General features: G+C 37.7%; 5 protein-coding genes, 2 long non-coding RNA genes and 2 pseudogenes across 18 annotated transcripts; 3 read left to right on the plus strand and 6 right to left on the minus strand.

Annotated features, from left to right (window-relative positions):
• Positions 1 to 9,404: 9,404 nt before the first annotated feature.
• On the minus strand, positions 9,405 to 18,852 carry LOC104611961 (transcription initiation factor IIA subunit 2). Of its 4 annotated transcripts, none has more exons than XM_010279266.2 (4): positions 18,693 to 18,852; positions 18,287 to 18,438; positions 18,114 to 18,164; positions 9,405 to 9,980 (listed from the first exon to the last, which is right to left on the minus strand). In XM_010279266.2, exons 2-4 carry the CDS (start codon positions 18,413 to 18,415, stop codon positions 9,840 to 9,842), a joined length of 321 nt encoding a protein of 106 aa, XP_010277568.1. In that variant the 5' UTR covers positions 18,416 to 18,438; positions 18,693 to 18,852; the 3' UTR covers positions 9,405 to 9,839. The 4 variants fall into 4 exon arrangements, with proteins under 4 accessions (XP_010277568.1, XP_010277570.1, XP_010277569.1 ...); XM_010279268.2 differs by having other exon boundaries at positions 18,287 to 18,481; positions 18,693 to 18,847; XM_010279267.2 differs by having other exon boundaries at positions 18,689 to 18,847.
• A 5,763-nt stretch (positions 18,853 to 24,615) lies between these two features.
• Positions 24,616 to 26,748, minus strand: LOC148803636 (uncharacterized). Of its 2 annotated transcripts, XR_016081379.1 has the most exons (3): positions 26,430 to 26,748; positions 25,913 to 25,968; positions 24,616 to 25,275 (listed from the first exon to the last, which is right to left on the minus strand). It is a non-coding gene; the product is annotated as an uncharacterized LOC148803636 (long non-coding RNA). The 2 variants fall into 2 exon arrangements; XR_016081378.1 differs by lacking the exon at positions 25,913 to 25,968.
• A 1,240-nt stretch (positions 26,749 to 27,988) lies between these two features.
• Positions 27,989 to 76,221, plus strand: LOC104611960 (methylmalonate-semialdehyde dehydrogenase [acylating], mitochondrial-like). Of its 3 annotated transcripts, XM_010279262.3 has the most exons (21): positions 28,080 to 28,262; positions 31,339 to 31,577; positions 31,734 to 31,886; positions 37,796 to 37,893; positions 38,109 to 38,183; positions 38,291 to 38,452; positions 38,548 to 38,626; positions 38,800 to 38,954; positions 39,403 to 39,466; positions 55,399 to 55,478; positions 55,944 to 56,009; positions 71,383 to 71,433; positions 71,588 to 71,739; positions 71,989 to 72,079; positions 72,238 to 72,318; positions 73,932 to 74,009; positions 74,379 to 74,414; positions 74,499 to 74,542; positions 74,640 to 74,718; positions 75,583 to 75,673; positions 75,792 to 76,221. In XM_010279262.3, the coding sequence occupies exons 2-21, from the start codon at positions 31,355 to 31,357 to the stop codon at positions 75,881 to 75,883; spliced, it is 1,950 nt and encodes a 649-aa protein (XP_010277564.1). In that variant the 5' UTR covers positions 28,080 to 28,262; positions 31,339 to 31,354; the 3' UTR covers positions 75,884 to 76,221. The 3 variants fall into 3 exon arrangements, with proteins under 3 accessions (XP_010277563.1, XP_010277564.1, XP_088746491.1); XM_010279261.3 differs by having other exon boundaries at positions 27,989 to 28,262; positions 31,339 to 31,886; XM_088890365.1 differs by having other exon boundaries at positions 28,860 to 31,886.
• Positions 60,528 to 71,674, plus strand: LOC148803637 (large ribosomal subunit protein eL18x pseudogene; annotated as a pseudogene). Its single transcript, XR_016077690.1, has 3 exons — positions 60,528 to 61,316; positions 71,383 to 71,433; positions 71,588 to 71,674. The product of XR_016077690.1 is annotated as a large ribosomal subunit protein eL18x pseudogene (transcript).
• A 10,449-nt stretch (positions 76,222 to 86,670) lies between the features above and the next one.
• On the minus strand, positions 86,671 to 90,913 carry LOC104611957 (uncharacterized). The gene is made up of 5 exons (XM_010279260.3): positions 90,724 to 90,913; positions 90,197 to 90,223; positions 89,929 to 90,051; positions 88,363 to 88,612; positions 86,671 to 88,148 (listed from the first exon to the last, which is right to left on the minus strand). The coding sequence occupies exons 1-5, from the start codon at positions 90,771 to 90,773 to the stop codon at positions 87,324 to 87,326; spliced, it is 1,275 nt and encodes a 424-aa protein (XP_010277562.1). The 5' UTR covers positions 90,774 to 90,913; the 3' UTR covers positions 86,671 to 87,323.
• A 6,162-nt stretch (positions 90,914 to 97,075) lies between these two features.
• On the minus strand, positions 97,076 to 101,042 carry LOC104611955 (uncharacterized). The gene is made up of 5 exons (XM_019200178.2): positions 100,749 to 101,042; positions 100,350 to 100,376; positions 100,101 to 100,223; positions 99,496 to 99,751; positions 97,076 to 97,980 (listed from the first exon to the last, which is right to left on the minus strand). Exons 1-5 carry the CDS (start codon positions 100,799 to 100,801, stop codon positions 97,528 to 97,530), a joined length of 912 nt encoding a protein of 303 aa, XP_019055723.2. The 5' UTR covers positions 100,802 to 101,042; the 3' UTR covers positions 97,076 to 97,527.
• A 3,451-nt stretch (positions 101,043 to 104,493) lies between these two features.
• Positions 104,494 to 106,711, plus strand: LOC104611954 (uncharacterized). The gene is made up of 2 exons (XR_016081315.1): positions 104,494 to 105,144; positions 105,274 to 106,711. It is a non-coding gene; the product is annotated as an uncharacterized LOC104611954 (long non-coding RNA).
• Positions 106,712 to 127,077: 20,366 nt separating this feature from the next.
• On the minus strand, positions 127,078 to 131,818 carry LOC104611984 (uncharacterized). 5 transcript variants are annotated; one of them, XM_010279288.3, is made up of 7 exons: positions 131,553 to 131,804; positions 131,166 to 131,192; positions 130,900 to 131,022; positions 130,329 to 130,581; positions 129,552 to 129,626; positions 129,176 to 129,262; positions 127,078 to 129,008 (listed from the first exon to the last, which is right to left on the minus strand). In XM_010279288.3, exons 1-7 carry the CDS (start codon positions 131,603 to 131,605, stop codon positions 127,332 to 127,334), a joined length of 2,295 nt encoding a protein of 764 aa, XP_010277590.2. In that variant the 5' UTR covers positions 131,606 to 131,804; the 3' UTR covers positions 127,078 to 127,331. The 5 variants fall into 5 exon arrangements, with proteins under 5 accessions (XP_010277590.2, XP_019055729.2, XP_088746497.1 ...); XM_019200184.2 differs by lacking the exon at positions 129,552 to 129,626 and having other exon boundaries at positions 131,553 to 131,818; XM_088890371.1 differs by lacking the exon at positions 131,553 to 131,804 and having other exon boundaries at positions 131,166 to 131,540.
• An 11,989-nt stretch (positions 131,819 to 143,807) lies between these two features.
• LOC104611982 (putative receptor-like protein kinase At1g11050) overlaps positions 143,808 to 144,179 on the minus strand; it is a 3,883-nt pseudogene continuing 3,511 nt past the window's right edge.

Below are 144,179 nucleotides of genomic sequence, written 5' to 3' on the forward strand. Positions count from 1 at the left end.
TTGAACTAGTTTTTTTTTTTTTTAATCCTTTAAATACCAGTCCACTATATATATATATATATGAACATTTATAACTTTATATATTAAACATGTATTAACTGGAGTTATAAGAATCAAGGATCAAGATATCCATATGATGCACCCCGTTTCAGTGGACCCTGAAATGGATGGATAATCTGATACAAAAGAAAAAAAAAAAAAGGAAAAAATAGAGAATATCGCTCATATCGATACGTAGCATGCAATACCCACTCGAGGGTATCAGGTGTATTAATATTTTAATCTTTATTGATAAGTTGGTGCATGGTAATCTGGGTCTTGTGAAATAGCTGATTGAAGCTGAGCTAGGGGCAGTTCTCGATGAAGCACTCTCTTGTGCTAAGGACCAAGGATGGAAATGCTTAGTAGTATTTGGCTTTTGTTATATCTAAAGATTGTAATTAGACCTGTTCACGAGTCAACCTTTATTTCTGTATTAATAGAACATTCAGGCCCAAGTCCGATTGCAAGCAGAAATTTAAAAATAGAATTTTTCATTCAATAAAAAGTATTTATTTATATTAAAATCTCCTAAAACTAAAAATAATAAAAGATCTCACTATTACTTGAAAAAAGATAAAGAATAAAGAAAAAATATTGTATATATTTTTATTAAATAAAATATATTTTTTATTATACAATATATATTATTAAGTCGGGTTTGGGTTTGACCAGGATTTTTTTGAGAAAACCTGAGCCCGGATCGAAAACAGGTTGGGCCTGGTGTTTTAAGTCTGAGCCTGAGCCCGTGGGCCTACTAAAGTCATGTTCAAGCCCTACTTAGAATGGGCCGAGCTACCCGGCCCATGAACAGTTCTAATTGTGATTAATACTCTTCTGTGTAGGAAATGCAACATAAAATTGCCCTTCTCATTCTTAAATCTCCCAAGTGTCATTGATTTCAAACTCATTTATTTTTTCTCTCAATTTTTCAAATCCGTCCTGTCCCAAACTAGTCATCACATAAGTGAAACATGACGTCCCTATTAAACAAAAATAGTGTGGTATGCTAGTGGTGAAGACACCTATAATGGGATAGAGAAAAGGAAAAGGATTTCAATCTCTCTTAACCCTTTTTGCTCTATATATTATTACTTTTAACAGCATACAAGATATATTTGTTAGGGTTTGAATATGATACGGAAACTATTATTATTAAAGTGATAATAAATTAGATATTTTTATTAAAATTTACGGTGATTTTTGATTGGTCAAAGCTCTTCCAATATCATGTCTTCCTACATTGTAGGTTTTCTCATACTTAATAATATATATACAGGTTTATAATCAGGTAATAGGAATGGGTAACTTAGTTAAATATAGTTGGGTTCAGGTATTGAGTACCCTATAGAGTCTTGATTGAGAGTTCACATCTCCACGCCACAATGCCCCACAGCACATCCCCGCCATGTATTAGAAACATCTCCCGATGATAGTACCAGTCTTGATGTGGGACGCTGTGGGGCAGAGATGTGATCTCCTTGATTGATGGGTCCTATTATGGTCGAGACAGGTTGAGTACCAAACATTCTCACAAAATAATAATAAGGAAATTAACTTTAATATTACAAGCATGGTTCAAAGTATTGATATGATACGTCCGATAAAAGAATGTGAAATAAAATAAAATTTCAACCATTTCTAAGTACGGTATCATATCGTATCGATATTTTGAACCTTGATTACAAGCAATATAATTCAATCCATAGACTACCTCAAGGGCCCATACTTTGTCACTCAAATTAAGAAGAAATATCAGATTAAACTCGCGAGATAAATAAAAGAGAAAAAGGAAGAAGCAAACATAGATAAGTAAAACTACATACCCTCTGTTATCTTCTTCGTTATGAACTTCAAGTAAATTGTCAATGACATTGAATCGTATCCCAGTAAGAATTCCCTCTGGTTTTGATAGGATGACTTGGAGGATTCCATTGTCCATCACCACCTACAAAATTGATGTCCCAACAATGTGAATAAACCCATTCGATGAAAATCCCCAATAAAATCATCTAGGCAAGAAAGAGAAGATTAAGTACATGTCGATCTTGTATTTGGAGTTGCACCGCGATTGGTGCCATTGTTTTGGGATCCTTGCTTGATAGCTAGCTCTGTTAACTCGGCTTTCCACAAGTTCTTAAAGCTTTTCTGTTTCCTTAGAAAAATTAAAAACTGGGTGACCTCCAAAAGAATTTTTTTTGAAGTGCAAAACACAAATTCATTCAATCACCTCAGTTCCAAAAACAATGGATATAAGAAAATTAGAGCACACTGGCCACTTACAGACTCTGGAAAGGGAAGTAGTAATTTGAACTAGATGGTGCACAACCTTGTTGACCGTACAAAGGATTGCTTGCACTGAGATGAAGGGAAGGCATCAAAGTAAACTTCTGCGGTCTGCAACGGTGGTACTAAGGGTCCACCAACAGAAATTGAACAATAGTTGATGCATCGCCTTCAAAGGGAGAGAGCTTTATAGAAAACTTTATGCCATGGAGAAATGCTTAAGCTTCGGCTTCAACTGGAGTAGATGATGGTAAGAGTATAAATATGTACAGTATAAATACATACAAAATTTAAGTTTTACAGGATGAGTGTGGAAGCAGTACAAATGTAAATATATAGAGTGCAAAATCTTAGATTTTGTATTATTTTGTATGTATTTATATTTGTATTCTTTCCAAATTGAATCTGAAAGAACAAATATTGACCATGATGGTGATTACATACTATTAGGGGTGCAACTTGGGTGGGCCCAGCCTGAGCCCAAATTGGCCCATTCCTTGGGTTGGGCTCGGATCGAAGAAGTCAGACTTTATATATATATATATATATATATATATATATATATATATATATATATATATATATATATATATATATATATATATATCCTTGTTTTAACAACTTATTTATATATGCATTGTTAATAGTTATTATTATCCTTATTTAATAGCTTACTTATATGGAGTCTTATATTAACTATCCAAAAAAAAGGAAAACAATTGCTTGATCATAGGCTGAAAACATGACAGTCATATTGCTAGATAGTGTCCAAACATGATTCTGATGATTGTGTCAAACACTTTTGCAAATTCACTGGATGAAAATTCTCAAAATCCATTCTTTTATAAAGGATTTTGAAAATAAAATTTTTTTAGAATTGATGCCAAATAGGGCCTAACGGTTCCAATTTCCTCTTTCTCTATAACAGGGGAACACCCAAGTGCTTACAATCTGTTTTAAGGGGGGACATTTTCAATTGCCTTCTAATAATCATTTGACCCTTAGGAGGGGTGTATTTGCTAAACCACAACCCAGATTTTTGAAAATTAATTTTCAACCTAGAGATACATTGAAATTCTTGTAAAATGTCAACAAAATCATCCGCCTCTTCCCTATTGTTTTTCCCAAACAATAGAACATAATCTGCAAACATCAAATGTGAAATCACTGGGGCTCCTCTAGATTAATTCCTTTAGTCTTCCCTTCTACATTTCCGCAGGAGATTAATTTCGTTATACCTTCCATGGCAATGACAAACAGGTAAGGAGATAGAGAATCCCCTTGCATTATCCCTCTAGAAGCCTCAAATCTGCCCTTAGCCACTCCATTGATCAGGACAAAAGTAGGAAACTGAGCTAATACAAGCTCTGATCAGGTTACAACGTGATATTGCTTGCAAAAAGTAAAAACTTCCATGGCGTAGCATTGCTACATGAAATTAATATTATGCAAAAATTTACTTATGATAGACCATTTGGTTTGCGGGAATAAGGGTTCAGAATAGGGATTGGAATAGTCAACTTTTTGGTTGGGCACAATCGGAATTGCATTCCCATTCCTGGTGCAATGGCATTCCCCCGTTTGAGGGAATGTCCATTCCCTCCCCCTCCCTTAGGAATGAGAATCCATTCCAACCAACTCTAATTCTGATTTCGATTATAGTCTAAATTAATCAGGTGAGGGAAATAGACCATTCTGATTCCGATTCCAACTCTCAACCAAGCAGACCCTAAATTGTTTTGTAGCCAACGGATCAATGTGAGTGATGTCACCATCGGCTCTAATATGAGTCATAGTTGGAAAGGAGACATCAACACTGAATTTGATGGGTCTTTAAAAATTGTGTCGTAGTTGAAAGGGTGTTACAAAATTGTTTTTGCTATGAGAAGACCTATTTGCACCTCAAGGATGGTTGGGAGGTGAGGGCTTCTATTGTTAAAGATGTTGCATTTTTCAGAGTTTGTAGCCCTTGCCTATGGTGGAGATGCAACAACAATTGAAGCTCAAACCTTGAATTTGAGGTGGAGTGTGTTAAGATATTTATAGTGAGGAGATTATTATTGCTAGAGCTTGTCATCAATCAAAAATCTTACAAGTCTAGTACTGAGGTGTTTCCATGGAAGCTTAGGTCATTCTTAGTGGATGCAAAGAATATTCTCCATTCATTCTGCTTGAATGGAGAATATCCACTGGATTGGTGACGAGGATTGCTGAATTCCTGAAACATATTCTTCATTGTGTTACCTTTGTGGTTAATGGACGTTAGGGTTCATAAACATCATTTGCTACTTCCATTAAGAAAACCAGCAATAAGTAATGTTTTAAAAACTGACCCAGCGGCTGAACCGTTTTTGCCTTTGGGTCACACAGATCATCGGTTTGACCGTTGGGGTCAAACGGGTTAGACTGCCCCACATGTATTTAATGTATATATGTGTGTGTATGTGTATAAATATATATTTTATCAACAAATAATGTATACTTATGTTTTAGATTTGTTATATGCGTTTTTATATTTTATTTATGTTTTTTATTTTTATTTATAAAAATATTAAAAATTGCAATTTGTGGCCAAAAGGGGTTTTTCGCAAAAATAGCGGGGCAATATGTCTATGGCTCCTTTATAGATCTCAAAAAGTTATCCAAAAAAAAAAAAAAAAACATCACCCCTATTAGACATCGAAGTGCAAAGTTATGACCTCCGAACAACTTCTATAGAAAACTAGAAATGGGCCTTTCCAAAAATCATGCATGTGGACTGTGGATAAATACAGTGTGCTGGGAAATAGATGGGCTGGGCCAAACACAAAATAAACATTAGTTAGCTCAACTATGTCTCGATTCAAACCAACTCATCTTGACCCACAAACATGCCATTGTCTTTTTTGAGTAAATTACAAATAGGTACCCTATACTTTGACCTACAAACATGTCATTGTCTTTTTTGGGTAAATTACAAATAGGTATCTTATACTTTCACCTACAAACATGTCATTCTTTTTGGGTACATTATAGATAAATACCCTATACTTTGAGGGTAGTGAGAGTTGAGGGCCTAAACTTTCAACCGCAACAATTTAGTACTCTAACATTCATAAATATACACTTAAGTTCAATTTTATCAAAATTGACCTTAAAATAAGAATAGAATTACAAAGACACCCATGTTTAGATTCTTTCATTCATTTTCTTCTGCCTTAAGACACAAATAGTAACATTTCTTTTCTACCACCACTGGATTGCGTCCGAAGGTAGAAGAAGAGGAAAAATAAAAAAGTGGATTCTGAACATGGGCATTTTAATAATTTCCACCCTCTATAGCAGCAGTTTAACAGAGTTAAACTTAAGGCCCCGTTCGCATTTCGGTAAGTTACTTACCCAGGTAAATGCACTTACCTAGGTAATTGTTTTCCAAGAAAGATTTACCCGGGTAAGTGTATTTAGCCATGTTCTTTTATTTCTCATGTAAAAAAGGCAATGATCATTTTTATCCATAAAAGTCCATTATTATAAGGGATATTTTTGTCCCTTTCAAATGTTGGTAACTTTCTCCAAAGTGGGAAAGTTATTTACCCACCTACGAGATAGGTATCACTTACCCGGGTAAATGATACCCAGAAAAATAAACTTTCCCTAATCCTCACATAAACTTTCTCATTGACCAACTTTCCCATCTCTCAAAATCCAAAAAAAGAACACCCCCAAAGTGTATATTTCTGAAAATTCAATATACTAAAATGTGACGCTACCCCAAAAATACAGGCTAATAATAGTAGCCCATTGACCAAGTGTCAATGATAATACCATTGCTCTACAAAGTTAATGGTCTTGATTATCGTACCCAATTAATGGGATTTCCTAGATGTGGGTCAGATTTGCTTTTCTGATGGTTTCAAAATGAAAATCTGTTTTTGAATTCAGATAGGGTTGACCATAATTGGTCAAGATTAAAAAATTGGAAATTGGCCTTTTTTTGAATACCACAAAATGCAGTGTTCTGTACGAAGAAACAATTTTCACTGGCATTTGCACGATGTGGGGAGTGTTTCAAGCATGTGATCAAAATGAGAATACACCCCCAGTTTATGCATATGCATATGCTACCCTTGTTTACTATTGTTTTCATTTTTCTTCTTCATTGCCTTGCTAAAGGCTCAAGCCTATGTAATGATATTGGAGTAAGCAAGCTCAATATCATATTAATCGATCGGGCCGGGTATATTAGATTGGAGTCTCACTTATTTTCTTTTGCATGGTTGTTCATACACAATTAGGGTGTGTTTGACAACATGGTTGGTTTTGTTTTGTGAAAATAAAAATAACCATGTTGTCCAATATCCTATTAATTTTCAAATATGGTTTGGAAAGTGGAACAACAAGTACTTTTGAAGACGCATTTTGTGGTGTCTTGGTTTAATAAAGAGAATAAAAAAAGAATCTGCAGAGCTTTTTTTTTTTTTTTTTTTTGCATTTCTAGAAAAACAAACAAGTAAGTTCACACATGCTTGGACATTAAATAGAAATTTGGTTAGGTTTAAGTTGGCAAATTTAAGTGTCATTGGTAAGTCTTTCCATGTGGTTTTTTGAGCTACAAGCTCCAAAGATAGAAAATCGGTCTTTTTCCATTTGATAATCAATAGCTGAAAAGATGAGAAGAGGTGTGTGCGAAAAGACTCAAAAAGACCAAAAACACCAAATTTCATGAAGCTTTCTGGTCTTTTTGCAAGATAGATAACCTCTAAACGTGTTTTTAAAAGTCCAGTAGACCAAACAACCTTTGTCTTTAAAGACAAAACCCTAAAAGCTTAATATGTCTTTTGATCATGTAGGCTACTGGAGATCTTTCTAAAAAGAATTGCCAAATGATACCTTATATTTGACATAGATATGGATCCAAATTAAGGTCTATATTTAGATTTGGCATTGGTTTAGCCCTTAACTTAGAATTGGGATCTACTCCTCACACAACGCACCTCACACCGACCTCACAAGCACATCAACCCTTGTATTATTGGGAACATCTCCCATGAATAATAACACATAAGCGCGGGAGATGTTCTGATACATGGTGGGATGTGCTTGTGAGGTTGGTGTGAGATGTGCTTTGTGAAGAGTAGATCCAGTCTCCTTAACTTGACTCTATCCATCCCCCAATTTATTAGAGAGAACCAAAAAGTTAAAGAGAAGAGTAAAGAGATTTCATAGGGGAGAGGAGTTATAGTAGAAAGAGAGTAAAATGATGTTATTAGAGAAAATAATAATAAATTTTATCATAGAATTTTTTATTTTTGTTTTATTTGAGAGAGAGATTTTTCATTTTGAATAATTTAATTTAAAATAAATAATTAAATGTGTGAGAAATAAGAGGATAAAGAGATCGGTCTGATTGTTAGAATAAGAGGAGCATTGGCCTCCCATGCATCGAGCCCGGGCTTCCTTGATTGATTGCATAACATAATATCTCTACTAAGGTGCCAACCAGCTGATTGGTAAGGTCTCTTGCTGTACAAATACAAATATATACAAAGCAATACAAAATACAAGGTTTTGCACTTTACATATTTGTATTTGTACTCCTTCCAAATTGAACCTTAGATTGTATTTGATTGCAGTGCAATTTTATTTGCACTAGTACAAATGCATGGGAGTGCAAATGTAAAAAATGTAAATTCTTGTTTAATTTTATTTTGGATGTTAATTTATTCTACTTCATGTCTTAATTTACTTTATTTATATTTATAACCAAACAAAATATAATAAAATTTGAAACAAAAATGGGTCAGAAGTTAAATCCAAATCATTTGCACTGCCATGATTTTGCATCATTGCAACCAAACACAGCCTTAAAACGCTCAAGTGTCACAATCAGAGTGAAAAGAGATGGATCGTAGTCCTCGTATCAAGTCGTCGCCAAAGTTATATTTTTGTTTTCCCACTCGGTCAAGACGTCAAGTTATCTTCATGGAATCCATGATCCAGTCTGCAAGCTTTGGCGTGTTGCAGAAAAACTATCCTCCGTATTCGACTTAACTTTGATGTGGAATTATCGTCGTCAGGTGTCAGCATTCGGCACGAATGACAGAAATAGGGAATAAGAGAGAAAGAGAGATTGTCATATTAAATACAGTGTTTTCAAAATCGGATCGGACCGGACAGTGGGACTGGAAAAACTGGAAATCGGTTACCTAACCAGTTTCGTTTTCCTCCAAAATTGATTTTTCCTCTAAAACCGTTGATTTTAGTCAACAAATCACTGAACCAGCCAGTTAACCGTTCGAACCATTCAAACTGTTTGAACCGTTCGAACCATTCGAACTGGTAGCCGGACGGTTCGTTTTTAAAAACCATGGTTAAACACGTAGAAGTAAAACTAGTCTATCAATAACCCATAGATGATTCCCTAATATAATATACAAGTAAAGCCATGATTGATTGATAGAAAATCAAAAAGATGAGAAAAAGCTATTAACAAATTTTGTGAAACAGATAATTTTACTGTCATAGTTGAAGTTGGACAATTGGAGGAGAATCATTGAAAAAAAGTACAGGTTATAGGTTAAAGAAATAGAAGCATTATAGGGTTGAATTGATATTGCCCCAAGATTTTAGCGGCTAACAAATAACATATTAGTTCTCATTTTAACAGAAAGGCAATGAAAAGACCGAAGAATATAGTAGCCAGAAAAATGAAGACTGAATAGCTCATTGACCATGAGCGAGGGGCTTAGAAGTTAGAACTCGGCGGTCAGTATTATTGAGAGTTGATTAAACTACGAGGTGTTTAACTTGGGCGATAGTACAAAAACTTGGGATTTCAGGAATCATTCTATGCTCATCTACAAACTCTGGACAGGAAAATAGAGTACGGGATAACATGGGCACGATGATATTAAGGAGCTGCTTGGAAAGAACATCGAGTGATTGTGTAAGTGGTTTCATGGCGACTGGACTCTTTTGAAAAATAAGTGCTTAGCTTTGGTGAAATCACTTATTTCAAATAACGGTTACTATAGGTATTTTCAAAATGACATGGTCGCCGAAGACAGACCCAGAGTGAAAATAAACACTTCGCTTAAAAATAAGTCCAAATTTTGGGTATTTATTCTCAGGAATAAGCACTTATTTGGGCTTATTTCCCAAATCTAAATAAGTGCTTATTTTCCAAACTTTTAGGTTAGTTGGAAAATTTAATTAAGAGATGCTTATTCCTACTTCCGAATAACACACCTTCGCTGATTTCTCCACAATGGTTCGCAATTGCAACAATCCATCAGCAGAAAAAAGGAGAAACCTTTTTGCTAGCAACATAATTAGTAAATCTCATCAGTAATAATTGTTCTTCTCAATGCAAAGGTGATGTCTCTTCTTTTGTAATCTCAATTGTTCTGTAAAGGTCTCCCTGCAAGTGAGCGTGTGTGTGAGGTTTGGGGGGGAGAGGGGTACCTTCCACTCTCCTCCCTAGGACCATTTCTCAAGCCCTCTGTGCGGAGAATTTAACGAGGGAGCATGGCATCTCATTGCGAGAGCAGCTTTGAGTCACATGCAACTATTTTCACCCTACCAACATTCTCCTGGCATTCCTCACTCTTGAATGTTGCATCCTGTAGGATGAAGGTCCACACGTTGTCACAGAATCTGTAGGTATGCAAATGTCCCTGTAGAACACAGAAAACACATGTGAATAGGCAGTTCAGTTGCCGGTGTATAGTATCCATCCAACAGGGACCAATGCTTGAAAGGATGGTGCAACTCTGAAGAATACAATCATAAACTCATCTAAAGAAGTATAATTTAGAGTAAATATAGCAATTTTTTAGGGAAAAAAATCCTGTAATGATTGCAAATTCCATGCAAAGATGCTGCCTTGAGACAAATTCAATTAGTAGGGAATAAGTCATGTTGATTTATTACTATTACTACACTATTGTTATTATTGTTGTTGTTGCTGCTGCTGCTGCCAAGGTTTAAATACAGGCATATCAGGTTTTTCAATACAACAAAACATCCTTTTTTTTTAGTTTTTTTTTCTTTTTCAAAATTGGCCAGGGGATCGGTCTTAGGTCTGCCTACCTCCTGAAAATGCCCAAATTCCCAAACCACTTGTATTTCCTGCTTTGAAGCCCCACCAATACCCCCTTGTATTTCCTGTTGAATGGGCTTTGACCCGAAACACAAGCCCAAAGCCCAGCCCGTAAACAGGTCTAGTTACTACCACCACCACTGCTGCTGTCAATGCCAATAAGAAGCCCCGTGGGGGGGGGGGGGATGAAAGTCTCAAAAAGCCCATAAATCAATGGCAAAGGTCAATGCCACAATGCCAATACAACTGGAATAGGTAAAGTTAATTAGTATATCCAGTTAAACATCACCAATAGCAAGGTTAGTCTCTTCATTAATTCAAAATCTCCAGGTAATCCAGGTCTGGTTAGGATTGGAGAGTGTACATTGTGACATGGAAGGATCCTTCATCATTTCAGTGGCTTGATGGAGATGCAGATGCAATCAAAACTTAGAACATGGCCTTACCAACCAGCTCAAGAATCATTAGGACCATGAGGCCTCTTTCCCTCTTATGTCTTGCTGACTCGGTAAACAAGTGCATCCCAAACATTTCTTTCATTCTCTAGCAATATCCCATGCAATTAACCCCCAAAGGAAATAAGCCTCCTAACTTATTTGACAATGTGAACCTTTCTAGATGGACTGGCAGGAAGGTGGATAAACACTAAAAATGGATGAATTTATCAAACCAGAACAGGAGCTACCACTCTCTCTCTCTCTCTCTCTCTTGATTGCTTACAATCAAAGAAATTGCAAATATGGTCCCAGATAAGTGTCAATTGTGAATGAGAACAATTAAGCTAAAGGTTTGTCATAAAATACCATTCAAGCTATAGTTATACTGTAAATATTTTAATTCGATTAATATAACCTAAATGGAAGCATCACATTAAATTTATGAACTACCAAATTTTAAGCTGATACAAACCATAAAAACATGATAGTACCACAAACCATGTAACCATTCTGCTTAATACATGGCCTTACAGTTGCATGATTTATTGTACTACCTATTCTAAATGAAGATATGTTTATTGTACTACCTATTGAAAAAGATAAGGTGTTGTATTAAAAGCAAGCAGTATACTTCTCTGTCCACCAAAACACCCTGAGGTGCATTCTGGAAGCATTTATGCTTCTGAGGTGTGCACCTCATGAACACCATGGAGGTGAGGGTCTAGGCAGGCCCTCCTTTCAACTAGTGTCATGCATCCTCATTCTTTTTAATACAATACATCTTTCATCAAAAAGAATCAAGAAAAACAAGAACTCCTCCTGTTAGAACATGGGATCTCAAGGAACCTCTATATGGGAACAGCCGACCTGTACATCAGGTGTATAAGAGAAGTACTCAGCATTTGGGTACACCAAGTGGTTAGGATGATGCCATTATACTGTAACAGAATCTATAACTGAATTGTAACGATCTCTCTCTCTCTCTCTCTCTCTGGAGGATGGTTCCCTCAAAAAAACCGTGTTAGGTAGATCCGAACATTTTAGTATCAGAGCCTAGATGCCAAATACTCAAACTACATCCATGGAGGTGAGGGTTGATCAGGCAGAGGTTGAGCTTCACTGCATCTCTGACGACGTGTGGGAAATCAAAGAGATGCTGACAGTCATCCTATGGCGATTGGAACAGGGCACTCCAAAAGTGGGCAGGAAGGTCAATCAAGAAGGGGGCACTCGAGGGAGTAGTCAACAGGGAAGTTTAGGCACTAACAAGAACACCAAGCTGATCTTCACAGTTTTTTTGGAGGCAATCTGATTTCTTGGATCTATAGGGCTGAGAGATTCTTTGAGTACAACGAAATGCAAGGCCAAGATCGAATTGCTCTTGCAGTGGATCACCTAGAAGGGGAAGCAATCCTTTGGAATCAAATGGTACCAGCAAGGACACCCTTGGCTATCTTGGATGGGCTTCACCAATGCTCTGTGTGTATGATTTGGAGCTTCAGGTTATGAAGATTATGATGAGAGCTTGGCAAAATGAATAAAATGGGAAGTGTGAGGGATTACCAGATGAAGTTCAAATGGCTGGCGATCAGGGTTCAAAGGTGGCTGGAGCAAGCTCTGGTAGGGGCATCTGTGGGTGGTCTCAAGGAGTTACAGCTGGAGGTCAAGGCGATGCAACCAGGAACTATCCTAGATGTGGCAACTCTTGCTCGAATTCAAGAGGAGAAGATGACTTGGGCAAGAAGAATTAACCGGCCATGGATTCCAATAGCGACACTGCCAAACCTCTCAAGGCAAAATGGGCCAGGAACAGGGTCAGGGCCCAATAAAAAGGGAAGCATATTGGGGGGGAAGCCAGCTACCATGGGCTCAGGTCCTCTCGTACCCTTCAAGAAGTTGTCATGGGTCGAGATGCAAACCTGCAAAGACAAAGGTCTCTACTAGTCGGCTCTACTGTGAGGAAAGATTCAGACCTGGCCACCGATGTAAGACACGGTAGGCCTTTGTCCTTCAAATTGATGAGGAAGAGTATGAAGGTAATGGTGGGTTGCCAAGAACGGTAGAGCAAGAAAGGCAGAAATGGATCGAAATCCAACCTATTTAACCTGAAACTTCCCTCTAGGCACTTGCTGAACTTTCATCACTTCAGATCATGAAGGTATTGGGGTGAGTGAAGGGCCACCATGTGACAGTCCTCATTGACAGTAGAAGCACCCTAAACTTTGTGACAACCATCTTAGTTGTTATCAGGCCTGTATTTAGTTAAATAAATAAAGGAAAAAGGTTCTGGTATGAGTCTAGATTGAGAAGAAGAAGAAGACGAAGAAGAAGAAAAAGAAGAGAATAGGGCAAAACAGTCTCTGTCGAGGGAGAGAGCTGCTGCCCCTGTATGTTTAATTCATAATGAAAAGTAGAACTACAATATTACCCCTGTATATAGAGACTAAAGAACAGAGAAAAAAAAAACATACTTAAAAGAAGGGAAAAGCCTAAAATAACCCTAAAACAAAAACTGTATTTTAACACTCCCCCTCAAGTTAGAGCATATATATCATACAGCTCCAACTTGTTACAAATGTATTTCATCCGAGCACCACTCAAGCCTTTGGTAAACAAATCAGCTAGTTGATCTTCAGACTTCACATATGGGGTAATGATTTCTCCACTAACCACCTTTTCTCTAACAAAGTGACAATCCACCTCTATGTGTTTGGTACTCTCATGATACACTGGATTGGAGGAGATATGAATGGATTCTTAGTTGTCACAAAATAGCTTCATGGGGGTTGTGACTGATATTCCCATCTCTTGTAACAGTTGTTTCAACCACACCAACTCACATGTAGTGTGGGCCATGGCTTTGTACTCGGCCTCAGCACTACTCCAAGCCACCACATTCTACTTCTTGTTTTTCCAAGTAATCAATTCCCTGCCAAAAACGTGTAGTAACCAATTGTTGATTTCCTATCAGTAACTGACCCTACCCAATCAGCATCTGTGTATCCTTCCAAGGAAAAATCTCTCCCTCTCTTATACAACAATCCTTTACCTAGAGCACCCTTCAAATAGCATAGAACTCTAACGATACCTTCCCAATGGATTGTGCTTGGGTTCTACATGAATTGGCTCAATAATCCAACACTGAAGGAAATGTCTAGTCTTGTGATGGTTAAATAAATCAATTTTCCAACTACTCTTCCACGTTCCTATCACCTTGCTGTAGTTGAAAATATTCCTGATACAATTGATAGATTCTAGTTACATTTTCTTTTCCCAAATACAACTGCTTAGCATGTTCCCAAATTTCTTTCATAGTATCAAAGAACATCAAGTTCACACAAAATGAGGTTCCATATTGCTCCAAAGACATGCCATAATTTGGTCATTCTCCTAAATCCAATCATTATACTCTACAACTCCTCGGTCTACTTTATTTTCTTTAATATATTTTAACTTTCCTTTGGCCGTCAAATTTATCTCAACCAACTCTACCCATGGTACATAATTGGTACCGTTAAGTTTAACCAACGTCATCTGTACATCCATGAAATCAGGTTGCATCACACTTGTTTTGGATTCACTCCCAAAAGCTGCCATCAGTTATTTCTGCAATACTCTCCCAAGACAAACACCTTCCTGACTCATACTCAACTGACTTAACTATTGGTTCTGAAACTTCAACAGCATAGCCGCAACCCCTAAACCTGGAACATCAACATAAGAACTTCTTCTATGAGTCAACCAATCTCATGGATCACAGAAAACAACCCACCAAACAAATCAAACACAAACAACGATCAACTGAACTTCACATTCACAGTCCCTCTTCAAACTGCTGAGTAAAGGGAGTCTAAAACACCATCAAAAAATCAACCAACAGTGCAACTTGAGGCATGGAAGCTTCCTAACCTTCTGGGTGACCGGTTCTTTTAGGTTCTTCCCCTTCCTTTCTTCTCATATTAGTAGAAAACCTCAGCCGAACCAGTTCCAGGTGTCCTTCACTGGTGCAGTCAGGAAACTCGATCAATCAGGCTCTGATATCATGTTATCAGACCTGTATTTAGTTAAATATTAATGGATAAGCCCGTGCGATGCACGAGTGAAAATGAATGAAAAAAATTAATAGTTAAAACTATAACTAAATTCATTAATGCAAATCAAGTATGATAAAGAAAATACAATTTGGGATGAAAATATCGACTTGACCCCAAGTTGGGAAGAACTTGGATTTAGGTCATTAGAAAGTGGTTCGATTGATTGACAATTTATGATTATTTCTTTGTTATTACTTTCTCATTTGTTTGTATGTGTGTTATCTACTATCTTTTGTGCCCTTTTTTGTATTGTCTCTAATTTGCACTTCTCACTACTTCATCATAAAATATAAAGTGGGTTGTGTAGTGCTGACATGACATGATTTTGCGGGTTGTCTATGCTTTAACAGGTCATGCCATGCTGACATGTGATCGTCAGTGGGTCGTGCCCTACCTGGCTTGAAACTCTTCAAAGGTTAGGCCTGCAACACAAGCCCAAGCGAGCTCAGCCATAGGCCGAGGTGTGAGAGGCATGATTTTTTATTAAAAAATTGAAAAAAAATAATGAAAAGTTAAATAAATTAACAAAATAGACAAGAAATTAAAAAATCTTAAAATTTTATTCTATATGAATTTTGATGTATACAATTGTTTATATATGAAATTAAAGAAATTACAATATAACTTGAATAAAATAGTACAATAAAATTGTGTATATATATAGGCCTATTCCGTGATGGGCTGCGGGCCTATACCAGCATGGTCCACTTTTTTGTTCTATATTGTGCTGACACACAAGCCTCAAAACCCAAGCCCAACACAACTTGGGGGGTATGGGCTAGCCCAACTGCTACAGTGATCAGGCTGTGTTGGGTATAACCCACTTTATAGTTTCACATTTATGAGAGATCAAACATTGGAATAGCAAAAAATGATGAAGGTAAAAATGAAAGGATGCAACTTTGGTTGATAGTTAGTATGTTAACGGTTAGTATTCATTTTTATTGGAAAAAAAACTTTTTTTCATAGTGTACATCCCATTTAATGATAGGTTAAATAAATATTGGAATAACAAAAAACATAGAGGGTAAAAAGGGAACATGACACATTTATGAGAGATCAAACATTGGAATAGCAAAAAATGATGAAGGTAAAAATGAAAGGATGCAACTTTGGTTGATAGTTAGTATGTTAACGGTTAGTATTCATTTTTATTGGAAAAAAAACTTTTTTTCATAGTGTACATCCCATTTAATGATAGGTTAAATAAATATTGGAATAACAAAAAACATAGAGGGTAAAAAGGGAACATGATTCAATCCGATCCAAAGTCTGATCCTATTTAATCGGATTGGATAATTGGATTTGATTAACAACTGAATCAGATTCAGATCACCCCTATCCGATTCAAAAGGATCCAATATGTTATTTATATTATATTTTTATAAATTTTTTATATTATTTATTTTGTATACAAAACATGTATATATGATGAAAATAGTTGAAAATACTTTCATTTTTTTGTTTTTCTTTATTTAAACTGTTATATTTTCTTTTTTAATAATTTATTATTTAAAAAATAAATATGATTGGATCAGATTCAAATATCCAACATCCTTATCGAATTTGAATCTAAATCAATATTTGTGAGATCCGATCAGATTGGATTGGACCTATAATTTATCAGATAGGATTTGGATATACCCTTATTTGAATCTGATCTGATCCATTTGCATCCCTATAAAAAGGGAAGTGTAATCAGGCTTTTTGACGAAACATGGTTACCATCCTCATTTTTATTATAGAAGATAGATTATAGAAATATATAATGATTATAGAGAAATTAGGATACAATGGCTAAGGAGGGACAATAATGGAAATATAACCAAAGCAACATCCCTGATACACCATAGCAGTTTTACATTGAAGCAAATCTAAATGGTGTTCCTGATTTGTATTCTCACATATTCACAACACAATCATTGTTACATCCCAGAAAGCAAATCTGTTTAACATTTTATCTATCTATTTATTTATTTATTTCTCTGATTTGTACTAACAATGTGATTTGGTTCAAAGTTCAATGTGAAAAACTCCACAAGCAGAGTTGATTAGGGGCTTGGTCAACCTGGCAAGTGGCAACATCACTTGCTTAAACCAATTGCTAAAATCTTAATTCCCTGCTTATAAAGCCAGAGTTCAAAAAAGGATGGAAACAGTCCTTTGGGGGTATTTGGGTCATTAAATAATCCAACCTTGTTATACAAGGGCAATTGGGTATTTTAAAATTTTGAGAGCAAGACATCATCATTTTTGGTTCTAGAATCAACCTAATGAAGGGGTGTAGATGCCATGGTGACCTGAACCTCAGGGGAGTTTTTTGCCATATGCAAAACACAGGGGAGGTATAAGCAATTTACCCATCAAGATAAACACTTGTGGCATGAGATCATGTACAGGTGAGGAACCAATGGACAAACTTCTGAAAGGAGTCTTCCGTGAGAAAGAAATATTTCAGGAGTCTTCCTGGACAGCTTACAGAAAGATGCATGCAAAGCAACTTAGGGTTAGGAATCTTCCATGTGGCAAATTACTTTGGAGCTCATAAGGAGTCTCCTAGTCCCTCTCGACCCTTTATTTATGGAAAATATTTCTGGAAAAAAAAAGAAATTTTCCACCTGTGCAAAATAAACCTTCTTTTGCAGATGAATTTCATATTACCAGTTAAAACTTTGAATGGCTATTATTAATTGTGAAAGCCACCAATACAAGGTACGGCATACAATTAACATGTACTATGGGATTGAAAATGTAGCCAATTAAAGTGGTTTAGTTATATGATGGATCATGGATGGTTTTGATCAGCCACAGGGTCCCTTTATATGGCAGAAATAGGAAGGCTCATGTAGGGGCGTGGACTTACAGAAATCTAATAAAGGGCACTAAGGCATGGCTGCTAACTTTAACCGTTCATTCAGATTGGTTCCTAGATCGGCCGACAGCTAGCTGACTCTCTCTCTCTAGCAAGGAAAGGGGTAAGCAGAAATGAGTTTCTTCAAGGGGCACCTGGCCAGGCAGTGAATATGTAAACTAGCTTGGACTCTTTTCTTGGTATGTCAGCAGTCAACCTTGTCTGCATGTTTATTGTTCCCTCTCTCTCCTATAGTGAGCTTGGCCATCTACTCCATCTCATACATTAATAAATCACTTTTTTATGTTGGTTAAAGCATTGTTTACCTTTAAAGAAACCTTGCTCTTCACTTGAGTTTCCAGGGCTTCTGTCATCGACTGGGATTCACAAAAGAAAAACAAGCAAAACGAAACCAATTGTCAATGTCTGAGGACTTAGAAGAACTACGAAAACAAGAAAAGTACAGTTCCACAGCAATCAAAACTCCACCTGATCCTACCTTGTCAAATTGAACGAGAACTTGTATCGCCAGCTCCGGACTGAGAGTCCCATTCGAGACCATCTCGTCCAATGTCTCCGTCAAACACATGCCGATAGTCGACCTCCGGTACAGTTCAAAAGTTGCCATTGCTCCCTCTTATATGTCAGGTTCTTGCAAACAGAACCATCAAATACAAATTAGGAGCTCCAAGTTCTACAAAGAATATTTTTTTTTCTTTTTTAACCCATGGATTGCTAGTAACAGATAATCAAATTAAATAGAAGGTACCCTAATTAATAAGAAAAAATACAGATTTGGAAATTACTCGATTATTTCGACGAAGTAGAAGGAAATGATTTATTTAAGATATTAAAATATCAAAATCGACCAGTGCAGGCAAAACGAAGAACAGGAACTCACTTACGTTCAACGATAGAAAAATTCAGGGACTTTCGGGCGAATACAACGGGGAAGTCGTCGGCTTTGATGTCTGACGTAGACGAAGATGAAGAAACAGACAGTAAGCTTCTCCTTTTCCGGTGTTCGAATGTTACATTAGGTTTTTATACCTCTCCCCCCTTACAAGATCCTGCGAGGCTGCAACATGTGTCAATCCGCGAAAAGACAAATATAACCCATCTTATTTATTTTTAAAAGAAAATTCTCGATTAATACGCAATTTTTGGCCTAGTGCCACTTTACTCTCTAAGATCAATCGTTAAATCATATTTGAAAAGACATAAATATCCTCTGGTCTAATTTTCTTTATCAACTATCCACATATTATAAAAATGAACAATGTTAAATCCTTATTTCTTTTATTTAAAAAAGTTGAAATTAGTCTTAATGGGCATTGTGACTCAAACTTTCTTGAATAGAAGAAGTAAGAATTTAGAATTATTCATTTTTTGTCAACTTTTGAATGTTTGATAAAGAGAATTAGATGACACTCAAAAGATATTCTTATCTTTACAAATGACATTTAATGATTGATTAACAGGCTAGTTAATGGTAGATACTAGATCGACATGTTTTGAAAATTTGAATACTAAATTATCACGTTTTAAAATTCGGGGACCAAAGTGACACTAGACCCAAAGTATAAGGTACTAATTTGAAAATTTCTCATTTTTCAACATTATTATCCTTTTTCTAAACGAGCAAAGAGGAAGCTTCTTACAACTAGATTCCATCCATCAATGAGATAAGGGAGCTCACATCGTCTGTCCCCACCAATAGAAAACTGTCAAATCTCCTTTTACATTTGAAACTTAAATTTACCAGAGTTAAGATTTAAGAGCGGATTCCAAAGTTCCTTTTAATTTTATTAACCCACCCAGTTCCCTCCTGACAGTCCCAAATGAAACACCATTGACTATAATGACAAAGCCATTAGGAAGTAGAACCAAATCTCCCATGACTCTTTCTAATTGCATTGTCTCCATTGACTAATTCGGCAATGTATCGATAATTTTGATTCTCCCACATGTGTTCAAGGCTCTGACAAAGTTTCCTTTCGTCACTTGAATGTACCCTTTTGGCATGCCATCACATACCAGAACTTAGCTTTAACGGGTGATTGCTTTAAGTTCTTCAATGGAAGAACATAGGAACCCATCCTCGAGTAGCTCCTTGGGTCACTGTCGGGCATTTGCAGGAACGTTTTGATGACTGCGTTTTTCGTTTAGTCCAATAAATTTGTGGTTATTGCCAAAAATAAACAAGTTACCGTCAACGTTTTGATGGTTTTTCTATCTTCTCAAACGACAAAAATATTCACCGAGTTGTAGGTGAACCCAAAATCCATCTCAATGAAAAGAAAGAGAGGAGAGGGAGAAATAAAAGAGTATATAGTCCCAGATTTCTCACTCTCCATCATTCTATCTTTTTTTTTCCTAAGGCTGTATTTGGAAACAATGCAAATGGAGTGTAAATCCCGGTTCAGGGTAAATTTATACTTTAGTTCAATTTTGTCTGTGTTTGGCAACAATATATTTATGCATTGACAAATGACAGAAAACATATTTTCTAATGCATATTTAAATTGATAATAAGATGTAAAGTACATCAATAAAAAAGAAGTAAATTTGCATTCAAGTGGGCTTTTAATAAAAAAAGCATATGCTTTATTAGAATTCGTGTTCACATCCATTACAGCTAAAAGTCTATTTGGTAAGAAGGTAAATTTGTCAGTGCAAAACTAATCCAACTTTGCAATTTATATGAACTATTTTACACTCTACATATTTGCATTCACACTTATTTGCATCGTTTCCAAATGCAGCTTAAGAGTAGCATCAAATAAAGATGTTCTATTGGAACCCGCAAATGCATATTTGCATTCACACTCTACTTATTTGCATTCACACTTATTTGCGGGAACGAATATGTGCTATTGGAACCCGAGCACATATATACCCCACAACAACATCCCATACTACCGATGTGGGATACCTCACATTAGCATCCCAAACTACCAACATGGGATAAGTGAATCATAACATATACATGCAAGTTTCTCTGTGCAAAATTGATCATTTTAGGAATAAATATGATTATTGCGGGAACGTTTCCAAACACAGCCTAAGATGTGCTTGGATTCCAATAGCACATCTTCCATCATCTCTACAAGTAGCATCTAAGTTAATCTTGACGCAATTAGGTTTAGGAGTATATCATCCAATATAACCCTAAACCTTATTGTTGATGTGATCTTCACTTAACAAATTATTCTTAATCTCATTCCAATACGCTAAATATTTGTTCATAATAAATCGATGAGTAGCAGAAGTATCATTAAAACATTTATCGTTTCTATTCTTCCAAATGAACCATAATATATTGATATGTAACTTAGGAGAACTCACCCCTAAGAGTTAGTTGTTAGAGGGAGGAAACCCAAACACATATATACCCCACAACAAAATCCCATACTACCGATATGGGATACCTCACATTAGCATCCCATACTACCAACGTGGGACAAATGGATCATAACATATACATGCAAGTTTATCTCTGTAAAATTGATCATTTTAGGAGGTAAATATGATTACAAATTCTGGTCTACCAATGATTAATAGAAGTATCACAGTCGAAGGCACCCAGAAACACTCATTCATAATCCTCCAAACTTGCCTTGTTAAATCACACTTAATAAATAGGTGATCAACATTTTCGTCTTCCCCACAAAGGCCATAAAACATGCTCATGTTAAAACCCTAGCAATAAGCTTGCTTTTTTATGGGCAGCTTGTCATTTAATAGGAGGAATAGAAAAAACTCTAATTTTTTTGTGTAATATTAAGATTCCAGAAATTTTTCAGGGAATTATTTGTTAAAATATCACCCCCATTAAATCGGTATTCCTCATAAAATTTGACATTAGATGTAAACTTCTAGACTATCTTGTCTTCCATATCCATTAAAGAGATCAGTATTGATTTAAAACATTGCCAATTATGGAATGGAGTAATAGATTTAATGAGGTCTTCTTTCCAGACTCTCTTTTCTTGGTCAATCACAGTATTGACTAGCATATCTATATTAACTATAGATTCAGGGATAACATCATCTATAATCAGGGCATTTCCAACCTATGCATCTTTCCAAGATTTGACTGACCTTCCATCACCAATTTCTAAACAAGTACACCTCATAATAAAGTTGTTTTGCACCTAGGACACCTCTCCATGCCCACGAGATACCTTGCCTTGGACTGGCCTCCCAAAAGTTTTGATTATTAAGATATTTACTTCTTACCACTTTCACCCAAAGATTTTCATGGCAAGTAATGACCTTCCACCCCAACTTGGCTAAAAGGGTTTGTTAGTCCATTTAAGGTTTTTCACTCCTAAACCACCCCAAGCTTTAGACATGCAAACTCTATAACGACTCTTTGAATTCGACCAAATAAAGTCTCTTTGAGATTTCTTCAACTAATCAATGACATTGCTTGGGATTTTGAAAGATTGTATAACAAATTGAGGAACCATTAAGGCAACAGAATTAATCAAAGTGAGTCTTCCTGCAAGGAATAGAGTATTTCTTTTTCCATCCCGCAAGTTTTTTTTTTTTTTCATTTTCTCATTGAGATATTTAAATACCTCCTTCAATACCCTACCATCAATGATTGGAGCCCCAAGATAAGATTTGTTTTTACTCCTAATGGGTATCTTAAGAATTGTGACCATTTTTTTGGTGTCTATTTGGGATATTTTGGAGAAAGTTATGGCCAATTTTAGATAGTTAGGAAGTTGCCCTGATGCCTTAGAATATTTATCTAGAATATCTTTAATTTTAAGGCAAGCATTAACTAATGATTTAGCAAAAATTATACAATCATTAACAAAATGTAGGATGAGAATGGAGGGGCCCCCCCTAGAGGCTTTACAACCAATCAACTTTTCTCCACTTGATGCTTCCATATTTAATTTTCTGGTTAAGGCCTCAACACAAAGAATAAAAATATAAGGAGACAACTTTACTGGCAAGGTTCAAAATTTTGATACGTATCGAGATCTTCCCAATACGTTCCTACAGTGGGTGTTTAAGGTCAGACCATGGTTCAAGAGGTAGACAGGCCTTAAACCAACCCATTTGAACCACATTGGGAAAAAACTAAAAAATGGAGAAACAAGCCTTGATACAAGCCAATGCACCCATGTCGGCATATTGGCTTGTATCGATGTTTTGAACCTTGTCTACTGTCTTTAATAGTCCTAGTAAGGGATCTGTTTTTGAGAATTTGGAAGGAAGCATACTTGATACATTTCATAGCCACCCTGACTGATTTAATTTGATATGAACATACCATGGGTGATTTAATTTGATATGACTACACATTTTGCATCCCATTATATGCATGGAATATTGGTGGAAACATGAAGACTTTATTATTTGGGATAGGCTGCAAATGAACATAGGTAGACCCAAATTTGATTCGTTGATATTGGAAATTGAATCGCATCTTATAAAGATAGGTATGCCACAATGATGCGGTGTTGCGCGTAAGCACCGTGGTGTCAATTCACCCAATCATCTAACCAAAAATATAAGTCAGCTGGTGAGAGAGAGAGAGAGAGATTTTTCGAATGGTGGTCTGGTGTAGCTAGTCAAAGGATGGCCCATTTTATGCGAAGCATGGGCAAGTAACCATATGTGTAGGACCACCTCACTAACCTTTTAGTACAAGTTTATGCATATCATTGTAGTACAAATTTCATTTGCACTGTTGCAAATGGTGTAAATGAATGTTTCAAAGGGGCCTGGTATTTTGGTTTATTTTGTTTCATATTTTACGTTGTCATATTTGTTTGTTTGTGAGAAGTAAAATGAAATTACCTAAAGAGTGGAAGGAGGAGGGTTATCCGTCTTGGGATAAAGTAGACCGAATAAATTAGGATGCAGGATGATGGATTCCCTTGCTTTATACAAGAAATAATTGAAGGGAGGGAGGTGGTGCAAATTTTGCGTCAACTTTTGAGATGCAAAATTTGCACTACTAATAAATGCAAAAGAAACAAAAAGTACAAATTTTATATCAGATAAGAACACAATCATGATTACAAACAAAAAACCAAAACTGAATTGGTTGAAATTTTACACTTGATCAAGATTTACACTACAATCAAAGGCAGCCTAATGAAAAGCTTATATATAAGAATCAACAAATACAAATTTGGGTCGAGTTTTGAAAGAGGTTGCAATTGGTCTAAACAAAAGACTACACGCATAATGCATGCAATCAACAACCTCATTTCCTTGATGGCACATGGGGCATTTTGATTATAAGTTTTAACTCTTGGTTAAGGTTAGTTATGTCAGATCTTAGAAAGGTCTGAGATGCATGTGTTTGCAATTGTATTATGAGCAATTATATGATGTAGATAGCCTAAGCCTAATTTCTAGCCTGTTTGCGTTTTGTTTTTATTTCCTTTTCCGTGTCTATAGTCACTTTAATGGAGAAGCCATTAGGGTGATTGGATTTGGACCAATTCAATCTGGAAGGTGGCCACCATGATGGGCCACAATCCGGGTCCTACCCAACGGGTAATTTTTCTAACAGAAAATATTCAAAAATCAGCTATTAATCCAAATATATATATATATATATATATATATATATATATATATATATATATATATATATTCACAAGTCAGCTCAAGATGCATTCAAAAGGGTAGAAGCCTCGAGTGTTAAACAAGAAAATGATTCAATAGCTTTAGATTTCTGATCACATGGAATAAGCTTTACAACACATATCTGGTCATGGATGAAACTCAGAAATCTGTATGATAAAAAAATTAAAATGAAACCAATTATAGAAACAACAACAATACTGGATGAAAGAGAACAAAATTAGCACTTATGTTAAATATTGATTAGGAAAAAAGGATAGAGAAGCGAATGATGGCACAGAAGATGATCAAATGTTAAGTTGTGAGAACTCAAGTAAGATAAATAAAACACAATATACATTTATTTGTTCCTTTGGAGAATGCACCCTGAGCTGGCAGGCAGTTCCATCTGCTCTTGATGTCATCATATGCATTAATAATGAGCTTTGATTTAATGAAGTATGAGAACCCATCAAGTTAGCACTCTTCTCAAACTAATTGCAATTCATAGAGACACCACCACCTAATAATTTGCAAGGACCCTGCTTATTAAGCAACTCAATAGGACTGAAGATTTACAACAGCCTCCCCACCTTGTCAATTCAACTTTGTTTCCATTTTCTTTTTTCTCATCCACCTTTCCCTAACTATGAACTTGAATATTTTCTCACTGATTCGGACTTTAGATACCATTAAGAATACCTGCAAACTAGCCCATTTATAACAGAAATAAATTGGAAATGTCTATAGACAAACCACTCAAAAATGAGGAATTTGCATCTCCATGTGTATCACTCCATTCTTTGAATTGATCATATGGTATTTCTCATTGGTGCGTCCATTGTTCACAACATCAGTAAGATTGATGTTCACGTATCCCAAAGGTTCCTGCATTACACAAAGGAGAAATATTTTTAAGCCCAAAATGTTATAAAGGATGGAGAGAAATTATAACACTCTTTGTGTGGATAAGAGCCAAGAGAAGAATGGATCCTTTTTTTTTTATTTTATTGGTAACTTGTCATATTTTATAAATTGATGATAAAAAATATGGTATATTTACAATGGAAAAATGTGCCATGAATCCCAAGCAATCCGTTAGGATGACTTGCTGCCTCACCCAATATTCCTTTTCAAGTTCTACACCCCAGGAGATTGTTTACCCTAAAAGGCACTTGCCAAGCTTTTGGCCTATCTATATCAGGCCCTCTTGAAATATGTCTAAACTGCCATGAACTCTTCAAAACTCAGTTTGTGTAATTCGTCATGTAACAACAAATATTGTCTGATTCATAATAAAAACAACACTATCTACTAAAACCATGACTTTATGAATGCAGCTAACAACATCTAAAGTACAAAAGAGTGCAAATTCTTAAAATTAACTTCTCAATCAAAGAATTGCATGTCCAGTGCATGCTAAAAAAGCAAAGTGACAGTCTCTCACTCTCTCTTCTATCACATTCATACATGTCAATGCACACGCAAACTACCCACCACACAACGACACAGATATTTTACTCACCATCTACTGCAACAATCAACAAATCATACGTCTTCACTTGCATGGTGGGGAGATTACTGCAAAAGCAAACCCTTCAATAGCAAAAAATAAAAAACAAAAAAAGAAGAACTACCACATCTCAAAAACTGACAAAAAAAAAACAGAGGATATGTGAGATGCATATAAGAGACGCCATGAAAACAGAGATGCCACCAATTTGTGGGAAGAAAAATAGCAAATATGGTATATAAGCTTTGCAGCTAGAAACTACAATTTTGTTTTTATTAACATCAATGTTTGAACTAATATTGGATAAATGCTTCCTCTTTTATCACCTACTAAGATATTCATCAAAACAACTCAAATGATTTTTCAGCACAATAAAACTACTATAATTGTAGAATATACAATTTTTGTAAACCTTCATGAGCTCAACCAACCAAGTAAATGATTCTCATACATGTACACTCCACAATACATGAATTGGTGGTGCAAATATAATTAAGGAATAGAAATCGTCTTGGTAAGATTTTCTTACACCATATAAACTCAATGCTGGTGATATCAACCAGCCCGAAGATGAAGCATTGGTGATGATCTTGCCTTTACTCTTTTTGAGGTGAGGATAGCAAAAGAAGTGGTATAAATTGATCTCCAAAAGTTTATATCCTACAAAATACAATAGGCACGCACAAACCGTCCCACTCAGTTTTGCATTGAGACAGAGGGCCTATGTATGTCTTAGGTTTTGCTTCAAATAAGAGAGAGAGAGAGAGGCAACCTATGATTCTTCTGGTGAGGGAGAGGGAGGGTTTTTCTGCAAGAGAGAGAACGGGGTGGGGAGCAGTAGGATGACTATGAGAGAAAGAAGGGTAGGAGAGAGAGGAAGAGAGGGAGAAATGTGTCGTATAGAAAAGGCCCCACGAAGACATTGGAAAAGGAGGGGAAGACTCTGGATATGGAGAGGAAAGAAAGAATTCGCATGTGTCGGATTTCTCTCACGTGCGACCATTAATCTATTCGCACGAACAGATTCCATTTTGCGCGGTGAAAACACCCATTTCGTTATTATATATATACACTGTTTTCAAAACCAGATCGGACCAGACGGTCTGACCGGAAAAATTAGGAACCAGTCACCTGACGGGTTCCGTTTTCCTTCAAAACTGTTTTTTTCTCAAAATCATTGATTTTGGTCAGCAAACTGTTGAACTGCCTAGTTAACCGTTCTAACGCTTTTCAATTTTTTTTTTTAATTTTTTTTGTCAGAATAGGCCAATCGTTCGAATCGAACAATTGGACCGTTTGAACCAATAACCGAACCCCTGACCGGTTCGATCATCGGTTCGTTTTTAAAAACCATGATATATATTGATTTTATGACATACAATATATATGCATACACGCATAGCTAAATAAATACATATATAGTATATACATAAATACTTGAAGCAAAAAAATACATAAATAAGCATCTATAGATGCATAGTTGCATACACATATATGCATGAATAGTGAAAACATATAGTATTTATATGCATAAATACACATTTATATAATCTTTATACATCCAAATATGAAGTTAAGTCAGGTTCGATTTTTCAACTCTAACCCTAACCTGAACTTTATCCCAATCCTAATTTTCAGTTTGGTTCAACCTGACCAAAATTGCATCCCTATACACAACTAGGGTAGTCCTTCACCCAAACACCAAGAACTAGGGTTGAACATGGGCCGGTCCAGGTCTGAAATGGGCTTAGCAGTTAGCACCCATGAAAATGGGCACCACTTGGATTCGGGCACGGCCCCCCAGCCTAGGCCCAATGGGCCTAGGTTGGACTTCTCACTCACGACTCTAAATATGTTAGGCTTAAAGTCTTGGTCTCATCAGGCCCAATCTTGAAAATGATCACCGCTGTCACAACACAACCCACTCCGCTCCCTAAAACCAGATAAAGTCAGGATTCGATCTCATGTTCTCAACTGTGCTACAAGTTACAACCAGCAAGCTAGCTGCTAGCCATACCTTCCGACACAGGGTCTGAAACGACCGAAATTTCGGAAACGTAAAACCATGGTTTTACAACCCGGCTTTTCATTTTTCCATGGGACAAGACAGACAACTTCGTAGGATCCAGTGTTACGGTCTCCAGCTCAAAGCTGACGTTAAACGCCTACTTTGAACTCTGAAGCATCAAGCTCGATCTCGAAGCTTTCAACTTCTCACCGTAACTTGCTTTTTCTTCCTCTTTCTCTAGTCTCTATGACCTCACAAGTGAAGCAAGGGAACGTAAATCGTCTCCGCAGAGTTGGCGAAACTAAGTAACAAGGGTTTCCTGCGGGGGAGTGTGTACTGATCCTTCAACAAAAGGTATGGCCCCAATCCTAGAGATGCATTGACATTTGTGACAGAGAAGGAAAAGAAGAGTAAGTGAATCAATTAGGGCTTTTTTCTTCTATTAACAGGAGCCAGGAGGTTCGTTTTTTGTAGTCACTGCTTACACTAATTTTTTCAGTTATTGTTATCCCATTTCCTTTGTTAATTCCACCTGTCCAAGTATTGATCCATCTAATGCTCAGTTCTTCGCGTGTGGTGTTCACTTTATTTGTTTTTGGTCTCCGACAAGCGAAGAGAACAAAAGCTCGTTAATAGAGTTGTACAGTTAAGAAGTTGTATGTGTAATTTAATTACAGGAGGGGGTTACTTAAATTCTACTAATAGTGCTGCTTTTATAACATAGAAGAACAAAAATATATTTTTCATGTAAAGAACAAAAAGCAAAGAAAACAACAGATTGAACAAAATAGTAACGAGGAAAGTACCTGTACGCTTTTTTTTTTAAAACTTGATTAAGTACGGCTTCTTTTTTTCTCAGATTTGAATTAAGTACGACTTTTTTTGATAACTTCTTAATTAGTCTACCAACTGAACAGTGCACAACTCATTTCAGTGAGTTTATTCTGCTAGATCACTTGAAAACCCCTGACTCGGGAAGCTGGAAGTGGTTTTAGATGTCAAGATGGTTCCAGTACTTGGAGTTTTTTGTGGGTTGGAGGAAGAATCTTATCTGATGAAGCTGAAGAAATGGCATACGTATCACCAAAAAAAAAGTTGAAGAAATGTCCTTCCAACAAGGGGTTCAAGTCTCTATTAATTAAAGCCACACAAGCAATAACGTTAGATGGGTTAAACAAGAGGCCTGGAGCTACTGAGCTACTGAGCTACTGAGCTACTGAGCTACTGAGATTCTTTGCATTACAGAGAAGATTTTTAGTCTTGTTATATCCAATTTCATTGAGATGGGTTGTTTGAGAATGTAATGCTATAGCTGCTTCATTGGCAAAAGATGGGTTGGTAGAGAGGAATTTTATAGTGGCGTCTTCATGCCATTGTTTTTCAAGTTCCTTTTTTGTTTTTTTTTTTTTTGGATACAGGTAAAGTAATATTATTGAATTAGAAGAAACAGAGTTGGGTCCTTTGATCTACACATGGTATATGTCGCGATCTGCAGGCTAGTGCGAACTTCCAACGGTGCTTGTGACTATATGGGGAAGCTTCTGCAAGAAGATGGCTCTGATGCCTTTTCAAGTACTGAGTGGCCTACTAGAATATAAGGGTTGGGTTGTGAACTGGGGAGAGACTTGAGGGCGAGTTTCATTAAGAGAGCTAATGGAGCTTCTTTGTTTGTTCCTCCTTGTCCTTAATGCTGGTAGTTGAGACTACTTGAGAGGTATTTATAATCCTCTTCAACGGAGAGAGGTCCACTTATGGAACATCAGATGATTCAGCTATCATCATGAATCCATCAATTAGGTGCCTCAAATCTTATCTCCTATTTGCGGCATCACATCAATAGTCCAGGTGTCACATGATGGAGACCCTTATTCCCCTTGTCATGCCTCTTCCTGTACCTCATTAATGAGGTTTCATTAATGTGAAGCTTATTTCATGCCAGAGCTCGTGGCTTTGTGGTGATGTAGAGCCTTTGTGTCATGGAAGAGTCCCCTCCGCTGCTTCCAAACCTCGCCCTTGGTCTAAGTAGGCCCTCATAATGATTATAAGAAGGTGGGAAAATATGGTGCTCACAATTTCCAAAATGTCAATCATTACTGCCAGTACCTTTGTCTCTTCGGCTGACCCTTGATCGTGCACTATCAGGATCTGGCCATACTCTGGTGTTGTATCTTAATTTTGTGTAATCGCCAAGCAGTTTTGTACATTATGTTATAAAATATTTTTATATTCTTAATTTTTTGAGATTATAATTATAAAATAGACATTATTAAACTAACATATTAGTTTTGTGTGTTTATATACTAATTTCTTTTTATTATTTACTTACTTGTTAGGGTTTAACCAACATAGACATTGCTAAATGCTGTATTGAACCCTCAAAGACTTCAAAACCTGAACCAATAAGTTAGGAAGAACTTAAAAATTTTGTCTAATCAACACATTTTCTTCTTCCTCCACCTTTTATTTTCTTCTTTTCCTATAACAGAAATAGGGGTTCAGCCCCTATATTTTTTGAATTTTCTTTTCTTTCTTCTTTTTCGTCTCATGAATATGTTGATTTTCTATATTTTAATATGAAGTTTATACTTATGAAAACTATGGGTAATTATGAAGGAAATATGGTTATGGAACTACCATAGGATATATGTCTTTTACTAGAAATCCATCGCCTAGGTGACAAGGTGTCCCCTTGTCACCTAGCCTCACCTTGGCACCTTAAAAACTATGATTTCATGTTAATACAAGCCTAAAACAAAAATTATTCTCACTCCCACTTAGACAGGACCCCTCCTTTCAGCTAGTGTTATGCACCTTCATTCTTCTTAATATAAGATATCCTTCTTAATACAAGATATCTGCTCAGGAGGCTTATGCCTCTAGCGTTCTGAACTATGCCTCACGCTTCTAGGTAGTGCGTAGTGGAACATCTCACATCACACTTCCTTGTTTTAACATTGGTCATTACTTGGTGTAATGGCAAACTCAGGCTGGCACGTTGAGAAAATGGGTTCAAGTTTGAGGGTGGCCACTTTGTGCAAAAAAAAAAAGCCAAAGGTTAGGACCATGCCCATTATACCCCTCCCAAGACCCTAGATATCTTGGGTCAGCATTTTTTTTTTAACTATATGGCTAAAACTTGTAAACTCCCTTGAGTTTCTAACTTAATAAATTCTATGTTTTCCAAATCCTCCTTCAATCTTCCATCAATTCTCATAGATTTTCCAGGTTAGAGTGAAATTCCTGAAACCCCCACACCTTAAAAATAAATCTGAATGGTAGAAAATCCAGTGAAATGTTTAAAACCTCAAATAACACTGCTATTAAGGGCATTGATTGTATGCTTCTTACTTTGGATTCTCTTCTTTCTTGTCTAGCTATTTGGTCTTTTTTCCCCTCTATTAAATTTATATCTTATTATGTTCTTATTTAGGTCTTACTTCACTGTGATGGAGACTCAAAGTTGTGAGGAGCCCAATGAGCAAACCAAGATGCTTCCACCACCAGCTGGAACCTTTCAGAATCGTGAAGAGCTTATCAAACATGTTCGCGACTTTGGTGTGACCCAAGGATATGTGGTAACCATTAAGAATTCTAGGAAGGAGAAGACTGTAATCCTTGGTTGTGATAGAGGAGGTGTTTATCGTAGAAGGCGGAAGACTGAAAATATTCGTAAAAGAACAGTAACCTCTCGCCTAATAAATTGTCCTTTCGAAGTTGTGGGTAAAAGGCAAAATAACTTGTGGATACTCACGATAAAAAATGAGGAACACAATCATGAACCTTTAAGAGATATTTCCGACCATCCTTCTTTTTGTCGTTTTTCAGAGAAAGAGGTGTTACAGATTGTTGAAATGACTGAAGCTGGTATAAAACCACGTCAAATCCTCAGTGTACTTGGGCAAAACAATCCAAGGCTTTTATCAAGATCAAGGCATGTTTACAACATCAAAGCTAAGATCCGTAAAGGGAATCTATCAGGTCAAACCCAAATCCCAGAGGTTCTTCCTCTTTTGTGAATCAATAATGAGGGATTTATTAAAGATTGGAAAATCTGAAAATCAAGGAAGGGTTTGTAGTTCTATTAGTATGTCTGTCTGTGTGCAGTAAAACTTATATCATACATGCTTGGGCTGACAATTGCTCAAGGCCTTAGCTCAAGGATAAGACCACCTCAAATAGGGCTAGTCTAATGTTATGAAGGGTTTACACATGAGAGGTAGGGAAGACAAGGAAATGTGCAAATAAAGTAGTGTAGTGGAAGAAGAAAACCATGATTATAATTTGCAATGTCAAAGAAGGGGCTGATGGAATAAGCTCTGACCAGGCTAGTTTCTAATTCCAGATTGTTAAGAGAGCTGGCCTGAAACTAAGGCCTGGTTGCGATCTTGCTGAATAAAACTTGATTAGGAACATCCTTTTGAGACAGTATATGTTGTAAAGTTCAAACTGAATTGAGTATGAAGATTTCTTACAATCCTATGGTACCCAATAGTGTAGGTTTTAAATTTCCAGTGAGACTGAATTTTCATTTTCATGGCAACCATGGTTAAACTCTCCTAGTTGAAATTCTGATAAAACTTAGATAAATCTCAGTTAAATTTCAATTGTATCTGTTCAGATGTTAGATCCACAAAATAAGAAACACATAATTCTACTGAAATATGGTAGCATTTCAAGTCTTAACTAGGCCTTGTTCCAACCATATGGGATTGGCTATATAAGTCCTCTTCCACCATGCTACTATTCAATGCCATATCCATAGTTTTCTTTTTTTGATTGGAAGCGGTAACTTTCATTAAATTTTAAAAGATAGTTCACCTTTAAAAGGTGAACCCCACATCACAACAGTCTTACAGACATGCCCAAAATAAAGTTTCCCTATTAACCCCTTGCTTTTTTTAAAGCATCTGCCAAGGCATTTGCTGATCTTCTAGCCCATTTGGACTGTACTCTAAGCTCCCTTGTCAGGTTCCAAATTTCCCTTACAGTTTATCTAAGAGTCCAGGTGCCTAACCTGTTTGTTTGCATCCAGCCTATAACCAGTTTTGAATCTCTCTCCACTTCCAGCTGCTGAAAACCCATTTGTTTTGCCAACCTGAGCCCTTGCAATAGTGAAAATACCTCCACCATAAGTGAATCGCCCAGCCCAATTGGTCTAGAGAAAAGAGCCAAAATTCTTCCTTCCACATCTCTAAAAACACCCCCAATTCCAGAGGGACCAGGGTTACCTATAGAACTGCCATCAAAATTCAGTTTTACCCTGTTCTGTAAAGAAGGGACCCAACTATCATGAATAGTAGGAGATGAGGAGGATGAACTCCCAATTCAGTTTTACCCTGGTCCTCCTTATCATTTCTCACTGCTTCAATCCATGACCTTTTGTTTTTGCCGCTAGTCTTTTAGACCCTTCAACTTGTAACAGATGAATTCTTACTGGTGCTGTAGATGGTCTTCTCTGCATGTGCCCAAACCATCTTAGCCTACTTTCCCTCATTTTACCACCTATTGGATATACTTCTAAGTTCCTAAGAATATGCTATATTTTTGATCCTATCATTTTTTAGTTTTTCCACTTATCCATCTCAACAGCATGTTTCTGCCACATTCATTTTCGATACAGCATCACTTACCTTACAACTATTTTATGAAAATTTCCTTTTGGCCTAAGTGGTCTTCTGCTACATAGGATTCCAGATGCACTTTCCATTTTGCCAATGCCCAACCCATTCTAATTCTATGGGCAACATGCTCAATCTCCTTGTTATGGATTATATTTTTTAGTAATAAATAGAAAAGAAAACTATATTAAAGAAAAAAGGTGATAAGCTATCACCCACAAGAGAAAAAGAAAAACTCAAAGCCCATAACATCAAAAACTTCCAAGACCCCTTAGAATACATCTTTCATAAACTATTCTACCAAGACCTAGAAAAACTTTGAACCCTGAAAAAGCTCACCCCCTAAATCTTTGATTCAAAATTTGACTCTGTAAGCAGCCTTCCATTACTCAAGACTCCCCGTCAGAGCTTTCCTCACTCACAGGATACTTCTTTTCCAAATCCCAAAACATTTTCTTGCAACTCTTCCCCTCCTAACATAACCCCCCCCCCCCCCCCCCCGATAATTTGCTCACTTGGACTTTAATTTCCATTATCTTTTCCTCTTCCTCATCATCCATCTTCTCTTCTTCTATTTCCAACTCAGTTCCTGGCAATACCTCCTCTCTAACAATACATCTTTTTGTGTACCAGAGGAATGTCTAGTCTTCTTCTCAACCTCTCCCTTCGCCAAATCTGTATCACTGCTGCTACTTATGAGGTTTCGATTTCTATTTCTGTTCTATACCCCCTTCCTCTTATAAGTACTTTTGTACTTACTACAAGAGCCAACCCCATAAAGACCTTCCTTCAGCTAGTGGAACACTTCGGTAACATGGACTAAATGACCGCTATTTGGACCCTTTGGTTTTTCACACATACCACAGCACTATCATCCTTTTTAGATCATGCTATCTTATTTTATCTCTTTTCCTCCCTAAATCCACTCCCAGTTTTCCAATAAACACATGGGAAACAGAACCATGTTCCACCATCTCCACTTCCCAACATGGGCTCTTAAAATCCTTGGATTTTTCAGTTTCATTCCCCCGATCACCTCATTGCCTACAATTTCCAGCTCTGACAAGTTAGTCTAAGGCATGAGCATAACCAATCTCCTTCTGAATATGAGTACTGTCAGCACTAACCTTCCTCTTCCTTGAATTATCAATACCAACTTCTTGCTTTATCGTCTCTGAATCAAATCTCTCAACAGTCGGAAGCACATCAATGACACAGTGTGAAGAAGAATCCCTTTCCAGCTCATCTTCCTTTGCTGTTTCTTCTAAAATTTCAACGAAAACCAACTGCGATTTCACACCACTACCTTCCAGAGCACGCTGAAGCTCCTTTTGATAATCTAATCTGTTCTTCAACTATTATGGCATCTTCCAAAACTCCAGAAGATGCTGACTTAAAATATTTTGACGTCTGAACTTCTTTTTTTCCCAAGGACAAAACCTGACCAGGAGATGCAACCTTTGATGCAATACCTGAGCAATTCCCCTCTGAAGGTGACTTGCCTTTCAATGCATCAGGTCTCAAGTATTTCCCGATCTCTATTGTTTCTTGCATATGGCCTCTTGAATGTAGCTCTTTCTTCCCTTTAATGCTTTCAAAAGCAAACCCTTTTCAAATCTCCCACCTTTGCCTCACCAAATCTTACGATGAACCAGAGTTTGCGGAAAGGTAGACGATGATAGATCAACAAATTGGTCTACCATCACATGACAAACCTCCCCTCACATGTTCATTTGAGTGACCACATGACCTTACATTTGGCTTTCCACTTCCACAAGTACTGAAGTAGCAAACCTTGTGGAGTTATGATATCAAGTCATTAATGTACCATATCTAAAATAATGGTCCTTTTCTGTCGCTAAATATGTAGTTTCATCATTCATGATGGGATAGTTGTTGGGCTTATAATCAATGTTGTAGGCTCCATGCAAAAACCAAAATTGGGGTAGTCTTTTCTCTTGAGCTTGATAGAATAAAGTGAACTCCAGAGCTAGGGTTACATGTCAAATGAACTGAAAAAGTAGTGTCAATGATTGTAAACTGTGTATGAGGATAATCAAGGCTAGGGAACTTTGGCCTGTCAAGGTGATCATCTCTTGGGCTAAAAACAATAGAAGTATTCTGTGGACATTCAAACAAGTGATAAGGGAAGTGGAAAAGGTTGCAAGGGAGGTAGAGGCTGAATTCAAATGGGTTAGAAGGAGTGCAAATGGGCTAGCTGATTATCTTACTAAACAAGGGGCTTTGAGGCAACAATTGTTTTGGGCTGCAATGTAAAGGGGGACAGAAATATGTAATAGCGTGGGAGCATTAATCCCATACACAAAGCTGTAAAACTTTATTTTAACCCTAATTTCAAATAAAATTCTCTTTTGCTGATAAAAGAAAAACTTTGGCCTGTCACGATGGGTCTTTCTTGTAAAGGAAAATTTCATTAAACGAAGAGTACATCTTTTGGTGAAGTGCTTTCACCAAAAATAAAAATAATACATCCCTTAACAATAAGCCCCCCCACCCAAAAGAAAATAGCCTTAAGAAAAAAATTTACAAAGATCTACAGCTTCCCACAAATTAACCCAAAATCCTCCTTAGATTATTGTATATATGAGTGGGTCTATGCTTGTGCAATGACCCTTTTTTTATTTACTAAATTAGAGAAATAAGGATAGGACTCATGAAATTATTGTGTATATTTTTGAAAGATGAAATTATATTCTATTAAATAAATCAAAAAGGAGGGAGAGGTTCCCTCAGCAAGTGGTAGAAAGTTTGAAACAATATTATTGCTTTTATCTTTAGAAAAAAAGTTGCGTCTGACAATAAATGGGCCTATCTTTGGTCAGGATGTCTAGGCAATCTCTTGGCATTAAGAATTAGTTATGAAAATGTTCACAAATCAAGATATTTGAGCTTTTAGACTATGGCATATATAAGTGCTAGAAACATGTACTAAACCTTTATGTTTTTAACTTAAGCTTAAGATTATGTAGAATCTATTTTTGTCAGATAATTTATTACTCTCAGTAAATGGCTGTTTTGAGTTGTTTCTGTCCTCCAAATATCTTTGAGAGCATGCTGCATTATATATATATTTTCTATCTCAATATAATTATTGTTACTGATAAAAAAATTGGGTAAATTACAGAAAGCCACTCTGTATTTAGGGGGTAGTGACACTTAGCCCCCCAAACTTTGTTTGTTGACAAAGACCCCTCCCCCTGAACTTCCATAGTTTAGCACTTTTCCGGTTTTCCCCCACCACTAGCATTCCACCAGTTAACTTCATAGAATTTTCCTCTAGATGTTTCTAAAACACCAAACTACCCTTATGTCATTTTATGATACCATTTTGCCCTTTTGACTTAGTTTTTTCTAAAATCCTAACACATGTTTCTCTGAACTTTCTTTCAACAAAGTTCATTTTGAGAACACATTGAGAATGATTGGTGGTTTAGAATGATTATTCTCGTAATCTTGATATTTTTGTCAGCCCATAGAAGCTTGAATGGGCAATTTAATTTCTTTAATGACCACTGGCTGTCCATCATTTTTTGTGTCGTTCTTGTATAGGATCTGGAGTGTCGTTCTTGTATAGGATCTGAATGTACATGATCTATCTATACATACAGGCACACATTTTTTATATGTTTTGAGGGTTTCTTGCCCTCCTTTTCTTGATATTAATACAATCCATACAAATTATCAAAAAAAGAAAAAACATACTTTCACCTTCAACCCTGTTAGTGGGTCGGGGCAAGGTGCTGGAATTTGGAATTTTGGGGGGCTAAGTGTTACCACCTCCTTAAGCACAGGGCGGCTGTTTGTAATTTACCATAAAAGATTATTGCAAATGTCTTCCTTTAGCCACCAACTGTCTAAATGGTTAAATTGAAATGCAGTTGGTATCAATTGTGCTTAGGTAACTTGGTTACCATATGATGGCTCAATTAGACTGCAATACACAATCCTGGCCTTTCAGTTCAATTGCTTCCCAATGGAAAATATTCTATAATTATGTTTTTGTGTGCAACTAGTCCATAATGACTCATAAAAAAATGTTCCATAATGGCATATAAATTATAAATATGGAAAGTGGAGCAAGTACTGACTACTGAATGTAGTGGGATCTTGACAATCCATTGGATTTGCATGAGCAATTGGAGAAATGTCTGGTTGGAAACCCTACAATCTCTGGAAAACCTTTTTCATTGTTGCAATATTTTTTTTCTTCTAAATCTTGTGCAGTCAATAAGAAATGTCTTTTTGCAGTGGAAAGCTTAAAACAATGCAGGCATTCAACTTCTGCTCTTGGAATTTCACATTCCTCAGAATCCATGGAGGCATCTCCAAGCCGCATATACCCTCCGGTATATTCAAATATGAAAATACTAGGTTTTTGTCTTGCTTGAATTTGGTCCCCAGACATGAAAACAATATAACCTACTACGCTTTTGCCTTGCTTGAATTTAATCTACACAATTTCTGTCATGTATAATGTGTCATTATTGGGATGCTAATCAACCTTAATATAAGGATGTGATGTTTGATTTTTCTTTTATGTTTGTCCTTAACTTGATTGTAGCCAAGGGTCCGCAATTTTATTGGAGGAGAATTTGTGGAATCAAAAGCAACTGCTTCCGTTGCTGTTATAGATCCTGTAAGACTAGAATGCCATCAAATTTCTAACCTCATTTTTTTTTCTTGTTGTAATAGTGTTTTTTCCTTTTTCTTTCCAATAATTTTTTTTTGATCCATTAATACTAGGTAACACAAGAGATGGTTTCTCTAGTTCCCTTGACTACCAAGGAAGAGTTCAAAGCTGCAGTAACTGCAGCAAAACAGGCTTTTCCTTCATGGAAAAAAACACCCATTGCTACCCGGCAGTGCATTATGTTCAAGCTTCAAGAGCTCATCCGAAGAGACATTGTAAGTACAACATATGAATTTTTATATTATATATTTTCCCCATTTCTAGAAAGTTTATACCATTAGTACATGTGAACCAATATAATTGTCTACAGGATAAGCTTGCCATGATTATTACTGTTGAACATGGAAAGACTCTGAAAGATGCCCGTGATGATGTGCTTTGTGGGTTAGGTAAGTGCACTTTTTTTGAGAGAAGGTAAAGTATAGATTATTTGGTGTTTTGTTGGCTCTTGTTTATTGGTTTGGTAGCTTTAGGTTTGAGAAGATTGATTTATTAGAATTCAAGTTCAGGTTTTAACTTTTGATGGATGGCTGTCTATGGATTCTTTAATTTTCTTTGACAGAGGTGGTAGAACAAACTTGTGGAATGGCAACTTTGCAGATGGGGGAGTTTGTCTCCAATGGGTCAAATGGAATTGACACATACAGCATTAGGGAACCACTTGGTGTTTGTGCTGGGATATGCTCCTTTAACTTTCCAGCAATGATTCCATTATGGGTATGGTTATGATTTTTTTTTTGCCTTTTACCTTCTATCTTATTTTTTCTTTTTAATGATAATTAGATAACTACAATCAAGAGCATGGCTCAATTGGTAATTTGGTATTTTGTGATACGTAAGTATGTTATTGCATATTTAGGTGTTTAACGCTGTCCTCTAATATGAGGGGAAGGGGACTAAATACTAGCTTAGGCTGGAATTGAAACTGTTTCTTTGCTATAGTATATGGAAACATTTGTAAACTACTTTTGTTTATCACACAGATGACATCAATATGGTGAATAGTAAGAAATGATTCAAAATAGGATTCATGTAGCCAATCCCATATAGTTGGGATAAGGCTTAGATGATGATGATAATGACATAAATATGGTAGTAATTGAGAATTTTTTTTCTTGTTACCTGGAAAAACTTGTTATAGTTATCAGTTTTATGATATCTACAGATGTTCCCAATGGCTGTGTCATGTGGAAATACCTTTATTCTAAAGCCATCAGAGAAAGATCCAGGTGACTTTTTCTCCATAGCATTTTTTGTTTATATACTTCACTTAGATGGTTCTGTGATTTCCATGCAACCCAATGATAAAATGGAACTTGTTTATTTTCTATTGAACGTTCATGAGTTGTGTGACTGAATGTTACTTGGATACAAAATTTTGTTAACATAGACATGACCACCTAGGTAGCTGGAGCACTTATAGAACATGTAAATTTTGTTAATATGGACATGACCCTGCCAGGTTGCTATAGCATTAGCCAATTGAGCTATATAATTGATTTTTTTTTTGATAAGTAATATAATTTTATTAATTAAAAGTCACAAGGTTACATAGAACAGACTCCCCACAATGAGGTGCGAGATGCCACCTCTAAACTATATCACACAGCTTACGGTTGAGCCCAAAAGAACTGATTCCTATATACCTCTTGTTTGGCTAGAAAATCTGCCATCCATTTGCTGATCTTCTTTCCCATTGAACTCTGACTGTTATTATTAGTATTTAAGTTTCTGAATCTTCTTATAGCCCCCCTATAGGACTAAGCTACAGTTTCCAGCTCTTTCATCTATATAATTGAAGTTGATTTATCACAAATGAATCCAATTTTACTATTCCACTCTATTGAGGGCATGCATGTTTGTTCTATTTGTTATGTATGCTTGGCAACCAACTGAAAGTGAAATTTGGGGAGGTGAGTCCTTTGTTAGTGGTTCAGGGGATACCCATGGACAATGCTTGATAAGGAACAGGCGAGTTCTGATAAGAGTAGCATGATTGTTTGTATCATGAAAAATAAAATCTCTTATTTCTGATCGAAAAAACAAAACAAAATCAATCCAAATTGGTTTTGGTTGTAAACAGCAACATGTGTGAAATCTCTGTTGGGCTTGCTAGACTTACTGAAGTTGTCCAACTTTGGTTGCATTATCACTTGTCCTTTTGTACACTAAACCACCAATTGAAAGTTACAGTGGGCATTTCTGAAGGCTGGAAATAGGACCTCTTTGCCCATACAAGAAATTGGTGTTGAGCAGGTCTTGCATCTCATCCTTGGTCTGAGGAATCCTTCTGCTCCAGCAGTATATATTATACTTTTCTTTAGACTTTGCATGTGACTGTGGAGGTTTTGTTAGAAAATAAGGGAGTGGTGGAAGCTCCAATTCTAAATGCTTGAGGCTTCCTCATCCCTCACTGACTTAATGGCTAAGACGGTGCAGTGAAAGTGCCCTTCAGTATCTTTTGTTTGATAATAAACCCTTGTGGACGGATGTGGTTTGTGTAATGGCTTTGTAGATCTTGCTGAATGAATTGCTGATAAATATTGATGGTTCCCTCATAAGGTGAAAAATTTAAAATGAAGAATTGGGGATATGGACACATTTTACAAAGCAAAGGCATATGAAATTGGGTTGGATTCTTTTCCACAAAAGTGCCTCTAAGATTCAAATTTTCCTTGATATTTAATCATGGAATTGTATGTATAAAGAGAAATGCAGAAGATACACCACACAGTGACTCTAACAAGACAAATCCATGGTTGTTGAGGTCCTTAGGAAGAAGGGTGTTGAAGTTTGACCTGCCCTAGAATTCTGTCTTGTTCGTTGACTGTAAAGTAAAGTAAACAGCAAGAAGTAGGAGATGAAAGAAGAAGAAAGAAAAGAGAGAAGGGTTGGTTCGAATTAGAGAAAAAATTATCCCTAGATTCGGCCAGACCTGTTATTATATTATTAACTTATTGGAAAAGACTTAAGTGCCCTTCTTTAAGTAAGAGGCACTCGAATTAACATAATAGTACACATCAACATTCTCAACAAGTAGAAGGTTCCTCAGCCACACTAATTCACAAGCAGTATGTACCATGGCCCTATATTCTGCTTCTGCACTGCTTCTTGCCACAACTGTTTGCTTCTTACTTTTCCACGTTACCAAGTTACCCCCCCAGAAAGGTGCAATAGCCTGTGGTAGATCGTCTATCAGACATAGAACCTGCCCAATCAGCATCGGTGTATCCTTCTACTACCAGTTTTCCACCACTCCTGTACAGCAAACCACGACCAGGAGCTCCTTTCAGATACCTCACAATCCTTAGCACTGCATTCCAATGTGGGACCAAAGGTTTCTACATGAACTGACTCACCACACTAACCGCAAATGAAATATCTGGCTGAGTAATGGTTAGATAGTTTAGTTTGCCTACAAGTCGTCGATATCTGCCAGGGTCTTCAAATACTTCACCTATATCACTAATCAGCCTCGTATTTGTTTCCATAGGTGTCTCAGCCGGTTTAGTACCCAACAACCCTGTTTCTTCCAGTAAATCAAACACATATTTCCTCTGACACAAATTAATGCCATGCTTAGATCTTGCTACCTCTATGCCCAAAAAGTATTTCAACTTGCCAAGGTCCTTTGTCTGAAAGTGTTCTTGTAGGAATGCCTTCAATCTGTCAATGCCCATTTTATCATTCCCAATCACAACGATATCATCCACATACACCACCAATATTATTTTGCCTGCCGAAGAGTCAAAACTGAAGACAGAGTGATCAACTTGGCACTGTTTCATACCAAAATTCTTGACCACCTCACTGAACCTACCAAACCATGCTCGAGGGGACTGTTTAAGTCCATAAATAGCCTTCTTAAGTCTGCATACCTTACCATCCTCCCCCTGAGCAACAAACCCTGGTGGTTGCTCCATGTAGACCTCCTCGAGCAAATCACCATGCAAAAAGGCATTTTTGATATCTAGCTGATGGAGAGGCCAATCATACATAGCTGCAAGGGAGATGACGACACGAACTGACCCTATCTTAGCAATCGGGGAGAATGTCTCTGTGTAGTCAATGCCATAGGTTTGGGAGTACCCTTTGGCAACTAGCCGCGCCTTCAAGTGCTCAACACGACCATCTGGCAAGTACTTAACACTATACACCCACTTACAACCGACAGCCTGCTTCCTAGGAGGAAGAGCAGTGAGATCCCAAGTGTGATTATGATGCAGAGCAGAGAGCTCTTCTTCCATAGCACGACACCACTCTGGAGAGGTAAGGGCTTTTTGGACATCCTTAGGAACAACCACGGAGGATAACAAAGAGATGAATTGGCGATGGGAGGCAGAGAGGTGGGTAAGTGAAACAAAATTGGAAATAGGGTGAAGGGTGCAAGTACGTTTACCTTTCCAGAAGGCAATAGGAAGATCTAGGTCGGAGGCTGGTGTTGGAGCTGGAGCTGGATCTGTCGACGGTGATGAAGCTGGAAGAGCTGCAGCCGGTACACGCGGGCGATGTGTATACACGTGACGGATGGGTGGACGGTCAACAGACGGTGGCACCGGAGGCAAGGACGTAGGCATGACTGGAACCAGAGGAGGTGGATCAGCCACAGGAAGAGGAAGAGGAGGTGGTGATGTGGAGGGAGCAGTAACACCGGACCCCATGAAGAACGGAGTAGACTCGAAGAATGTAACATCAGCACATACCAAGGAACGACGAGAGCTGGGATGATAACACTTGTACCCTTTCTGAGTTCAGGAATAGCCAAGGAAGACACACTTCAGGGAACGTGCATCTAACTTGTCAGTCCAGGGACCCAGATTATGAACGAAGCAGACACACCCAAATACCCGAGGAGAAAGCGGAAATGGAGACATGTTGGGGAATAAGACACTAAAAGGAGAACGACCATCAAGGATAGACGTGGGTATCCGATTAATTAAGAAACAAGAGGTGAGCATTGCATCGCTCCAAAAGGTTTTGGGAACATTCATGTGGTGCATGAGGGAGTGTGCCGTTTCTACAAGATGGCGGTTCTTTCTCTCAGCAACCCCATTTTGTTGTGGAGTGTAGGTACATGAAGTTTGGTGTATAATGCCATGTTGGTCCAAGTATTCTTGAAAAGATGAAGACAAGTATTCACGACCATTATCAGAACGGAAAATTTTGATGTGAACGCCAAATTGATTGCGGATCTCAGCATAAAATTTCTGGAAGATGGCAAATAATTCACTTCTTTCTTTCATTAAATAGAGCCACGTCATTCTTGAACAGTCATCAACAAAAATAATAAAATATCTGTATCCATTATATGACATCACTTTATAAGGACCCCAAACATCTGAATGAATGAAAGAAAAAAGACTTGACACACGGTTATCGACCCTAGAACAAAAGGGAACACGATGGTGTTTCCCAAATTGACATGACTCACAATCTAAAACAGAAAGTTGACTCAATGAAGGGACTAAGGACTGCAACACTTTCAGCGAAGGATGACCAAATCTACAATGCCACTGGAGAGGAGAAATGGATGACTGAAGGGCCGTTGACGTTCGTCCACCACCATCAAGAAAATACAGTCCACCGGCTTCATGCCCTCCACCAATCTTCATCCCCGTCTTGAGATCCTGAAAAACACACATAGAAGGGTAAAATGTGATGGAGCACTTAAGGGACTTGGTCAGCTTACTAACAGACATAAGATTAAATGGAAGTTTAGGTACATATAAAATAGAGGATAGGGATACAGGGTCTAGGTCAACATTACCAACACCACAGATAGATGATGTGGAGCCATTAGTAAGGGTAACAGATTGTGATGTTGAGCAATGAGTGAGAGATGAAAACACACCTGGAGTTCCCGTCATGTGATCGGAGGTTCCAGAGTCAATAATCCAAGGGTTGGGTGTGGATGCCAAACAAGCCATACCTGAGTGTGCAAAGGTAGCTGTGTTCTGCTGCGACTTGGATTGAACAAACCTTTCATACTCATCCCGAGGAACACTCACCATCTCCTTGCCTGGACCATCTAAGGGAGTAGAAGGCATCGGGTCAGCTGACCGGTTCTCCTGTCTAGAGCTGAAACTGGTGTCACTAGTCATGGCATGGTTGGCCCACGTCGAGGGAGGACCATGTAAGTCATAGCAGTAGTTAATAGTATGTCCATCCAAACCACAATGAGTAAACTTCCGTGGACCCAAGCCACGTCCTCTACCACGAGCTCCCCCTGAATCTCTGCCTCCAGTACAACCACCACCACAGATATGTGTAGATCCACCACTACCACTCCTGCCAGGCTGGGCTCCTCGAGCCCCACTTCTGCCACCTCGACCTCTCGACACTGCAAATGCTGATTTATCTGAGACATTAGAATCTATAGATCCAATGGAAGCCCTCCGAAGACGAGCAAACACCTCCTCTAAAGATGGAAGAGCAGATCCCCCTAGTATCTGGGCTCGTACTGGTTCATACTCAGACTTCAGCCCCACCAGATACCGTGTCACATCAAGTTGCTCTCGCTGTTGCTGTTGAACTTTGACATCAGAAGTGAGAGGATGATAGACATTTAACTCATTACGGATATTCCTCACACTGGCATAGTACTCCTCAAGGCTTTGATTTCCCTGTTGCAGATTGAAGTATTCCTGATACAGTTGATATACCCTAGTGGTATTATCCTGACCTGAATACAGTTTCTTAGCATGATCCCACACCTCTTTGGCTGTGTCAAGAAACATGAAGTTCACACTGATTCTGGGTTCCATACTGTTCCACAACCATGTAATGATCTGTGCATCTTCCTGTTCCCAGTCTTCATACTCCTGAGAATTAGCGGGGGGTTTCTCTTCTCTTATGTGCTTCACTTTCTTCTTCGCCTTTAGAAAAACCTCTATAGACTTGGTCCAAGGGACATAATTCTCTCCATTCAGTTTAATGGAGGTCATTTGGACATTCAGGTAGTCAGTAGATATCATGACACTAGGTTTACTATCACTATTATCTGCCATTGCCGAACTCCCTTATCACTGAATTCTGAGCACTACACACTGCACACTTCACACAGACACTTCACCGAAATCTGCACACTGATTTCAACAGTAATAAATGCTGAGAACTGCAACACCACAAACCCTACTCACCGAAATCTGCACACTGATTTCAGCAGTATTAAATGCTGAAAACTGCAACACCACAAACCCTACTCACCGACGTCTACACACTGATTTCAGCAATATCAAATGCTGAAAACCACACTTGTAACACCACAAACCCTAATACATAGTTACCGGAAGTTTCACCATTAAGTAGACTAGCCCTTCGAATCAGACACAAACCAGAATAAACCCTAGCATAAACCCTAGCATACTGCAATCTGAAAACCCATCATACAAACTGTACTACACCTCTCATGTATTCCATAACAGAAAATATGCATAAAAAAAACTTTACCTCATCGCCTGAAGGCCAACCACACGAAGGACTGAGACACCACTGCACCACACGTACCAGCCCTAACTAGGGCTTAGAAACCACAGCAACCAATCACCAACGACACAATCGGAGGCATAGGAACCTCCTAGGGAAGAGGGCGATCACTCATTTTCAGCCCTTTTCCCAGTCTCCAACTCACAGCTGAGAAACCCAAGAGAAACCCTAATTCGAATGCGCAGAAGACAGAATTTTAGCAAGTCTGATTTGTTTAACCTTGCTCTGATACCATGTTGAAGTTTGACCTGCCCTAGAATTCTGTCTTGTTCGTTGACTGTAAAGTAAAGTAAACAGCAAGAAGTAGGAGAGGAAAGAAGAAGAAAGAAAAGAGAGAAGGGCTGGTTCGAATTAGAGAAAAAATTATCCCTAGATTCGGCCAGACCTGTTATTATATTATTAACTTATTGGAAAAGACTTAAGTGCCCTTCTTTAAGTAAGAGGCACTCGAACTAACGTAACAGTACACATCAACATTCTCAACAAGTATAAAGACTGAAATACCCCTTCACTAACACCACTAACAAAGGGGCTACAAAAATAGTAATGCAGAATGCATCCCTTATGCCAGTAAAGGTTATTACCCACAAAGGACACTAAAACTCATACCCTTTGTAGCAAATCCATTAGCTATCAGATTAGTGGAGGCTGGAACTTTGTAGAATGTGGGGCTCATTTGGAAGGCAGAGATCATGCATCATTAAGAGATGGACTAGGTTTCTATGGACCCACTGGATCTCTCTCACCTCTCCAATATTTGGGGTGTTTCCCTCAATAAGCTCAAAGATCAAGGAGAAAAACAACCTGAGGTGCTGGAAGACCAAAGGAACTCAGCTCTTGCTGAATCATGTATCACTGCTGGACCAAAGTAAGCTAGAACTCTCATACCTTTGTTGTCACTGAAGACACCTCCATTCTTGTGAGCATCCATCAAATTTAAGTTAGAAATCTCATGCCCACAAACAATCCATGGGTGAAATTACTAACCCAACCCTTGAAAGATGGGTGGGTGGGGATGGAAATTGACACCACAAGGGGTACTCTGAAGTTAAATGAGGTACCTGGTGTTGTATTGTGATGAGATGGATACTTAACATGTTCAGGCATCCTCCCCTACTCTTTGGTTGCTTGTATTCTATTTTCCAATAAAGCTATTGTTACTATTTCTTGCTGCTTAGCAAATCAGAAGAATTTCTTGCTTTTGATTACATGCATAACCAAACATTGATTTGATTGTATAAGTAGAAAAGTTTGGACACCTGTTTTGATATAAAAACTGTAAAAGAAAGAAGAAAAGAAAGAGGAGAAAAGGCTTCAGCTAAGAAAGAGAGAGATGAGAGATAGAAGAGAATGGGAGAAGCTCAGAATTAGGTCTGGCCGCCCCTTTCATTAGATTATATACTCATAAATAAAAGTGAGTACAAAGACAAGTATGCTCTTGGTAAGTTGGCTACTTGTGAGAATTTAAAAAACACTCTTAAACATAAACTAATGGGCCTAAGGCCAATAACTCCCTAACTATGCTATGTAAATAAAAAACATGTTATATCAGCCCAAAACTCAACACTTCCCCTCAAGTTGGGAATAAATGTCACACATTCCCAACTTGCATAGATCATGTTTCACCTTGTTTCTTGCAATTCCTTTTGTAAGAACATCAGCAAGCTACAAGTCAGATGCAACATATGGCAAACAAACTTCTTCAGATGTCACCTTTTCCCTTATAAAGTGTCTATCCACTTCTATATGCTTCGTTCTATTATGTTGAACTAACTTGTGGGCAATGCTAATTGCTGCCTGGTTGTCACAATATAGCATCATAGGTTCTTTGGCCTCAATTCCAATATCCCCAAACAAGGAACAAAGCCATAGGAGCTCTAAAACACCATTGGCCATGGTTCTGTGTTCAGCTTCTGCACTTGACCTTGCCACAACTGTCTGTTTCTTATTCTTCCATGAAACTAAATTACCTCCAACAAGAGTACAAACTCCTAATGTAGATTCTTGTCATCTAGGTACCCTGCTCAATCAACATCTGTGTAAGCCTCTAACTTCAACTATCCATGGTCAACAAACAATGTGCCTCTACTTGGGTGTCCTTCAAATAGGAAAGTATCTTGTCATAGCCTTCCAATGCTGAACTCGTGGGGCATGCATGTATTGACTCACCACACTCACTGCATAAGAGATGCCTGGTCGTGTCATACATAAGTATAGCAACCGCCCCACTAACCTCTAATATCTTTCAACATTCTTTACTAGTTCATCCTCTGAAGCATTTATCCTGTGGTTTTGATCAATAGGTGTATCAACTGCCTTTGCCCTAAGCTTTCCTGTCTCCTGTAGTAGATCTAGAACATACTTCCTCTATGAGATGAAGATCCCATGCTTGGAGACCTTGCCACTTCAATGCCCAGAAAGTACTTCAGCTCCCCAAGATCCTTAATCTCAAACTCTTTGTGTAGATTCTTCTTTAGGGTATCAATATCACTCAAATCATTTTTTATAACTACAATGTCATCCACATACACTATCAAAACTACCACCAGTGAACCCCTCCTCTTCACAAAAAGAGTATGATCAGATTGAGTTCGAGTATAGCCAAATACAACCAATGCACTTCTAAACCTGTCAAACCAAGCTCTAGGTGATTGTTTTAACCATATAGGGACTTCTTCAACCTGCATACCTTTCCTTTTTCTACATTATTGTAGAAGCCAGCTGGAATGTCCATATACACCTCCTCCTATAAGTCCCCATTGAGAAAGGCATTCTTCACATCAAGTTGGAAGAGTGGCCAAGAGTATGTAGTTGCTAGTGACAGAAGAATTCGAACTGAACTCATCTTTGCCACTGGTGCAAAAGTTTCCAAGTAGTCTATGCCATAGGTCTGAGTATACCCTTTTGCAACTAGCCTCGCCTTGTACCTTTCTATACTCCCATCAGCCTTGTACTTCACTGTATAAACCCATCTTCATCCAACAGTCTCCTTGCCATCAGGCAAATCCACAATCTCCCATGTCTGATTTTTTAATCAATGCTTTCATTTCCTCCTGCATAGCTGTCTTCCACTCAGGTTTGGAGATAGCCTCACTAACACTCTTGGGTATAGACATAGAGTCAAGGGAGGAAATGAAGGCTCAGTAGGAAGGGGATAATCCACTATAGGAAAGATAGTGTGAGATGCAATGAGCAGTACTTCCTCTTCTCTTTTCTGAGGGCAATAGGGAGATCAAGGTCATATGCAATGGCGTTAGGAGCAGGGGTAGTAGTATCAATAGGAACTAAACCATCAGGGGGAACAAGAGGCTTATCTGGGTCTATGTCAGTTGAACCTGGAATCTTTGATGAGCCGATAGGGAGTGACGTGGGTTCCTCTACTATGGGATCAACCTCCTTGTGCTGTCGTAGGTGATGTCGTGTAAAACACTAGGAGACAAGACGCAATGGAGGTGGCAAAGTGGGTGAGAGAGGTAGGTCAGACACTAGAGTAGACAAAGGAACTGAAACAGGAAGTGGTACAGATTGTTCACTTCCTTCTTCAAAACACTCCCCCTGAGAAGAACCCCCGAGAAAAAAAGGTGTGGACTCAAAAAAGGTGACATCCATAGTAACATACCGACTCTCGGAGACTGGATCATAACAACAATACCCCTTTTGATTTCCTGCATACCCAAGGAAGACACACTTCTTCGCCTTAGAATCCAGCTTTGAGCGGTGAGGACCAAGAACATGGACAAAGCACACATATCCAAACACCTTTAGAGGAATAAGGAATGTCTCTCCCTCAGGAAAAAGAAGGCTGAACGGAGTGTTGTATCCAGGAACACGAGAAGGCACCTGATTAATCAAGAACTCTGCTGGTGTGGGAGGTGGTGATAGGGTGGCTGAATGTAGACAACAATGGTTTATGGAGGTACAGTAATCAGAGGAGGAAATTTAAGTGGCTGGTGTGGGAGATGGAAGTTAAAATGTGCTGGGTCAAAAGATCAACCAATTCTCTAGCTGATGGTTTAGCTAAACAAGGAGCAGAAAGGGATTCAATGTTTTGGGCTAAGTTGTAATTTTTTGTCTCTACCTATTCTTTTGTTTTCTTGATTGTACTTGGAAGATAAGTGTGTTTGTCTTCCTTATGTAACCTCTTTGGTGAATTAATGAAATTGTTATTGATCAAAAAAAAAAAAAATCAAGAACTCTGGTGTAAGAACTGCATCACCCAAAAAACGAATTGGAATTGTAGAGCTCAACATCATGCTTCTTGCTACTTCCACAATATGTTTGTTCTTCCTTTTTGCTACACCATTCTGTTGTGGAGTGTATGTACAACTGTTTTGATGGATAACTCCATGCTCCAAAAGGTATGATGACAGGTTATTTTCAAAGTATTCCCTGGCATTGTCTGATCTAAACACTTTCACTTGTACCCCAAGCTGTGTCAACACCATTTGATGGAATTGTTGAACCAAAGACGGTACCTCATCACGAGATCTCATCAAATATATCCAAGAGTGCCGAGAATAATCATCCACAAACAAAAGAAAATACCGATAACCACCCATAGTGTTAGACAATTTTGTATGCCCTTAGCTTCAATCCGATTTGATGTACTTTGATATTTAGTGTAAATAAATAAAGTGCATGTTTGATTCATGTTGTTTGGTATAATTCTGTGTAAGACACTAAAACTGGACACTTATAGAGACTCGTGTTAGTTTTAAATTTCACAGCCATTGGACAAGTTTGGGGAGATTTATCCTGCCAAGGCTGATTCATACACGAATTGGGAGTGATTCCGTCCAACACATCACCCATCCCGTTGTTGTGTGACAACAATGGAGCGATCGCCCAGGCTAAAGAGCCTCGGGCCCACTCGAAGTCAAAGCACATCGAGAGGAAGTACCATGTATTGCGGGAGATCGTTGGTAGAGGGGACGTCCTAATTCAGAAGGTAGCATCAGCGGATAATGTGGCAGACCCATTGACTAAGCCACTGATACAGAAGGTGTTTGAGAAACATGTGGAAAGTATGGGACTCCGGCTTGTACCAGATTGGACCTAAGTGCAAGTGGGAGCTGTTAGACTGTTTTGTATGCCCTTAGCTTCAATCCGATTTGATGTACTTTTGATATTTAGTGTAAATAAATAAAGTGCATGTTTGATTCATGTTGTTTGGTATAATTCTGTGTAAGACCCTAAAACTGGACACTTATAGAGACTCGTGTTAGTTTTAAATGTTCACAGCCATTGGATAAGTCTGGGGAGATTTATCCTACCAAGGCTGATACTGGTGTGCCACCAAGTGTTGGGATGGCCTGTCTCGGCCACCAGGGTAAGACCCAAGGCACATGTAGTATGGGATTACTTGAATCCTTGAACCGGACCAGATTTCCAGTATTGCCCTGGACCTTGGAGACAAATGGGCAAAACTAGGAAGTTACACCTGTAGACTCGATTATGACACTTCACTAGGTATCGGATCGGGCTGTCTTTGATATGCCAATTAGTGAGATCCTTAGCGGGGATCAAAACCTGGGTATGTTGGGACAGTCTGAGAATCATCTGAGTGCGTGATCATAGTGACAGGATCAGCCCCTTTGTCGGACAAAGGTAATGATCGGGAATGCACTCTCTCTGATGGAAACCAAACTGCCGGCAGTTGATTTCAATCATTGGAATTTTGTTTTGCAAAATTTATATATGATATATATATATATGTACGGTTTCAAAATGTTTGCAAATGGTTTTAATTCCCGGGATCCATGTGAGTAGAGAGTGCGGCACTGTTCCTTGCAGCCGAGGGAGAGATCCTCTCTTGTCGGGCAGTACTTGATCATTAAGGGCTGAGAGGTTAAGTGTAAGACCATTTAGGATAGTACCTGATGAGCTAATCTTGCACCTGCCCACAGTCCTTGGGTTTTTATAAGATGGCTTGGCCCAGGGACCACTTAATGTAAGTGTTGGGCCCATAGGGTCAATGTGATGGGCTCAGGGGTTCACTGAGCTTTTCCAATGAATTCGGCTGGGCCTTGTAATAAAGGCTGGGCCAAACCTATGTGGCTGGTGTGTAGATCAATGCTTGGGTCCCCCGCCATACAAAGAAGCCCAACTGGGCAGCAGATTGGAAACTAATTAAGCACTGAATATTTAATGGGCCAAAAGCCCATTTCGAGCTGGGCTGATATGATCACCCATCTATGGGGCGAATCTGAGATTAATGTTAGCAAAAGGATTGGGCCTTTAACCTTATCCACTATGGGAGACCAAATTCAAATCAGATTTGAATCTGGTAAACTCTTGATAAGATTAGGAATAAGCTAACTTAATTTGCAGATAGGATTAAGATCATCCCCTATTCAAATACTGATTTGGATTGGGATAACTCCTAATTAGGAGGTTTCTTAATCAAGAAGAAAAGAGGAGAAACCCTAAGAGAAAAATATCAGATTTCGAACAGGGGTAGTAAGCAAAAAAGCTTCCTGCGAATTGAGATAGGATCTCATACACACTCCAGAGAGAAGAGAAGCAATTCAGCCATCTTTGTCCCAGGAGTTCTCCTCCAGCTGCCGCCATTCCTTCTTGCAAGATTTGATCTTTGCAGAAGAAAGAAATCAAGAAATCAATTCTTGACATCAGTCTTGCAGAAAAGACTGTAAAAGATTTGGTGCTCAGAGTTTCCAGAGGGTTCTTGAGAAGGATCCAGTGTGTAGGATGCACTCTACCGGTTCCGTTTCACCTATAGCTGTGTCATCTTCAGCAGGAGCGGATCTTGGTGTCCTCTTTGGGCGTGAACACCAACTTTGGGAGATACTACTTCTCCGGATCAGGTATAATCCTCCCTTTTCCTTTTCGTTGAGATCTGGTTCGATTATGGTTCAAGTAGGATCCTTGGATATTGTATTCTAAATTTAGGGAATACGATTCTCAGTTGAGAGAATGTAGGAAAATTTTTGAAATTCGCCCACCCATTCTGCAATCTTTTTGGCGTCCATTAGATGGATCCTACCATTCTTTCACATAGAAGAAACATGGTATGGCCCCCACACATCAATATGAATATCAAAAACAAAAGAACATCTTTTATTAATTGCTTTAAAGGAATGCCTACAATGCTTTCCAAGTTGGCAGCCTTCACACTCCAAACTGGACAAACTAACAGACTCGAACAATTTGGGAAACAAAAAAAATGCAAAGAAGTAAAAGACAAATGTCCTAACCGTTTATGCCAAAGCATAATTTGACCCACTGACTCTGACTCAATACTCTTACTGACATGATGACTTTGATGACTGGGAAGCACATCAAGAAGATATATTCCATTCACCTCACGACCACTCCCAATCATCCTCTTTGATTTCAGATCCTACAAAACACAATGACCAGGAGAAAAAAATCACAGAATAGTTCAAATTCTTTGTCAAGCTACTAACAAATAAAAGATTAGTACTCAGTCTAGGAACAAGGATAGAAGGTAGGGTAATGGTATCAGTTATCTTGATAGACCCTTTCCTAGCAATGGGAACATGTGATCCATCAACTGTGGAAACTCTTATCTTTACTAGAGCAGAGGTGGTATGAGGTGAAAATGGTGGAAATGTTGGTCATATGTTCTAAGGCTCCTGAGTCTATAATCCAGGGAGGTCCCCCCTTACCTGTAGTGGATACATAATTTGTAGTGGCATGTGAACTACCCGTGTGTGCAAACGAGATAGAATGACTACCTCTTGATCCACTTGCACCTTGCTATCCACCTGATACTGAGTTCGAATTGGCTGTATCCTTCTGATTTAGGAACTGTCCATATATCTCTGATTCAGCCCTCACTGCAGCTGCTGCAATAGATTCTAAAGAGGCTGTAGTAGGTGGCCCTGATAAATCACTAGTCACTTCCATATTCACATTTCCCTTCTTATTTCTGAGCCAGCTCAATACAAGGTGTGGGTAAAGCTTCCAGTAGGTATCTCTGGTATATTTGGGTTTCTTACAGTAGTCACAACTCAGATCCCTTTTGTCCTCCTTCCTCGGTTCATTTCCACCCTTATCCCCACTCGGCCTAGGCTTCACTGTGCTAACCATAGTTGTTTGTTCAAGGCATGGGTTCCTTTTCATCACATTTCTCCTACTCTTCTCTATAGACACAAAAGCATATGCCTAAGAGAGAGTTACACTGTCTCGGGAAAGAATATGTTATCGTGCAATATCATATTCAGGGTTCAAAAACCCTATTCTTTTCTACCAACTTCTAATAAGTTGCTGCATCTTTGCTACTTTCCCAAATCATAGTTTCCAAATGATTTATCTCCTGCCATAAGGATTTTAGGGCTGAAAAATAAATAGCAACAGACTTATCTCCCTGCCTATTAGCAATTACTGATAGGCTCTAGCAACATATTCATTATGTGAATAGGTTTTTGCTACTCCATCCCAAATCTCCTTAGCTATGTTAGCCCATAAAAAGTTCTTACTTATATAGGGCAACATGGAATTACACAGCCAAGTCATCACCATGTAGTTTTCCTGTACCCACCGGGAATGGTTAGTTTCAGGTTTCTTTTCCTCAACGATGACATACCCCAATTTCCCACGAGCACCAATGGCCATCTTTGCAGATTGTGACCATTCTAAGTAGTTTGTACCATCCAACTTGACTCTAGTGATGGTTCCGGCCCCGAAGAGGTCTCTAGCACCTCCTCCCCCGAATCCCATTTTTCTTGAAAATTTGTTTTCAACTACACAACCCTCCATAACTCTCAAAATAGGTTAGGAAATCAATTTGAGATGAAAAGGAAGGTATTTATCTCCTTTAGAAACCTCAAACACCCTCTTGGAACCCTAGAAGCCCTTCCCTCCAAAGATTCCTTTTTCCGTGGGAGTGGGAGAAGAGAGAGAAGAGGCTGTCGCTCCCTCCAGAGACCTCCAAAAAGGCTAGGACTTGAACCACCCCCTTTAGAAAACCTCAAGGAACCTTAGAAAACTAGAGCGCCACTTCCTAGGTCAAAATTGAAGAGTCCTACTAAAACAAGACTCTCCCCTTTTCTCCAGTTCTTCCTGATTTTGGTGTAAAACCCTAGACCAGCTACAAGGGATTGCAATTCCACCAAAAAATCTAAAACTAAGCTTACCTGAAGTCTTCAATCAGCCCTTTACCTTATCATGCAATCGGTTGATCTAGGGCTGCATGATGGAGCAGCTCAAGAAATGTTTAAACTTGCTTTGATACCAAGTAGAAAGGTTTGAACAACCTGTTTTGATATAAAAACTGCAAAAGAAAGAAGAAAAGAAAGAGGAGAAAAGGTTTCAGCTAAGAAAAAGAGAGATGAGAGATGGAAGAGAATGGGAGAAGTTCAGAATTATGTCTGTCTGCCCCTTTCATTAGATTATATACTCATAAATAAAAGAGAGTACAAAGACAAGTATGCCCTTACTAAGTCGGCTACTTGTGAGAACTTAAAAAACACTCTTAACTTAAAACATAAACTAATGGGCCTAAGGCCCAATAACTCCCTAACTATGCTAAGTAAATAAATATATCAGCCCAAAACTCAACAGTATAGAAATGGAAACTTGAGGAACAGCTTATTTAACTGGATGAAAAAAAATTATGATGGTAATTGGCCATGGTCTTGCATCTCCAAGTTATAGATTGTATCATATCTAATATTTTTATTGTCTTTTTCAGGGGCTTCAATGATACTTGCTGAGCTAGCAGTGGAGGCTGGTCTGCCCAATGGTGTCTTAAACATTGTTCATGGCAATAATGTGAGTCTGTTTTTGTGATTCTCATAAACTTGCATGGAGTCCATTCTTTCACTTCATGCTAAGAAATCAAATATGAGGGATGACGAGTCTCAAGGAACCGTTCAACCTAAAACGCTTAAGCTGTTAGGCAAGGTCCCTGAATATGTTTTTATTCTCTGACACACCCCGTCACGCGCAATCCAATTGGGCTTTAAGCGTTGGCAAGCACAGACCCACCTATATGTTGTGCTGAAATTTAATTAATTATAATGAGGTCCTTGAATATGTTTTTATTCTCTAACAATATGGAATATTTTATTTGTTGCTTCTATTCTTTCTTTTTCTGGTCTTAGATATAGGCCATGTGTGCAATATTCCATTAACTTTTATTTTTATTCTTTGTGTTTGTGATTACAATTTCCTATTAGCTTTTAGCTAATTATTCTAGCTCTGAGAGAGTTTGTGTTCAAATTATAACTTGAGCAGGACATTCTCAATGAAATTTGTGATGATGAAGATATCAAGACCATATCATTCGTTGGTTCAAACACAGTAAGTTCATTCATCAAGTTATTCAGTTTTGGTACTGTTCCCTGATGTATTGTATTTCATTAAAAAAAGTTGCTCAAATGTATCATGGGCTTTGCTCAAACAGAGCAGCTCTTTGTTGGCCTTAGGACAGGGAAGCCCCTATTAGGTTGCATTGTAGCAGTAACATAGGCTATGACTTTGTTTTCCCATTGGTTGGTCCTGTGTATTGCATGCTTGTTACTTTTTTTTTTTTTTTTATCAGTAAGAGAAAGATTTTATTAGTATCAATATTAAGTATTAGAATAGGTGGAAATTCCACCCTAGAGACACTCTTTATAATTTATAATTTTGCCCAGAACATTTGGTGTCTCGCCGTCCCTTATTTGGCTAATACATCTGCCATCCCATTTGCTGACCTTCTCACCCAATTGAAGACAACATTTAGCTCCTGTGATATGCTTTCTATTTCCCAAAAAGTATATCTATAGACCCAAGGGACTTGGGAGCTACCTCTTGTCCATGAAATGACTACCTGTGAGTCCCCTTCCACCTCCAAGTTGTTGAAACCAAATTTCTTAGCAAATTTTAGCCCATGGAGTAATCCACAACTCTGTTTTCAATGCATTACCATCTGTTAGTGACCCTGAATACAATTTTAATCATCTTTCCTTCCGAGTCCCTGAAAACCCCTCCCCCCTGCCACAATCTGACTACCAATGTAACTCCCATCAAAATTGAGTTTGACAAAGTTGATTGTTGGGGGTCTCCATTCCATATTTACTCTTTCCTTGGCTTGAGCCGAAGAAGCCACTTCCTTCCAAGTTCTCAAAATGTCATTTGTTGAGAAACCTTGGAAATCCTCCATGGCTTTCACCCAATGTGCAATTTTAATTTTTACCACATCCACGACTTCCATTTCTGATCGATTTTTTTCATTAAAGATCCTCCTATTCCTTTCTTTCCATATAGTCCATAACATGGTGGCTCTCACTGCTTTCCACAAAATTCTTCCCCTTTTTTTCGGTTATCTCAAGAAATTTGGATCAAAAAGACCCACCACATCCTGAGTAGGAGTCCACTTGCACCCAAAGAGAGAACAAAGCTGCTCCCAAATACAAAAGTACAAAAGGACAGGATAAAAATATATGGGAAATGGTTTGACCATTGCTATTACACAGAAAGCATATGTGAGGAGAAAGGCATTTGTTTGGCCTTCTTTTCTGTAGCATATCATGAGTGTTAATCTTCCCAACAAAGTGTCTGGATTTTAGGAGGGATTGGCTTACTCCAAATTTCTTTCATCGGGAAATTTACCCCCATGGTTGTAGGTTGAACTAAGAAGTTGAAAAAAGAAGCACAAGTGGAAGTACCATCTGAAGTGATAGACCAAACCTTGTTGTCCTCTACGTTTTGATCCAAGAAGGTAGAGTCAAGATTGGCCAAAAGGGGAATAAGAGATTCACATTCTATTTCCCTCATGCCTCTTCTAAAACCAAAATCCCAATTTATGCCCGATGTAGAGCAGTTTACAAAATTAGAGATGGGTTCAAATTGATAGTGCATAAAGCACAGGAAATTGGACCTTTAGTAGTTGTGCACCTATCCAAAGGTCCTCCCAAAACAAGACTCTTAATCCGTTTCCTGCATCATATCGGATGAGATTCACAAAAGAAGGATAAATCTCAAAAATTGCTTTCCAGGGAGAAAAAGATGTTGCATTGGAAGCTACCTTTACATCCCAACTATTGTCCATCCAACCATGTATGCTTGCCATCACGTTGTGCCAAATCCTATCACTTTCCGAAGGGAACCTCCACAGCCATTTCACTAAGAGGGTTATATTCTTTTGGTTAAATTTCATATTCCTAACCCACCCTTTTCTTTGGGTTTGCTAACCTGTTCTCCATTTCATCAGGTGGTCTTTCTTTCCCTCCCTCGCTTCCCACAAGAAACCCCCCATCAACTTTCTAGTTGCCGAGCAATTTTTGTAGGGATACAGAAAGTGGACAAAAAGTAAATGGGGAGATTAGCTAAGGTGGCTTTGATCAAGGTTATCCTTCCACCCAAAGAAATGTAGCTTCTTTTCCAAAGAGCCAATTTTTTAGTAAACCTCTCTAGCACAGGCTTCCAAAAGCTTTGAGATCTAGGATTTCCTCCCAAAGGTAAACTAAGGTACTCTGAAGGCCAATTTTTGACTTCACACCCTAAGAACTCTTCTATTCTAAGGGTTTTCTCTTGCATATTTAGTCCCCCAAACAATCCTTCCTCAAGTTGATCCTTAACTTAGAGAGATTCTCAAAAGAGCTGCCAAGGGTCTTTAGCTTTCTGAGGATTTCAAGGCTGAAATCATCACAAAACAAGATGATATCATCTGCAAATTGCAAACGGATAACCACCTTAGCCCTTCCCACTCCCTAGCCTTTGATTAGGTTATCCAAGTCTGCCTTTATGATCACTCTACTTAGGACTTGAGCAATCAAGGTAAAGAGGAAAGGGGATATGGGGTCACCCTATCTCAAATCTTTTGGCTGGGAAGAAGTCTCTAGAAGACCCATTGATCAAAATAGAATGCTGCACTGAGCTTAAACCACCCTTGATCCAAGATCTCCATTTCTCCCCAAAACCAACTCTCTCCATAATCTCTAGAAGGAAGGACCAATCCACCAAGTCGTAAGCCTTCTCTAAGTGCAACCTTCAAATAAATCCTTTTCCCTTTTTTCTTCTTTTTCTCTGCTACGCGTTCATTAGCCACTAGAATGTAGTCCACAATTTGTCTCCCTTCTACAAAGGCAACTTGGTTTTGTGAGATAACTATGGGTAAAACCTTCTTAAACCTTCATGAAAGAACTTTTGCTATTATTTTGTAAAGGCTACCCACCAAGCTAATTGGCCTACAATCCCTTGGGGTTTTTGCTTCTTAGTGGGTTTCTTTCCTTCTCCCTTTCCTTTTTTATCATGACAATCTCCCTTGGGTCAACTCATCTCCTATTCTTGGCTCTAATGCTTCCCCTCTTGGGCCACTAGGCGCAACTTTTGCTCCTGAATTTCTAACCTCTTCTTCCCCCAACACTGTTGGGTTCTCAACAGTTGGATCTATTGTTCTACTCTCTCCCTCGGTCTCCTTCACTTCCTCTCTCAAAATCCCTTTTTTAGGCTTCGAGGCACAACACAAGGGTTCTCTGCGAACATAGCCTGGTCTGGATCTGGATCTGCACACAGAGGAAGGGGAGAGCAAGAGGACAGGGTTAGACACGCAAACTTGATCAGAGGAGAAAGAAAGCAAAGCAGGAGTTACAAGAGAGTGGGGGTTAGAGTTTCCCTAATCTATTGCAAGCTTCCCTTAGATCCAACCCTTCTTGGACGTTTTCTTCTTGCATGCCAGAGCTTTTATCTTTATTGGAGTCTATTTGCCTGGACCCCCTTAAGCTAGATAGAAGAGTTTGGACTTTGGTACTGAGTGGCTCCTTTACTTGTGCTTCCTTCTTCAAGCTCCTTTGTTCTTCTCCATCCCCTTAGGTTTTCCTAGTGAAGGAAATTTGGTCTAGGCCCACTCCCCCCAGAATAACTGCCTTTTGTTGGGAAGTTTATCATGGTAAGGTTAATATTGTGGATAATCGGTAGAAGAAGAAACCTGTTCGTGCTTGAACCCAAACTGGTGCACAATGTGTAAAGTATAGAACGAGGACTGTTACCACTTGCTAATATCTTGTTCCTTTGCTACAAATGTTTGGAATTGGGTTTTCTCTTTATTTGGCTGCAGGTGGAACCTTATTTTTGATGTAAATCTGCTCTTTGATCCATCAATTCTTGGATGGCCAACGAAGAGTGGGAAGCTTATGTGGAAATGCATAAGAGCAGCTATGGTATGGAGCATCTGGGAGGAATGGAACACTAGGATTTTCCAAGAAAAAGAAAGAAATCTTGAGGAAGTCAAGGAATGCATATTAACACGGACCATCCTATGGCTGAAAACCTCAGAACTGTTTGTGGACTACTCCTATAACAATATTTGGAGGAGTTGGGCAGCGGTGGTTTCAATAGCTTCAAAGAAAACCAGATTACAGGCAAGGTGGACTCCTCCAGAAGGGGTAATTAAGCTGAATTTTGATGGCAACAGTCAAGGTAACCTAGGGCCCTTAGGTATTGGTGGAATCTTGAGGGATAAGAACAACAACATTATTTCCTTATTCTCAGTCCCGGTAGGAGTTGGAGACTCAACAAGGGCTGAAATACTAGCAGTTTTACAGGGGCTTACAGATTTCAAGCCAACATGGAATGGAAAATTTGGTAGTTGAAGGAGATTCCAAGGTGATAGTTGGTTGTAGAATCTAGACACTGTCACTTGGGGTTACAGAGATCTTCTGAGGATAGTAAAATGGCTTACAAGAAACATGACAGTCAATTTCCAATGGGTCAGTAGATCAGCTAATGCATTAGCAGACTTTTTGGCTAAACACGGGGTTTTTTGGGTTTCTTTGTATTGGGCTAATTTATAATTTTGCAGTGTTTGGGTCTGTACTACTCATCCCTTTGGGGAGGTAGCATCTCGTGCCTCCTTCAAATCAAAGGATTTTTCTTGATAAAGAGATAAGTAGGGGTAGCCTCTCTCTCAACCATCAGCACTTGCGGCAGGTAAGAAGAGCAGCAGGCAGCAAGAGTTGGAGTAGGAGAAGCAGAGGCAGCAATGAGTATCAACTTAGTTGCAGGAGGCAAAAGTAAGAAGACCAAGAGAACTGCCCCAAAACCCAATGGTCTTTATCTCAAGTTGCTCATCAAGCTGTATAGGGTTTTGGTACGGAGGGCCGGAAGCAACTTCAATGCGGTGATTCTGAAGAGACTGTTCATGAGCAGGGTCAACAAAGCTCCAATGTCCCTTTCTCGATTGATTCACTACATGGAGGGAAAGGAGGATAAGATTGCGGTTCTTGTTGTAATGGTTATCGATGATACTCGGGGTTTATGACGTGCCGGCATTGAAGGTCATGGCTCTGAGGTTTACAGAGACAACAAGAACTAGAATTTTGAAGGCAGGAGGAGAATGCTTGACATTTGACCACTTGGCTCTCAGGGCTCCACTTGGGCAGAACATGATTCTTCTTAGAGGTCCTAATAATGCTTGTGAAGCAGTGAAACACTTTGGCAAGGCTCTAGGTGTGCCACACAGCCATACCAAACCCTATGTATGGTCCAAGGGGAGGAAACTTGAGAGGGCTAGAGGGAGAAGAAAAAAGAGGGGATTTAGGGTCTGAGTCATTCGTCATGCTTTCTCCGGAGGTGTTTGTCATGTATTGTTCTGGCTCAATTTTTGTTAGACATCTTTACATTTTGGTAAGCAATTTTTGTTGGACATCTAGCCATCTAGGTATCTATGCTTTATTTTTCCTTTCTATCTTGTTAAATGCTGGATAATTTGAGCCTTGGCAATTCTAAAATGAATGGTAGTAATCATTACATGAAAAAAGAAAGGAAGAGAGAGAGAGAAATAGGAGGACCCTAATTGAAGTCATTACAATTAGAGTGATCCACTGAGTGAAATCTCTTGATCTTTTTGAGGGAGTCCATGCAAATGATTTGGTGAGGAATTGGACGGTAGTTTCTGACTCAACTCCTAGTAAGGTTGTGTGGTAAGACCAACTTGGTCCCCTCCATGTGGTTTTATTAAGTTGAATTTTGATAGTAGTGAAGGAAATCCAGGTCCTTTAGGCATAGGGTACATCTTTAGAAATGAGGAAGGAAGAATCATTGCTATCTACTTAGGTTTGATTGGTGTTGGAGATTCTTTGAGGGCTGAAATAATGGCTGTGTCGGAAGGTCTGCAAAGGGCTAGACCACTAGAGAGCTGAATATCCTGAAGCTAGTAACTGAGGGGGATTCAAAGTTAGTTAATGGGTGGTTGCAGAAGGAAGAGGAGGCTGGATGGTGGTGCTATAAAAATGAGAAAAGGAGTAAATGGCTGTGTCGAGGAGGAATGGAAATCAATGTGCAATCAACATGTATAGTGTCTGCACACTATACATGTTGATTGGGTGATTTGATTTTGATGTGTTCACAGTCATAACACTGACCCTCTAATAAAACACACACGTGATATTAATCAAATGGAAAACCAAATTTATCTAGTGAGTTCATCTTGCTTCTATCCCAAATTACATACTAACAATCCACTAACATATGACAATATAGAGATTGCCTCTAGGTTTTACTACCTTGCTATAACAATTTAGAAATACTAGCCTAACATGTTGAACGATGAGTTCACACAACCACAACACTTTCATGCAACTCTGCAATGAAACACAAACATGCTAACAAAGACTATAGTAAAACATGGACATGCTAACAAAAAACCAAATCAGTGAATGAATGCATGCTTGAGTGATTTGGTTTTGATGAGTTCATATGGTCACAACACTTTCTTGCAACCCTACAGTAAACCATGGACATACTAACAAAGTAACAGCCAGAAGAAAAATCAAATCACCGAATGAATGCATGCCTTTTTCCTACCCCAAATGATACAAAAAATAACCCACTCTATGAAAAAACAAAGACTACCTCTAAGGTTTACTACCTTACTATGACAATAGTAGAAATCTGCTGAATTAAAAAATATGAAAGAAAGTAGTTTCTTGAAGAGAGAAGGAAGAGAGAAGGAGAAGAAGAGAAGAAGAGAAGTTGAAAGAAAAGAGAGCAATCATTCTGGCCGCCCCCTTCACTTATTATTTATACTAAAATAATAGAACAGTACAAAGACAACTATGCCCTTATAGGGCGGAAAAACATAAAACAACATATATAACACTCAAAAAAACATAATAAAATTTGGACTCACATAACTACTGTGGTCTCCACCTCCTATCTAACAACTAACATAAACATCTACTCAGAAAAACATCATAAAACTAATTAATCTTCAACACTCCCCCTCAAGTTGGGAGTAAATGTCACACATTCCCAACTTGTGTAGATCATGTTCGAGCTTGTTCCTTGCCACCCCTTTAGTGAGAACATCAGCCAACTGCAAATCTGAAGAGACATAAGGCAAACAAACTTCTCCGGTTGTTACCCTTTCTCTTATAAAGTGTCTATCAACTTCAATGTGTTTTGTCCTATCATGCTGAATTGGATTGTGGGCAATATTGATTGCAGCCTGATTGTCACAGTATAACATCATAGGTTTTTTTGCTTTCATCCCAATCTCACTCAAAAGAGATCTAACCCAAAGAAGTTCTGAGACACCATGAGCCATGGATCTATACTCAGCCTCTGCACTTGACCTTGCCACAGCCGCTTGCTTCTTACTCTTCCAGGAGATCAAGTTTCCATGTACAAAGGTGCACACTCCTGATGTAGACCTCCTGTCATCTAGGCATCTTGCCCAGTCTGCATCTGTATAGGATTCTAGCTTCAGATTCTCATGATTTGAGAAAAGAATACCTCTGCCAGGGTGTTTTTTCAGATATGCAAGTATTCACTCAATAGCTTCCTAGTGTTGAACCCGAGGTGCATGCATGTACTGACTCACAACACTGACGGCATAAGAAATATTTGGTCGTGTCATACACAGATACAGCAGTCGGCCCACCATTCTTTGATATCTCCCCACATCCTTTACCAATTCACCATCCACACCATTAATTCTGTGATTTGGATCAATAGGAGTGTCTGCTGGTTTGGTCCCCAGCTTCCCAGTCTCTCGTAGTAGGTCAAGTACATACTTTCTCTGTGAAATGAAGATCCCATGCTTGGATCTTGCAACTTCAATCCCTAAGAAGTATTTGAGCTCACCAAGATCTTTGATCTCAAATTCTTGCTACAATGATTTTTTGAGATCATCAATCTCCTCTAGATCATTTCTTGTCACCACTATATCATCCACATACACAATCAGAATTGACACCAAAGCATCTCTCCTCTTCACAAAGAGGGTGTGATCAGACTGTGTCTGTGTGTATCCAAAACGGATGAGTGCCCCTCTAAACCTGTCAAACCAAGCCCTAGGTGACTGTTTTAGTCCATACAGAGATTTTCTGAGTCTGCACACCTTTCCTTTACCAACATTTTCATAAAAGCCTGCTGGAATGCCCATATATACCTCCTCCTGTAAGTCATCATTGAGGAAAGCATTTTTGACATCAAGCTGGAACAAGGGCCATGAATAGGTGGCTGCTAGAGATAAAAGAATATGAACTGAACTCATCTTAGCTACTGGTGCAAAGGTTTCCAGATAATGAACACCATAGGTCTGAGTATACCCTTTTGCTACCAACCTTGCCTTGTACCTCTCTATCTTGCCATCGGCCTTATACTTCATTGTGAATACCCATCGACATCAGATTGTCTCCTTGTCTGGGGGAAGATCAACTATTTCCCAAGTTTGGTTTTTGACCAAAGCATCCATCTCATCTTGCATGGCTGTTTTCCACTCAGGTTTGGAGAGAGCCTCAGTAACATTCCTGGGTATAGACACAGAATCCAGGGAAGAAAGAAAAGCACGGTAGGAGGGTGATAAGGCACTGTAGGAAAGATGGTGTGAAATGCAGTGGGCTGTACACTTTCTCTTCCCCATACGAAGTGCAATGGGAAGATCAAGGTCAGTGGGATCAGTTGCAACAGTGGTGTTAGGGACAGAAACATTATCATCAGAAAACATAACAGGCTCAAGAGGAATACCTGAAACTGTATCTGCCGAATCTGGAGTTTTAGAAGGACTAACAGAGAGTGGTGTGGGTCGAGGATGTGTGGAGTCAACCATCATCTGTCGGCGCTGATATTGCTGTGAGGCTGCCCGTAGTGGCTCAGGTAATGAAACTAGAGGTGCAGGTGCTGGCTGAACCAATGCTGGCTGAACTGATGGTGCAGGTGGTAGCTGAACTGATGGTGCAGGTGCTGGCTGAACCGATGGAGGCACCACAGAAACAGGAAGAGGAACAGATTTTGAGTTCTCCTGCCCAAAACTCTAATAAGTCATGTGGTTATAACACTTTCTTGTGACCTTCTAATAAGTCATGAACATGCTAATAATCAAATTTAAAACTATATCACCTTGGAGTGTGTTCCTAGGTGATTTGGTTCCAATTAGTCCACATGGTCACAACACTTTTTTGCAACCCTCCAATAAAAATTGAGTGATCTTGGTGGATCTTGTCCATCTGAACAGGATAACAATAGACTTGCTTTCAGTTGGACCAGAAGGAGATAACAGACCTGTTTTTCCAGCTGCTATTATTTGGAATGCGACTGCTCCTACCAAAGTAAATGCCCTTGTTTGGGCTGCTGCCCTGGATAGGTGTCTCACCAAGAAAAGCCTGCTGAGGAGAGGAGTGCAGATTCAAGACCTGAGTTGTATGTTATGTGGTCATCAGGAAAAGGATAACAATCACTTGTTCCTCCACTGTTCTGTTTTAATGTCTTTATGGAATCACTACTTTTCCTCAGTAGGAGTGCCCTAGGTCATGCCAAAATCTGTGTTGGGTCTTGTTGAAATCCATTAGTTTTCCTAGTAGTTTATCTTATATTTTTGTTCTTTAGTGTCACAGGGGCACTCTTGTAATTTCTCCCCTTTTTTTATTTTAAGTTGAGTCGCCCTAATATAAAAACAAAAGAGAGCCGGAGCTGACAGCAGCATGTTTTTGAATCTAAACGTTCTTCTCTCTTCTCTCTTCCTCTTCTTCCTCCCTCCTCTCTTCTTCTCCTTCTCTGATATCTCAGGCCTGAAAACATTGTATCAGAGCAGGCCTTCTGAGATCAGAAAGATAAGGTTTCCTTTTTTGACACTTCTTGCTGTGGATCGAATCTGATCAAGAAGCAGATCGGACTGATCTGAAGCGGTTTCTGCTTGTCTTCTCTTCTTCTTCCTTGGTCGTGTGCCAAGAAACCCTTAAAAGGAAGGAAAAAATCTGATGCTGTGAAGATAAATCTATCTTCTGTGGATCGAGTGATCCTCTCTTGTTACCCAGGTAAATGGGTTTTTTGGAGGTATAGATGACCTGAAACTGCTAAGTTTCCTTCAACTTTGGATGTGTGATCCTGATTTTTTTTACCCAGTCAACTTGGCGGTGTAGGTCAAAATGACCTGTAACTATAAGACAGTGGTCGGCTACCTTCCTTGGAAACATTTCCAGTAGCTGTGTATCCAAGAAAAGTGATGAAAAGAGTACATACAAAGTCAGCCTAACTGCAGAATTGGGGACTGAACTGTAACTGTGGCTGAACCTTGACTGAACTATGGTTGAACTGAATTAGGGTTTGAACTTTGACTGAACTGGGGATTGAACTGTGACTGAACTGGGACTGAACTGAATTATAGTTTGAACTTTGACTGAACTGTCTGAACTGAAATTGAACAGTGGCTGAACTGTAACTAATCTGAACGGAATTGTTAAGGAATTGTGGCTGAACTGTAACCTTCTTTGAACAGACCTGATCTGGAAAGCTAAATCTTATAATATGTCTTCTGAAGATTCTATTCTGTCTAGTGGGTCCTCCAGTCAAGGTGGAGTAAGTGGGGGATTTGACATGAGTTTTCCCATGGCTGTGATACCATTTGATGGTCTTAGCTACCTAGAATGGTCAATAGGAATCAAACTATACATAACAGTCAGGGGGAAGGTAGGCTATATTAATGGTAAAACTAAAGAACCAAAGTCTCAGGGGGTGGAACATGATAGGTGGGATCAGGAAAACAACATGGTGATGTCATGGCTGTTACTGTCTATGTTGCCTCCGGTCAATAAAACTTTCATGTGGGCTGAAACAGCTATTGAGATTTGGGAGCAGGCAAAATCTACCTATTCAGAGCAACGCCACTATGCCAAAATATACCAATTGCAAGCTGCCTCATCTACTTATAAGTAGGGGGAGAGGACCCTCTCAGCCTACTATTCAGATTTGACCTCAATTTGGAAGGAACCAGATCACTATCAGAACATTAATTGGAAGTGTGATGTTGATGCTAAAGCTTACAAGGCTTTGGTTTCCCAACAACGGGTCTTTGCCTTCCTCTTGGGGCTGAACCCCATGTATGAGTCCCTTAGAGTTCAGATACTAGGAAGTAAAGATCTTCCTTTAGTGCAAGATGTGTATGCTCTAGTACAGTCCGAAGAGAGTAGGCGTAGTGTGATGAATAGATCTGAGGGTGAGTAGATTGCCTTAGTGGCTAAAGGGAGTATAGGTGCAGGAAGCAATAATTCCTTTAAGAAGGGTGATTCCCAAAAGAGAGTGGATGATAAGGATAAGTTGTGGTGTACTTATTGCCAGAAGGCCAGGCATACCCAAGATACTTGTTGGGACCTCCATGGAAAGCCAAAGTGGGCCCAAGAGCTGAGTAAGAAATCAGATCAGAATAAGAAGTCGGGATAGCAGAGTCATAAAAGTTTAATACAGCAAACTTGGCCTCTCAGGAGCCTCTGTCTTCTACTGCTATTCACCAGGACCTCCCATCCGTTGCCAATCCCTGGGAAGATATCATTAATTCTTCCTGTGACCACTTGGATCTGTATGGGAGAGCAATCCGTCAGATGGATTCTGCTCCTCTTGCCTCAACTTTTTTTGCATCTACTTCAGGTAATGGTAATCCTGCCACAGCCTTCCATGTGTCTTCCCATTCACCTGACTCCCCTTGGGTAATTGACTCTGGCGCCTCAAACCATATGATGGGTAAGTCAAATTGTTTTTAGTCCTATCAACTTTTATTTGGTAGGGACAAAGTCAGATTAGTTGATGGTTCATTTCCCATCATAGCTGGTCAAGGAGCCATAACCCTTCCTTTTGGACTTACCCTTTATAATGTATTACATGTCCCGAAATTACTTATAAACTTGTTTTCTGTCAGTAGCATTACAAATTCATTAAATTGTTCAGTGACCTTTTTCCCTTCTTGTGTTGTACAGGATTTGGACTCGGGGAAGATGATTGGTAGAGGTCTTATGGTGGATGGTCTCTACATGCTGAAGAACAAAGCTAGTCTTACAGCCATTGAATCTATGAGTCAGTCTAGTATGAGTTAGGTTTATTTATGGCATAGTTGTTTGGGTCATTTATCTTTTGAGTCGCTAAAAGTCTTATTTCTGGATTTATTTAAATTAGTGTCAGTGTCTGAGTTAAAATGTCAAACTTGCCAATTGAGCAACCATTGTAGAAATCATTTTCCTTCAAGAAATAATAAATATGATTTTCTTTTCCATATTGTTTATTCTGATGTTGGGGCCTTGTTACTTTACCATCTGAGCTTGGCTATAAATATTTCATTACTTTTATTGATGACTATTCTCGACATACATGGGTGTACCCCATGCGATCCAGGGATGAAGTACCAAAAATTGTAAAAGATTTCCAACACATGATATTCACTCAATTTCAGATAGAGATCCAAATTTTCCAGTTTGACAATGCTAAAGAATACTTCCATAGTGATCTCACGGAGTTATTTGCTTTGTGTAGGTCTATCCACCGTAGCTCTTGTGCCAAAACTCCTCAACAAAATGGTGTTGCAGAAAGAAAAAACCGCCATCTACTTGAAGTGGCTCGTGGGTTACTCATCCATATGAGTGTTCCAAAACGTTTTTGGTTGGATGTTGTATTATGTGCTACCTATCTCAACCGTATGCCATCTCGGGTGTTAGGGTACAAAGCCCCTCATCAGCTGCTATTCCCTAAAGCCCCCCTTTTCTCTATTCCCATTCGGGTGTTTGGTTGTCGTTGCTTTGTTCAAAACTTGTGTCCTACCCGTGGTAAGCTTGACCCTCGTGCTCTCCCTTGTGTCTTCTTGGGCTATCTTTCTTCTCAAAAGGGTTATCGTTGTTTCAGTCTTGTTTATCGAAAATACTATATTTCTATGGATGTGCCATTCTTTGAGAGTGATCCTTTCTATCCGGTTTCTCCTTAGGGGGAGAATAGGGTGGAGGAGAAACAATTTCAAGTGCTACCTCCTCTACTTGACCCACCTTCGTTCTGTGTCTTCCTCCGTCGCCACAAGGGCTAGTTAGGTTCAAAAGCTATGGAGCAACTTGAAACTGTACCGCCAACATCATCAGATTCACCGAGGATAGGTCCCGTCCCACTAGGTACTATTATTCCTGTTGACATTCCTAATCCTATATGCTATTGATTCTTCTTCTGCCAATGACCTTGACATCCCTATTGCACAAAGGAAGGGAGTTAGGTCTTGTACCACCAAACATCTTATCTCCCACTTTATCTCATATGAGAACATCTCATCTTCTTTTCATGCTTTTCTCTCTTCCATTGACAGTGTCCCTATCCCCAAAAATGTGGCAGAAGCTCTTTTAGTACTTGAATGGACAAATGCAATGAAAGAAGAAATGGATGCATTACATAAAAATGGTACATGGGAATTAGTGGACCTTCCTGTGGGAAAGGAGCCGGTAGAGTGCAAGTGGGTTTTTGCAGTAAAGCACAGGGTTGATGGTACAGTAGAAAGGTACAAAGCTCGGTTGGTGGTGAAAGGGTTTACTTAGGTGTATAGAGTAGACTATGTAGAGACATTTTCTTCGGTTGCTAAGATGAATTCCATCAGAGTTCTTTTTTCTCTTGCTACTAACCTTGATCGGGATCTCCACTAGTTAGATATTAAAAATGCCTTCCTGAATGGTGACCTTGAAGTGGAGGTGTACATGGTGCAACTTCCTGGTTTCTATGCTCAAGACCAAGAAAAAAAGGTGTGTAGGTTAAAGAAGTCCTTGTACGGACTGAAACAATCACCGAGAGCTTGGTTCAGCAAGTTTCATCTAGTCGTTCAACAGATTGGTTATAAACAGTGCCAGACTGATCATACATTATTTGTGAAAAAAGGAGAGGGAAAAATTGCAGCCTTGATAGTGTATGTTGACAACATAGTGATCACAGGCGACTAGAAGGTGGAAATTCAGAGACTAAAGGAGTTCCTAGCCACTCAATTTGAGGTGAAAGATCTAGGTCCCTTGAAGTATTTTCTTGGAATTGAAGTGGCCCGTTCAAAAAGGGGGATCTTCATTTCTCAAAGAAAATATATCCTAGATTTATTACAGGATACAAGAAAACTTGGAGTCAAGCCTTCTGACTCCCCCATTGATCCAAACCACAGATTGGGTGATTGTCAAGGTGAGACTATCAAGGATGTGAAACAATTCCAGAGACTTGTGGGCAAACTATTATATTTGTCTATGACACGGTTGGATATTGCTTATGTTGTGGGTGTTCTTAGCCAATTAATGCATGCTTCTAAGACTACATACTTAGAGGTAGCCGATAGAATCCTCAAGTACCTAAAGAAGTTCCCAAGGGTTGGTTTACTTTTCCAGAAGAATGGTCACTTGAAGGTTGAGGTGTATACTGATGTTGACTGGGCCGGATTAGTTGATGACAGAAAGTCTACTAGTTGGTATTGTATCTTTGTGGGAGGAAACCTAGTCACGTGGAGAAGCAAGAAACAGAATGTTGTGGCAAGGTCTAGTTCTAAAGCTGAATATAGAGCAATGTCCCATGGAGTGGCTGAAGTTATGTGGATAAAGAACTTGTTAGATGAGTTGGGATTTCCTGTTGATGGCCGCATATCCTTGTATTGTGATAACAAATCTGCTATCAACATTGCTGCCAACCCAGTACTTCATGATAGAACTAAATATATTGAGGTTGACAAGCATTTTATAAGGGAAAAAATTGTAAATGGAGAAGTTTGCTCTCCATATGTCAGCTCCACAGATCAACTTGTAGACATCTTTACCAAGGGGTTATATCATTTGCGGCACAATGATTTATGTGACAAGTTGGGCATGATTGATATCTATGTCCCAACTTGAGGGGGAGTATTGAAATCCGTTAGTTCTCCTAGTAGTTTATCTTATATTTTTGTTCTTTAGCCCCGCAGGGGCACTCTTGTAATTTCTCCCCTCTTTTATTTTAAATTGGGTCGCCCTAATATAAAAACAAAAGAGAGCTGGAGCCGCCAGCAGCATGTTTTTGAATCTAAACGTTCTTCTCTCTTCTCTCTTCCTCTTCTTCCTCTCCTTCTCTGATATCTCAGGCCTGAAAACAGGTCTATTGTGGTGCTAGGACTGTTTAAGGCTTTCCAAATTAGCCAAAAGTGTTTGGAAAGCAATTCCTGCAACAGTGATTAGTACCATCTGGGAGGAGAGAAACAACAGTGTTCTAGAACAAGGCCAAAAGAATAGACAGCCTCATTTCTAGTTCCTTTGGAAAAGTGGTGTCTTGGACTGCTTCTGTAAATGGTTTCCAAACTAGGGAGATTGGAGCCCAGCTGAATTCTAGAAATCTCTTTTAGCTGTAATGTAATCTGGTTCCAGGGGCCTATTTGTATCTTTCTCTATGTTCCTAATAAATTTACCTTACATTTTTCAAAAAAAATGTTGTAACTGTCCTACCCTGTTTCTAATAGGCTGGCATGCACATAATTGCGAGAGCAGCAGCTAGAGGGAAGCGAATTCAGGTAAATACTTTTCTTTTCCCGTGTATGTGTGTTTTCTGTATAGTAGTAATGGGCATGGAATATTTCTCTTCTAAGGCTAAGATTATGCACTTTTTCCTTTGCATCCGCATTAGTTGGAATCTACATCAATTAATTAGATTGCTTTTCTCTTCAGTCCAATATGGGAACCAAAAACTATGCAGTTATCATGCCTGATGCCAGCGTGGATGCCACTTTGAATGCTCTAGTTGCTGCTGGTTTTGGTGCTGCGGGACAAAGGTGTATCACACTCAGCATAGCTGTTTTTATTGGAGGCTCAAAAATATGGTATATGGTTTTTTAACCTAAACCACTTTATGTATTATTTTGGGTGGTTTTGTTTCTGTTCACTAAGGTTCAACCTCGTTGAAGTTAGAGGTCTGTGTGAGCCTTACACTTGTCTTCACCTTCTTATGATTTGAGATATTTTTTGTTTGTTGCTAGGACCAAATTTGCCACACTATATATGAAGTGCTTTTTTCCCTGATTAGTATCTCTATATCAAGAACTGACACCAAGTTTATATCCCTTTTCAAGGGAGGCAGGACTGGTGGAACGTGCAAATGCTCTTAAAGTAAATGCAGGAACTGAACCTGGTGCAGATCTTGGGCCAGTGATTAGCAAACAGGTGTACAAATAGCTCAGAGGGTTTTGGACTAACCTGAACTTTCATAGTTGGGAGGAAAAACAAGATTGAAAATTTGTGTAGAATGTATTTTAGAAATTTGTTGCATTTTGTGCAGTTTGTTTTTATGTTGTTTCTTGACATGTTTTCTGTGTGCACAGGCAAAGGAACACATATGCAGGTTAATCCAGAGTGACATTGAAAGTGGTGCCAGACTTGTTCTTGATGGTAGAAATATTGTGGTATTTGCTGATATAGTCCTTACACTCTAGTTATCGTTAAAAGATTCTGCTTGAAATCCCACATTTATGTGTTACTTTTTGCTCTCATGGATATTGAATTAAAATAAAGTCCTATATCATAACTCAGAGGATGTTTACAGTTGTGTCATTGCTCATTGTTGGTAAGGAGTAGCTGAATTTAATAGCTGTTTTACTGGCTGTGGGACCAGTCATTTTGCTCCACATCAGCCATAAAATGCATATGGTCCACAATCACTTAATCTCTCATTTGCATTTATGGATAGTGTGGAGCAAAATGATTGGTACCACAGCCACTAAAACAGCTATCAAATTCAACTAATACCATCCCTCACAGTAGTCAAAGGCTTCTTCCTTGCTAGAAAGCTTAAGGCAAGAGACCTCTATCTCCATTTTTCTTTTTACACTTGTTGCTGATGTCCTGAATTTGTTGATTATGATGGTAGATGGATTGAGTTTAATTAGTGGATGAAGGGTGGGGAAGGACTAAATGATGGTGACACAAATGTAATTTGCAGAATAGTGGGGAAGGAGTGAGAAACCTACATTTCCTATTAAAGTATTCTAAATGTATCTAAAATTTAGAAACCAAGTTGGGTAAGAGCTGCATTGCTGGTTTGAATTTAGAAGAAAGAATCATCAGCAGATACACTAAGATATTTAGATGACATTAGTAGATTAACCAATTAAGTATTTGGGTCTTCCTATAAGAGGCAACTCCAAATCCTCTACCTTTTGGAATCCTGTTTTGGGTAGTTGATCCAAGAAATTGGCTATTTGGACAAAAAAATTACTTATCTTTATGGGGAAGAATCACTCCCATCAAATCAACTTTTGCCAACATATCCATTTACTTGCTTGGTTTGCAAAATCCTAACACTAGTTACCAAGAGAACAGAAAAAATATGAGATTTCTTGTGGGAACCATGTGACTCCAAACATAATGAGATTTCTTTTGGAGATTTCTAAAGGGTAATGGGGCCTATGACAGCTTTGAGTAGTATTTGTCGTACTGCCTGGGCTGGTTGGATGTGGGCCTACTTCAGCCCAAATTTGGCACATGAGGATGATTATTGGCCAGGCTGATTCTACAGTGTATTAGTGTTCTTTAGGGCTGCCTGGGCTGGCCCAAGCTGGGCATCCCGACTTGCCCATATTAATTAATGAAATTGTGTTTTTATAAATTAAAAGTTTACTATATATATATATATATATATATATATATATATTATGTGCAGGCTTATTAGTTTTTTTTTATTTTGTGTTAATGTTTTTGTTTGCATGTGTCCACACTCCTATGTGTTTATCAGGCCAATTGGATAACTTGCCATTAGTCCTGATTGGAGTTGCAAGTAACATGTTTACTAGGTCCCCACATCTAACTTGAGGCATAGAACAAGTTTACTTCTCATGCTTTATTGAGCATTCAAAACTTCATATTTGCTTCTTCACTGCATGTTGCCTCAAGAAACTGGATATGTTCTATGTAAATTGAGTTCACTATGGTATTTAGAAAAGTATAAATGTAGCTAACCAACTATTGGAGTCTTTTTTTTTCCGTATGGAAGTTATTGATTTCTTTAGATGTAAAACAGGTTCAGAGATATGAGAATGGAAACTTTGTCGGTCCAACCATCTTATGTGATGTTACAAGTGATATGGAGTGTTACAAGGTATCTTTTCTCTTCCCTTGGATTCTCTTCATGCACTTGGAATTGATGGGCTGGAACCAAGGTCCAAAGTATCAATACACACGAACATGCATACCAGGTGTTTTGATACTATAAAAAAAACACTTATTTCTTACTTTTTTACTCTGATATTTTCATGGGGGATTGGTTTAAGGGTAATTAACATTTAAAAAAACTAAGTTTCTGGAAAAACCTTAGAAAAGGTGTTTCAGTCAGCCAAAGATATGATACGATATGCCCCATACAGGGCATATTGTGTCAAAATTTTGAACCTTGGCTGGAACATTAGTTGGTGTAGAGTTGAACAGTAACTTGATTTAAATTTTTTAAATACATGTTGTGTTTGAACAGGAGGAAATGCTTGGACCAGTCCTACTTTGTATGCAGGTATGCTATTGCTTCTCCTTTTGTTAAGAATTGCTAAAACTGAAGATACTTTAGTAAGCTTCTCTGGTTCCAACTTGCATACAGGCTGACAGCCTAGAAGAGGCAATAGACATTGTTAACGGAGAGAGGTACTTCCTCAGTTCTCATTTCTCTTGATTTCTCATCAAGTTAGAATCTTATAAATAACATTTTTTTTTATAAAATTCCATTATTCTTATATTACAGATACTGTAATGGAGCTTCTATATTTACCACATCTTGTGCAGCCGCAAAGAAGTTTCGGGATGAGATTGAAACAGGCCAGGTACACTAATTGTATAGATTCAATACAAAAGATTGAAGAATAGTTTGAATTCAGTGGACCATGGCAATATCTTGAAGCTAGTTATAAAAAATTTGGTAGAATGATAAGGTGACAACCCTTGTACATGACTGCTACTGTCTAAGGATGCAACTTGTGTTGGACCAACCTGAACTAAACGTAACCTGAGAAAAAGAAAGGGTTGGGTTGGGAAATGCCAACCCAATATAAAGTCAGGTTGCATTCGGGTTGATTCTTTGAGCGACCCAACCTAACCTGAATCAAATGCATTATGTTTATAATTTTATATATTCTTGTACATTATGTATGATGCATGCATTAATTTATGTGTGTGTGTGTGTGTATGTTGAAAAGGTAGTTTATTGTTTAATTAATATAATATGATGTCTACGTATTGATTTCATATACAATGTGTGATTGCATTAGTCTTGATAGTGTGTATTTATGCATGTCTGTAAATTTGGTAGGTAAAATTTCTATCCGAAGTTCTGAACCCAACCAAATTAACCCAATTCATGATTGAGTTGGGTTATGGTTGAGAATGCTGGGTTGAAGATTGGGTTAGGTTACAGTTAGGATCGAGGTTTTAACACTTTGGATTGGACTGGGGTTGACCTCAATCTGAGCCAACCCAGCCATTGTTGCACCCCTAATGACAGCCCCAAATCTAGAATCAAATCAACTGTAGGGCCTCCTCGAAATGCTATGATATTCTGAATTCTGAATGCAGGACAGTTCCACATGGTGCATAGAAAGGGTCAATCTTGATAGAATTTAACTAGGGCTTAAGCCTAACTCTCTGACTTGAAAGGTGTATAATTTTTGTAACCTTCATGTCAAACTCAGGTTGGCATAAACACACTCGTTCCTGTTTCATTGCCCTTTTTCTCTTCCACTGGATCCAAGGAGTCTGTCATAAGTGATTTAAATTTCCATGGTAAGAAGTATACTTCCATATCTCCATATTCTTTTTCTTTTCTTTTTCCATCCCTTAGCCTTGGTAGCAGCTACTTGAACAGAGCAGTTTCTTACACTTAACACTATGTGCATTCCAGGCAAGGCAGGTTTGCAGTTCTACACTCAGATCAAAATGGTGAGACAACAATGGGAAGATCTAGTGAGACCAGGATTACCGACATGTCAGTGAATGTTAAAATCAAGAAGTCACTACCGTCTCTTGGGAGTATAAGAAAATGTGAAAACAGAAAATAGACAATACCATTCTTTTCTATCTGCATGTGCGCGCAAGTGAGAGAGAGATGCCCATCTTTTTTTCTTTCATTTTCTTTTTTTGGGTAACACAAGGGAGGGGGGTCATTTCCAAATGTTTTATTTTTTTTTTCTAAAGAAGGTTTCAATCGAGGGGGCCTCTGAGAGTGCAGACATCTCCTAAATTGTTGTATATGAATGCACTTATCACCCGTAATCCGCCCATTTGTTGGCCTAAATTTTCTTCCTTCCAATCAATCAATTGTGTTGATTACTTGTACAGCGCTTCATTGTTGTCTACTTGTATTCTCAGCACGAAGCACAACATATATTGGTTGTTTCTGTGCTAACTGCAGCTACTGAAGCTTACATTTTTTAAAGCATAAAATGTCACAATATGGACCATATACCATACCTGTCTGATAGTTTAAACAAAAAGGTTGTTTTACCATTGCTCTTTCTTCCCTTTTTGGGTTGAGTAATATAAATTGGCATTCAACTGTTATTTGAGAGGCTGTTATAGTTGGAACACGACGAATACATTAAAAATGTATGTATGGGAGCTTCTTTGTAGAAATGTTAAATTGATTTTTCTTGCTCCAGGGAGATGAAGTATAACCATTCTCGCTATACAGTGACTCATATGTGATGTGATAACACATCTCTCTTACCAATTTGTATGTTGTTGGGTCATGTTCCATTTACAGATGTTCTTTTTTATGCATCCACGCCCTGGGTTTTGTTAGATGGGTAATTATTTTCTGCTGCCCTATTTTAATGGACTACCTTCTGCCCTACCTATCACTTGTAAGCAAGGTTCAAAGTATCGATATTGGCATATCGGCCCTGTCAGTTAATTTTTTTTTTTTTGATTTTGGTTCAGAGGGGCCGGTTTAAGTCCCGGCTACCCTCTGAACCAGGCCCTGACTCGACACAACCCCTGTAGGGGTGTATCGGGAAGGGCCCGATACGTAACGATTTTTTGATCCTTGCTAATAACAATTTTTAGGGGATGTTTTCTGGATGAATTCAATAATCCGGTGCTAACATTTCCTGATGATCCAAGTCTGCATTGGAAATCCGGAAGGATTGAACAAGATTTGGTACTCAAAAGATGAGTTCCATTTATGATCTAACCCAACCTGAATCCGCCCCAATCCCTTCCTATTAACATTTGAGTCTGGTAATAATAGTATTTAGGTAGGCATGTCTGTATAAAATTAACGTATGTTTAAATATCATCACATTTTCTTTTGCTTTGCCCCAAGCCCTTTTTTGATTTAATAAATAAATATTTTATTTTCCTTAGAGATTCATATGTTCTCTCTTGAAAGTTACTTTTAATTCGTTTTATTAAACTTGTATAATATCTAAGTTACACGAATTTTTTATTTTAAATATAATGTTTTGATTTTAGTTTAATTTGTATGTAATATCTGAATCCGATTTGAGTTCAAATCAAAATCTAATTTTAAAATAAATTTGCATGGGAATAGTAATTGAGTCTTGGTGCATTTTGAATATTTGTTGCATGTTAAATCAAAATTTCAATTAATCACATTAAAGGCATTACAGGATCTATTTAATTTTGTTTTATATTTTATAAGGTATAGCTTTATGTTTTACATGGTGTATTTACCATCATAGATTTTGTCATATTAATAGGATTGAATTCAAATTTAGGTAAATTATGCTAACTTGATAATGCTTGCCATTTGAGAGTTTGTACTAACGTAAATAAAAGGAGAAACACCGAGAAGAATAAATAAAATAAAACCATTTCAGCTTTGAATCCGGCTTTTTCCATAGGAATTTGATCTCCTATATATAAGGCTTCTAAGCGAGGACCATGATTCACAAGGCCTGATGAGAATTTGTGCACAAACACAGGGGACCGGACTATTTTCGGTCTGGAGACGCAGGTTTTGTAGCTGGGTCTGGACTCTTGAACCTGCACCACAAGCCGGATGTTGGATTCCCAGCATTTGATGAATGGTCATACCTAGGAGAGAGGGCCACTTCAAAAAATTAGCATGATCAAAGATGACTTCCAAGCTCCAATCATCTGATTTTATGCATAATTTATATATATATATATGGGAAGAGTTTTTGACCAATCAAAATTCCCATGAATTTTGATTAATACCACCTGATTCGTTACTACTTTTATTCATGTCGGATTTCTTACCCACAGGACACTACTGCTGTGCATTTGGGAACATCTCCCCATGAATGATAAGGAGAGATATTCCGAAAGCACGTCTGCAGGGAAGAGATGTGGCATGATTTTGTGGATATGAGATTCGAGTTCACTTTTATGAGTCGTCTATTTGTTTTCTGGTATCATATCTTTCTTGTATGATAGTCAAACCCATAAGAGTTTAATTAAAACATTTGCAGAAAAAAAAAGAAAAAAGAAAAATGCAGATGCATTCATTTGCATGGCCACAATGTTCAATGCTTGCGTTGCTTGAATTTGCCAAATCGATCGGCATTTTAGAAGATGCACATTTGCAAAATTGGGTTTGCATGTTTACTCAAAAACAGAATGAAAACTTCAAGCTGGTAGGTTGTTGGAATCGAGTCTGGATCAGGTAGGTACGTCGTTGTAAGCACGTTAAATAAGTACTTTAAATTTTTTTTGACACTTGTTCCTTGAAATACCCTCAACTTGCCATTGAAAAGAATTAAAGACAACTTTTAACAATTATCAGAATATTTATAAAGTACTTGCTGAATGTGAATGTGAATGTCCTTATGTTATATCTACTGGATGAATCATGGCTTTAAATGCGATAAATTTTGCCAACTCTAGTCTCAGACAAAGCCACTGACATACTAGCGAGTACTGAATATATTTTGATTGAAAATTCGTAAGTTCATCTGAAGCCTCAGGATCTCAAAACTTTTGAAATGATATTAAAACAATATAAAACGAGTAGTATGAATATAAAAATATGGTTCTGTCTTCACTCTCCAGAGCCCTATACTCAACTCACACTCCGAAGTACATAGAAAGACGAGCTGAGGGGTATTTTGCTCTCAACTGTAACTGTTGAGAGCACTTCCTTTGTCTTAAACTGTTACTGTTGGTCATTTAATATGATGATGACGGTTTCATGCTCTCTCTCACACACACACACTTAAGAGTCGCTGTTGATTGCGCATTTTGATCAAAGCAAAAAAAAAAGTACTGATAATATGACATCATGCTTGCCTTCTCAGGTAAATCTATTCGAAGTCCTCCTAATCCATTTGTGAAGCACAAACTCACTGGACTGAGTAACGCTTTGTAGAGCTAGTTTCACCCCAATCGTTTAAATTCAACTAGATGTTGTTTTTGCGTAAAACCTTACAGACGTAACGAAGCAGAGAGCAGGACCAGAACATGTTTAGGTTTCCGGGAGTTTTAAATTTAGACTTTAAAAGTTCTGGAAAAGAAAAAATAGAAAAATTTAGGTTTTTATAAAAGTATTTTTATAAAAGTGCTTTCATAAAAAAATTTTTATAAAAGTGTTTTCGTAAAAGCACTTTTACGAAAAAATACATTTATAAAAGTGCTTTCGTAAAAATACATTTATAAAAGTACTTTCGTAAAAATACTTTCATAAAAGTACTTTTGTAAAATTGCTTTTATAAAAGTACTTTTATAAAATTCAACTAGGGATAATTTTATAAGTGATATTTTAAAATTCAATAAGGGATAATTTTATAAGTGATATTTTAAAATTCAATAAGGGATGATTTTGGAAGAAAAAAAATTTAATAAGTGCTTATTGTATAAGCACTTAAAAAAGAGTTAGAAATTTGGGCTTAAAAAATAAGCACTTATTTCAGGCTTATTTACCAAATACCGATAAGTCCTTAATGGCCTAAATAAGCACTTATTTTTAAGCACTCCCAAATATGGCCTTAGAGGCAAGAAGCCCCATCAAATGCAGCCTTCTTTTTTCCTGAAAAGTGCCTATTCAGGCTTATTTTCCAAACACATATGAGTGTTTATTGGTGTGGTCTTGGCCTAAAATAAGGCCATGTTTGGGAATGCTTAAATTAAAAATAAGTGCTTAAAAACAAGCATTTATTCGAATAAGCACTTATTTGCATTTGACACCCAACTTTTCAAGTGCTTATTTTTATTTTTTAAAATAAGCATTTATTTTATATTAGGTGTTTGGTGCTTGTTTGATTTCACTTCAAACAAGTACTTTTTTTATAAGTACTTAATAAAAGTGTTGGGACCACACATTAAGTGGAAAATAAGCACTTGTGGGTGTTCAGTAGAAAATTACTTATTTGATAAAGAAGTACTTACTTGATAAAAGAGTACTGAAAAAGTACTTATTTGATAAAGAAGTACTTATTAAAAAAGCAACTTTGGGACTAAAAAGTCCTTGTTTATATTTTTAAATACCCAGAATACCCCCATCTCTCCTTAAACCCCCTTCTTCCTCACTCAAACAGGGTCAAGCATACTAGTGTGACACCTTCATTGGAGCGATTGGCGACCGACGACTGGCACCTTCCTTTGGACTTGTATATATGCATGAATAAAGTGAAAGCTAAAATTGCCATTTGTATCAATATAAACACTTATGAGGAAAGTAGCTTACCAAACATGCCCACCCCAATAAGTGTTCAAAAACATAATAAGTGATTTGGCAAGTAGGTCATCAAACAACCTTAAGTGGTTGTTAAAATGAGTAATTCTAAAAAGTACTTGTACAACAAGTACTTCTTTTAACAACCACTTAATCATTAAACAGGGCCTTGGTAGTCTTTTTCTCTAATAAGCACTTAAATAAGAAAGTACCCTTACGAAAACACTTTTGTGAAAGTACTTTTATGGAAGTACTTTTATGAAAGCACTTTTACAAAAGTACAAAAGTACTTTTATAAAATGCTTTCATAAAAGGACTTTTATAAAAGTGCTTTCATAAAAGTATTTTCATAGAAGTGCTTTTTAAAAATACTTTCATAAAAGTGCTTTTATAAAAGTACTTTCTTAAAAGAGCTTTTGTAAACGTACTTTTATAAAAGTGCTTTCATAAAAGTACTTTTGTAAAAATGCTTTCATAAAAGTACTTTTGTAAAAATGCTTTCATAAAAGTACTTTTATAAAATTCAATTAAGGATAATTTTATAAGTGGTATTTTAAAATTCAACTAAGGATAATTTTGGAAGAAAAAAATTGAATAAGTGCTTGTTGTATAAGCACTTGAAAAAGCTGGAAATTTGGGCTTAAAAAATTAGCACTTATTTTGAGCTTATTTCCCAAATACCAATAAGTAATGGCCCAAATAAGCACTTATTTTGAAGCACTCCCAAACATGGCCTAAATGCCTTTTTTCTAATAAGAGCTTAAAAATAGGAAAAATTTCAGATTAGTACCATGTACTTTGGGTTTAGTACCACTTTGGTCCCCGAACTTTAAAACGCAATAATTCAGTATCCATACTTTCAAAACGTGCCAATCCATTAGTTACCGTTAACCATCACTTACAAAAAAGTTATGTTTATTTTGCAATAAAGAAAGAAAGAGTGGAAGAAAATTTACCCAACCTAAGAATAAAAGAAAAAGAATTGCATATATATATATATATATATAGCCATGAGGACATGGCAAGTCTTGCACAGGAGAAATACTATAACCCAGGCATATAATCCTTGAAAAAATGTGGTCAAATTGAACCAAACTCAGCTCTGAAGTCTGAAGGAGGAGGTTGAGCAGAGGAGCAGGAAGGCTGAGCTGGTGAGTGGCAAACTAGGGATTAACATGAGCCCCAATTCTCTGTTCATTTTGTCGTATTCATTTTTTCATTACATGAGTAAACACTTGCCTCTTGGCGTTTTCCCACAAACTTCCCACCTGAAAAAGCTCCAATCCGACATCAGGCTGCGGGCTGCCCTCGTAAGGAGTCGTCAGCCGTGGTACTTGAAAATTTAAAAAATAAAAACTGAGAAAAAACTGTTGGGACTTCGGACGACAAATTTCTTCAGTGCATTTTCAAATCGGCCTTCTAACATTAAAAAAAAAAAAAAACTAATTAGTTTAGATCAGTAATATTCAGTCATGCATCACAAATATTGGTCCTATATAAGTAGAGGAATCAAATGTAGTGCATGAAAATCAAATTTCAATCTCAGGGATCATTTTTCATGAAGCAATTTGGTTTTGATTATGTTCTCAAAAAGTGAAATCAGTGAAAGCAAGCCTCACAAAAGATGAAAACATTTACTAGACCTTTCTGTGATAGTGTGATGCATCTGGGAACTGTGGAGCTTGTTTTCTGCAGAACTAACAACTTGGGGGGGCCAAATTCTCAGGCCTGTTGTGTATCCACAGCTCAGTCTATGTATGGAGATTGCTGCAGGTACGGCCCACCTAATTTTTTGGTACTTTATCATGTACCAGATACAGATGCATTATTCTAAGCAGTAAAGAACCAAGGTTTGAACGCCACAGTGATAGTATACAACAAATGAAAATAAAGAAGAAAACAAAAAAAAGAATCGAATTACAAATAAGAAGGAAGTTTTTACCCTTCTATGATACAAATCCATATATCTCACTTCTCAGGTACTTTGTTTCTTCCTTTCCCACTTGGGTACTTTGAAATGTTCAGTTCACAGTGGCAGCCCAGGAGGAACAGACCGTGAGACAAAGACGGTACCCAGATGGGTGTGTATGTGACACCATTGTCAACCGAACTATCAGACACAAAGATCGCTGAGATGACTCGTATCTTATTTATCTCATGATCCCATGCAAGACAATTCAATTCAATTCAAAACAGAGGGTTTTAGAACCCTCGTTTTGGTGTACAGGCTCCTGTACTTGCCAAAAGGACCCAGTAATGCAAATTTGCACTCTTGATTTATATTTTTGCTCAATTTGGAAAGAGTACAAATACAAATATGTGCAGTATAAATACATACAAAATATAAGATTTTGCATTATAACATTTGTACTCTTTCCAAACTGAGCCTTTCATGCATTTGTACCAGTGCAAATAAATGGAGTTTAAGAGTGTTTATTTGAAAAATAAGTACTTATGAGCATTTGGTGGTGAAAGATCACTTATTTCAAAGGGACAGTAATATATATATAGTTAAAATAACGTGGTAGGTAAAGGCAGAAATAAGCACTTAAAAATAAGCCCAAAAATTTGGGCTTCTCGTTTTTATTGAACTCCCATGCATCAATAATAATTAGTTAATGACCTTATATTAAGTTTTGAAGCTGGGTTTTATTTATTTATCTTTAAACAATCTACTGTCTATATATAGAAGAATGGGATTCACAGTCTCATACCAATGCAACTCCTGAAAGCCTTTTTGCTGGAAAGAGTTACAAATACAAATATGTGCAGTATAAATAGATCAAAATAATACAAAATACCAGGTTATGCACTCTACATGTATTTTTTATTCCTTCCAATCTGACCCTAAGGCTGTGCTTCGTTGCAATGCAAATAAATTTGCAATGATGCAAAATCATGGCAGTGCAAATGATTTGAGTGTAAATTCTAGCTTACTTTTTGTTTCAAATATTAACTTATTTTGTTTGATTGCAAGTAAATTAAGATATGAAGCAAAATAAAATAAAATCCAAAACAAAATTAAATAGAAATTTGCATTTTTTACATTTGTACTCCCATACATTTGTATTAGTACAAATAAAATTACACCACAACCAAACATAACCTAAAGGACTTATTTACAAGAATATATACGTATAAATGCAAGAGTTCAAGTACGTGCATTCACTAATATTGACTGTACATTAAATCCAATCTCAACCAATGACGTTAATATCGTGATTTTGTTTGTGAATGTGTTTTTAGTTTTCAAAACTGAAACAATAAACATGTCACATGTTTTCATTTCGTTATTTAAAATCATGTTCCATAAATCATATAATTTTTAAACTACAATATTGTTTTTGTTTTAAAATCCATTATTTTGATGATTTCAAAAACATGCTAAAAAATAGAATTCAAGAAAATGTTTTTATTTTTGTGCTGATGTAATGATTTCAAAAACAAATGAAAACAAACACCCCCTTAATGGACACAAGTTCCCATAAAAAAGAAAGTTTTTAGAAAGAGTTTGGTTACTGTAGGGATGTATTTGATTAATCAAAAATAAGTGAAAAACAGAACGTTTTGTTTGTTTCTAAGAAATTTCATAAAATACGTAAGGCACTTTCCGACAATTTTCCCTTTCACTAATTTTCCTAGAAACCAAACAAAGCATGTGAAAATTTTGAAGTGCCAATAGCAGTAATTTTCCCTTAATTTTACCAAACTCAACCAAATAGTTGGTTGGCCCCAAATTAAAATGGATTGATTCATAGCAGGTCTAATTGGATCCACGATTTAGATTTGAATACCTGCACTCTTATACCAGATGCCAATCTGGATCCAACCCCGACCTAAAAAAGCTGTCAAAATAACCAACCCATTTAAGTGTTGTTGGATATTTCATAAAAAAATAAAAGGTTGAGTGTTGCTGGATTAAACAAATTTAAGTGGAGTCTTTGTTTGAAATGTGGGTTTGTTTTGACCCAAAAGGCTATGTTGGTCATTTGCAACCATAGAGGCAGACTTGTGTGTGTTTTTGTGCTGTCAAATGTATGCTTAGCTTAATTGTCTAATTAATAAGCGAAACTCAACAAACAAAAAATTGTTGTGTAATTAATAAGAGGAACCAAAAAAGTGAGATTTGTTTGCAGTGGGTTTGTAGTACAAACCTACAAAGAAAGAGCCAAGGACTGGAACGTGAGACTCATTTTCTATTTACATACAGAGCAGTGGAAGTACAACTTACAAGAGAAGAGGGCAGGCAAAAGGAAACACAAGCAGACCCATAAGCATACTGAAATAAACAGGGACATTGGAAACAAGAAGAGCAATGAAGAAGAAGAAGAAGAAGAAGAAGAAGAACGCAAAGATTTTCAGCGCTTGGACGTTCTCCACTATAAACAGGTTAGTTTGAGCTTCTTCTCTTTTGATCCCAGAAATAGAAGTCAAAGTCTTTATTCTGATTTTTCCATGCTGAGTTTCTTAAGAGTGAAATATTTGTCTTTCCTTCTATTCTCTTCAGGGTATCTCTGAAAATTGAAACTACTGTTTTGTTTCATCACCTTTCACAAAGACTAAAATCACCCATTTTGTTTTTAAATTTTGGGTGCATGAATATTTCTCTCTTCTTCATGATGGGTATTAGAAAACCAGCTCTAATCTTCTTCATTCATCTGTAAAATGCAAAAGAAAATGTTGGATACTGCATACGGGGAAGTTGGGTTTCTTTTTTGATTCAAATAGTGGAAAGTTCTACAATGCTAGACTGAGAATAACCTTTTTCTCAGGATTGTTTTATGAGTTGAGAATATTGAACAAAAAATTAGAAATGAGCGTAAGGAATTCTTTTAGTTTTAGCCATATTATTTGTATGTAATTGATCAGAAGCAATATGATTCAGAGGTTCTTTTGGGTTTCTGTTTATCATATGACTTCAAAAGTTGCTTCACTGCTGAAGCCTTCAGCGAGTGAATTAATTAATCCAGTGTTGGTGTCGCAGAAATCAGAATGGCACGTGGCAGTTTACATTTTTCCACGTGTCAATATTAATTGCATGTACCTAACTCCTAGCCCCAAGCTCCAATGAAGATTGTGTTTATTAGGTGATAATACCTAACCATGAAATGTAATTTTGTTTCTGAAGAGACGGAGTGATTGTATTTGTGAGTTGCGGCCTCTGTGTAGTGGTCAGTACCAGTGGCTATAAATGAAAGGAAATGGAAGGGAGGGGTTTCAGTTTTCTGCACTGTCTGAGTGATGGTTTGGTCTTTTAAAACAAACTCTCAGTTCTTAGTATTTAACAAATCAAACCCAAGCATCGATATACATTTACTGAGATCGCAATATAGAAACTGGGTTGATAAGGGGGAACGATAATTTTGGATTTCCTTCCTGAAATGCTGAGATGTTGTGAGGTTGGGCCGCCTAGGTGATCTGGTTTTCCACTGCAACACTCAATCAAACTCTGGGTTTCTGTCTTTCTCACTGGTTTTGGTCCTGGACACTGACGACACCCTTTTTCCTTTCTTACAATCTCACAATGTCATTAAATGCATCTTTCCCCCACTTCTTCAGGGCTTCTCCTTTTTCTGCTTTCCTTGTTTGGTTTTTCATTTCTATCTCCTTTTCCTGTCAAGTTGGGGTGAACCGGGTGGCGGTTCTTGGGCTCAATAGCCATTTTCAGTGCCTTCAATCAAGATTAAAATGGGCCATCTCAGGAAACCCATATGGGTTCCCTTTTGCCCATTCATCTGTAAATTATACAGCTTGGTTTTCCTGCAGTTTCATGCCAAAAACAGGAAATTCATTTTGAGGAAATCAAAAGGGGAGCTTAATTTTCATGTGATTTGGTTGTAGTAACTGAACAAACTGTAGGAAATCTTTTTTTCTTTTTTGTTTGTTGAGAATATATAGTATCTATATTGTTTAAAAATATTCGAGGCTTCATTTCTTCTGAATTTCTTTCGACTGTGGTGCTAAATTTTGGTTGCAGGAATACTGGTGCAGTAGCCTTGTAGTGCTGTGGGTTTGACCCGGTGTAACTCGGTTGAAGAGATTTGGGTCTCAGGTCCTCTTTTAAGGAATAGTTCCTTATTTTTCCCTTCACTGTCTGGTTCTGATATTGGCATGAACAGGCTCAATCTTAGGCAATGATCAATGTAATATGGTACATTTTACTATGATAAACTAGTTATCTGATACATCAATCAACTTTGCTAAATAAGGTAGTCAGAAATAAAACAGGCATTACTTGGTATTATACATATGTTGATTGCATATTTCAAGCTCAGCTAGACCCTTTAGAGTAAGCACTATAGAACCAAAACCAAGAGAGATAAGACTCCTCTCTTTGGTTGATTTTTGGTCTATTATCCACATACCAGCTGCCATGTACACTATACAAAGTTGATCCTGATCGTTGAAGAGAAGGATCAGCGGGACAAACACTACACCCCGGCTGGAAACAACTCCTCCGGTGGGCGGCCATCAACGTTGCTTAAGAACCAGTAGGTGTGTTTTGGTTGGTCCAGGCTTAGAACATCTGCGATGTTATCAGGTTAGCCTAGTTGAAGATGAGGCCTGGAACCAAATTAAGAAGATAAAAGCTTAAGAGATTGGATTTGTTCCTCACAGAGTGCGATTCACACCAACCTCACAGTACATTGCAGTCATGCATTGAGAACATCTTCTGTATTTGATGCTATCATCTATGGGAAGATGTTCCTAATGCATGGCTACGATGTGCTGAGGTTGGCGTGAGGCGCATTCTGTGATGAGAAAATCCGAACTGAAAGCTTAGAGCCTATAGTATTCCATCCCTTCAGCATCCTCCCTGATAATATCAACAAGGGGATCAGGGAAATCCACAGGCCATAATACTACATCGGTGAAGGGAAGATCCATCTTCGCAAGATGGTCAGCTGCTCGGTTGGCTTCACGCCATGAATGGGACACTCGATACTTCTCAAACGTTGTCAGCAGCTCCCAGATGTGGTACAAGCACCTAGTGGCTTTGTGAGGACAAGACCACTGTTTATTGATGACTCTCACAGCACTCAATGAATCAGACTCAACCCAGATAGCTTTTATTCCCTGACCCACAGCAAGAACAAGACCCCTCCAAATGGCCAACAGTTCCAGTGAGAAAATCCCATCTCTAGGGGCCTTGGTGACATAGGCACATATGGGGTTACCCTTGTGATCACGGAGCAGACCACCCAGTCCAGAATTATATCTATCAATGGATCCGTCTGTATTCAATTTTGTCCATCCCATCATGGGTTTCTCCCATCTACACCACCTAATTGGTCTAGCAACTGGGCTCTTAGCTAGCCATTCCACTTTCAGGATTATGAACTGATTCCAGTCCTCAACTGGACCGAACCCATTGAATCTCCTAAACATTGGAGCAAACTCGTCCTTGTATTCATTGCCCATGAGATAGTTCAGTTCTGCATTCATCTTGTGCTTTTTCCCTCGAAGATGCTCCTCCAAACATCGGTTGCTGTTAGTGCTCACTAGACATAGTGCACAGCACCATTCCTTTTGAGCCTTCCTTGAACTGCTCGGCCAAACAAGTTCCCCATCCAAGAGTTCAACGACTGGCTCTTTGGAGTAACCCTGCAATAAAAAATTGTCAAGAATTCAGCATCAAACACTCAATGCTTTAACTCTCAAAGATGACCAGAGCAATGCTGCCAGAACTGGTAAGAAAAGCTTTTGAAACGGAGAAATCTTGTTCACATAACAGCTTTTATATGCAAGAGATATCTTTGATATTCATCCAAAACATGCCAGAAAAGTTTTTGAAAAGAAACCCATTTCATAGCTCTACCTCGTGGATGATGTGCTTTTCCACTGCTCTTGATCCACTCTCTTTGATGTATCTCTTCGCAGCAACAAGGAAGTCATCCTGTTTCTTAGGGGCAAAGCCCTTCCACAATTTGAACCATACGTAAAGCATTTGCATCTTTACATAAAAAACGATTCTAACAGAGTGTTGATAAAGATAAGAAGCACCGTCGAAGCACGGTACCACCAACAAGCTGGCAGCTATTCCCCTTGCATAAGGCCAGAATTCGAAGCTACCATGTAAAGACAAACAAATCAATGAGGAGATTTAACAAGTTTCTACAACAATGTATATGAATTAGCTTCTGGTATAACAGAAATAGAAAAGAAAATGAATAAGCAACTGGAACAGTCCATAGGTAACCAAAAATACCTTAGCAGAAGTTAAAACTGTGATAATTTAAGAACTAAAAACTTCCTAGTAGTAGTAACTGTCACAATATAATAATGAAGCTAACTACTATTAGCTTGTTGGATGCCTGGTATTATGGTATCATTTCAATTTACTTTTAAGTGAGTAGCATTGGCATCACTACACTATTATCACCTGAAATGAATTCATTTCAAGTGGTCAACAAACCAAAAGTAATTTTTTTTCTCAAAATAAAGAAACCCAATCATTTAAATACTTTAGGGAAAATTCCCTTGGGCCTAGTGTCACTTTGGTCCCATAACTTTAAAATCCAACAATTCAGTACCTGAACTTTCAAAACGTGTCAATCCAGTACTTGTCGTTAACCAACCATTAAGTGGCATTTGAAAATGCACTTTGGTCCTCAAACTTTAAAAAGTGACAATTCAGTAACTGAACTTTCAAAACATGTCAATCTAATTTTCTTTAACCAGCTGTTAAGTGGCATTTGAAAAGACACAAATTCCCTTCGAGTGTCATCTAATTTTCTTTATTAACCATCCAAACGTTGACAAAAAATGAACAGTACCAAATCCTTTTCTCTTCTATTCAAGAAAGTCGGGGTCATGTCTCAATGGACATTCTGGTGACCCCAACTTTCTTGAATAGAAGAGGCAAGGATTTAGGACTGTTCATTTTTTTTGTCAATGCTTGGATGGTTAATAAAGAAAATTAGATGACACACTCGAAGGGTGTTTGTGTCTTTTCAAATGCTACTTAATGGCTGGTTAAACGATAGGTACTGGATTGGCACGTTTTGAAAGTTCAGAGGTACTGAATATTTGCTATTTAAAGTTTGGGGACCAAAGTGGCACTAGGCCCAAAAGTACAGGGGAATTTTCCTAATACTTTATCATCAACCAAGCATAGCTCCACCTCTAAAATTTAAAGTAGGATAAAAATGATATCATTTCATTTCATTCATGTGGCATCCAAACATGTTGTATGTATGTTCATCTGTTTATGACATATTCACACATATATTCTGTTCCAACTGACATGCTGTTTCAGAAGCAAAAAAAATCTCACACAATAAACTACAATTTGAATTGTCAGATTCTAAGCTGGAAAAGTGAAACATAAAATTCAGTATAAAGAACAATCAGTTTATCTTAGTCTTAAGAAAGAAACAATTACCTCTTGAGAGTCCCTGCAAGCGTAATCTCCAAGAGTGTAATAAGAGAAAACAGAATCCAATATGTGAGACATTGTCGATTGTTTGACTTCAAGCCACTCTCCATGGCTTGGATTGAAGCATATCTGTTAAGAATCCAAGAGAAAAGTAATCCTAATTCTTAGTTTCTCTCCAATATTTTGAAAGCTCAGACAACCTCAACAAAAACAGAAGGTAGAGAAAACGAATTTCAGTATCTTATTAGCAAAATAAGAGGGAAAATCCACTTACAGGGGATAGATCAGAGTAAATACAGGCCTGCAAAACAAGAACATATAAACATTAATAAAACAAGAGGACCCAACCAAGGTTTGTAGCCTCCTAGTAAGAATAAGAACTACTATTTACACAAAGGAACCCATCAAAGCTAGAGTAATTGATTGAAAGGACAACTGAACAAAGACTCATCCAAGGTTCAGCATGCTACATAAAATTTCAACTTTTGAAAAGAAGACAACAGAAATACACTTGAAAATAAAACAACAGTCTATCACTTTGCAAAAAAAAAAAAATCCATTCAAATCCATTCCCTGTTTCTTCTAAATTAGCAGAGCAAAACATGAAATAGAAAACTAATCCTTCAAGGGTTCATCATCAAATCAACGAAAAAAAAAAAAAACACCAGAGAAAATTGAATTGCTTTTGGTGGGTGCATAGAAAAGTATCCAAAAACTTGAAATAAATTAAAGGAAAAAGGAGACAGAGAGAGGAATTCAATATTTTGTGTCTCTATTTCGTCATGAGAATGCATAACATACCCAGCAAATAAGATCTTAGCAGCCAACTTGAGAAAAGATACTGAATCCATCTCTCCAATTCCTCGTCTATGTCCTTCTTCGCATACAGCTCACTAGAATCTTGAGAAGACAATGGCTCATCCGCTCTGCGTTTTTACAACAACGGAGACAAAACTAACTCTTCTCAATAAGGAAGGAATCCTTTAAGAATAACCGAGGGAAAAGAAAGAACAACCTCCTTAATAAGCAAGGAAGGAATCTGTTTTTAAGAATGGAGACAAAACTAAGAACAGAACAGCCTCCTTAATAAGCAAAAGAGGAAAATAGACGGCAGAACTCCGTAGTCTCAGCTTCGAGATCGTGAGCGAAAAAGTTGGAAAATGAGAGCGTCACCCATGGGTGAGTCACCCGTCGTGTTCTACTGCAACAAATTCTGTCCGAATTTTGCAAAAACATATTTTAGTTCATGAAAGTGGTTTAGTTTTGCCACGTAATCACAAATTTAATAACCTCAGACCACGGGTGACTCACCCATGGCCATGGGTGACGGAATAACCGAATAATTTGTTCATCAACTAATGTAACATCGTATAAAGTTGATTCGTTGAATGCATGGAGAAGCTTTTGTAATTTGTCCCCAAATTTAGGGCAAAAGACTTAAATCTCCCCTGAATTTTTACATAAATACTGAAACCTCCAAATGAATTAAAATCTCTCCTGTTAGTTGATGATTTTGCCTTTTGGTGGTTGGAGATGCGCTCAATTATTTCTTTTGTTGGTGATTCTACTTCACCTTATGTCAGTTCAGTTGTAGAAGTTTTTTTTTTATTCTTCTTTATTCACAGTTCATATTTTGTGCTTTCTATACTTTTTTCTTGGTATTGTGATTACTTCCCTCTCTGTGTTCATATAAGTTTCTTAGTTTGAATGAAATATGATTCTTGCGTTACCTTAGTTAGTAATTTGTTAAGATTTGCTTGCCCGTGATATTAAAATTTTTCAAAAACCCAATTTTGCCCTTTTCATGATGATGAAGCAAGAAAAATATCAAAACAAATCTGATGTCCTAATTTCTAATATTTCCGATGGATGTTGAAACCTTTGCAAGATGTGATGATGCAAAGAAGATTCAATCTGTACAACCTTGCAAAACCAGAATTTGGGTGTTTTGCAAATGGATCTTTAAAATTGTAAAGTTCAACTTGCAAAATCTAAGATTATAATGTTTCATATAAACATAAGAAAACATATATTATATTGTTAATGCCAAACCCATCATCCGTCAATATATATTACGGAAACCATCAAATATCGAAATAGCACATTTGACAATTTGAGCTCTACGATTTAAAGCCAAATTAACCTATACCCAGAATAAAATCTCTAAGCTCACAATACCTTGCAAAAAAAAGGGCTATGGGTTTATTTACAGATGCGATACCCCTTTAGCTAGCAAATTGGCTGGTTTGTTTTCTTTCCTACCAAAAAAAGAATAAAATCTCCAATTGAATTTATATAAGTATTTAAAGCCAAATCTTCCTTGAAATCCCTAGATCTAAAATGTGAAAAACAAATAAATGAGCAAATAGTTTAAAAATTTTTCTAAGATAAAAAAATTTCAGGAAGCAAGATAAATTTATCGTAAAAGTGCTGAAAAATAAGTGTAACAGATCCCAATATATGGCTGAAACTAGTAAAAGTTGTATTTTATGTTTTCAAGCAATTCCATAGTTTTGAAAACTTAATGATTTATAAAACTGCGTTTGAAAACGATGCAAAATAAGTGTGGATGCAAATATGTAGTGTAAACGGTCCATATAAATTGCAAAGTTGGGCTAGTTTTGCATTGACAAATTTACCTTCTTACCAAACAGACTTTTACCTGTAATGGATGTGAATACGAATTTCAATAAAGCATTTTCTTTTTTTTTTATCAAAAACCCACTTGAATGCAAATTTACTTCTTTTTTATTGATGTACTTTTACATCTTATTATCAATGTAAATATGCATTGGCCTGTCATTTGTCAATGCATTAAATGTAATATTATTAAACACAAGCAAAAGTGACCAGAGTGCAAATTTACCGTGAACCGGGATTTACACTCCATTTGCATCATTTCCAAATGCAGCCTAAAGGACAAAAGAGGCTTTTTAATGATTTCGTTAGATATAACTAAGACAAGGGAATTATTAGTATTTTAAAAAGTAAGGGGAGGTTTCATTATTTAGGTTGTATTTGGTTGCAATGCAAACAGATTAGATCTCACAAACATTGATTTGAATTTGAATCTGATGAAGAAGTTAAATAGTTAGATCTGATCCAATCCGATTTAATTTTATAAAAAAAATAATAAATTATTAAAAGAAAAATAAAATATAACAATCTAAATAAAGAAAAACAAAAAAAATACAAGTATCTTTTCAACAATTTCCATCATATATATACATAAATAATATAACAAATTTATAAAAATGTAATATAAATAACATATTTATAAATAAATAACACACACACATATACATACCGGATCGGATCTAATTTCTGATTAGATCATATTATCTGATCTGATCCAAAGATTCGAAATGGGGATATTCAAATTGGACAAAATAGGATCAGACTTCGGATTGTATTGGATCATGAACTGATCCATTTGCACCCCTAATCATTCGTTCTCTCTATCTTACCAAACATTAAAAGCATCTTTTGTTGGGATTTATGCCAAGAGAGCATATTAGAGTGGGGTAGACCATAAATATCTTGCTTATCATGGCCGGTATGCAAGATTGTCCGTGCTCTCTAACTTTTACGTTAGAACACAGATACATTTTAGTCTGCAACCAACTTCTCACATTTTCTTACTTAGCTTGTATTTATTAAAACTACTACCATAATACTTCCTATGTGAAGACTTCGACAAAAAAATGCCAATAAATTAATAACTTGGGTAAAACTCTTTCCTGGTGTACCAAGTTGTTTAGATAGCATGAAGTCTAATCTAATGCCATCCTTGTAATAGTCGGTGTTTATAGAATTTATAGAAAAAAAAAAAAGAAAAATCCAAAAAGAAAACAGAGAAAAGAAACATGATAGGATAACCTTATTTTAATATACACATATAGATTTGATATTTGATGAGACGAGAAGAGATATTACAAACATTGACTATTGGAACAAGAGAAAGAGAGAATGATCTTTATTGGTGAGAGCAATGGTGGATTTTATTAAAACAATTAAGACCTAAAAGGGTTTTTATTTGGGTAGTAGATGGGTTTTATTAGAAACAATGAATATATGAGAGGGCTTTTTATTTTTATTTCTTATATTTTTATGGTTTAATTTAAAAATGACTAACCACATGTGTGAGAAATGAGAAGAGGAGGTCTATGTGAGCAATATTGTGGTGAGAGGACCCCTCACCTCTCTCTCTCTCTCTCTGATACCAGAAAGACATGATACCCAAAGGAAATTGCAGCCAATCAACCAGTATCACAAAACTGCTAACTAATCAGGTGTTTTTTTTTTATTTATTAAATTCAACAGTTGCAGGTTGAGTCGAGTTGAAAGTCATCCTAGGCCCAACCCTACAAACCTCGAGCTTGGACCTGGCCCAACTCAAGGTTAAGCCCAAGTAGAGGTGTAAAGTGCGTCGTGTCAGCATGGCACGGCCCGTGGGCGGTTCGTGGGTCGTGTCGCCCTCTCCGGTGAAAATTCTAGGGATCGGCCCGGCACGGCCCATGGCCCAAGCCTATGTGGGCCCGAACCATGGGCCTGGGCCAAGCCGGGCTGTAGGTCGTGCCATGGGCTTGGGCCATGTCGGGCTAGGTCACAGGGTGGGCCTTGGGCATGGGCCGAATCGGGCTAGACGTAGACTGGATGGATATGGATATGGTTATGGTTTACGAATTTACGATTACCCAAAAAATAAATAAATAAATAAAAGTATAAAGCAATTCTAATAAGATTTTTATTTCATTTAAATTTGAATGAATAGTGATACAAATTACAAAGCATACAAATATTGAAATATACAATGGTTGGATACTTCATACAATCATACTTGGATGAATGAAATATGAAAATGGAGTAAATTAATAAAATATAAAAAATGCAATATAGTTACTGGTGAAATTATTGTAAATACAAAATACAAAATTACATTAATAGCAAATAACTTAAAACGAAATTTACAATAATTTGAAAAAAATAAAAAAAGTGTGGGTTATTTGTTAAAATTTACAATTTAAACAAAATTTGCATATACATTATAGTGAAAGCATTCATGCACGCTTTCATCATCTGTTTCAGGTGAAATATCCGGTGTATGTAGTAGTATCATGCCCTCTTTTGTTTTGTAATTGTAAAGTTGTAATCTATATTATGCATCATGATTCATGACTGCATCTAACCAACCCTGGTACAATGGTACCTACAGGTCCTGCACTAAAACAACTAAACAAGACTTCGATGGTACTATAGCCTGTAGACACCTGAGGGGTTAGTAGATCACGGATCAAGTGCCATGGCAGGATTGGTGGCAAGAAATGTTCTCCAACTTCTCCCAATATTTTTAAAATTTATTTTCCATTATTTCAACAATTCATTTAAATTGTGGGTTATTTCTTCTTTCATTTAAATTGTGGGTTATTTCTTCTTTCTTCTCATGTGTTAGAAAATGTCTGGTCAAATGGCCAGTACCACTCTTGCTACAATATCTAAAGTCTTTTCTACATTTTTGGCAAACTACTCTTTTCCCCTTCCCCTCAACATCTTCTATATTAAATATTTTCCAAATCGGGCCACTAAACTTGGGTTTTGGGAAGAGCTGGCCATTCTTTTTTTAAATTCTAAAAAAATAAAATTAATTTAATTGGACTTACCCCGGATTGCCAGTTCAAAATCGCAACTTGATTTCAACGGTTAAAGCCTTTCAACGTGACAACGTCCAATGCTCCAAGCCTCCCAAATTGCTAACTTGGAGAATCAAACAATCAGCCAATCAGACTATGAGACTATCAAAGTTCACTCAGATTGTAGAGAATGTATGAGACACTGAGAGAGTGAGAGATTGAGAGAGGGAAGACTGAAGAGATTAAGAGAATAAGAGAATTGTTGAATGTTGATTGTTGAATTGGTGTGATGAGAAGAATGGTGGAGGATAGGGGCCATAGGGCTATTTATAGGAATTGAAACTAATTCAATTGCCCAAAATACCCTAAAAATTAACTACTTTTTAGTTGTTAAGAGGGGTATTTTGGTCATTGTAAAGTTATTGACAACTTTACCCAAAAAGCCCCCTAAACTAATTGTTATAGAGCTATTGGGGGCATTTGTGTCATTTTTCTCCCCTCCATAAGCAAAATACATAAATATCCCCATGTATAGTTGTCTATAACTGTTATGGGGGGGAAGGGACAGCTAGTTTTCGGACAAGCCGAGTGCAGCCTGCTACGGGTTGTGCCAGCACGCGAGTTGCGGGTAGCACGGCACCAACAATCGTGCCGTGTCGTGTCAGCCCGTGGACCTCGAACCCCCGGCCCAGCACGACACAGACCATCATGTCGGGCCTGGTACGACCCGTGGGCTGTCGTGCCATGCCGAGCCAAGCTGGTCCAACTTCGTGTCGGGCCACAAGCAGCCCAACCCAATTTACACCTCTAAGCCCAAGACTATCAACCTAGGCCCAACCTGAGTTTAACCCAACACAATTACACAACTTGGGCTGGGGTCAGATTCAAACTGGGCCAGGCTGGGTTAGGAAGAGTTGGTCAAGTTTGAAAGAAATTATGTATATATTGGACTTTATGACCCAATTTAAGAATAAATTGATTGAAAATATGTAAAAATTCCATTTACAATTGTATGTATACGTATACATATGTTACACATATACACTATACACGTGTATATATACATAATTAGAAAAATAAATGTTTCTTATATAAATATAATATGTATTTGTTGGGGCAGGTTCAGAATTGGTTGGGCTGGGCTCTGGTTAGGCTCGGGCTACCCAAGACACCTCAGCCCAATCCCAATCCAAATTTATGTCAAACCCCAATTATTTAACCTGGGTCCACGCTGCAGCCTGCAGCCCGAAAACTCGGACCCAACACATGCAAAAATTCGGAGTGAAATGGTCCGGGTTCGGGATAGGCGAGCCCAAGTTGCACCCCTAATTGATTGCACTGGGTCGAGTCTGAGGAGGATTTTATGAGGAAATCCGAATTCAAATACAAAATGCATCCAAGTTCCAACTATTCATTAAACTTGTACCCAGTTATGTTATCCAAGCTACTGTTGTGATTGTGTGGTCTGGAGAGTGGAAAGTGCAGTTGGGGTTAAAAGACTGGGTATTGAAATTGAATGCTCCGCAGAGAGAGAGTACCAACAAAATACACCTTCAACTAGATTATCTGAAAAACCAAAGTCCAACAACATAGTAAAGCAGTAAATCAATTTCAGTTTCTAGATACCTCACTTTGTCCAGGAACCAGGATTAATCCTCTCCCAAGTTGTTCCACCCACCCCATTTACCCTTTAACCTTGTGCATCATATTCACTTTTCTAAACTTGCATAACTTCAACATACTTAAATGTTATTGTTGACCCTCCCGTGGTGGATTCAATGAGGCCAGTTCGTACAGCTTGGCCTTGTGCTTCTTGCCAAGAAGATGGGAGATCATTGATGACTCTCCAGAGCACCGTATTAGACATGTATCACACCATAAATCAGATTCTCTCTTCCAAACACTCCGAGGCCTTGGAACAGAGGCAGCCTTTTTCATTTTAAGTGCTGCCACCTGATAGAGTGCACAAGTCCACTCATTTTGTGCTTTCTTTGTGCCAGTTAACACTGGAATTTGGCTTTCCAACACATTGGGATGTCAATGCTGTCCTTGGACCAATTAACCCAGGAATTTGAAGTCCAGTGTGTTCTACAGTTTCAGTTTCTGGACAACTTAATGCAGGAGTTTGAGTTCCAACATATCCTTCTGTTGCTGATATTTCTGGATCAGTTAAACCAAGGATTTCATTTCCAATAGATTCTGCTTGTTTTGTTGTTAAGCCAGGAACTTCCTTTCTAATATGTTCTGTTGTTGAACCAGTTAGGCTCGGAAATTTACTTCCAACATGTCCTACATTTGCTGCAACCTTGGGACCAGTTACCCCAGGGGTTTGATTCCCAATATTGTCTGCATGTGCTGCTGCTTCACTTTCCACGGCTTCAACAATGTTTTGCTCTGTGCAAGCAAAATCGGAATCCATGCACTTAACCTAGAATATAAAGGTAAAAAGTAGAGGTCACTATCAAGCACAGATAGATGCTTTATCTTTTAAGCTAGAATAAATGAAAATTGGTATCCAAGCACTTGAATCTTTATATTAAGACTGACAGTAATTCATTGTGTTCATTCTATTGATTGAAGAAGAATAGGAACTTTACCTCCTCTGAAGCCTACATTGTTATTAGTGGCCGTCGCTGCTTCAGTAACTTTCTCAACAATAGTAGGCTCCATGCTGTAAGCCTATAGCAAGGTTTTGCTCAAGGTTTTTAAAACCTAACCGGACAACAAACCGTTCAAGCGTCCAGTTCCCAGGTCGAATGGTCTGACCGTTCAAACCGAACAGACGGCCCATTCTGACAAAAAAATTAAATAGATAATAATAAAAGGCCAAAAACTGTTGGAGGTTCAAAGTTCAAACGGTTCAACCGCCTGGGTCAGCGGTTTGCTGACCAAATCAATGGTTTTTGGCCAAAAGACGGTTTGGGGAAAAACAGAACCGGTCAGGTGACCTGTTCCCAGTTTTTCCAGTCCAATCTGGTTTAGAAAACCATGGTTTTCTTGAAATTTGTTCATGGGAAACTCAAGAAACATATTCAGAAAATAGAATGGTTAAAACAGATAGTCAATACTGTTTAGTGGAGATGCAATAATACACCTGCAGTGGTGTCTCTGAAATCTGTATTTAGGCCAAAATGAAAGATTGGAATAAGTGCCTATCCCATTAAAGGGCCATTACGCAATGATAATCTTGAGACTTGAATCTGTGTAATCACACTTGTTAGACTGAGAATTTGCCACTACACCAATCAATGGTCCCATGCTCTCGGACTTGAACCAGTATTTAGTTATGATAGAATTATTATATTGAAAAATGTTCTGTGATTTCTCACCAAGAAAGGCCCAACAAAAGGGAAAATCTATTAGAGGGAGAAAACCAGTAGTTGCACCAAGTATGTCCGTGTTTGGGGGCACATCTCTATTACTCTATATGCTTCTAGTGTTTACAGTGGACAGGAAAGAGGGTGAGACAAAAGACTACAAATTTATTGATAAAAAAAGCTACAAAGCAGAGAAACCTTAATTTTTCATGGTGAACTTGCACATCTCATCCGATCAACATAGGTGTTCTGCCAGACCACACAAACTCTTACTCTATTCTGCATTTTGGTGTACTTAATTGCATCATGATCTTTTCCAGGAGATTAAGTGCATCATGACTTTGATCAGATTCTTCAGTAGTGTTTTATCCTCTTTTATTTTTTCCTACAGGTGATGAAGCTTCAAACAGTATAGACTCTTGTGTTCCTTGCCCTTAGTGGGTCCTATTTCCAGAAGCAATAATAGAAAGGAATTTAGCGGATATGATAATAGAAGCAGATAAGCTATAACTTTCAGAATATTAGAGAGTCAGTTTCAGATATTTCTTTCAAGGATATTTATCTAAGATCTTGGAGAAATTAAGCAAGAAGGCATCCAAATGCATTACTCTACAATAATGTCTTGCCTTTCTTGTAATCAGTTTTGACAATGCTTCTTCAGATCCATTCTCTTTTATGTATATCTTGGCTGCAACTAGGAAACCCTTTGATCCACTTGGAACAAAATCCCCTTTTTGCTTAGTAAACCAGTTGTTAAGGGTTAGCGGGTTCATCAAGAAGCAGGGTCTAACAATGTGTTTATATGCATAAGCAGCACCACTGAAATGAGGTAGCACCAACCAGCAGGCAGCCATCATCTTCAGGTAAGGCCAAAATAGATACCTAGAAAAAGAGGGAGAATTTTGAGTAAGAAGTGTTCAAATACCTTGTTATGGCAACACAAAGTGGAGAAGGGGACAACAAGAAGAAAAAGAAGAGATCCTGGTAAAGGGGGGAAATGAACATTCATCGATATGATTTTTTTCTTTAGAGAAAGTGATATAAGAATCAAATGGGAAAGCTCACAGCTGTGGTGAATTTATTAATTGTGATCGTTGACCAGAGATCAACTCCACTTATTCAGTATCATTTTGATGATTTGAATGAAGATCCAAGAATCTCTAACCATATAAATAAAGACCCAATAATGTTCAAGTACGCTTAACAGAACAATGCAAGGTACCAAACTTACCATTCAATGAGCTTCAGAGATACAAACTCGAAAAGAATTACAAGAGGGTAGAGAACCCAATAAGTGAGCCATTTTTGGTTGCCAGCGTTGGAGTTGCTCTCAATTGCAATAATTGAAGAATATCTATATGCAATGCAAAAGACCAATAAATAAGGCTTCATTGAAAATGTTGAAACTTAAACAAAACACTTAATTCGGTTGATAATGGATGAAGCTTGTTCGGAGCATCTTACTATCAAACCCACTTACATTGGATAAACCAGAGTAATTAGAGGCCTGTAGAAACAAAGAAGGTTGAGAACATCAAGAAGGGTGCAATCAGAAAAACAATAAAAGAATAGAGCAAACAGAAACAGAAACAGAAACGCAGAAGCTTTTCTAGATGCAACTTTAGCCCTGTAACAAAGAGACGTAAAGATAAAAAGAAGAAATTAGGAACCCATCAATGTTCCTGCATTGTATAAGAAGTTTTCTTTTCCCAACCAAATTGATATAAACACTAACAAAATGAGAAGAACCATTAGAGTTCTTAGACTAATCACCCATGACTCCTGAATGAAAAGAAAATATTCAGAAAACAGAAAGAAAGAAAGAAGAGAAGAGAAGAGAAGCAAGGCAGCCATCGTTATTTATCCAAAATTTGCATACCAGGCAAGATCAAAGATTTTGGCGAGCAACGTAAGCAGAGCTACGAAAACCATCTCTGTGTTTGTTCCTTTTCCCGTTTGCCTTGAGCTTAAATTGAAATAAGAAATGGTGGCTTTTCTGGTTTCATGCAAGACTTGGGAACTGAGAAGCCAGAAGAATTTCAGAGAAGTGAAAATCAGTAGAAACGATACGAGTTACGATCAAATAGACCCAATATTCCACAATTACGGAATTAGCCCTCCACAGTTTGACTGCATGCCGTTCCAGCTTCTCTTCCGTTTTTCTTGAAATCGGATTTGATATTCTCACAAAACCGTGCTCACACCGAGACCGGATCTGCAGGGAGCCTCACTCGCGCCTCAAACGCACATCGTACCATGTATCGGAAACTTCTCCCGTACTTATAAGTTATTATTGACGGGAGATGTTCCCCATGCACGGTGGATGTGCATGAGGCGCCCCGTGTGAGTAACAGATCCCGTTCCGCTCACACCGATCGCACGGTCCCATGCAGCCTGGGAATATCCCCATGAAATTGTAAAAGGCTGTGACGACGGTGTGAGCACTGAATTAGCACCTGTTTGGAAGCATTGATAATAATAATCGGATTCATGTGATGTATGGACTTTATTTATAAGTAAAATTAAAGATGGAGTTCTATGATATATCTAATTAAGTGGTGTTCATCTAAGTTCAATTCAAGTATTATTTTTTGGGATATGTCTAGTTTATCCAATCGCAATTTAAGTTGTGCTTTAGTGAGAGTGGCCAATTTCCTATTTTCTAGATAAATTTGTATTATTTTTTTTTGTATCTTAATGCTAATTTTTATTATTAAAAAAAATGTTATTAATTTTGTTTTATTTCTAGGTAAAATTATAAAAAAAAATCCTCTTAAAACAATTCTATAAAACCACCTTTGTCTTTGGACCCTAAGAAAGGCCTCTCCTATAGTTTTGAGAAAAAAGTGCAGACCTCTTGTCCCTTGGCCTCATAATTAGGACATAAGGGTGCAAGTCAGGCGGGTTGGGCTGGGTTTATGGTCAACCCAGGCCCAACCCTAAAATTAGGGCTTAAGGCCCGAGCTCGGCCTGAGCCCGAGGTCAAGCCCGATTTTCCCAACCCGAGCCCAACCTGCCCTGTAATTTGATGCACTCGGGTTAGGCTCAGGCTCGAGTTGGTCAATGAACCCATTCTAAAATTATACATATCTAAATGTATTTATACAAATATATATTTATATGTAAATATGTATGCAAAATATTTATACAAATGTTATATATACAAATATGTATGTATGTATGTATGTATGTATATATACATATATACACATATATATGTATAAATGTATATAATTGGGTTGGGCTCGGGCTGAGTTTGGGATACCTAAGGGCTAGGCCCGAGCCCAACCCGAGGACCGAAAATCCAAGCCTAGCTCGTGTAAAATTCTGGGTTAGGCTAATTTGGGCTCAAGTTGGGCCCACCCAAGTTGCACCCCTACAAAGACATTGAAGTCTTATCATTGTTAATGCATTATCATACATAATTTAAAGTTTCAACATTTCCCTTCACCCAAGTTGCACCCCTACAAAATAATTCCCCTTACACTTGTTGGACAAAATAAGGTAAAAAGGCTGAACTGAAGTAAAATTAATGCATTACATTGACTTTTTTTAATTGGAGTACTAATAAAAGGAAGGTATTTGCATAATTTTTCAAAACAATACAAAAAGGCTTTCTTAAGGTCAAAACACTGGGAAGTTTCATAGGATTGTTAAAAAACCCAATGAGGTTTTTATAATTTTTCTTATTTTTAAATGGAATTTAAATTGATATTAAAATAATTGAACTATATTTAAAATTAATATATTTTATTAATTTTTAAAATTAGTAAAATTAAATTTATTTAAGTATATTAAGTTTTATTAAATTTAAATCCTTATAAAATTTATATAAATTTTTATTTTTCTGTAGAAATTAAGTTGGTTTTAAATTAATAAAATTTAATTATAAAACTAATAATTGTTTGATAATTTTATATTAGTTTTATATTAATTTTAAATTGATATTAGTTTTTTTATTTATCTTATACTTTTTTATTAATTAAATTCTTTTTATTATATTAATAAAAATATTTTTATCAATAACAATAATCAATAATTATTTTTATTTTATTTAAGTAACTAGGGGTGTTCACGGGTTGGGTTGGGTCGGTTTATTGGGGTTTTCCCAACCGACCCGACCTGGTCGGGTTACCTGAGGTGGAAATCGAAACCTACCCACTGATAGGCCAAACTGACCTGGTCGATTTGAGTTGGGTTGGGTCGGTTTCGGTTTTGCTCCTGTTCAAAAGGACACCTAATTGAATTCTAATTGTAATTGCCTAATGGGTTGCCTATTTGGTGTAAAAGATTATAGAAAGTTAGAAACTAGGATAAATTGCCTATTCTAATTGTAATTGCCTAATGGACCTTCTAGTTCTAGTAGAAGACTAATTATAGTTAAGTAGGAAACTACTCAAACTAGGAACTACCGAATCGGGTTGGGTCGGTTTATATATTTTCCCAACCCGAAACTGACCGGTACTGATGAAAACCTAGCCGATTCGGGTTGGGTCGGTCTGGGTTGGTCGGTTTGGTCGGGTTGGGCATTCTTATGAACAGCCCTATAAGTAACTTACTAAATTATTTTTATTATGGTTAATTAATTTTTGTTATTTTCAAATGGAATATAAATGGATTATAATTTTGAATGGAAGTAAATTATTTAGCATAATAATAAATCATTGAATACCACAATTTCAATATAATTAATCCTTACTAATAAATATATATAAATAAGGTTAATATATTTTATGCAATTTAAAAGAATAATGGAGATGAGAGAGAATTAGTAGCATGAACTATTGAAAGAGAGAGTTAATAGCATAATTAACGAGGAATAAGGATTAAAGTATCGGTATCGTGTATCGTATTGGACAGCTTGGATATGGATATGGATACGAATACGGGTACACTATGGATACTCATGGATACGCATGACTTGAATGGAAATGCTTGGATACACTTTAAAAATGCATAAAAATCATATAAATACATTGATAATATCAAGTTTAAAGCTGAATTATATATACATAAGGTATAAATATATGGAAAATGCATATTTTAATAAGTTAAAAAAGAAAAACATTATAACCAACAATTAATAGTAACTCTAAACCATGCATATGTCATATAATAAAATTACAAATTTTACCAAACAATGTTTATAGTTTCAATTTAATAAAAATTTATTATAAAACACATTAACAACTACAATTTTTAAATAATAAATATGTTTTTAAATGATTACCACTCTATTTTAGTTTTTATGATTTTAATTTAATTTAATTTTTTTATTATAATTATAAATTTTTTATTTTAGTTAGTATATTTATATAAATGGTAAGTATGTTTTTATGTTAAATTTTTCCATTGTTATAATTATGTTTTTATAATTTTATATCACTATTTTAGTTTTTTCATAAATTTAATTATGATTTTTATTATTTTTTAAAAATTATTTATTTATTTAAATAATAACTATAATTTTAAATAATAAATATGTTTTTAAATAATTACCACTCTATTAAAGTTTTTATGATTTTAATTTTAATTTTTATTATAATTATAATTTGGGAAATTTTCCAATAGGTACCCTCTATTTTAGGTCGAGTGCCAATACCCGAACTTTAAAATGGGACGACAATCAGTGACTACCGTCAGTGAAAATGTCAAAATTAGCCTTAGGCACACACATTCAAGACAAAATCTACCGCTAACACCCTTCTGCAATCCCTGTGTCTCCCAAATGGCGAAGTCGTCAATGTCGTCGGCAATTGGAAGAGAAGACTACAAGACTACAAGCACAGTTCCGTCCACTATGCCGTTGCACTTAGAGATCATACCACCCTCTCCCGACTCCTCTCTTCCCTTCCATCACTGGCCGATTCCTCCCAAATTCACACAGAGTCGGATTCGCTTGCCTAGGAAAGAGTAGCCGACCAGATCTCTTCCATCCTCGACCGCGGTGACGTTCCTCATCGTGAAACCCCTCTCCACCTCGCCGTCCATACCTTTGCTGCTTCCGGCGCCGATGTCTCCCTTCAGAATGCCTCTGGATTGAACCCCTTACAGGAAGCGGTGTGTCGCCGCAGCTCCGAGATGGCTCTCACTCTGCTCAGCCTCCACCACCGTGCTGCCTGGTCTAAATGGCGCCGTAGACACCCTGTTCGTAGACTGGAACCACACTGGTTTTCAACGACTCTTTCGCCGCTCGTACCTTTGCTGCTGCCGGCGCCATAGACACCCTATTCTTTTCCTTGTTGAAGTTTTCATTTCAGAGTCCCTGCTCGTAGGTTGTTTATCTTGTATTGCTGCATTGTTTCTCTTTTATCTTATAGAGAGTTGCAGTGTCTGTGTTGGAGGTGGTGCTTTTTCAATTTCTTTTTGGGTGAATCTCTTGTTTGTTTTGTATTTGGTTGCAGAAAATAGGTTTGAAATGGATTTTTCAGAGTCTACACGAGTTGTCTTCAATAAACTTCAGAAATTAGAGCCCGATAATGTGTCCAAGATTTTTGGCTATCTTCTACTGCAGGACCACGGCGACCGGGAGATGATCCGGTTGGCTTTTGGTCTTGATAATCTGATCCAGGCCTTGATCAACAAGGCTAAAGCCGAGCTCGGATTGTCCTCTAAGCCAGTTTACTCTGCTCCAGTTTCGCCCTCTTCCATGAATGCGGCCCCTGTTACAGATTTACCCTTGCAGTTCACCCCTTTCTCGCCAGCTTCATTGCGCCCTTTTTCGTCTCTGGCCACCTTCCGGGTCCCAGCTCCCTACTGGGACCCCCAAGTCACAACGGACCAGCAAGCCATAAGTGGCATGGATTTCATCCCTCCGGCTTATTCAGATTCCATCTCTGATGAATTTCGCCTTCACAATCAAGCTCAGTTCTTGAGTTTGGAAGAACAGTTAGATCCAAACTCGGTGGGTCTGGACTTCTCTAGCAATTACTACTATCCAGAACCTGGACTCGGTGGGCTAAGTGCAAGGACAAGTAGAAGATCTCCAAGCCTACTTGAGTTTCCAGTGAAGGCTTGTCATTACTTTAACAAGGGTTTCTGTAAGCATGGAACCAACTGTAGGTACTTCCATGGTCAAGCTATTGGAGTTGGAGCTCACAGAGCTTTTGAAATCTAGACGAGGTGTCCCTGTTTTAATAGCCTCCCTGCCGATGATGTATTATCAGAAGTATGGGAGAACACTTCAGGCTGAGGGGTACTTTACAGAGAGCCAAAGACATGGGAAGGCTGGTTTCAGTCTGACAAAGCTTCTTGCGCGTCTGAAGAACAACATTCGACTTATTGACAAGTGGAGTCTTTGATCTTTGATTTGGTTCTCAGTTTAAATGGTGCCGTAGACACCCTCGCCTCGTTGCGGTTCTTCGAAGAATGCGAGACTTTTACATGGAGATCTCCTTTCACTTCGAGAGCTCCATTGTCCCCTTCGTCGGCAAGACCGCTCCTTCGGACACTTATAAGATTTGGAAGCGTGATGGCAATTTCCGTGCCGGCACTTCTCTCGCCGGATTAGACGGTTTGAAGATACAACGAGCTGATCAGAGCTTTTTGTTCCTTGGAGATGGCGACCGAGATTTTGGTGTCCCCTCTGACTCTTTACTAGTACTCAATCGTGACGAGCGGAAGATATTCTACGCCTTGGAAAATGCTGGTACTCCAATGTCGGAGGCCGATGTTGCCGGATTCTGTTCGCAGACAAGTGTTTACCGCCCTGGCATGAACAGTGGCGGTCAACAGTATAAATTAGATGAAACTTAAGGGACATTTGTGTCTTTTTCCATGACATTTAACGGTGAAGTAACACCGGGTAATAGATTGTCGCAAAATGAAATTTTGTGTCTTTTTCCATGACATTTAAGGTGAAGTAACACCAGGTAATAGATTGTCGCAAAATGAAAGTTCGGTTACTAAATTGTCGTATTTTAAAGCTCAGGTATTAAATTGGCACTCGACCTAAACTATAGAGTAACTATCGGGAATTTTCCCTTATAATTTTTATATAAATGAATAAATGATAATAATGCTTTCATTGTTAAATATATAATTTTTCATTGTTATAATTATGGGTTTATAATTTTATATCACTTTAGTTTTTTTATAAATTTAATTATGATTTTTATTGTTTTTTAAAAATTATTTATTTATTCATTTAAATAATATTTATCATTAACCCAGGCACTGATACGGTTCCACATTGATGTGTATCGTATTGATATTTTAATCCCCGATGAGGAAAGATTATTTAAAGAGTTAATAGAGAGAGAGAAGAGAGAGAGAGAGAGTGAGAGAGAGCATGATAAAACGTTAAAAGTTTAAAGGTGATTGGCCACTTGAGTTATCTATATGTATATAATAGAAAGAGGAAAGTTGAAAGAAGGGAGGTAAGGGTCCTCTCTCACGTGAAGTTTCTAACAATCATAAAAACCTCCCCTTAATTTTATTTTATAGGGTGTTTGGTTCTGTTTACATTTATTAAATAAACGTTTTGTACTTGTGTGACTTTAAAATCGAGAAAAACAATTAATGAGGGTATTTATAACACATAGATGCCATTAGACACCACATCAGCAAAATGCCAATAAATGCCTACCCGTTCAAGGAAGCTCCAAAATGAAGTTTCAAACTTCGATACACACAAATGCAATTAATGAGGCATTTGTTGACATGGCGCCTATGTGGCACAATCAATAAATGTTTAATCGTTATATAAATGTAAACATAACCAAACATATACTTAATAAAAACCTCTCTTAAACTTTTAAAAAAAATTGATAAAAACATCCCTTCCATCACTAACCAGACATAAAACATTGGACTGATACATCAGTTTTTTTTTTTCAAATACCTAATCTACCCTTTTGTAATAAAAACCAAAATTGTCAACAGACTACAGGCATCGTCGGCAGTTATTCAAGACAATGAATCTCTGTTCTACATCGTCGGCCGAGTAAACTGAAACCCATCGCCCACTAGCGCAACAAAGAAATTGGTGTTTGCATTCCTGACTACCTCAGATCTCCCATTTGCCCCACTGTGGGAGCGCTTCTTCCCTGGCCGCACCATCCCCTCCAAACCCACCCAACGGTTTACCCCATCTCTAGTCTCCACGGCTTGTCACCTCCTCACTCATGCCTCCTTTGTGATTTAATCCTACGAGACCAAAAGCCACCAAGGCCTACATGGAAGAGGGAAAATGTTTGGTACCATGACATAAGGGTGGCAAATGGGTGGATTGGCTTGGGTTGAGTAAGGGTTGAAGATCAATCCACCCATATTGACCCACCAACCCACCATGACCCATCACCAATTATAGTTAGGGGGTCATAACCCACCCTAACCCTAACCCACTTGATCCATCCATATTGACCTTTAACCACCCTTATCCATACTAACCCACCTACCCTCATTTATAGATACAAAAATGAGTCGGGATGGCCCATATACGCAAAATAATAAATTTTGAGAGATTAGTCTCTCTCAAGATTGTCATGTGACAAAAACGAGTCAAGTCAACCTATATACCCAAAAATTCAAAAATTGTAGATAAATGCAGAAAATTGAAGAAAAATTATAGAAGATGCAAAAAATACCAAAAATTGTAGAAAAATACAAAAATAAAACCCAAAAATTATGAAAAATACTAAAAAAATTAGAAAATTTAGAACTTTTGCAGAAAAAATCAGAAAATATGCAAAAAAACAGAAAATTGTAGTGAATGCATGAAAAACACCAAAAATGCAAAAATTATGGAAAAAAGCACAAAAAATTGTAGAAAATGCAGAAAAATACCAGCAAATTTTAAAAATTGTAGAAAAATACCAAAAAATTGCAAAAAGTGTAGAAAATTACAGAAAATGCAAAATAATGCATAAATTTTATAAAAGTTCTTTCGCAAAAGTACTTTATGAAATTACTTCTACAAAAGTACTTCTATAAAAGTGCTTTCATAAAAGTATTTTCATAAAAGCACTTTTATAAAATGCTTTATGCGTTCATAAAAGTGCTTTCGAGTACTTTTATGCTTTTATAAAAGTGTTTTTGTGTAAAAGTGCTTTCATAAAAGCACTTTTATAAGAGTACTTTAATAAAAATGCTTTCGTGTAAAAGTGCTTTCATAAAAGTATTTTTTATAAAAGTGCTTTTATGCTTTCATAAAAGTGTTTTCGTAAAAGTACTTTCATAAAGTGCTTTTGTAAAAGTATTTTTGTATAAAAGTGCTTTCATAAAAGTCATTTTCATAATATTACTTTATAAAATTGCTTTTGTATAAAATTGCATGTGAACACGAAATTATGTAAATCTATTTTATTTCACATTTATTCACGAAATGAGATATGGCACAGTGGTTTGGAATTGTTATGAGATATTAGTATTAAGGCTTAGGTTCAAATCTTTACAACTTTTGTTTTTTGAGATTTGGTGAGTATAGATAGGGTGACCCGACCCATCTTGACCTACCCTCGACCCAACCCACCCTAACCCTTTTCTACTGACCCTAATGGGTTGCTAGACCTATATTGACCCACCAATAGATTGGGTGGGTATGGATGGGTTTCAAGGTAGTTGAGTTGGATGGGTCAAATGGGTTGGGGTCAAGATTGGCAACCCTACCATGATGTCCCCAACAACCTCTATGCACTCACTATGAAGATCTTAGGAGTTGAAGCGGAGGATGCGTTAAGGGAAGCGAGCAATGTGGATTACTATGCATATTTACTGCTCACCTTGTGATACAAGCCGGATAGGGCAATGAATTTTGTGGAACGATGTGAGTTTATAGACAATTGTAATCTTGATTTAGTTACAGATTAGGCGAGAATAACAACACTTTTGTTGTATCGGATGGTACAGGAGTTATTCAAGCATAATGGATATAATCATGGACGAAGGGGCAACATAGAAGCGGAGGCAGAAGGCTGCAACTACTACACTTGAGATTACAGCTCCTGAACCAAAATTAGAAGGGGAAATGAGCAAGTCAAGAGTAGAGATTGAAGATAGGAAACAAGTAGCTTTGTCAGATTGCAATAAAGGCAGTAGCTTGGAGTAGTTGTTGGTGTCAGATAAGAAGGGTGCAAAGGCAATATGAGTTTATTTTGTCGGGATCTGGGAATTTTCAGTCACAGGTTGGGTTTAAGTTTTACAGTTTAACTATCCAATTTGATGAAGTATGAGGCATCAATATAATGTATAAAAGGGTAGAATGGGATGGGAGATTAGGAATTAAGGGCCCGTTTGGTGTGTTTTTCGTGCGGTCTTTCAGCTGTTTATAAGTCGGGAAGACCGATTTTTGGTCTATTTCCGTTTGGTGCATGGAATATCTAGCTGCCAAAAGACGGAGTGCCGAAAAGACGCAAGAATCTCATTTTAGGCTGATTTCGAGAAGCTCCAAATGAAGCTTCTCGCATCTTTCGTGTTTTAATCTCGTGTTAAAAGACGTGGAAAGACACACATCTGCCAAACATGCTTCGGACTGCTCAGATCTTCTTGCAAAAGCTCAATGCGTCTTTTGCATGTTAGAACTACCAGAAGATCTTCCAAAAAAGACACACCAAATGGGCCCTAAAGTTAGGTTTGACCCGTCTTTGAGTTAGTGGAGTTTAGGATGGGAGATTGAAAACGACCGAAGGGAAGTTTTTGTCAAGTTTCAAGTAGTAGTATATAAAATAATGTATAAAAGGGTAGAATGGGTATTTAAAAATTGATGCATTAGTTTAACTTTTTTTTTTGCCTAGGTCAATGACAGAAGGGAGATTTTGTTGAGTTTTTTTAAAAGTTTAGGGGAGGTTTTTTTTAAATGAAACTAGAGGGGATGTTTTTATGATTGTCAGAAACTTCAGGGGAAATTTTTGTACTTTACCCTTATTTTTATATTAAATCATTAAAAACTTCATCATTAAATCCTTATTTTCTCTTAAATTTCTCTCAATCCCTTTTGGCTCTCTCTAATAAAGTAGGGTGTAAATTAGATGGATTTGGTTAGGTTAAGGATCAACCAAATTACGAACCTTAGCTTGACTCCAAATTAATGTCTAAAAACCCAAATTTGCCTACTAGTGCATGGGGTGAACCAATCTAAACAAATCATTACTCCTTTCCTTGGGTTATTAGGTTTTTCCCTCTATTTTACTCCTTACCTTAGGTTTAAGTTTTTTCTGTTGTTTCTATTAATTTATTTTAATATACATTTGTTTAATGGATTGTTCTTGGTTCAATAAAAAATGTAGTAAGAAAGAACTTAATGTGAGATTTTTTTAACTTGGTTATTAATCTCATGCTAAGCACTTTTTTTTTTTGGCTTTATAGGGCTACACAATGGGAGGTAACCGATTGCCCCAACCTAGGTCTCTACTACAATTAACTATATAAAGGTATCAACTAAGCCATCATCACTTGGTTTATCTGCTTCTCATAATATATAAGATATATAGAAAGGAAAGTTTGAAGCTCAATAACTAATAAAGAAAATTTTTGTTTTACCATTCTACATGTAAAAAAGTAGAAATATAACATTCCGTGCATCACATAGGTCACCGCTAGTTTTGTTCAATTTAAAATTAAAAAATTCAAAAGAACCAAAAAAAGATGGGTACTTTTGAGTTTTGAGAATAAACCAGGAAAAGAAAAGATAAGTGACTTTGGAAAGTGTCAACTTGGCACATTGCATTTTAATATATAGGGGTGTCAATCGGCCAATTTTGGTTTGGATCCAATCCGATCCAAACCTTATCAAATCGGATTTGGATGGTTTATTATAATTATTGGATTGGGCCAAACCAAAATAAATTGGTCTATATTCTTATTGGTTTGAATTAGACCTAAACCAAATTTCCAATAATTCAATCATGAGGTCAAACCCTTGTCCAATTTGAAATCAATCAAAACTGAAAACAGCGTAAAATCACTTTTATCAAAGTACTTTTATGAAAACATTTTTATAAAAGTAATTTTATGAAAAGTATTTTTACAAAAAGTACTTTTATGAAAGCACTTTTATAGAAGTAGTTTTATAATAGCACTTTTACAAAAGCATTTTTGCAGAAGTTCTTTTACACGAAAGCACTTTTACGAAATCACTTTTACACAAGTCTTTTATGGAAGTACTTTTACGAAAACACTTTTATAGAAGTACTTTTATAAAAGCACTTTTATAAAAATACTTTTATGAAAGCACTTTTATAAAAAAACTTCTATGAAAGTACTTTTATAAAAGTCTATGGAAGTACTTTTCAAAAAGTGCTTTTACAAAAGCACTTTTCCAAAATACTTTCAATAAAGTGCTTTTGTAAAAACACTTTTATGAAAATAGTTTTAGCAAAGTACTTTTACAAAAGTGTTTTTTCAATGCTAAAAGTGCTTTCATATAATTTTTGATATTTCATTCGGTTTGGATTGGATCTAATCCAATCCATTTACATTTTAATGGATTTGATCCAATCCAATCCAATTACATTTTAATGGATTAGATTGGATTTGGACAGGATTGGGTCCAATCCATTTATAAATGGACTCACATTAGACTAGGTTGGGTTGGACCAAATCCATCCAATTGACACCTCTACTTATATGAAGCTGAGACCACTAAGAAGCAATTATATGCATTTGGTAAATAAGCCGAAGAAGTGCTTTTTCAGGGACCATTTTGAACAAGTTTAAAATTTTGGCTTTTTAAAAGCAATTATTGCATTTCTTGTCCATCTTGTTTAGACCTATTCATGGGTCATACCAAGCTTGGACAAAATTTTAGTCTTTTGGACTCAGCTTGGGCTTTAAATACCAGCCCACTATTTTTTGGGTTGGGCTCAAGCTTTTTCAAAGAAGCCTGACTTGGAGTTGGGCTTCGGTTAGTGCAGCACCCATTCTAACTGCCTTTACAACCTTGCATTGGAAATATCTCCGTACTTATGTGATTTATTTCATGAGGAGATATTCCCAATGCAAGGTTGCAAGAGGCTATTCAAACGGTATGAGCACGAACTTGCATTGACCAAAGCTGGACTTCCTGACTTGAGCTCGAGCCCAGCCAAATAATATTATATATATATTTAAAATATATATTAAATTATTTTCAAATATGAATTTACAATTCAAAAAATAGGAATTATTTTATTAGTTTATTAAAATCATGTCAAACTAATATAATGTTGGCATATTAAATTACATTGTAAACAAGACTTTTTTTTTGTATAAACCGGGTTTTGGGCTTAGGTCCAGGCTTTAGACTTTATATAAGTGCTGAGCTTGGTCTCAAGATCTAGACCCCCAATGATCAGACTCCAGCTTGGACATTTCCTGTTAATAAAGAGACAAAGCCTGACCCATAAATAGGTCTATCCCATTGAAATAATCACTTTTCACCAAATACTCATCGAATAAATACTTATCCGAGAACCGCATCCAAACAATACCTTAAATTTAATACGTACTGTCAGAAGAAAAGGACCTCTTCGCTCTCCTCGGTAAGGAACATATACACACAACTACACTAGCCAACGGATTATAAATCCGAATACAAGTAGTGAGAGTGCTCAAGGTCCAGCCGTAATAGAAAACATCAGCATATTTTGCCACTTGGCAATTAGATGGGCAGAGTGAGGTATAGGTTTTTTATATACAACTTTTACAAAATCAAAGAAATCAAAAAGATTCTTAAACTGTTCCAAATAATGCTCCAGCTTCCATTCAAATTGGTCCAAGGTTCCTTCAATTGCATCAACTACAGCTTTGGCGTCCGAGAACGGAGAAGATAGTTAGGCTTTGAAGAATTGCTCAAAAATTTAAACTCATTATCTATGCCATAAGATTCTTGTTTTTCATTATTGAAGTTATATGAATAGAGTTTATTTCTTTGTGATTGGAAACCTCTTGGGTTTGATTCAAAACAGGTGACAGCTGATCCTGAGGGGTTTGTTATGTCCTATTCCAGTTCGATTTGATTCTGCAATTGCAATTCCTGAGGGGTTTGTTGAATCTGGTTTAAAGTTGTTGACACAATTTCTTTCTCTTCATTGAATAAAGAGTTGTTCCTTTGCCTTTTAAGCGAAGTGCCAAGCTAAAAGAATCCAAATGATTACCTGCTCCAGAACAGATTTATCTACAAATTTATTAGTCAAAAAATTTAAAGCATCTTAGGGGGTTGCGATTGACCAAAGACTGGCAAACAGAATAGCCCTAATATAAGGGCAGTGCAGAAAGAGGTGAGGAGCATCTTCTAGATCATTTCGCACATAGCGCATTCACTGTTCTGGCTATCGGTTTTTGGGTTGATAGTTTAATCATTCGATCGGAATGGATGGTTCATTCTGATAAAAAATAAAAAATGGCCAAAATCGTTTAATATGACGATAATTTAAATGCCCAAATCAACGGGTTATTGACCAATTCAATGATTTTTTATCAGTGACCAGATTTGAAATAAAACAGATCCAATTGCCTAGACGGTTCCAAATCAAACGGTCCAATCGTCCAAAACAATGACGATTCAAAAACCATGCTTTGAATGATATGCCTCTAACCACTAGCTCCGATTTGCATAAAACGAAGTTCCTGAGCAGCCTCCAGGTGAACAGCCTAAATTTTGGGGTGGAGTTGAGAACTGATTGTATATGGGTTTATCCACATACTTTGCATGATAAAGGATGTATTTAGTTGCAAATTTTACAAAATTAATGAAAGAAAATAAACCAAGTACATAAGAAATTAATAACACACCAAGAATATCAATTTCGATGAATATTAATTTTAAAATTAGAACGTTTTACATTGAGAGGTGTGTGATAACAGTCCCGAAGAACTTTGTGCAGTGTGCACAGTAGTGATTATGGTTTCAAAGAATTCCTTGTATACAGCAAACGGTATCCGATTGTCTGAATTGTAATTGGATTTGATCCGTTTTATAATTGGATGTACCCCTGACCTGATATAATCCAATTCGATTTATTGTGTCTCTAAGTTGGTCTGAATATTGTGTTATAATTTCATACAATTATTTTTAAATTCATCATCATTCTATAAATAATATATAATATAATATTTTGATGATGTTTAGCTTAATTTATTTATACTATTCAATATCCAAATGCAATTCGGATTTGGTTAAATCCAATATAAATTAAATGAATAAGATTCGATTTGAATTCAAAAATAAACAAATCAAATTTGAATCCCCCTAAACCTAATTTGATTTAGTCCATTTGCAGCCCAATCTATCCTTAGAATGTCTTTAGGTCACATCAAGGTTCAAAATATTGATATGTCCGATATGCCGATAAGGGCGTATCGGGCTAATCGATACTTTTTTTTACTTCTTTCAATGTTTTTTTAAAACCGGTTCAGGGGGCCGGTTTAGGGGTGTCTTATAGCATAGATGAGAAATTGTTCTGCACCGTGGACAAAAATGTGTGGATTGAACCACAACACACCTCCATATGCGTTCTACAAGGTTTATTGCATTTTAGTCCACACCTTGTGTTATGATTCCATGCATTTCAATTACAAGATGGGTTAACACACAATATGACAGTAATGGGAAATTAGGAATGCTTCTCACAAAATCTAGCTAATTTTATAATAACAGGTGCATAAATTCTTACCAGTGGTGACGATAGTTGTTGCAGTGACAGATAACGAGGGTAGGGGTGCAAATGAATCGGATCATGATCTGATTTGATTTGAGATCTGATCATATTTGGTCGAATTCGGATCACCCCTATTTGGATCTTCGAGTTGAATAATAGGATTTGATAAAAAATTAGGTCGGATTCGGATCACCCCTATCTGATTCGAGAATATCCGATCCGATATATATGTTATATATTTTTTATATAAATATATAATGCATATATATATATATATGTTATTTATTTATTTATAAATATAGTATTTATATTGTATTTCTGTAATTTTGTTATATTATTTATTTTTTATAAAAAATGTATATATATGATGAAAATAATTAAAAAAAATACTTATATTTTTTGTTTTTCTTTATTTAAATTGGTATATTTTATTTTTCTTTTAATAATTTATTATTTTTTAAAGAAAACAAATCAGATCGAATTAGATCTGAATATCCGACTTCTCAATCGGATTTGAATTCAAATCCTTGCCTATCATATCCGATCAAATTGAATCTACAATGAACAATGTCAGATCGGATTCGGATATACCATGGTTCAAATTCGATTTGATTCATTTACATCCCTAACAACGGGAAATGGTGAACAATGGCGAGCTTCTACCTAGCAACAAATTAGCAGTGGCAAGCCTTGTAATGACCAATGAAACCAAACGGCAAGAGGAAAAAATTGCACAAAAAAAAATAAAAACAAAATGACATTGGAAAATAGAGGTGAATCACTTACATCCAAGGTTTTTAAAACCGACCTGGAAAACGAACCGGTCAGGGGTCTGGTTCCTAGGTTGAGCGGTCCGACCATTCTAACAAAAAAAAATGGTCAAACCGTTGAACGGTTCAACCACCCGAGCCAGTGGTTTGCTAAGCAAATCAACATTTTTTGGCAAAAATCTAATTTTGGGAAAAAACAGAACCGATCACTTGACCGGTACCCGATTTTCCGGTCCGATTTTGAAAATCAAGCTTACATCTGATGGTCTAATGATGCAGGGGTGTTCGAAGTAGCAATAGTGCTCAACGTGAGATAGAGAGGTAGCAGACACATGATTCATAGTGATGAGCCCTAAATGCAACGATAATATATTGAGAATAGTGCGAAGCATCGAAAGACACACTATAAAGTAGTGCAAAAAATATAGAAACAAATTGGAGATAAATATCCACGGTAACAATGGACTATCCACGAGAAATAACCGTTGATGATATTTTGCCTTGTGATGTAGACCAATCCACAATATAGTATGGTTTGATCTACACCATGGTGCAACCGAACTATTAGTTCTGGGGTGGCGTGTTTGAAAATACAATATATCGTGGTGCTTCCACACCACCGAACACCACCTTAGGCTCCTCCACCCCCTGAACCGGTCAGACACTGATACACCCACTATAGGGGCATATCAAGGAGGTCTTGAAACGATACGTATCAGCCGATACGGGCCAATACATAACGATTTTTTGAACCTTGGGTCACATTGCTTGACGGTTGAGACCAAATCTAATAAGCACAATATAGAAAGCAGGCAGACCTGGAAATTGGGTTGGGTGGATCGGGTTCGAGTTGGGTTAAGGTACTTTGGGTTGATTTCGGGTTGGGTTGACAAATGGTAGACCCCAACCCTAAATGTTCGGGTTAGGATTGACCCATGGGTCAATTTGGGTATAATTGAAATTTAAAAAAATAAAGAAAAATTTCATGAAAAATGTCAAAATTAAAAGAGTTAACCTTAAAATTCCAAATATAAAATAAAAAACTTGAGCACTTAACAATTTAAAGAGTAAGGAATAAAAAGTAAAGACTAAATAGAAAAAATTAAAGAATGGAAACTTCTAACAATGCATAAATAATCCCAATTAGACTTGACAATCTGGTCATCAGGTTGACCCTTGACCCAACCCTTTTTTTTCGGGTCGGGTTGGGTCTTTTTCATATTCGGGTAACTAAATATGAGATCCAAACCCTGCTTTTTCGGGTTGGGTTGGGTCAGATTCATGGCTTGGGTCAACTTTTTGCCATGTCTATAAGCAAGTTTAATAAACACTTGATAAATATTATGATGACTGTCAAAAGTGATTTTTAATTTTTTTCAAGAATAGTTTGGGGGTTATTTTAATGGACAGGAGTTAAAATTTTTTCTAAGTGCTCATTAAACATGCTTAAAACGTTGTGCCTATCCGATCCAGACCGCCAACCTAGCCTATTCAAGAAATTTGGACGCCTGGGCAGAAGCTTTTTTTCCAAATCTAGCGCGAGGCTGAACCGATTTTTTCTCCACGTCTCCAGGTTGTGACCCATCATATATATATATATATATATATTAATGTATATTTAATAGAATAAATAATATAATTATATATATATTTTCTTTTAGATTTTAAAATTTTATAAATAAAAAGCTAATATTTGAGATTCAAGGCCAAAAAAGGCATCTCTGGCAAAATAGTGGGAAAAGACACCTTGAATACACATAAATTCTAAAAAAGTGTCCAAAATAAAGAAAAAAAAACTAAATCAGACAACTGAATGCACAATTATAAAGTTTGCATTTAAATTATACTCATAGCCCATGACCGGGTCAAGGGTCAACAATTCAACTACTGGGGTTGAATGATTTTTTATCAAGTCAACAATTTTAATTGCTGACAGGTTTGAGGTTAACCCGAACTGAAATTATGGTCGAATGATTGTTTTAATGGTCTGACCAGCCAAGGCAACAGCAGTTTGCAAACACTAATCTACATTAAACTTCAGGAGAAAGAGAGGTTATCATGGAAGTTTCACCGGAAGTTACCAAAAATTTTGTGTAATCTCGATTAAACTTTAGGCTGTGTTTGGAAGGAGTGTAAACTCTGTAAAATCTCACACCTCCGGTTCAGATGCATGCAATTGTGGACCGAATTTTACCTTTAATTTACACGCTTTTTGTTTGGCAATTATTGGCGCAAAATAAGGTTACTAATTTGTGATTGTTTGGATATTTTATAAGGATGCAAATTAGTATCTCATTTTTTTACAAAAAATTATTATTCCCTTCAAAAGTGTAGGTCTGTCGGAACACTTGTCATACACTTAAAAGCAATGTTTTAAAAAACAACTTGGAAACGGAACTGTTTTGGGCACCGGTTTCAGGGTCAATGGTCCAACCGTCCAGTTCGAATGAACGGCCTATTCTAACAGCAAAGTTAAAACAATTAAAAAAATAAAAAATGGTTAAAAACCTTTGAATGGGTCGACGGTTCGATCACCCGGATCAACGATTTATTGACTTTTTCAACGATTTTTTACCAGATTTCGGGTTTGGGGTAAAACGGAACTGGTTGCCTGGACGGTTCCCGGGCCAAATGGTCCGACCGTTCAGGTCAACGACGGTTCGAAAACGTTGCTCAAAAGTTCTGGTTAGGGCTGTTCATAAGAAGACTCAACCCGACCAACCCGGACCGACCCAACCCGAGTCGGCCGGGTTTTCTTCAGCACCGATCGGTTTCGGGTTGTAAAAAATCATAAACCGATAGTTCGGGTCGGTTTCGGTTTTCTGAACCGACTTAGTAGTTAGTTCCTAGTTAGTAGTTACAACCTGATGAGGGCGGATTTGGCCCTCCAATTATATTGTGACACGTGGTACTTCGGAACAACTAGGTGACACCCGGAACCACTTAGGCAACAACTTGCCTTAGCCAAGTTGATGGTGTCCCACCTGGCGGCCTGGCCCAGACATGACCTGGTGGCCTAGTGACCTAAAGTCAGTAGTCCTGCCCCTGTAGGTCGAGCTCCTAGTAGCTTCTTGTAGGAGTGGGTAACCGATGTCACTAACGAGGCTGATGCAGCGCAGCCGTAGTTCTAAGGTACCGAGCAGATAAAAGACCTCAGCACCACATAAGACCCAGCCGCCTCTTCAGCTTGGGAAAAATCAAAGATCAAGGAGAGTGGAGTACGAGTCGCTCCTAGAGCCTAAGGGCTAAAGTGCTGAACTGGCAAAGACTTCGGCACCACATAAAACCCGGTTGCCTCTTCGGCATGGACAAAATCAAGGGTAAGGAGAGTGGACTGCGAGTCGCTCCCAGAGCCTAAGGAATTGAATCGACGCTTACGAGCTCATCGAATTAGTCATTTCAGGCCAAAAGGAGCAATCTACTCCCTTCACCGAGTTACTTTCAACTCGGGAGTGGGGGGCAAATGATGAGGGCGGATTTGGCCCTCTAATTATATTGTGGCACATGGCACTTCGGAACAATTAGGTGACACCTGGAACCACTTAGGCAATAAATTGCCTTAGCCAAGTTGATGGTGTCCCACCTGGCATCCTGACCCAGGCGCGACCTGGCGGCCTGGCACAGGCGCTGACCTAGCGACCTGCGAGACGTGCTCGCCGACAATTTTGGCATGCATATCCTAACACTCCCACGATCCTTGGAAGTTGGCTCACGTGCCGAACGATTCGGAGGGTGGTCAACGTGCATGGCGGTTGCCTCAGGGAATCTCGGACCACTTAGACAACTTCTCGGAAATCTCGGATGCGGTGCGTGAAGCCCATGCCAAACAATGCCTATATAAAGACACCAACCCCAATGGCATAGGGCGGGCAAGTAAGTATATTCTAGCTCTCATACTTTGTGATTTTTAACTCGAAATCTACTATGAGAGTACTGACTTAAGCATTAGAGCGACCTCGCTGGGTTAGCCACCCCGGGTCCTCTGACATTGATTCCTTGTAGGTCTCTAAAGAACTACGAAGCTCAACAATCAATCCAGCTCGCCACTAGGCAGCTCGGCTCTCTGGTTAGCTCGACACCTAATAGGCAGCTCGACACTCTGGTCAGCTCGTCACCTAACCTGCCTAGCTTGGCCCAGCCAGCTCGTCACCTAATCTACCCCTAGCTTGGCCTGGTCAGCTCGGCATCCAGGTCTTCATCCAGCAAGAGTTCACTTCGGCCTCTAAGTCATCGGCCACTTGGAAGACCAAATGACGAGGTACTTAGCACAAAAAAAATTGATACATGACCAAACATTGATTCATCACAACCTACTTAGTTCCTACTTAACTAAGTTGTCTCTATCCTAGTTACAACCTAACTTAATTTATAGTCTTCTAGTTAGGAATAACATTAATGGCAAGTATTGTAAGACAACTAGACAAGAAATTTTTTTCTAGAAAAGTTTAAAGAAAAGAATCAAAGGATCCTAGTTTCTATGGTCTTTTACACTAAATAGGCAACCAATTACAATTAAAATTAGGTGCCCTTTTTTACTTAGATTAGAAGGTTTCTTGAAATATACAAAGGATCCTAGTTTCTATTTTCTTGATAAGTTGTATTCTAACTTGGTTCGCCCCCCTTAACCCCTCAACTCAAGTACAATCTCTAATACAATTTGACTCACAAGAATCAAAATTTTGAAATTTCAATTTATTAACATGGTTGAACTTAGATTCGAAACTGATCCAAACCGACCCAACCCAATTCAAACCGACCAAGTCAGTTTTACTTAACACATGATCGGTTTCGGTTTCAATTTTAGATAACCCGACCAAGTCAGGTCGGTTGAAAAAATCTCAATAAACCGACCCAAACCCGACCCGTGAACATCCCTAGTGCTGGTGACATCTCTCAAAAATCCAGAAAGGGAGGCAGGGAGTTGGGTTTTGTTATGCTAAAAGGATGCTGACAGAAGTAGTGGAGATGGGTTTTATTATCGCGGAGAAGGAGAAAGGGAGGGAGGGAGCAGTCTAGACTCCAAATCCAGAAAACCGAAACCCTCCTCCTCCATTCAAAATGAGAGAGAGAGAGAGAGCGTGCACGATGGTCGAAGCCCCGAGCCTGAGAAACAAAGAATTGTTGTTAGGTTATGCATAATCTTCTTCTAGCTCTAAACTGTTGTGGGAAACAAAAGCGGGACTGAGGGGAGCGAATTGCGAACAACGAAGTTGTTTTTCACCTATTTCCCTCGATGGTCGACTGGTGGTGGTGGATGCGAACAGCGACGGGTGGTGGATGTGAACAGCGAAGAATCGTGGCCACCGGAGGTCGAATGCCAACAGCGAACTGAGAAACAAAAGCCCCGAGCACGACGGTCGGCTGCATCATGCCGGTAGTGGATGAGGTAAACTCCTCGCCTATTTCCCTCGATGAAGGAAGGGCGTAAAGTTTTACTTCGAAAAAACCGAAGTTGTTTTTCACCGCAAGATCGATGTAAATCCTGACGTATTTGCAATTTTACATCGATCTTAAGGATGTTTTTACAACGCCTCCAAACGCATGAAATTATGAACCGGGATGCAATAATGCATTGAACCGGTATTTACACTCCTCTCAAACGCAGCATTAGGCTTAATTTGGAAAGAGTACAAATATAAATTTGTAGAGTGCAAAACCTTATATTTTGTATGTATTTGTACTATACATATTTTACTCTTTCAAATTAGGGGTGAACTTGAGCCGAGCCAAGCCAAATAACTAATTATTTGGGCTCGACTCGCCAAGGCAGTACAAGGCTCAAGCTCAAACTTGGTTCAAGTCTAAAGCTCATAAACTCGGTTTTGGCTCAACTCAAGCTCAACTTAAGAAAAATGTTTTATAAAAATAAAAAAAAGTTATATATAAAAAATACTTTTATTTGATATTTAAAAAATTAAGAATTATAATAATTAGTTATTATTATATATAAAAATAAAAATATTATATATATAATATTTTTATTATATATATTATTTTCTATAATTTTATATTTATCATCATCATCATCATCATCATCATCATCATCATCATCATCATTATTATTATTATTATTATTATTATTATTATTATTATTATTATTATTGTTGTTGTTGTTGTTGTTGTTGTTGTTGTTGTTATTATTATTATTATTATTATTATTTATTTTTTTTATTATTATGTAGCTATTCAAGCTCGGCTCACGAGCCGAGCTTTATTTGGCTTAGCTCAGCTCGATTAATAAAAGAGCTTGTAAATTGGGCTCGAAGCTCGGTTGAAACCGAGCTGAGCTCGAATAGCTCGTAAAGAGCTCAGCTCGTGGCCACCCCTATTCCAAATAGAGCCAAATGATACTACTGAGAATTGAAAAAAATGAGATATCTTGGTACTAGACATGGCAAAAAGTTGACCCAACCTATGAAACCGACCCAACCCAACTCGGAGAAAAATGGGTTAGATTGGGTTGGGTCATTGGTCAACCTGTTTGACCTTATTGCCAAGTCTAATTGGGACTATTTATGTATTTGTTAGAAGTTTTCACTCTTTAATCTTTACTATTTATTTTTTATTCTTTATTGTTTACTTTTTAATTATTAAATGTTCAAGTTTTTTATTTTAAGATTAATTCATTTAAATTTAGTATTTTCATGTATTTTTCATTATTATTTTTTAAATTCCACTATTTTTTGGGATGACCCGAAATGACCCATGGGTCAACCCTAACCCGAACATTTAGGGTTAGGGTCTAGCATTTCATGACCCAACCTGAAATTCAACCTAGCCTAAAATCAAGCAAAAATATATTGACCCAACCTGAACCCGACCCACCCGACCCAATTGCCAGGTCTACTTGGTACAAATCACACTAATCTATCAAGGGTTGATCATCAAATTAGACTGAATCAAAACTAATTAGCTAATCAATTGATCAGTTTGGTTTTTTGGTTTTTTAGTTTTTTTTTAATTTATAATTGATGATGCGCGATCTGGCTGCTCCTAGCTGGAAGATGACTTGGGAGCTAGTTGTGTAGTGAGCTAGTTCGAACTGCAAGAAAACAGATCAAAGAATCCGGGTGGAAGATCCAGTGAGGTCACTCCGATGCTTAAGTTAGTAATATGCTATGGTTGCGAACTAAAGCTTTGGATATTAAGGAGCTTGAATGTAAACAATCGCGCATACCTGGTGATGAAGGGCGATTTGGCCCGACCTAGTAACAGGGGGACATGTGGATGCGACCTAACTAGTAAGATGACAGCTCAGCCCGACATGCCAAGTCCGCAACAAATCGAGCTCGGATAATCAAACCACCTCGGGAGGAGTTCACCTCGGTATAAGGTCGGATCAGGACCACTTCGGTCCCAAGGCACTTCGGTGTTCGCCCTAGGCCGGATCTAAAGAGCAGTAGCTTGGGTAATATTAATAGACCACTACATGGAAACCCCAAAGATCTCGCCATTAGATTCCGGGCCTCGCGGGATCACGCTGCGTAACAGCTAGCGTTATCTCCCCTTGACCGATTCGGGCGGACTCGATAAGCCCCAAGTTATCCCCATTATTGCGAAAACATATCTCACCATGACGAGAATCCCGAAACCACTCCACAAAACCTGTGAGGACTCCATTATATAAAGGCTCCACCCCTCGGGGGTGCAAGGTATGTGTGATTTCCTGCTCTCAAACTCTCTACTTTCAAGCAATTTTAGCTCGCTACTAGCCTACTAACTTAAGCATCGGAGCGACCTCACTGAGTTAGCATCCTGGGGTTCTCTGACATCCTTGCAGGTTCAGTCCGTCGTCCGTCTGGAAGCCAGATGACCTCCAATTGGGAGTAGCCAGATCGCGCTAAATCACCTGGGCTTTGGAGGGGTTGTAGCCCTTTTATAGCTAAGTTGTCATGGGTCTTACGAAACGGTCCCAAGATCTTCGGTCTGAGTAGATGAGGTTTGTTTCCGCTTTAGTCAGGGAGTAACATACCAATTAAGGAGGTTTATCATCTCCGCTCGGTCTAGGCGGGGAGAAGATAAGGCATTCCGTTATGCGGTGTGATCCCATGAGGTTCGGAGTTCATTGGGCAGCTTTTGGAGTTGATGACGTGTCACTCCGGGTCTTAAGCCCGAACTGGATTAGGTGCCGAGATGCCTTTATGCCAAGGTGGTTTTGTGCCGAGGTGACCGAACACCCGAGCTCTAACTATTGCTGACTGGGCTCTTTTCGTTGAGTTGTCATCCTTCGGGCATATCACATCCACGTGACCTCTACTTACTAGGTCGCGCCAAATCACCCTCCATCAATAATATATAATAAATATATAAATATTAGAAATATATGATATATATATATAATATATATATATATATACCGGTCAGTTCAATTAACTACCATTTTTTCATATTAGTTAACCGAGATCAAACCAATACCTTTGATTTTTTTTTTCAAAACATTGAACTGAAATCGAACTGATCAGTTAGATTGATAAGATTTCCTATTCAGTTTCATCAGTTCCGTTCAATTTTTGGTTTTTGATGAACATCCTAATAACCTCAATTTTCAGGAAAATGAGAATCCACCCTTTTACCAATTGAGGGGTGTCTTGGTACATTAGCTATTACCAAAAAAAAAAGTTGGTACGTTAGCTGGACTGTTCATGTAAAGATGCAGATTTGAGTTCCCACGGTACATCCCAATAGTGTATTGAAAAGGTCTCCGAGTGACAAATACATGAAATGTTCCAAATACATGCTAAGATGTGCATTAGTTTCAACATGACTGATTTTAATTTGCCACATAATCATAAATTTAACTACATCTTAAATCAACTCACCTAGGAAATGATGTGCGTGATGATGATCTTTAAAGGCGTCAGGACACAGTGATTCGCCCATGCATGACGCATTTATTGTGCGAAAAGTTAGGAGAATGACGATTCAGCCCAGAATCAAAATTCTTGGACCCAAAGTACAATTAACGTTTGAATACAAGGCATTATGAAGTGTAGGGAAAAAAGCATATTAATTATTTAACATTAATACAACATCAGATCATTCATGTGAGGCTTGCATATCATATTTACAGGCATTATGAACCGAAATTTTACGAGATTAAAACATCTTAGCAGTTAGCAGTGTAGGGAAAATGTTTGTATAAATTTGATCTATCCACAAGGGATTAATCCCTTGTTGGAGTCATTAAACTTATCGCTGCCCCGAAAAGTTAAAAGTTGGAACTTGGAAAGAAAATAAATGTGACACCGAATGAAGTCCGATTCGTTGAATGCTCAGGTTTTTTGTAATTTGCCCTCGAATTTACGGTTTCTTCATTTTTCAAGGTTTATTTCGAAATTCCAAAAGTATCCCTCCTCTTACCTCTACGACTGCATGCCCACACCCGAGACCCAGGTCCGGAGTCCGAATCTCCTCTGCCATCAAAATAGTAATACGTTCAACACCATTCCAACGCTATCTCACACCGCATACGTTGGAATGGTGTTGGAACGTGTTCAGTTGGCAGCATGGCAGGAGATACCAGGCATCAGGCTAACGACCGTGTCCTTTTTAATCCTCTTATAATAAACTGTCGTCCCTGCGACTGCGACAAAAAAAATCAATGCATCGGCTCCAAAGTTATTATAAATAATTATTAACAATTAATATTTAATATTTAAATAATTATTATTAATTCATAATTCATAATTAATTATTATAATAATAAGTATTTGTTATAACTTAAATATTAAATATTATTTATTAGTTGTTAATAATAATAATTAATTAGTATTATGTAATCAATAATATTAATTATTATAATCATTATTATTAATATATTAATTAATTATTAATCATAATAACATTTTTAATATTATTTATTTTTTGAATTACAAAAAATTAATAATTATTATCATTGTTAATTCTTAATTCTTAATTCTTAATTATAATTACTTATTAATTAAATATTGAATAATATTATTGTTATATTAATTAATAATTCATATTTATTAATTTTTAAATTTTAATTAACTATTATAATAATTATTATTAATTATAAATTATATTTTAATTAAAAAATAAATATTAATTAATTAATTATTAACTATTATATTAATTAATTAGTATTAATCATTAAATAGTAATAGTAATAATGATTATAATTAATTATTAATTAACACAAATTATTTATTAATAATTATTGATTTTTATTAATTAATTATTAATCATTATAATAGTTTTTAATATTATTTTTTATTAAATTACATAGACAAACAAAATCTCATATATGGGGTTAAAATGGACATGTGACAGTTTTCAGAATTCAAAAAAACATTCTTTGCATTCAGAGTTGAGAGAGAAAAAAAAGTTCACCAATACCCATATACCTCATAATGTAATTATTACACTTTCAAACAAACAATGGAGAGCGAAGTTGGGGGGTTAAAGCCTGGGTATTAAACCTCAAGCTCTCTATCATCACATGCGAATTTGATTTCAAATAACTAGGCTAATTATATAAATTGTTGTGTCTAAGGCCCCGTACATTTGTTGTATCATGGGATAAATTGGTAAACCGGGTAATTGATCAATTTCCCTATGTTCTTGCGCCACTAATGGGTTTCATACAAAGCAACTTGTCCGGTCCTTGAGGGATAAGTTGCTTATCCACCCGCCAAAAACATTAATCCTCTCCTGCCTCTCTCTTTACCCAGATAAGTGAAAACATGTAACAACACTGACATCAGAGTTATCGGGCAATTTTTGCCCAGAAATCACTTCCCTGGGCAAAGAGAGAGAGGGAAACAAAGGGATTGCCAACAAAATACACCTTCTACTATAACCCTTCCCGCAGTATAATTAGGATCAGAAAAAATCACCATAGGAGTATAGAACATTCACTTCCAGTAATCTAAAAAAAAAAAAAACCCAAGTCTAACCTCTTAACTTTGTCTAGTATAGAATATTCACTTTCAGATACACAACTTTGTCTAGGATAATTCCTCTCCCAAGTTGTTCCACCTCATTTACCCTTGTACATCATATTCATTTTTTCAAAACTAACCTCCATAACTTCAACATACATATCTGTTATTGTTGACCTTCCTGTGGTGGATTCAATGAGGTCACTACCTATTTTTACTGTGCCTGTTCGTTCAGCTTGGCCTTGTGTTTCTTGCCAAGAAGATGGGAGATCATTTGTGACTCACCAGGGCACCGTATTTTGCATGTATCGCACCATAATGCAGATTCTCTCATCCAAGGTTCATTTTTCTTCTGAGCCTTGGCTTCCGCCATCTTTTCACCCTGTTTATCAACATTCTGAGGCCCTGGTTCATTACTAAAAGTATCACTACTTGGTGCTACCATGGACTGACCAGAATTCTTCAGTTTTGGAAGATAGACAGCCTTGTCTTTAGTTATTATCTTATTTTCTTCAAGTTGTGACACCATGGCCTTGTGATTTCGCCCATGGAGATGACTTTGTAGATCTATCTCACTACTAGCTTTCACCCAACAGAGTGTACAAGTCCACTTTCCTTGTGCTTTCTTTGAGCTTTCAACACATTCTGCTATTTCTGGTGGACCAGTGAACTGAGGAATTTCACTACTTGGTGCTACCATGGACTGACCAGCATTCTTCAGTTTTTGAAGATGGACAGTCTTGTCTTTAGTTATGCTCTTATTTTCTTCAAGTTGTGACACCTTGGCCTTGTGATTTCGCCCACGGAGATGACTTTGTAGATCTATCTCACTACTAGCTTTCACCCAACAGAGTGTACAAGTCCACTTGCCTTGTGCTTTCTTTGAGCTTTCAACACATTCTGCTATTTCTGGTGGACCAGTGAACCGAGGAATTTCACTACTTGGTGCTACCATGGACTGACCAGCATTCTTCAGTTTTGGAAGATAGACAGTCTTGTCTTTAGTTATGGTTTTATTTTCTTCAAGTTGTGACACCTTGGCCTTGTGATTTCGCCCATGGAGATGACTTTGTAGATCTATCTCACTACTAGCTTTCACCCGACAGAGTGTACAAGTCCACTTGCCTTGTGCTCTCTTTGAGCTTTCAACACATTCTGCTATTTCTGGTGGACCAGTGAACCGAGGAATTTCACTCCCAACATTCTGAGGCCCTGGCTCATTACTAAATGTATCTATCTTTGGTGCTACCATGGACTCACCAGCATTCTTCAGTTTTGGAATACAGGTAGTCTTGTTTTTAGTTATGCTCTTATTTTCTTCAAGCTCTGTCACATTGGCCTGGTGATTTTTTCCATGAAGATGACTTTGTAGATCTGTATTGCTTCTAGCGCTCACCTGATTGAGTGTACAAGTCCACACCTCTTGTACTTTCTTTGAGCCAGTTAACACAGGAATTTGACTACCAAAATCCTTAGGCTCTGGTTCATTACTAAAAGTATCTCTGTCTGGTGCTACCATGGACTGACCGTCATTCTTCAGTTTTGGAATAGAGGTAGCCTTGTTTTTGGTTATTCTCTTATTTGCTTCAAGTTCTGCCTCCTTAGCCTTGTGCTTTTCCCCATGAAGATGACTTTGTAGATCTGACTCACTATTAGTGCTCACCTGACAGAGTGCACAAGTCCACTCCTTTTGTGCTTTCTTTGAGCCAGTTAACACAGGAATTTGACTTCCAACACATTCTGCTGTTTCTGGTGGACCAGTGAAATGGGGAGTTTCACTTCCAAAATGTTTTGCTGTCGACACTATCCTTGGGCCATTTAACATAGGAATTTGATTTCCAGTGTGTTCTACCATTTCTGTCCAAGCAAAACTGGGATCCATGCACTTGACCTAGAGTAAAGAAAAGTAGAGGTCATTCAGCAAACAGAGATCAATGCTTTATCCTTTAACCTAGAACAAGTGAAAAGTAGGATCCAAGCACTTAAATATTTATACTAAGACTGACAGTTAATTCATTGTGTTCATTGTTGTGTCTTGAAGAAGAATCAAATCCTTACCTCCTCTGAAGCCACTGCCACATTGTTATCAATGGTTGTCACTGCTTCAGTCACTTTCTCAACAATAGTAGGCTCCATGTTGCAAGCCTATAACATGGATTAACTTGGAATTTATTCATGGGCAACTCAAGGAACATACATATTCAGAAAATAGAATGGTTAAAACGGATAGTCAAAGCCCCACTACTTTAGAAGGTTAAATCTATTTAGTGGAGATGCAATAATGCACCTGCAAAGGTGTCTCTGAAATTATTATTTAGGCCAAAATGAAAGAATTAAATACATGAAACAGTTACAGATCAAGTGCCTATCCCATTAACTAAAGGGTCACCACTCAATGATAGTCTTGGGGCGGTTAGACCGGATATGGACCTACCTCTTGGCATTTCTTTTGCAAATGTGGCTGTTGAGCTGTTCTTGGACTTGAACCTTTGTTATCGCACTTGCTAGCCTGAGAATTTGTCGCTGCTGACTACATCAATCAATGGCCCCTTGCTCTTGGACTAGAACTTATTTTTGTTTTATGATAGATTTACTATATTGAAAAATGTTCAGTGACTGCTCACCATGAAATGCCCAATAAAAGAGAATTTTTTATAGAGGGGGAAAACCAGTAGTTGCACCAAGTATGTCTGTGTGTGTGAGTACATCTCTGCATGCTTCTAGAGTTCATAGTGGACAGGAGTAGGGGTGAGACAAAAGGCTACATAGAAATCGTAATTTTTTTGATCGATCATATAAATCTTAATTTTTCCTGGTGTAAAACTTTCTCATGTCATCCCTTTGACATAGGTGTTCTGCCGAACCACAGAACTCTTACTCTATTCTGCATTTTGGTTTTCTTAATTGCATCATGACTTTGATCAAACTTTTCAGCAGTGTTTTGTCATTTTTTTTTTTTTTTACCTTTCCTGCAAGTGATAAAGCTTAAACACAATACACTCTTATGTTCCTTACCCTTAGTGGGTCCTATTTCCAGAAGAAATAATAGAAAGGAATTTAGTGGAGATGATAATATAAGCAGATAAGCTATGACTCTGAGAACATTAGAGAGTCAGAGCTTCATCTATTTGCTTTATTGATATTTATCTAGGATCTTGGAGAAATTAAGCAAGAAGGCATCCAAATGCAATACTCTACTATAATGTCTTACCTTTCTGGTTATGAGTTTTGACAATGCTTTAGATCCATTCTCTTTTATATATCTCTCGGCTGCAACTAGGAAATCTTCTGATCCACTTGGAACAAAATCCTCTTTTCGCTTAACAAACCAGTCGCAAAATATTTGTGGTTTCATCAAGAACCAGGGTCTAACAATGTGTTTATATGCACGAGCAGCACCATTGAAATGGGGTAGCACCAACCAGCAGGCAGCCATCAATTTCAGGTAAGGCCAAAATGGAAACCTGGAAAAAAGGAGGATTTTGAGTAAATGTGAAGTGTTGAAATACCTTGTTATGGTAAAACAAAGTGGAGTAGAGTAGGGGACAACAATAACGAAAAAAGAAGATCCTGGTAAAATGGGGAAATGAGCAGTTATCAATATGAATTTTTACTTCAGAAAGGTGATAATAGGATCAAATGGGAAATGTCACAACTGTGGTGCATATATTAATTGTAATCAGAGGTTAACTCCACTAATTCAGTTTCATTTTGATGACTTGAATAAAGATCCAATAATGTTCAAGACCTCGTGACAGAATGATGAAAGGTACCAAACTTACCACTCAATGAGTTTCAGAGATGCAGAGTTGAAAAGAATAATAAGAGGATAGAGAACCCAGTAAGTGAGACATTTTTGGTTCTCAGCGTTGGAGTTACTCTCAATTGCGAGAATTGAAGAATATCTATAAGCAAATACAAAAGACCAAAAAATAAGGCCTCATTGAAAACACTGAAACTTAAACAAAACACTTAAATTCAGACGATAATGGATGAAGCTTGCTTGTAGCATCTTACAATCGAACTAAAATAAGGAAAAACCACTTACATTGGATAAACTAGAGTAATTAGAGGCCTGTAGAAACAAAGAACAATGAGAATATCAAGAACCCTACAGTCAAAAAACAATAAAAAATGGAGCAAACAGAAAAACAACAGCTTCTCTAGATGCCACTTTAGCCCTTTAACAGAGAGAAATAGAGAGATAAAAGGAGAAATTATGAACCCATCAATGTTCCTGCAAAGTAGTGAGTTTTCTTTCCAATCAAATTGCAAAATGAGAAGAACCATTAGAGGTTCTTAGCCTAATCACCCGAGACTCCTCTTTGAAGACGAACGAAAAGAAAACATTCAGAAAATAGAAATAAGAAGAAATACGTTATATATATCCAAAATTTCCTTCTTTCTCTAATTTTATCACAAGAAATTCGCATACCAGGCAAGATCAATGATTTTGGCGACCAACTTAAGCAGAGCGACGAAACCCATCTCTGTGTTTGTTCCTTTTCCGTCTTCGGAGAGCTTAAATCGGCACAAGAATGGCGGGATTTCTAGTTTTTGAAGTTAATGACATGGGAAACCAGCAGAATTCCAGAAAGTAAAGTTCAGGCGAGTAGACTTCGTCAGTGGTACACGGACCCAATACTAACGGCACTTTTCCAGATTCTCTTCCCGTTATCCCGGATACACGGTCCGGTCCCAATACACGGCTGCAATGATAATTTATAAATACGGGAGATATTCTCGTAGGATGTGCGTGTAAGACGCGTATGAAGCGCCATATGTTAGGAGTACATCCGGTCTCGTTTAGGGCAGCGTCAGCCGCCAGCCGCCAGATCCGGACTCGAATTAATACTGTACTCTCAAAAGAAGAATGCTTCATCGGTAAGAAACGGGTTTTGGTTTTGGGCCGAATCCTATACCATATAGAATACGGGTTTTCTGTGTCACAAAACAAATGTGTATACTAGCGGACGGGCCCGGGTTGTATCGGAATTGTTATATTGTTATTTGCTACGTTAAAGATATTGTTATTTATTATTATTTTTTTAATAAGAAATTTGTAATTATAAGTACTTTGAAATTAATATAAAGAATTAAAAGAAATCATCATATGTTCATTTTTTAAATATTGTTTCAACAAAGCATCTCATATAAAAAAATACGGTCATACAATGATAGTTCTGAGTTCTACTTTATAACTGTCATTTGTTTCATATTGAGAACTCCTACTTGACACGAATGGTAGAACCGTTTAACCTGGGAACTGTCTAAGCAATCGGTTTTGTTTTACCCCCAAACCTGATCCCTGGCCAAAAACTGTTGAATCAATCAATGACCCGTTGATCTCGGCGGTTAAACCATCGACCCATCGACCTGTTCAAAAATTTTGGCCATTTTTTATTTTTTTATTTTTGTTGTCAAAACGGATTGTTATCCGATCAAACCGAATGGTCGAACCGTCGACCTAGAAACCAGTGGCCAGAATGATTTCGTTTCCGAGTCATTTTTTCTAGATGTCAATAATTAGACAAAATAACTTCGTAGTCATAATCATGCGAAGGGTGGACATTGTGAGGGATTTCAAAACCTTGAAAAATAAATCCAAAGTGACCTTAAACACAGAAAAAAAATAGCAGCAAACCCACCAAACTAGAAAACCCAAGGAAAAAAATTAGAAAATCGAGTCCAAAGTTCAATTTTGAGATGGAGCAAAACACATACGCAATCAAAGAAAGAGGCAAAGCAAAACACCTTGTAAGAAAATTAAAAAAAAAAAAAGCATTGCACATGAAAACCCAAAGAAAAAACAAAAGAGAAGAAATAAAATGGTGGTAAACCCTAAACCGTTTTGGAGGATCTTGAAGAAGAAGAAGACAAAAAAAAAACAAAAGCAGAAAATGAAAAAAAAAAGGAACATACCTTCGTCAAACTGTACACGCTCGAATAAAGCACACAACAAAAGAAACATTTGAATAGTGAAAATCCAAAAGCATAAAAAAAAAACATGGTTTTCGAACCACCGTTGACCTAGATGGTCGGACAGTTGGACCATTCGGCCTGGGAACTGTCCAGGTAACTGGTTCCATTTTACCCCAATCCCGGTCCCTAGACAAAAACAGTTGAATCGGTTAACGACCCAATGACCCGAGCAATCGAACCATCGACCTGTCGACTCGCTCAATGATTTTTGACCTTTTCTTTTATATTTTAACTTTTGTTGTCACAACGAGCCGTCCATTCGAATTAGACGATCGAATCATCAACTCGAAAACCAGTGGCCAAAACGGTTTTAAGATATAAGATGCTATTTCATTCAATAAATAATTATAATTTACCCAAAAAGTTATATTTAAGACTGATTTTAGTAATCATTTTTTATCAATTTGTTGATTTCTTAAAAATTAATCGATTAAACATCATCAAAATAGTAAACAAACACAAGATAACACGTGGCAAAAGGAGAGACCACTCGTTTCGTACTAGTGGAAAGGCCCCTGCGATGCAAGGGCAAGTGGAAGGTAAAAGAACATGAAAAATGAAAATCTTCAAATAGGTTGGATCATGGAGGAAAGGAAATAAGGAATCACATGCACACGAGCGAGACTCATTTTTCCACTTTTACGCCATGATCAAACCCACGTGTAAACGGATTATTGGAACCAGTTGGGGAGCATTCATACTTCATGCTTTTAACCGATCTAGTTCAGTGGTTAAAAAATGGTTCAACCCTGCATATGTATGAAAGCGTCGACCGAATTGTTGGAGCAAGTCGTCGCCACCTGGCTCCTGCATTCATCGTCACCAGCCATTGGATCTTCCGTATGTATTGTTGACCGTTGATCGCCGGTCAACTATTTCTAAAGAACATAGCCAGCCTGTTCTCTTCTCCCTCGAACCCCTCTTCATGTTCACACAAATCTAGGTAGATCTTTTCTTTCTCTCTTTTCCTATGTTACTGCGCAAGACAGAGAACACAAACACAGAGGGACAGGGGGGAGAGAAATCAACTAACAGAAGGGACAGTAGCAACCAAGCAACCACAAAAAGAAATGAAAGATCTCATTTTGATTGGTTGATGGAGAAGAAAGAGAACAATGGAGAACACCCAAATCATCACTTCCGGAGACGTCTGAGGTGTTGAATTTGCCAGTAACAAATCTAGGTAGCTCTTTTCTTTCTCTCTTTTCCTATCTTACTGCGCAAGACAGAGAACACAGACACAGAGGCACAGGGGGGGGGGGAGAGAAATCAACTAACAGTAGAAGGGACGGTAGCAACCAAGCAACCACAGAAAGAAATGAAAGATCTCTTGTTTTGATCGGTTGATGAAGAAGAAAGAGAACAATGGAGAACACCCAAATCATCAATTCAGAGACGTCTGAGGTGTTGAATTTGCCAGTAAGCTTTTTCTTTTCTTCCTTTTTTCCTTTTTGCAATCTATTGCAAACATCAAATCTTTTGCATGTGGTTTCAGGCTGAAACCCCTAAAAAAACTAGAAACGGTAGAAAGAATCGAGATTTGCTTTCATGACGAAGAGGGCAAAATGGAAAGGCCTCCTTCGTTCTTCGCAATGGTTGGCTCTCCTTCCAACAGTTGCGTCAGAGGGAAAAATGGCAAACGCCAAATTTGCTTTCATGAGGAAGAGAGAAAAACAAGAAGACCTCCTTCGTTCTCCTTGGCAATGGCGGGCTCTCCTTCCGACAGCAGCGACAGAGGGAAAAACAGCAAAAGCACGTGATTGAGGGAAAGTCAAAACAGGAAAACTCGAAAGGGAAATCACATGCAATTCAAAAGGAACTTAAGTCTTAACACGATTGGATTGCTCTCACGTGCGACTCTCAATCTACTCGCACGAGTAGATTCTATTTGTTGCAAGGAGAGAGCACACCAATCGAATATATATATATATCGAGTGTAGATCCGATTACAAATAGGGCCCAGGGGATTAAGGGTGAAAATGGATCATCCGATCCGGTCCTATTTGGTCAAATTCGGATCTTTGGATTGGATAACAGGATTCGATCAAAATTTTGATCATATTCAGATCTCCCTTATCCAATTCGATAAGATCTTATCTGATATATTATATATATTATATACATATATATGTTATTTATTTATTTATAAATATATTTTTTATAGATTTATTATATTATTTAGTTTTATAAAAAAGATATATATATATATATATATGATAAAAATACTTATATTTTTTGTTTTTACTTTATTTAAATTAGTATATTTTATTTTTCTTTTAATAATTTGTTAATTTTTAAAGAAAACAAGTCATATCGGATCAGATTCGAAGATTCGACTTATCGATAGGATTCAAATTCAAATTGTGTCCTATCAGATCCAATTGGATACAAACAATGTTGGATCAGATTTAAATATACCTTGATTCGAATCCGATTCGATCTATTTGCATCCCTATAAGGGATTGCTTTGGATCTAGGTGTAAGAGACGGAAATGGGTTTATGTTTTTGGTCAAAAGGAAATAGGGGGAAACTGGGCTAGGGATGATCATTTCAGCCCTACCCAAAAATTGTAGGCTTGAGCCGAGGCCAAGCTTGGCCCCGGCCTAAGTTGTAGTTCTTATTATAAGTGCATAGCCTAGTCCAATCCATGATCTCCATCATTGCATGGACCCCACCCTCCACTAATTTATTTTAGGGCAAATTTCTTAAACTATCCTACTGTTTAGTTAATTAACAAACTCTATCCTTACTATTTAACTATTGTCTTAAACCACCCCTATTGTTTTTGACAATTAACTAATTCTACCCTTATCATTAGCATCACTAAGTATTCCATCAAAATTCGTACACATGTAACACCACATGACATGACATATAATTCTTTTGGATAAATTACAAAGACCCTTGCACTATGGGAATCTGTGACAAAGACCTGGACTTTGTTTTGCGACAAAAACCCCCTTTCGTTGAAATCGGCGGTTACAATATTTTTTAATCCCCATACTACCCTTCTAATAACTATTAGAAAAACACTGTTCATCTTCCCAAACCTCATGTAGCTGTTGCAGCGGGGCAGACTTCTGAAATCCTCCCTCCTCTTTCCCTCTCTCCCCGTCTCTCTTCTTCCACTTCCCCTTTCTTCTTCCCAAGGAAGTGTATCCTCCTTAATATTGTTGGATCTTGTCGAGGATAAACTCATTGCAGCTCGGCCACAAGAGGAGCAGTTGTCAAGGGTCTAGGTTTCATTACACAGTTCACCGCTACCACTTTATCCTGCACCCGATGACCAGGGGAAGAAGAGGATTTGGTAAAATTACCTCAATTTTAGCTGCACTCAGAAGGAATTCATCTCAAGACAATAGGTCCGTCTTTTCACCAGCAGCTTCGCTGCCGTTCCATACGGCTCCTCTTCCTCAAATGCTGTTGAAACCCAAGAACTATCGGAGATCTCTTTCTTAGCGGCAGTCTGCTCACTTGGTCGAATGGCTACCAACGTCGCCCCCCTTCAGCACCATTCCGTTGGGCAGCTCCAAGTGTGGAGCATACCAGAGTCTCATGTTCAGTGCAGGCACTAGCGTCCATCTTAAGCTGTCGAAGCAGACAAGGGCTTCACTCTCAGCTCCTCCAGGTGCTCTTTGTTCATACAAAGAACACCCTGGACGGCATACAATGGACACTACTGCTGTTAGTTGTTAGTGTAGGCTAGCGTTAGCCGTTTTCTTTCTTTAAGCCGAAAATAGCAACCAACGGCAACCTGCCGGCAGCAGCGGGATGAGTGTCTCTCTATTTCTCAAGGGTCAATGCACTGTGTCGTGTAGAAGTCGATCGACTAGAGGTAAAAGCAATTTCTGAGGTCAATAGCCCCAACAACAACAACAAGCACAACCTTTTAGAAAAGCATATAGACCCCAGCTCGCCAACTCAACTCACTTTTAAGCTGTAGCTAACTCTGAGAGGTTTTGAGTCAGCGCACTCAGGGAAACTCTGAGCTAGTTAGTTCTGCATTGCATCTACAACCACGATGTGCTCACGATTTTGATCCTGATGAGTCCTAGAGATGCATTTGTTCAGTGTTATTTAAAATTGCAAATCTCACATCCACACGAATTTATATACAACACATCATCCCACTAGTTCGGAGAGAGTAGAGCTGTTGTTCAAAGCTCAATGGCGTAAGATCCAATTCCAAAATGAAAACTATAGGAAAAAAACTTTCATTTTCTTATGAAGATCGACCCAGTAACCAATCGAATGGTCAACGTTTCCCGACAAAGCACTTGAAATTGAAAGACCTGAAAAGGAGAGAAACTTGGCTACCCATTTTGTAACTTCAATGAAAGAAGACAATGTTTCAGTAATTTTGAAGGGCAGAGTTCTAAATGAATGCAGCAAGGATCAACTCCAAGAAGTCGCTCAGCTTGCTAAGAGATGCCTAAGTGTGAAGGGAGAGGAAAGACCAACGATGAAAGAAGTAGCTATAGAGTTAGTGGGGTTAAGGAGGTCGAACAAACACCCATGGGTAGAACAAAATCTTGAAGAAACAGAGTACTTGCTTGGTGAGACATCGATTTCTAATAATGGCAATAATAATGTCTATGATAGTTTAAAGAATCAAGTTGTGATACCGTTGGATAGTGGGCGATGATCATCAGCCTATCTACTGCGACTAATATCAACACTTCGAAAAGGATTAAAAGACAAAAAGGTAGGAGTTTTAACGACGACTGAGATCCATTAAACAAATGGGGTTATCAAAAGAAAATTAAAAAAGGAAATCAGAAGGATAGATAAGCTAATGAGAAAGAAAATCGAAAAAGATAATGGAACCATTCGTTGGAGAGAAGAAAAAAATTCCCGCGAAGTGTGGACGAATGAAAGAGAATGAATATGAGGTTTCCTTACTGTCCGCTAAATTACAGCCATAAGAGGAAACCCAGAATAGCCGGTTACCTCCTCGATCGGTAGCTCCACAGATTTTCCCTCTTTTAACTTCCTCTAAAATTTGACTTTTCCAAAAACTTCTTCCACCTTTCAGATAAATTATACAAATTGACCACTTCTTTTACTTGACTTTGAGATGTCAATGGAAAAAGATGATATCAGAAGAGTTGGGAGGGATACGGGTTTCCTCCGTCCTTTCGTTTTGGAGAGTTGGGAGAGAGAAAGAATGAGAGAGGACGGTGAGGGAAGGGAAAAGAAGAGAAGAAAGGGAAAATGATAGGTTAAATAGGTTTTAAGAGAAAAGGGCAGAAAATAGAAAATAGAAAAATTTTAGTGGGGTATTTTGGTAATTTAATGAATTTCGTCATCTGACTTAACAGTCAAATGGGGTCTTTGTCACAGACCCCATAGTACAGGGGGATCTTTGTAATTTACCCTTCTTTTTAAATCCAATATTACCCTTTGCCCCTCTCCCTCCTTCTCCACCATCTTCTTTCTTATATAGCAATGACAAACTAAGCTCTTCTTAGTGGTGAATTTCATCTCTTTCTTCTTCCACCTTTGACCGACCGTTTACCTTCTTCAAGCTCATGACACCGAACCATGGTTTTCAAAACCAGGCCGGACCAGAAAAACTGGGAATGACCGGTTCTGTTTTCCCCCAAAACTGCCTTTTTCCCCAAAACCATTGATTTTGGTCAGCAAACCGCTGAACCGGTTGGTTAACCGTTCAAACCATTTTGACCGTTTTCCAATTTTTTTTTATTTATTTCTCAGAACGAGTTGGCCATTCAGGTCGAACGGTCAGACTGTTCGAACTGGTAACCAGACCCCTGATCGGTTCAGTCACCGGTTCATTTTTAAAAACCATGCACTGAACAGAACCGATGGTGAACCTTGCTCTGAAGTCTGATCTCCCCTCTCTTGCTCTAAACCATTTAGCGGTTGCCAGTTGTTTGTGTGGTAACGACAGATGATTGGCAGTGGAAGAAACAACAGCGATAGCGACAAACACAAACAATCAGCAAGAACGGGCTTCCGCTACTGCCCAACGATTACTTGATCATCTATCTGCTACAGTACACCCTTCCACACATATCTCATAGGTCGGCTAAGCGACTCGTAGCTCTAAACCCTCGTTAAAATCCTCCTCTTTGAATCGCCTATCACCACTTCCCAACTTCCCATTTTATACATTACCTTCTGAACCAAAAAAACAACAAACAGAAGATCGCCTCTCACGATAACAACTTCGATAGTCTCCTCCCTCAAAGCCTAATGGGCATATTGCAACTTCGATGGAGGTGGGCAGATTAAACCATCATCTAGTTCCTCTAGCTCTATTTCTAGAAAGACTAGAACAACCTAGTTGTGAAGAGGTCTAATGGAGGTGGGAACAATAATTTCGATGAGCTCTTTAGCTCGAGCGAGAGCAGCCCAACTACCTCCGAGAGCGTCCGATCTGCTGCCACGGCTCGTAATTCCAAGCTGAGTTACAAGAGATCCAATTCTGGCAGTGCCCCATTAATAGACTCAAGTGGAAGCGTCATTGGTAGTAGTGGTGGTAGTTCGGTTAATTCACCGGATATGAATGTTCTTCCTAGTAGGAACATTTGCCCCTCTAGCAGGATTTTGAAAACGGGCATGGCTTATTGGAGCTCTACTCTTGGTGACATTTAATGATGGTGAAATGGGCGATGGTGACCTCAAATCCAAAGGAGATTAAGAGGGTCGGCAATGAGCAATACAAAAGAAGAAACTTTGCATAAGCACTTTATTTGTATGATCAAGCCATTTCCATGTCTCTAGACAATGCGGCATGTTAGAGCAACCCAGCAGCGACATTAATAGGTTTGAGAGGTTGGGCGAGATAAAATTGTAGAAGAGAGAAAGTAAAAAATAAAAAAGAAAAAATGTTGTATTACTTGACCTATTGACCAGGTTGAGATGGGTATAATATATATACACAAAGATCAAACAATAATAAAAGAAACTAAGAATAGAATAGGCAGCTACTTATGTACAAAGGTTGCTAATTCATTCTTCTTTCCAATTTAGTGGTTGCTACATCTGTGTGAGAGCCTTCATTAGTAACTATTTTTCTTGGAAGAGATCTTCAATTGGCAGCCGCTAAAGATCCTTTATTAGTAGTTGTTATTCTGGATTGAGAGCCTCCATTGGTAATTGCCAGTCTTGTGGAGTTTTCTTCTGGAGAGCTTTCCAAAATACGCCCCCTCAAGCGAAACTGGGCTGAAAGCACATGAAGCTTAGACCGGAGAAAACCAAACCGAACCGGAGCAAGAGGTTTGGTAAAGATATCGGCCAATTGATCATCAGTAGAGATATATCGAACATCCAGATTTTTACGGAGAATATGATCACGCAAAAAATGAAATTCCACTTCGATGTGCTTGGTACAAGCATGAAACATTGGATGTGCTGCCAGGTACGTGGCACCAATATTATCACAGTAAAGAATAGGCAGAACAGATTGACGAATGCCAAAATCCCGTAGTAGAGACTAAAGCCACAGTAATTCTGTTGTGGAGTTAGCTAATAAGCGAAATTCGGCTTTAGTTCTATAACAAACAATGGTAGGTTGTTTCTTCGCACTCTAGGAGATTAAATGAGACCCAAGAAAATTACCGTAGCTGCTAGTAGACCGACGGTCATTAGGGCAATCAGCCCAATCAGCATCTGAAAAAGCAACAAAATACCCAAGAGAATTAGATGCAAAAAAATAGCCCATGCTCAACTATACCTTTGAGATAACACAGAATGCGTTTCACTACCGTCCAATGATCATTGGTCGGCTTCGGAAGAAACTGACAAGCCTTGTTCACCACAAATGCCACATCTGGACGTGCAAGTGCCACATACTGCAGGACCCCAACAATGTTGCGATACTGAGTAGGATCAGAAAGTGGGTCTCCTTGAAATTTAGATAATCTAGAGGTGGGATCCATAGGCGTGGTCAAGGGTTTAAAGCTTACCAGATTAGTTTTCTATAGGAGATCCAGAACGTAACACCTTTGAAAAAGAAACTGTCCAATCTTGTCTCAATGAGCTTCTATTCCAAGAAAATAGTGTAGAGATTTGAGATCCTTAAGAGAGAAACTTCGAGAAAAATCCAAAATGAGTTGAGAAACATGAGCAACAGAAGAACCAGTAACAATAACCATTGACATAAACCAAAATATATAGAGAAATATTGTTTTTGGTGTAGATGAAGAGAGAGGGATCACACTGAGAGTTTCTGAAACCAAGATCATGAAGTTTGCTACTAAGTCGAGAGAACCAAGCCCGAGGGTCTTGACGAAGACCATAAAGAGCATTTTTAAGCTTGTAGACATAATCTGAATGTGTCTGATCCTCAAAACCCCGGGGTTGTTTCATATAAATATTTTCTTGAATAAATCCATTCAAAAAGGCATTGTGAACATCCAACTACTTAATGTCTCATCTTTGTGAGGTGACCAAAGATAAAATCGTTCGGATAGTGGCTGGCTTAATAATAGGGCTGAAAGTATCAGTGAAGTCGACATCAGGAACTTGAGAGAAACCCTAAGCTACTAGTCTGACTTTGTATCGTTCCATAGAACCATCAGGTTTTCTTTTAATTTTGTAAACCCACTTAGATCCAACAACATTCATAGAAGAATTATAAGGAACAAGCTGCCACGTACCATTCTGTATGAGAGCATGAAATTCAGGTGCCATAGCAGTGCGCCAGTGTGCAGACTTGAATGCCTAAGAGTAGGAAGTTGGTTCTACATCATTCTGACTACCATCTGCAAGTAGTCCTTTAGGTAACAGATACCTTGTGACAATTTGCGCATGGTGGAAACTCATGGAACGAGTAGTCATAGAATGTGTCAGTATAGCCGGAGTAGGAACAGTAGGTCTGGTGTCAAGAATATCTTGAATCAGTCATGTTCTCTGTCGTGGCTGAGCTGTCTGATTATCATCATGAGATAAAGACTCATTAATATCAGTGGAAGATGAACTTGCAGTTATACCTTGTTCAAGAGATGGAGAATCATGAGAGGGGATATCATTCTCCTGCGCATCAGTGGCTGAAGGAATGGGTAGCAGGGTGACTGGTGTCGAATTCCGAGGTTCAAAAAAATTCTTCTCTTGAGAGAGTCCTAGAAACTGTTTCTCATAAAAAACCACATGTCTTGCAATAATTTCTTGTGAAGTGATCGGATTATAGCACTTGTACCCATTATGAGAGGAACTATATCCAACAAAAATGCATCTAACAAATCTATAGTCCATCTTGTGCTTGTTATATGGTCGAATAAAATGATAGCAAACACAACCAAAACTTTGTAATATAGAATAATCAGATTTTTTACCAAACAACTTTTCATAAGGAGAGAGACTACCAAGTGTTAGAGTAGGCAACCGGTTAATAAGAAACACTGTAGTTTCTACAGCTTCGACCCAAAAGGATTTGGGGAGAGAGGAGGACGCCAGTAGAGAGAGTGGACTTAATAATATGCCAACGTTTCCTTTCGGCATTTCCATTCTGCTCATGAGTATGAGGACAACTCACATTGTGTGAAATTCTTTCACCATCCAAGAAGGGGGATAATTTTCGAAACTCTCCTCCCCAATCACTTTGAAACATCTTAATTTTAATAGAAAATAGATTTTCAGCATATCTCTTAAATTTAACAAAAGCATCAAACACATTTGATTTCCTTTCAAGTGGATAAATCGAAGAAAACTTTCAAGTGGATAAAGCATCAAACACATAAACAAAACATAATATTTATACCCTTTTGTAGACAAAACTAAGGCGGGTCCCCACACATCTGAATAAAATAGCTCTAGAGGCCGAGAGACATTACTAGAAAAAATTGGCAAATTTAAGTGATGTGCTTTGCCTAACTGGCAAGCCTCACAAACAAAATGATCATTCATATGTCTTGAATAAGATAAACCAAATTTAGAAATTACTAATTTAAATATTTTCAACGATGCATGTCCTAAGCGATGATGCTAATCCTGGAAAGAGACTCTTTCTCCAACAAGTGCTTCAACTGATTTTTCTTTGTCATCATTGGCTCCTGAGAACTGATAAAGTCCATCTCTACTGGGTCCTCTAAGTAAAATTCTCCCCATACGATCCTTCAATAAAAAGAAATCTGGGTGAAATTCAAATACTAAATTATTATATCTTGTAAATTTGCTAACATAAATCAAATTCTTTGTTAGGGCAGAAATATGATAAATATTTTTCATATTAAACTGATAATGATCATAATTTAATGAAGAATAACCAATACTCTTAATTGTCAAACTTTCACCATTACCAACTTTCACTTGGTCCATACCCAAAAATTTAGACTTGTTCTGTAAGTTATCAGCATCTGGAGTCATGTGATGAGTTGCTCCACTATCAGGGTACCAAGCAGGGTTGAAATTAGTTGTTGAGCCATTGTAGGAAGACATACCACAATGAAACGCAACCGCAGGATCTGGAGAAGTATTGTTATGTTCTCCTTGATACGAGAGATCGTACCGTTTGTAGCATTAGAGTGCACTGTGGCCAGGTTTGTTACATACCTGGCAAACAACTGTATTACTTCTATCTCGACCTTGTCCTCGTCCAGACTGATTGCAACACCCCTTGCCTCTATTGTGGCCATAGTTCCCTTTGTTATTCTGAAACTGAGAATTTTTATTGCTATTCTTGCCATTATTATTGTTATTTGTAGCTATATTGGCATTGGGAGCTTCTCTAGAAAAATTATGTTAAACAAGCCAAGATTCATGGCTAAGCAGTAGACCAAGAACATCATTGATGCCTAACTGATCAATGTCAGTTCTATTAGTAATAGTAGTGATGAGAGATTCATATTCACTTTCTAGTCCAGATAAAACATATAGAACAAGGTCTTCCTTAGCTACTGGTTTAGAAATAGCAGACAGATTGTCTGCAATAGTTATTGCTTTCTAAACATACTCACTTATGGATAAATTGCCTTTCTTAAGATTTTATAGCTACCACCTTAGTCGTAGCACCCTAGATTGTGAGTGAGAAGAAAATGACCTCTCTAGAACACTCCAGACTTCGGCTGCAGTAGACTGCCCAACAACTTGGGCTAATACGCCCTCTGTCAGAGA

Source organism: Nelumbo nucifera, chromosome 1, assembly GCF_055504915.1.
Source record: "Nelumbo nucifera cultivar China Antique chromosome 1, China Antique-T2T, whole genome shotgun sequence".
NCBI lineage: Eukaryota > Viridiplantae > Streptophyta > Magnoliopsida > Proteales > Nelumbonaceae > Nelumbo > Nelumbo nucifera.

What these genes read in the sequence shown, in the direction of transcription:
- LOC104611984 (XM_088890371.1), bottom strand. Translation starts at nt 131,407, where the DNA reads ATGGTTCTTCTCATTTTGCAATTTGATTGGAAAGAAAACTCACTACTT. An exon ending in ATTACTCTAGTTTATCCAAT is followed by an intron (nt 131,023 to 131,165) that starts GTAAGTGGTTTT and finishes ATTTGCTTATAG; the next exon opens with ATATTCTTCAATTCTCGCAA. An exon ending in TGGCAGTGGCTTCAGAGGAG is followed by an intron (nt 129,009 to 129,175) that starts GTAAGGATTTGA and finishes TCTTTACTCTAG; the next exon opens with GTCAAGTGCATGGATCCCAG.
- LOC104611961 (XM_010279266.2), bottom strand. Translation starts at nt 18,415, where the DNA reads ATGGCAACTTTTGAACTGTACCGGAGGTCGACTATCGGCATGTGTTTG. An exon ending in TTCTCGTTCAATTTGACAAG is followed by an intron (nt 18,165 to 18,286) that starts GTAGGATCAGGT and finishes TGTGAATCCCAG; the next exon opens with TCGATGACAGAAGCCCTGGA. An exon ending in AGAGCAAGGTTTCTTTAAAG is followed by an intron (nt 9,981 to 18,113) that starts GTAAACAATGCT and finishes TGTGTTCTACAG; the next exon opens with GGACATTTGCATACCTACAG.
- LOC104611957 (XM_010279260.3), bottom strand. Translation starts at nt 90,773, where the DNA reads ATGGATTCAGTATCTTTTCTCAAGTTGGCTGCTAAGATCTTATTTGCT. An exon ending in TTTACTCTGATCTATCCCCT is followed by an intron (nt 90,052 to 90,196) that starts GTAAGTGGATTT and finishes GATTCTTAACAG; the next exon opens with ATATGCTTCAATCCAAGCCA. An exon ending in AAAAGCACATCATCCACGAG is followed by an intron (nt 88,149 to 88,362) that starts GTAGAGCTATGA and finishes TTTTTATTGCAG; the next exon opens with GGTTACTCCAAAGAGCCAGT.
- LOC104611955 (XM_019200178.2), bottom strand. Translation starts at nt 100,801, where the DNA reads ATGGTTTTCGTAGCTCTGCTTACGTTGCTCGCCAAAATCTTTGATCTT. An exon ending in ATTACTCTGGTTTATCCAAT is followed by an intron (nt 100,224 to 100,349) that starts GTAAGTGGGTTT and finishes CATTGCATATAG; the next exon opens with ATATTCTTCAATTATTGCAA. An exon ending in TCTCTGAAGCTCATTGAATG is followed by an intron (nt 99,752 to 100,100) that starts GTAAGTTTGGTA and finishes CTCTTTTTCTAG; the next exon opens with GTATCTATTTTGGCCTTACC.
- LOC104611960 (XM_088890365.1), top strand. Translation starts at nt 31,325, where the DNA reads ATGTTCTTATTTAGGTCTTACTTCACTGTGATGGAGACTCAAAGTTGT. An exon ending in GCCATCAGAGAAAGATCCAG is followed by an intron (nt 39,467 to 55,398) that starts GTGACTTTTTCT and finishes TGTCTTTTTCAG; the next exon opens with GGGCTTCAATGATACTTGCT. An exon ending in GGCCAGTGATTAGCAAACAG is followed by an intron (nt 72,080 to 72,237) that starts GTGTACAAATAG and finishes CTGTGTGCACAG; the next exon opens with GCAAAGGAACACATATGCAG.